The 128,457-nt window shown below is 41.5% G+C and overlaps 3 protein-coding genes and 1 pseudogene across 4 annotated transcripts; 3 read left to right on the plus strand and 1 right to left on the minus strand.

Moving 5' to 3' along the window:
* LOC121616249 overlaps nt 1-16,465 on the plus strand; it is a 19,334-nt pseudogene extending 2,869 nt beyond the window's left edge.
* Nucleotides 16,466-31,567: 15,102 nt separating this feature from the next.
* Nucleotides 31,568-37,462, plus strand: LOC121616221 (acyl-CoA-binding protein-like). Its single transcript, XM_041950924.1, has 4 exons — nt 31,568-31,671; nt 34,184-34,301; nt 34,920-34,982; nt 37,098-37,462. The coding sequence occupies exons 1-4, from the start codon at nt 31,657-31,659 to the stop codon at nt 37,169-37,171; spliced, it is 270 nt and encodes an 89-aa protein (XP_041806858.1). The 5' UTR covers nt 31,568-31,656; the 3' UTR covers nt 37,172-37,462.
* Nucleotides 37,463-44,451: 6,989 nt separating this feature from the next.
* Nucleotides 44,452-81,267, plus strand: itgb2 (integrin, beta 2). The gene is made up of 16 exons (XM_041950240.1): nt 44,452-44,538; nt 51,528-51,579; nt 54,580-54,677; nt 60,775-60,976; nt 61,272-61,442; nt 62,283-62,521; nt 63,781-63,939; nt 64,215-64,310; nt 64,415-64,504; nt 64,621-64,758; nt 65,444-65,634; nt 68,302-68,534; nt 75,416-75,635; nt 75,794-76,008; nt 76,983-77,149; nt 79,116-81,267. Exons 1-16 carry the CDS (start codon nt 44,530-44,532, stop codon nt 79,179-79,181), a joined length of 2,346 nt encoding a protein of 781 aa, XP_041806174.1. The 5' UTR covers nt 44,452-44,529; the 3' UTR covers nt 79,182-81,267.
* A 1,025-nt stretch (nt 81,268-82,292) lies between these two features.
* Nucleotides 82,293-118,767, minus strand: ubxn4 (UBX domain protein 4). 2 transcript variants are annotated; one of them, XM_041950243.1, is made up of 13 exons: nt 118,367-118,767; nt 117,568-117,670; nt 116,667-116,695; nt 115,565-115,683; nt 112,234-112,408; nt 107,900-108,026; nt 95,628-95,682; nt 95,028-95,192; nt 94,453-94,580; nt 91,320-91,422; nt 84,992-85,123; nt 84,386-84,591; nt 82,293-83,189 (listed from the first exon to the last, which is right to left on the minus strand). In XM_041950243.1, exons 1-13 carry the CDS (start codon nt 118,446-118,448, stop codon nt 83,051-83,053), a joined length of 1,563 nt encoding a protein of 520 aa, XP_041806177.1. In that variant the 5' UTR covers nt 118,449-118,767; the 3' UTR covers nt 82,293-83,050. The 2 variants fall into 2 exon arrangements, with proteins under 2 accessions (XP_041806177.1, XP_041806175.1); XM_041950241.1 differs by having other exon boundaries at nt 84,386-84,594; nt 118,367-118,764.
* Between the last annotated feature and the right edge of the window lie 9,690 nt (nt 118,768-128,457).

Raw genomic sequence — 128,457 nt, forward strand, 5'->3', positions numbered from 1 at the left:
ATTCAAGAAAGACAGGAAAGAATTTTTTTATTTTTTTATTTTGACTGTTACAGACATCTCTCTCAAAATTAGAGAATTAATGCTGTGCTCGTTTGAGGGCAGTCGGGGTAATAAAGATCCTACTAAAAAGTATTTTTGTGTCCAGTCTCCTCCCTCATTGACCTGGCCACATATATCATCATAGTAGTGGATATATAGCAATCCATCCATCCATTATCTATACACCGCTGAATCCTTTGCAGGGTCACGGGGGGGCTGGAGCCTATCCCAGCCGTCTCTCGGGCGAAGGCAGGGGACACCCTGGGCAGGTCGCCAGCCTACCACAGGGCTACATATACAGACAAACAACCACGCACACCGCTCATTCACACCTATGGACAATTTAGAGTTATCAATTAACCTCAGCATGTTTTTGGACTGTGGGAGGAAGCCGGAGAACCCGGTGAGAACCCACGCTGATATATAGCAATAGTTGTTAATTTAATCTTTTTTTTCAATTTTATTCACTTTATTGATCCCAAACTGGGAAATTATGAACAGGTTGCTTAATGTCAAAAAAAAATTTCCCGGTCTGCCTATAGAGAGCCAAACAAACCGCAACGTGCATGAAGTGTTTAATCTCTATAGAGAGGAGACACAGCCACAGAACCACACGGCAGTAGGCAGTTCAGAGTTGTGCTCCCTGATCAGATGTTTTCACCCCATTCTTATAGTCTGACATGCCTTTGGTCTTAACAGAACTGGTTTAACAGATGGCAACAGAAAAACAGTTGTCTGCAATAAAACTTGATGATGTCCTGTTCTCAGGACTTTACAGTTAGGTGTGATAACATCAGGTCATTTACTTTGGCACCCTGGGAGTTAATTGCAGTGGGGTTACAACAACAAATCCACCAGGACATCCTCTCGTCAATATAACAGTAAAACAGACTACAGATCAACTATATAAACTAGGAAAACAAAATAGAAAAGTATAGAAACATGTAAAAATTCCATCACACCGTTTAAGGCAGGCATGGGCAAACTACGGCCCGAGGGCCATATGCTGCCCGTTACAAATTTTAATCCGGCCCGCCGAACTTGAAGAAATTATAGTAATAAACCTTGTTAATGTTTTATTTTCCCTGCAATTCTGGCTTTTTCCCAATAGATAGCGCACTCTAGATACATTGAGCTTTGTTGAGGTGCGGCGTATTACTCCACGTTTGCGCTTTACTCTTCGACCCTCAGCCCTTCTGTAAAGATGAGCGGAGCTAAGAAAAGAAAAGTGGACAGAATGTCCAGTTTTTAATAAGGAGTGGACTACTAAATATTTTTTACTGAACACCGATCAGCTGCTGTATGCCTGATATGCCAAGAGACTGTGGCGGTGTTTAAAGACTATGATACAGCAAGAAAACTGACTCCAGACTTTGATGGATAAAAAGGGAGACCGACAACACTGTTCCCACTGAAATTAAAAGTATGTTTCTCCGTTGTGTTATGTAAAAAATGCATTTGAAAATAATTTCTTCAATAAGCCTTACATGTTACATGTCCTGTCTGTTAAGGGATGCACATATGTGGTGTTCAGGTGCATGTACATTCTCAAAACCAAGTGCGCAAATGCAACGCGATCAAATATAACGCGCTCCACATACTGGCGGGTTGTCACTGTTCCGTCCTCGTGCAGCTTGTTGTTGAGTTTTGGCACTAGGGATGATTGAATAGAAGGAGAGGCCAAGTAGACCTGCATCTCCTACCGTTTTTTAAATAAAGACAGTCAGGAGGAGAGTGATGATATCCTGAAGGATAACACAACTTTCAGTGCTTTAAAATAATAAAAAAATACTTTATTCATTTAATTTATAGTGTTTTAAGAGTCATTTCAATAAATAGCTCAGTTCTGTGGGACTTCAAAGACAAATTTAGTTGTAATGCTTTTGTTCATTTTCAGTTGAAATTAAAGCACGTTTTCTACATATCTCATGATATTTTATTTTCTCTTATGAGGTGGATTACCAAAACACTCCATCCATCTGCTCCTGGTCCGGCCCCCCAGTCAAATTTTAGAACCCTTTGTGGCCCACAAGTGAAAAAGTTTGCCCACCCCTGGTTTAAGGCTAACTCAACCTGGATTTTTTGTAGAGTTTTCTTGGTAAAATGATAAATGGTCGTCATATCTATTCCTATTCAAAAGGTAAAGTGTTAAATGCATGCTAACAAAAAGGAGAAAGGCAAGCAGGTCCTGTCATGTCTCGTCAGGTCTGTTAAGTGTTTTTGTTCACGAGCGTCATGTCTTGTCTTACACTTTCTGTATTTTTGTGTCCAGTCTCCTCCCTCATTGACCTGGCCACACTAATTGGTGTCAGAAGTGGGATACCCTGTTTAATTTTGAGGTGGTGATCGGGACGAGAGGAGCATCTGCATCGCTGACGTGGATCACTGGAGGAGCTGATCGTCTGGTGCCCGGTCTCTGAGACTGTTGGACAGAGAGACATTGAACTTGCTACTGACTGTGTTATCTCCCTGCAATAAGGACACAATAAGAGACTTTGCAAAATGTCAGACGAGGACGAGGGGGCAGCTGCTTCTGTGGCGGGACCCAGCCAGGAAGATGATGCAGCTTCTCTGTCTGGTGATGAAGGTAACCCTTTGGCACAGCTGCAGTCTCAGATTTTGGAACTGAGTAGAAAACATGGTTATCATCACCGATAACAACCCCCTGTGCCACCTCTCCACAGCCAGTTTAGGAGCCGTTCAGCAGCGGTGAGTTGCTCAGTTGGCCGTGTTTGATTTTGATGTAAAGTACCGCCCCGGCCGGTGTAATACTGCTGCTGATGCCCTTTCTCAGCAACCGGCCAATGGTGAGCCAGAACCAGATAGTGAGGATGCAGAATATGATGGATGTGTAGCCATATGTAATACTCTCAGGCCAGGTACAGCCCTAGACTTAGATCTAGTGACAGCAGGTGTTAAGTGTTGTAAGCTCAGACAGTTAAGTGCAGTTGAGGTCAGTGAGACAGGAGCTAACAGTGTGGTCCAGGATAACACTCCCACACTCCCTGGATATTCCAAAGCAGAGCTCCAGAGCTTCCAAGAGTCCGACCCTGCGCTCAGAGTCTTGAGAGGGCTCTGGGATAAACAAAGGAAACCAACTTACCAGGAAAAGAAAACTCTGACAAAGCCAGTCTGCTCCTTGCTGAAACAGTGGTCGCGTCTACAAGAGAAGGATGGACTTTTGTACAGAGTAATTGAAAATGGTCATACTGGAACCTGTCATCAGCTACTGCTGCCAGACTGTCTCAAGGGACAGGCTCTCAAAAGTGTTCATGAGCAAATGGGTCATCAAGGAATCGAAAGGACTTTGGGCCTGTTGAGACAAAGATGTTTTTGGGTGGGTATGTACAGGGATGTTGAGCAGTGGGTGAAGAGATGTCAGAGGTGTGTGTTAACAAAAATGCCACAGCCAAAGATCCAAGCACCACAGACTCCATTCTTGGCCACTCGCCCACTTGAGGTGGTTGCTATGGATTACACCATACTGGAACGTGCCACAGATGGTCGTGAAAATGTACTTGTAATGACAGATGTGTTTACTAAGTTCAGTCAGGCCTTTGCCACACGTGATCAGAAGGCAGAAACCACTGCTAAAGTCTGAAAGAGTGGTTTCTGAAGTATGGAGTACCAGAACGCCTGCACTCTGATCAGGGCAGGAATTTTGAAAGTGCAGTGATTGCAGAGTTATGCAGATTGTATGGAGTGAAGAAAACCCGAACAACACCACATCACCCTCAAGGGAACCCCCAGTGTGAAAGGTTCAATCGCACTCTGCATGATCTTTTGCGTACACTTCCCCCTGAGAAGAAGCGGCGTTGGCCTGAACACCTGTCAGAGCTAGTGTATGCGTACAATGTGACACCACACTCGACAATGGGGTATTCACCCTATTATTTGCTGTTTGGAGTTCACCCTCATCTTCCTATTGATGCACTGCTGAGCCATGAACAGGAGAACAGTGATACACCAGACTGGTTGGCTGTACACCAGGAGCGTCTTCAGGATGCGCATGCCAGAGCGAGAGAATGTGCTGAACGAAAGGCTAAAGAGAGACTAGCTCAGCAGCAAGAGTGTCTGCACTGTCCAGATGTTGAGGTGGGACAGCTGGTTTATCTTCGACATCGTCCACCAGGGAGGAACAAGATCCAAGACGCATGGTCAGCCACGGCATACAAGGTTGTGCAGGTCCAAGGGACCACGTACACAGTGGAGCCCCTCGAGGGTGGGCCGGTAAAGAGGGTGCATAGGTCCAACCTGCGGCCATGTGTGGGTCCTGTGCCAACGCCGGGGCGGAGTCGCCAGTCAGCCACTCCTGTGGAGGAACCTGCCCCAAGGCAAGGGTTAGAGGTGGAGTTCATGGAGCCTGAGTTCATTTTGGAAGAGAAAGTGACATATCCAGCAGCTGAGCCAGTTGCAACTCAAGAGATTGAAACTGTGGATCCAGTGATTGTTGAGACAGAATACCAGGAAGAGACTGAGAGAATGGAAGAGAGCGAGGATGGACGTGAGAAGGAGATGAGTGACATACCTGAGGAGAGCTTGGAGACGGAACCATTGCCCTGTTCTCATCCACTGTCAGGATCTCCCTCTACACTTACAGAGAAGCCAGAGGGAAGACCTGTGCCTGCTCCCCAGAGAACAAAGGAGGGAACCATCAGTGGTGACACACCCATATCCCCTCCACGTAGGAGCCAGAGAACAACAGCTGGGAAGAACCAAAATCCTTTTAACTTACCCAGGTCTGCATGCAACGCAGTGTCCTTAAGTCCAGATCTACTGTCTCAGGTGTTAGCTGGCATGGTCTTTTATTCATCACAACTTAAAGGGGCTATGGATACAGAAGTCACCGAGGACATTGACTTGTAGCAGGGGAGAATGTAGCCAAGTGAACAGGGGTTACTGTATTTTTTCTTTGTGTTAGCTGAGCCCTAATAGAGGGTGTACTGTCACTTTAGGGCCAGCCAGGTTGAAAATCCCATGGGAACCAGGAAATCACACGAGACATGATAACCCCTGCAAACCGTTGTCTTCCTAACCCAAATAATGGCAGAAAGGTGTATTTCTTGTCTGTGAGTGAGTTAAAAGTTTGAACATTAAAAACCAGTTTATAACAGAGGAAATACGTGACCAAGTGAAGTTAGAGCGGACCGATAACTGCGCTGTCTGACGGACTTGTGGGACTGAAGACGTAGTGTTTATTTCTCGTCGGTCGAGGGTTTGTGTCTTGTCTCCAGCCGTCCTAGACGACCACGGGTCAGCGTAAGTTTGTTGTGCACTGAAATATTAGTTAGTGTTATATTCTCTGCGTTAAATGTTGTTTACAAAGTTATATGTTGTTACCCGTGCAGAGGGGAGACAGAGAGCGGTGTGTGCATGTGGGCTGCATCCAGGTGCAGGGTGAGGCTCTCAAACTACGAGCTAGAGTAAGTGTGCACACAATTTTGTTTTTTTGAATGTACTGTGAGTTCATTAAAGGTCACGGTAAAAACGTAATGTGCAAAGAGATATATAAAAACGTACATAAAAGTTAATTCATGAAGTTTACTGGGTTAAAAACTTGATGTGTACTGTAAAATGTCTGATGAAATGAGGAGGGTGGCTTAAAAATGTATTCATGTTAATTAATGTATTTTATTTCCTGTTTACATAGGAATAGGCCACTGCTGTTGTTTGTTTGGTTTGATTTTGTTTGTTTTGTTTTGCTTGTTTTATACTGAGACGTTCAGAAGATATTCAAGAAAGACAGGAAAGAATTTTTTTATTTTTTTATTTTGACTGTTACAGACATCTCTCTCAAAATTAGAGAATTAATGCTGTGCTCGTTTGAGGGCAGTCGGGGTAATAAAGATCCTACTAAAAAGTATTTTTGTGTCCAGTCTCCTCCCTCATTGACCTGGCCACATATATCATCATAGTAGTGGATATATAGCAATCCATCCATCCATTATCTATACACCGCTGAATCCTTTGCAGGGTCACGGGGGGGCTGGAGCCTATCCCAGCCGTCTCTCGGGCGAAGGCAGGGGACACCCTGGGCAGGTCGCCAGCCTACCACAGGGCTACATATACAGACAAACAACCACGCACACCGCTCATTCACACCTATGGACAATTTAGAGTTATCAATTAACCTCAGCATGTTTTTGGACTGTGGGAGGAAGCCGGAGAACCCGGTGAGAACCTACGCTGATATATAGCAATAGTTGTTAATTTAATCTTTTTTTTCAATTTTATTCACTTTATTGATCCCAAACTGGGAAATTATGAACAGGTTGCTTAATGTCAAAAAAAAATTTCCCGGTCTGCCTATAGAGAGCCAAACAAACCGCAACGTGCATGAAGTGTTTAATCTCTATAGAGAGGAGACACAGCCACAGAACCACACGGCAGTAGGCAGTTCAGAGTTGTGCTCCCTGATCAGATGTTTTCACCCCATTCTTATAGTCTGACATGCCTTTGGTCTTAACAGAACTGGTTTAACAGATGGCAACAGAAAAACAGTTGTCTGCAATAAAACTTGATGATGTCCTGTTCTCAGGACTTTACAGTTAGGTGTGATAACATCAGGTCATTTACTTTGGCACCCTGGGAGTTAATTGCAGTGGGGTTACAACAACAAATCCACCAGGACATCCTCTCGTCAATATAACAGTAAAACAGACTACAGATCAACTATATAAACTAGGAAAACAAAATAGAAAAGTATAGAAACATGTAAAAATTCCATCACACCGTTTAAGGCAGGCATGGGCAAACTACGGCCCGAGGGCCATATGCTGCCCGTTACAAATTTTAATCCGGCCCGCCGAACTTGAAGAAATTATAGTAATAAACCTTGTTAATGTTTTATTTTCCCTGCAATTCTGGCTTTTTCCCAATAGATAGCGCACTCTAGATACATTGAGCTTTGTTGAGGTGCGGCGTATTACTCCACGTTTGCGCTTTACTCTTCGACCCTCAGCCCTTCTGTAAAGATGAGCGGAGCTAAGAAAAGAAAAGTGGACAGAATGTCCAGTTTTTAATAAGGAGTGGACTACTAAATATTTTTTACTGAACACCGATCAGCTGCTGTATGCCTGATATGCCAAGAGACTGTGGCGGTGTTTAAAGACTATGATACAGCAAGAAAACTGACTCCAGACTTTGATGGATAAAAAGGGAGACCGACAACACTGTTCCCACTGAAATTAAAAGTATGTTTCTCCGTTGTGTTATGTAAAAAATGCATTTGAAAATAATTTCTTCAGTAAGCCTTACATGTTACATGTCCTGTCTGTTAAGGGATGCACATATGTGGTGTTCAGGTGCATGTACATTCTCAAAACCAAGTGCGCAAATGCAACGCGATCAAATATAACGCGCTCCACATACTGGCGGGTTGTCACTGTTCCGTCCTCGTGCAGCTTGTTGTTGAGTTTTGGCATTAGGGATGATTGAATAGAAGGAGAGGCCAAGTAGACCTGCATCTCCTACCGTTTTTTAAATAAAGACAGTCAGGAGGAGAGTGATGATATCCTGAAGGATAACACAACTTTCAGTGCTTTAAAATAATAAAAAAATACTTTATTCATTTAATTTATAGTGTTTTAAGAGTCATTTCAATAAATAGCTCAGTTCTGTGGGACTTCAAAGACAAATTTAGTTGTAATGCTTTTGTTCATTTTCAGTTGAAATTAAAGCACGTTTTCTACATATCTCATGATATTTTATTTTCTCTTATGAGGTGGATTACCAAAACACTCCATCCATCTGCTCCTGGTCCGGCCCCCCAGTCAAATTTTAGAACCCTTTGTGGCCCACAAGTGAAAAAGTTTGCCCACCCCTGGTTTAAGGCTAACTCAACCTGGATTTTTTGTAGAGTTTTCTTGGTAAAATGATAAATGGTCGTCATATCTATTCCTATTCAAAAGGTAAAGTGTTAAATGCATGCTAACAAAAAGGAGAAAGGCAAGCAGGTCCTGTCATGTCTCGTCAGGTCTGTTAAGTGTTTTTGTTCACGAGCGTCATGTCTTGTCTTACACTTTCTGTTTTATTGTGAAACCTAACTCTCAAACCTAACTTTTGTTGTAGACTTTTTGGAGAAAGTATTTTTGTTATTAAAACCAGCCTTTGCGCTCGCCCTCAGTTTGTGTCCTGTGTTCTGCTTTTGAGTCCTGAAAGCCCTGACAGCCCTACGGGCTTAACAGTACGATCTGGCCACGATGGACTCAGCGGAACCGAACCACTTCTGAAACACACTGAGCGCCCAAGGAAATCTCCTGCATCAGCACGTGGATGGAGCGTACAGCAAGGGGTGAGAGAATTATCTGACAGACAACAAGAACTACAACACACAGTCATGTCACAGGTAACCACACTCACCGAACAACTGCGCCGCCTGACTAACCGTTTGGAGAGTCCTCCACAGCTCACCACTGCCGAATCGGCGGCCTGACCGACGATCGCTAATTCCCCTGACTCCGTTCCTGTCCTGGGACTTCCACGCCTCGCTCCACCCGAGAAATTCTCGGGAGACTCTGGGTGCTGCCGCTCCTTCCTGGTTCAATGCGACCTCCATTTCAAGCATTAGTCCGGTGCGTATGCTTCTGAGCAAGCCAAGGTGGCATTCATGATATCATGACATCTGACAGGGAGGGCAGCTGCTTGGGCAACGGCAGAATGGGCCAGAGAATCAGTAGTTTGTCAAGATGCCAAAATATTCTCAAAGACCTTAACGAACATTTTTGATCATGAGTCTCCAGCTCGAGAAGCCTCACGAGCCCTGCTCCGCCTGACACAAGGATGACGCCGGGTAGTAGACTACGCGATCGACTTCCACAGGTTGGCAGCGGACAGTGGGTGGAACGGACCAGCGCTGAATGACGGCTTCGTCAATGGCCTCTCCGACTCCATCAAGGATCAGCTGGCTCCGCTGGAATTGCCCCCTGACCTTGAATCCATCATCTCTACGGCCATTCGCATAGCCGGGAGTCGATGCGAATGGCCGTAGAGATGATGGATCGAGATCGGCGGAGGGAAACCCGCTTCAGCGCGGAAGGCTGAAAGGAACCCACACGCCCGGAACAACAGTTCGCTCCACCGTCACTGCCTTGTTTACCTGCACCCACACTGCCACCTGTTGGATCTGAAGAACCGATGCAGATCGGTCGCACCAAATTGGATCCAGAGGAGAGGTTGCGACGCGTTAAGGAAAACGCATGCTTCTATTGCGGGGAGCAGGGACATCAAGTGGCTCAGTGTCAGGTAAAAGATCAGGCTCACCATCGGAAAGGAGGGAGATGGTGAGCCCAGTCTTGTTTACTCTGAAACCTCCACGCACATTAACCAAAGCCATATTAAAGAACAATAATCAGTTGGTAGAGCTAGTGGTTCTCATAGACTCTGGGGCAGATGAAAATTTCATGGACTGGGGCTTTGCTCGAAGAAACCAGATTGGAGTGAAAAAACTCGAGACCCCACTCAGAGCCAATGCCCTAAACGGCCGTGCAATTTTTCAAGTGACTCATGTAACTGAACCATGTGAAATAGCAGTCGGGGATGCTCACACCGAACTCTTGCGGTTTCACCTGTTCCATTCAGCTCAACACTGTCTTATTCTGGGGTATCCCTGGCTCCACAAAAACAATCCACACATAGACTGGGTTACAGGGAAAATTCAGGGATGGGGAAGGAATGATCATTCTAATGTCTCTCCTTCTGAGTCTGTTCATAGTCTGCACACCAAGAATCCTGAACCTGTCCTGCCACCAGAGGGAGAGCAAGAACACTATCCTGACTTGGCTAAAGTGCCAAGCTGCTACTGGGACCTGAAGGAGGTGTTCAACAAAGCAACCTCATTACCTCCTCATCGGTCCTCTGACTGCCCCATCGATCTCCTCCCGGGGGCTCCCATCCCCAAGGGCAGGTTATACTCGCTCTCATGCCCAGAACGTAAGGCAATGGATGACTACATCCAAACTTCCCTGAAAGCGGGCATTAGAAAGAAACGCACAAGAAAGATGGTTCCTTAAGACCCTGTATTGACTACAGCCCCTTGAATGATATAACTGTTAAGAACCGTTACCCCTTGCCACTAATGAACTCTGTTTTCGAACTCTTACAGCATATGCATATCACCTGATCCGCATCCGGGAGGGAGATGAATGGAAGACAGGTTTCAACACCCCCAGCTGTGTTCCAGGGGTATGTAAATGACGTTCTGAGAGAGTTTCTCAATAACTTTGTATTTGTCTATCTCGATGATATTCTGATCTTCTCCCTGGATTTGGACACTCACCAAAGTCACGTTCGCCAAGTCCTGTCTCGTCCATTATCTCACCATCTTTATGTCAAAGCTGAGAAATGTGAATTTCACGCCAAACAAGTGGTTTTCCTAGGCTATGTAATTTCCGAAAATCATGTGCAGATGGATCCAGAGAAGGTGAGGGCTGTAGCTGATTGGCCTAATCCCAGTAATCGCAAAAAGTTCCAACAATGTTTGCGATTTGCTAACTTCTACCGGAAATTCACACGCAATTTAAGCACAGTCGCGGCCCCCCTTCATAACCTCACATCTTCCAAGTTCAGCTTCCAGTGGTCTGCAGAAGCTGATGCCGCTTTCTGGAAGCTGAAAGAGGCATTCACCACAGCACCAGTTCTCACGGTTCCTGATCCCCAACGCCAGTTTGTGGTAGAGGTGGACGCATCTAATGACGGAGTCGGAGCCGTCCTGTCCCAGCGGAGCGACAAGGACAACAGGATCCATCCATGCGCCTACCTGTCGCATAAGGAAATATGACGTAGGTAACCGGGAACTGTTAGCCGTTAAAACGGCTTTAGAAGAGTGTTTAGAGGGAACGGAGCACCCTTTCCTAGTTCTGACAGATCATAAGAATCTAGAATATATCAAGAACGCAAAAAGACTGAACTCTAGACAAGCCCGGTGTGCTCACCTTAATTTTGGCGCCGTCCCAGGTGGCAGCCTGTAGCAGCAGCTCCTGTCGTGTTTTTTTAAGTTTTCGTTTATTTGTCCGTTCGTTCTTTTTTTTCTGTAAATCAATCAATCAATCACAACCTGTTCGTTAGAGTTGTGACAATGTCTGGACTTAAGTTTGCTACCCTTCTCCGTGTTTTTCTTCTACTTTCCCTACTTTTTGTAACTGGGAACTATGCCGACGGCAGCGGTGGCAGCATTGTTTACATGCGCGAACAGCTCATTGCGCTGTGTAGACCCGTGCTGCTGCCCGGAGACAGACCTGTGGTCCCGCAGGAGTTACGGAGGAGAAGCCGGGGCTGCAGGTCTGGAGTAAAAAGGAGGGAAAAAAGGAGAAGACACAAACCAGCGGTCCCAGCGATTATAAAGGGGGAACGTGAGGTCTTTGGGGAATAAAACGGACGAGCTGGCAGCGCTGGTGAAGACCCAGAGGGAATACCGTGAGTGTAGCTTATTTTGCTTCAGTGAAACATGGCTGCACTCGCACATCCCAGACAGCAGCGTTGAGGTCCCAGGATACAGTTTGGTACGGGGAGACAGAGACTTTTCCAAAAGTTTGAAGAAGAAGGGTGGTGGACTTGCACTTTATGTCAGTGAGAGGTGGTGCAACCCCGGACAGGTTAGCGTGAAGGAACGTCTCTGCACCCCCGACATTGAACTGCTGGCTGTGGGAATGCGCCCGTATTATTTACCAAGGGAGTTCACGTCCACCATTGCTATCGCTGTTTACATCCCCCCGTCAGCTGATGCAGCGGTAGCCTGTGACGTCATCAGCTCCACCGCCGCTAAACTACTGACTGAACACCCGGACTCATTCATGGTTATTACAGGTGATTTTAATCATGCTTCACTGAACAACACCTTAAATAACTTTCATCAGTACGACTGCCCCACCAGAGACAATAAAACCCTGGATCTTCTTTATGCCAACACCATTGACGCATATGACGCCACTGCCCCCCCCCCCCCCCCCCCCCTTGGCAGGTCAGACCACAACCTGGTCAGGATGACTCCAAGGTATGTCCCCCTGGTGAAAAGACAACCCAAGCACACCAGGACAGTAAGGAGGTGGACACATGATGCCACTGAAGCACTGCAGGACTGCTTTGAGTCGACGGACTGGGATGTACTCTGTGAGCCACATGGGGAGGACATTGACAACATGACCGACTGCATCACAGAGTACATCAGATTCTGTGAGGACACCACCATGCCAGCCATGTATGCTGCTTCTCCAATAACAAGCCCTGGATCACCAGCGACCTGAAGGCACTGCTGAACGAAAAGAAGAGGGCTTTCAGGTCTGGAGACAGAGAGGAGCAGAGGAGAGTGCAGCACAGACTCCGAGACATGCTGAGGAAGTGCAAGGACGACTACAGGAGGAAGCTGGAAGCCAAACTCCAACAGAACAGTGTGAGAGATGTGTGGACAGGAATGAAGCACATCACAGGGATGAAGGGGAAGGACAGGCAGACATCAGGGAGCCTGGACAGAGCAAATCAGTTCAACCAGTTTTTTAACAGGTTTAGCTCACCTCCTGCCACCTCTCAGACACCCCCTGCCTCCCACACACCCACACTGTCCCAAATGGCTCGCACCACCCCCCAGCATTCTCCTGCACATCACCTCTCCATCTGCCCCCCCTCCTCCTCCCCCTTCTCCTCCCCTTCCCCCACTGAGGACACCAGCATTAACCACCCAATGGTGACTTCAGGCCAGGTAAAGAGGCAGCTGGAAAGACTCAACCAGCGAAAGGCAGCAGGCCCCAATGGCATCACACCTAGGATCCTGAAGACCTGTGCTAGCCAGCTGTCTCCTGTACTTGAACATCTGTTCAACCTGAGCCTGAGTCAGGAGAAAGTCCCGAGGCTGTGGAAGACGTCCTGCTTGGTTCCAGTCCCCAAGAAGCCGAGGCCATCTGACCCAGCGGACTACAGACCAGTCGCCCTCACATCCCATCTGATGAAAGTCCTGGAGAGATTGGTCCTAGCCCAGCTGAGTCCACAGGTGAAGACATTCCTTGACCCCCTGCAGTTTGCCTATCAGCCCCATTTAGGAGTCGATGACGCTGTCATTTACCTGCTGCAACGAGCCCATATGCATATTGATGGTGGAGGAGGCACTGTAAGAATCACATTCTTTAATTTCTCCAGTGCCTTCAACACCATTCAACCTCTGCTATTGGGTGAGAAGCTGCGGGGGATGGGTGTTAACGACGCAGTGATCTCCTGGATTACTGACTACTTGACAGGCCGGCCACAGTTTGTCCGTCTGGGCAGCGGGCTGTCTGATGTGGTGGTCAGTGATACAGGAGCTCCACAGGGGACTGTGCTTTCTCCCTTCCTCTTCACCTTATACACCACTGACTTTAAGTACAACTCTGAGTCATGTCACCTGCAGAAGTTCTCTGATGACTCAGCTGTCGGGTGTATAAGAGAGGGAGAGGAGGGGGAGTACAGGACACTGATAGACAACTTTGTCGAGTGGTCCGAACAGAACCACCTGAGGCTGAACATCAGCAAAACCAGAGAGATGGTGATCGACTTCAGGAGGAAGAAGACGCCTTCACAGCCACTACGGATCAAAGGGGAGGTGGTGGAGGAGGTGGAGGACTACAAATACCTTGGTGTGGTGATCGACAACAGACTTGACTGGAAATCCAACACAGAGACTGTGTACAAGAAGGGGATGAGCAGACTCTACTTCCTGAGGAAACTGAGATCCTTCAACGTGTGCAGCAAAATGTTGGAGATCTTCTACCAGTCTGTTGTTGCCAGCGCCATCTTCTTTGCTGTTGTTTGTTGGGGCAGCAGCATCAGAGCCAGCGACACCAACAGACTTGATAAGATCATCAAGAAGGCTGGCTCTTTACTCGGACTCAGACTTGAGTCTTTTGAGACTGTGGTGGAGAGGAGGACGCTGAATAAACTGCTATCCATCATGGACAATGATCAGCACCCTCTCCATCACACAGTGGACAGACAGCGGAGCACCTTCTCCCACAGGCTGCTACAGCTCCGCTGTCGAAGGGACAGATACAGGAAATCTTTCCTGCCACATGCCATTGCACTGTACAATAACAGCTGAAAATAATAATAATAATACAATACTTCTTACCACTACTGTTTGCTTCCGATATTTTATTATGTATATAATTTTTTGCTGCTTGCTATTTTGATATTTTATTATTATGTATATAATATTTTACTGCTTGCTATTTCGATATTTTAATATATATAGTTTGTTCTTACAGTCACGGTACACTTAATTTTCACTGCCATTTGCATTTGATATTCCTTTTGTGCAATACTTTTTACTGCTGTTTACTATTTGGCTATTTTATTATTTTGTTATGTATATAATCTTTTTACTACTCGCTATTTTTATATTTTTATTATGTATAGTTTGTTCTTTATAGTCTTATTTTCACTTATTTCACTGTGTGTAATGCTGCTGCTGCACTGCAATTTCCCAGCTTGGGATAAATAAAGTATATCTATCTATCTATCTATCTGTTTTTCAGTCGGTTCCGGTTTACCCTCTCTTTCAGACCTGGGTCCCAAGATATTAAGCCTGATGCCTTGTCTTGTTTGTTTGAACCGGAACCGGCTGCCAAGGAACCCGAGACGATCCTACCACTAAATTGTGTGGTAGGAGTAGTAACTTGGCAAATAGAAAAATGATGTGCAAAAAGCCTGCCTCCAAAGGTAACACCACCGTACTCACGGTGGTGGATCGTTTTTCTAAAATGACACACTTCATTCCATTGCCCAAGTTGCCCTCGGCCAAAGTCACAGCCGAAGTACTAATGAAAGAAGTATTCCGCATTCATGGGTTACCTAAAGATACTGTGTCGGATAGAGGACCCCAGTTTATTTCGTTGTTCTGGAGGGAATTTTGCAGGATGCTCGGGGCCACAGTGAGTCTGACGTCCGGTTACCACCCGCAGTCCAACGGACAGACGGAGCGCATGAACCAGGAGCTCGAGACATGCCTCCGCTGCTTGATCTCACAGAATCAAACCTCCTGAAGCAATCATCTGACTTGGGTGGAATACGCGCACAACACCCTTCCCACGGCATTCACAGGTATGTCGCCTTTTCAATGCGTCTATGGCTATCAACCCCCACTCTTCGAGATTAATGAACAGGAGGTCGCTGTCCTGTCGGCGCATGCCCTGGTGAGACGCTGCCGGGAATCTGGGCGGCTGCGCGAAGAGTGTTACTTAAGAGCCAGACACAGATGAAAGAAGCGGCAAACCGCCACCGCAGGGCAGTGCCCCAGTATACCCCGGGCCAGAAGGTTTGGTTATCGACGCGGGACCTGCCTCTCCATGTGCATTCTCGAAAGCTGGCACCCAGGTTTGTGGGACCATATGAAATCTCAAAAAATATTAATCCAGTGTCTGTGCGTCTGAGACTCCCCAGGTCCATGAAAGTACACCCCACGTTCCATGTCTCCAAGCTCAAGCCGGTCCAAGAAAGCCTGCTGGTGCCAGCCACTACACCACCCCCTCCTCCGTGTCTGGTCGACGGTGGCCCTGTCTACGCCATCAAGAAGCTCCTAGCGGAGCACAGACTTGGTTGGGGGTACCAGTACCTTGTGGACTGGGAGGGGTACGGCCCCGAGGAACGGTCATGGGTTCCAGCAAGCTTCATCGTCGATAAGACTTTAATCACTGACTTTCACAACAAGCACTGAAACGAACCTGGGCCGTCCGGTGCCGGCCCTAGAGGCGGGGGGGTACTGTCATGTCTCGTCAGGTCAGTTAAGTGTTTTTGTTCACGAGCGTCATGTCTTGTCTTACACTTCCTGTTTTATTGTGAAACCTATTGCATAAGTGATTTTTGTTGTAGACTTTTTGGAGAAAGTATTTTTGTTATTAAAACCAGCCTTTGCGCTCGCCCTCAGTTCGTGTCCTGTGTTCTGCTTTTGAGTCCTGAAAGCCCTGACTTGAGTTAATGTTTCAGCACTGTTTGTGTCATGAATTTTCAACCCGTGTTTTCATCTCCAGGTGGCAAGTATGTCCCTGGTGGACCTGGAGCCAGCCACGCCACGGGCGCTACCTTACCGCCGCCGTCCAGGAAGTGGACGAGCAGATGCTGAATGTGCAGAACAAGAACAGCAGCTACTTTGTGGAGTGGATCCCCAACAATGTCAAGACAGCTGTCTGTGACATCCCTCCCCGCGGCCTCAAGATGGCCGCAACCTTCATCAGCAACAACACAGCCATTCAGGAGCTGTTCAAGCGCATCTCAGAGCAGTTCGACCATGTTCCGCCACAAGGCCTTCCTTCACTGGTGAGTAAAAGATGTCAGGACAGTGGGGCGAAGTCCTTGTCCTTGTGCTGGCCTGTTCCTTTGTTCCGTTGAGTAATTCTTAACTTGTTTCAGGTACACGGGCGAGGGAATGGATAAGATGGAGTTCACAGAGGCTGAGAGCAACATGAATTAAAAAAAAAAACATGTAATAATTCCATTAAAAGTGATCAATTGATATTGAATTTGATAATTGATGTTATGATTGTCCAGCCTTAGCAGGAGTGCAAAGGCCAGCCTTAGTTTTTAAATGTTGTCTGTCCTTTGTTCACACTCTTTTTCACAGTTCCTTGTTCATGTTTTGAATATGAATATTTTTATCCTTTTCTGTTTCCACTCTGTTTGGAGGGTATCACCTCAATGTCACTCCCCCCTAAGTGGCAACATTCAGCATCATATGTCATCATATGTTCACACGGAAGAAGAAAAGCTGGAGCGTACTGTAACATTTTACTAGCTTTTGGGCAGTCAGCTGCACAAACTCAATGGTTAACATTACTTTCTTGGTATAGATAAAGATAACATATACATACATTATACATACAACAGTATGAACAATTCCAGCTCTCATCATATTTGAAAGTCCAGTGCTGACTACCTGGTGTCACAGGTCAGTTTGACTCAGAGTATTCCAGCTCTTTCCATTCCTAGTGGGCACTTGTTGACATTGTTTCATCCACTCTGTGGTGGTGTTGTGAACTCATGTAAGTGGTCACCCTTTGTTAAGTCTCTGTAAAGTGTTTTTCAAGCTGCAAATTTAAAATATATTTGTGAAAGTGAATGTAACATTGACCAGTTCAAGGCACTCTTTTCTGAATCTGCCACATGGCACTGTTTGAGATAGAATGTAATCTTCCAGGAGAATGAAATCATTTCATTTATCAAAAAGAAAAACCTTGAAAATGCACTGAACACTATAGTGTCAGGAACTGGCCACTGTTACTTCATTGTTTCAGTGGTTGTTCTGGAATTTAACTGACATGAAAAGTGTACGCTGAGTTTAATAAAGATTTTATGAATTGGTGCTATGCTGTCGGTTACTCCTGCTTTGTCCACTTATAAGTATAACTGAAGTGAACTTAGCCTGTAATGCCATCGATACAGCATCAAGCTAAACCATTAAAGAAGGACCAGGACCACAGGGGACGTGTTTTTGAAGATTTACTTTCCTTCTTCGAATGGTGAAAACTGAAAATACATTACAATGCATTGAGCATATGAGCTCTTGAGATCGCAAAAATAAAGTGCACAAACTTCACCTTTCTTTAAACTAACACAAAAATATAATAACTAAACGTCTTATAAACACATTTTGACACTTACGGCATTGCCTTGTTGACTCTTCAAGGAAGATGGGAACAGATTCGTTTAATTACCGTCACACCAGCCATGGCATACCTGCTGTTTACCGTGCAACGATGCGAAACCGGAAGTGGGTCGGAAAAACCGGAAGTGGTATTATTTCGCTAAAATTCTTCTTAATTCTTCTAAACGTACAAATAACCATGAAATATTTATATATAACAATTCTTAATGAAATTACAATTGTTTTTAGCCTTGTATTCATATGTTAAACCCATGAACTTATTTATTTACGAAAAGAATCACCTTAAGAGCAACACAGCATTGGAAGGAGTGCATAGTAGACAACAGTCTGCATTATGGTGGACTGGCTCCACCTAGTGGCAACTACACATACTACACTACAAACACTTTGCATCATAAGATGAACTGAACCAAATGAACAATTGCATTACAGGCAACACACTCCCTGCCTGGCCTCATAGGCCACTGTAGTTAACTAAACCTCACAAGAAGTGTCCATTGGCAGAAGAAGAATAACTTCGGTGACTGGTCGCATAAAAGTCTTTACACTACCTTGTTCACTTACTTTCACCTCAATCTTCCTCACGTGATTGTCCTTTCCAGGAAAGGTGGCAGTGACCCTAGCCATGGGCCAGCTGTTGCGTGGGGCCTGCTTGTCTTTTAGCAGAACTAGGTCACCAACTCGAAGATTTCTTCGAGAAACAGTCCATTTTTGTCTTTGTTGTAGTGACGGCAGGTACTCTCGCCTCCAGCGTGACCAAAACTGGTCAGCAAGAGCCTGAACTTGTCTCCATTGCTTTGTGTAAAGGTCTTGGTCCACGAACTGTCCGGGAGGTGGAAGAAGACAGGACTTCTGGGTGAGCAACTGTGATGGAGATAGAATGAAGGGATTGTCTGGGTCGGAAGAAACTGGAAGGAGCGGCCTTGCATTCATGATTGCGGTGACTTCCGCCATGAGTGTGCACAACACGTCGTGAGTGAGTTGTACCTTGCTTTGAAGCAGCATGGAGTCCAGTATTCTCCGAGCAACACCAATCATTCGCTCCCAGGAGCCTCCCATGTGGGAAGCGTGTGGTGGGTTGAATTCCCAGCTGCAGCCTTGGTCCTTTAGATAGTTTTCGAGTGTCTTGTCCATGCCTAACTCCTTAGAAGCTCCGATGAAGTTAGTACCACGATCTGATAACAGTTTTGTGGCGGGTCCTCTTAGTGAGAAAAGGCGTCTCAGGGCATTGACACAGCTGGACGTATCGAGAGAATCGATTACCTCGATGTGAACAGCTCTTGAGCTCATACAAGTAAACATGATGGCCCAGCGCTTGCTCTGGGCATGTCCACCTCTAGTACGTCTGCTAGTAACAGTCCATGGCCCGAAAACGTCAAGGCCGATGTAACTAAAGGGAGGACAAGTTTTCAGTCTTTCTGGTGGAAGATCTGCCATGCGCTGTTCTTCCTGTTTTCCACGAAGTTTGCGACAGGTGACGCATTTGTGGATTACTGAGTTCACAAGTCCTTTGCCACCTATTATCCACAGACCAGCTGCCCTGATTGCCCCATCCGTCAGATGACGGCCTTGGTGGTGGACCTGCTCATGGTAGTGACGAGTGAGCAGGAGGGAGACGTGGCTGTCTTTAGGGAGAACAATTGGGCGCTTTTCAAAGTTCTCAAGCTCTGAGTGTTTGAGACGGCCTCCAATTGAAATGAGGTCGTTCTGAAGCACTGGACTGAGTTTCAGCAGGGGGCTCTGTTTTGGAATTGGCTTGCCAGCTTTTAGGGCAGACAGTTCTTTGTCAAAGGCGGCCTGTTGAGTCTTTTGAAGAATGATGTATTTTGCTTTGGTCATTTCGTCTTGTGTACGAGGTAAGTTGCATTTGTGCCAGCCTTTGCATTCACCGTTTGGATTTGTGCCATTGAAAGACTTTGCGATGTGAATGAGGAGTGCCACTGCTCTGACTAAGGACTTGAAGGTGGAGAAGCGTTCAAAGCGTTTGCAGGTGAGTACTTGGAGGTGAGTAGCACAGGTTTTAACTTGTGGCCTGATTTCGCAGTCTTTCTCCGGTTCAACTAACTCAAATGTTTTGCTTTCTTGTTTTGTTTCTGCAGGTGGACGATGAATGAAGGTAGGTCCAGTGAACCAAGTTGTCTTTGTAAGTTGAGATGGTGTGAGTGAGCGAGATGCATGATCCGCTGGGTTTTCCTCGGTGCGCACATAGTGCCACTGTTCCGGTTTTGAAGACTGGCGAATGCGCTGCACTCTGTTGTGAACGTATGTGTAGAATCTCTTTGACTCGTTGCAGATGTAGCCTAAGACTACCTTACTGTCCGTGTAAAAGTGAACTGCATCAAACTGAATGTCTAGCTCATCCTTAATGAGCTCGGCCATCTCGACCGCCAAGACAGCAGCGCACAGTTCAAGTCTTGGAATAGTGGGCTCTGATTGGGGGGCTAGCCTTGCTTTGCCCATGACAAATCCGGTCTCGACTTTGTTGTCTGCAAAGACTGCTCTGCAGTAGGCTACAGCGCCTATGCCTTTGGTGGAAGCGTCCGAAAACAGGTTGCAATTCTTTGCATTTTGCTTGGCTTAGAGAGGTTGTTGTGTATGTTCTCGGGACATGAAGCTCTTTCAAGTCTTTGAGGGAGTCTCTCCAAGCTTCCCATTTGCTTTGCTTGTCCTCAGGAAGTGGAGTGTCCCAATCTGAATTTTCAGAAGTGAGTTCTCTGAGCAAAGCCCTTCCTTGGATTGTGACCGGTGCTAATAGGCCCATTGGATCGAAGACACTATTAACAGATGACAGGACGCCGCGCCGTGTGAATGGCTTGTCTGTCATGGCCACTGAAAAGGTGAAAGTGTCTGTCATAGTTTCCCAGATGAGGCCCAGACTTCTCTGAGACTGGGTTTCTTCGCCACCAAGATCTAAGTCTTTTACTACTGCTGCACAGTCTTCAGGGCAGAAGGCCTGCATGACTGCCTGGGAGTTGGAAGCAAACTTGTGCAGGCGGAGGTTAGACCCAGCGAGTGAAGCTTGAGTTCTTTGGAGCAAGTCGATTGCTTCGGTCGGAGAGGGCAACGAGATCAGCCCGTCATCTACGTAAAAGTGCCTCTCCACGAACTTGACTGTGTCATTCCCATGCTCTTTTGCTCCGGCTTGAATGGCCTTACGCAGCCCATAAACAGCAATGGCAGGAGACGGTGAGTTGCCAAACACATGGACTTTCATGCGATAGTCTATGACTTCCTTGTTGACATCGTTGTCCTTGTGCCAGAGAAAACGGAGGTAGTTACGATGGTCTTCACGCACCATGAAACAATGAAACATTTGCTGTATGTCGGCCATGATGGCGACAGGTTCTTTGCGAAAGCGGAGGAGCACCCCAATGAGGCTGTTATTAAGATCTGGGCCTGTGAGGAGTACGTTGTTAAGTGAGACACCAGAGTGTTGGGCGCTAGAATCAAAAACTACCCTGATCTTGTTGGGCTTTTGAGGGTGGTAAACACCAAACGTGGGGAGAAACCAGCACTCTTCTCCTTGCTCTAAATCAGGTGCCACTTCCGCGTGACCGTTTGAGAAGACAGCCTCCATGAACTCCACATACTGTAGCTGCATGTGGGGTTTCTTCTGCATGCTCCTTTTGAGAGAGGCGAATCGACTGAGTGCTAGCTCTCTGTTGTTTGGCATTGGTTGCCGGGGCTCTTTAAAGGGTAGAGGGGCGACCCAGCTATTGTCACCGTCTCTGTACATGGCTTTGTCCATTATCTCTAAAAAGAGAGTGTCCTCTATGGAGGGAGCTAGCTTGTTGTCATTTTCAGTGCGATTGAAAACTGTTTGTCCCAGCATTAGCTCAGGAGACTTGCTGGGCCTAGCTGTGTGTTCCTTTAGCTGAAGGAAGCTATCGCATTTCCCAAAGACTGTTGGGCGGCCATTTTCAAGTATGACTGTTTTGTATGAGCTAACTGTTGCCTTGTGGGCATTACCTACACACACCTCCCCAATCACTACCCACCCTAAATCCATGCGTTGGGCAAAGGGTGCATGATGAGGGCCATTGACTTGTTCCCTGACTTTGTGTGCACGTAAAACGTCTCGTCCCAGCAGCAGGAGTATCTCTGCGTTAGGCTCCAGCTCTGGAATGTACTTGGCAATGGATTTGAGGTGTGGCTGGTGTAGTACAGCGCTTGGGGTTGGGATTTCACTTCTGTTATTGGGAATTTCCTCACATTCAATGAGAGGTGGCAGTGGGATTACAACTGACCCATCTAAGGACTCAATCTGAAAGCCTTCAGCCGTTTTGCCCCATGTCTCCACTAGCCCAGAGCAGGTTCTGAGGTGATAAGAGACGGGTTTGGTTTTAATGTTAAACAGTTCGAAGAACTCAGGCCTAGCTAAGGAGCGATTGCTCTGATCGTCAAGAATAACATAGGCCTTCACTGCACTGCTTTTGTCACCTTTAGGATACACCTGTGTGAGACATATTTTAGAACATGAACGACCCCACTGACCTGGACCGCACACTGTTGTGCAAGTTGTAGTGACTGATGCGCTGTCTGGACTTTCTCCCTCCCCGCCATCCTCTTTAGCAGGAGAAGGAGCCGGAGCTGTTTGTGGCGGAGGGCCAGGATGCATGACACTGTCATGGTAAGTACTGCCGCATTCAGAGCACTTCACTGTAGACTTGCAGTCCTTGGCGAGATGAGTGTCTGAGGAGCAGCACTTAAAACAAATTCCCTTCTCCTTCAGAAAGGCCTTTCTTTCATCCAGTAGCTTGTTCCTGAATGTCCTGCATTTCTTTAGTGAGTGGGGTTTGTTGTGCAGCGGGCAGTTTTTCTCAAAGTCATTGTTGGGGGGCGTTATGTTAGTTTTGTGCACTGTGATTGGTTTAGCTGAGTGAAAGCTCTTTTGGTTGGGCCTTTCAGGTTTTGAGTGTGGTTGACTGTTGTACTGGTTGAAACTTGGATCGTTACGTTTCTTGGCCTCTTTACATATGAATTTGCAAAAGTAGCTGAAAGGAGGGAAACAACCACTGTGTCCTTCTTTGTATTGTGAGCCATGAGACATCCATTTTTCCTGGAGCCCGTAAGGAAGTTTGTCTACGACTGGCGCGATTCCACGGGAAGTGTCTAAATAAAGCAGGCCGGGGAGATAACCGTCCTCTTTTGCACTGTTGATCTCTTGCAGCAGATCCCCTAATTCCTGTAGCTTCACATTGTCTTTTGTTGTTAGTTTGGGGAAACTGTCTAGTCTCTGAAAGAACGATTTTTCGATTATTTCAGGAGCTGCATAACACTCCCATAGCCTCTCCCATGCTTTCTTCAGAGCAGTTGTGGGGTTGTTGATATGTACAGAGCGAATGCGTTTAACCTGATTGCTTGACTCTTTTCCTAACCATTTTGTCATGAGGTCGAGTTCTTGAGTTGGTGAGAGGGCGACCTCTGCTGTTGCACCACTAAATGAAGAAACCCATGCCCTAAAATTCTCTGGCCTGTCATCATACTGGTAGAGACCCGAAGTGATGAGGTCTCGGCGTGCCATGTATTGTGCAAATGGCTCAGCTGAATGTGACGTGCTCACCGGTGTATTGTTGTGAGGAGTGAATGGGTTGGACAATGGACTGAGAACTTTCTGTGTCTTAGATACTCTTGGAGTAGGCACAGGTGCGTAATTGTCATCAGGCTCTGGCTTACTGCTCTTGGGATGTGGCTCTGGATCTGCGCCTTGTGAGCCATACCATGTCACTAATGTATCATCTAAGTGACTGTTGTTGTCATCAGTGGGGAGAAGCAGTGGGGGGCCTTGAGGTTCAGAAAACCTAATCTGAGACTGCACATATTCCTGCGTTCGTTCTCTTTTTATTTTGTCTGATACCGATTTTCTGCTTTCAAACTCTGCCTCTTCTTCTAATGCTGCTGCTTCAGCTACGGCAATGTCTGCTTCTTTGTGTAGCATTAATACTTCAAGCTCTGTATCAATTTTCGTTTGTTCCACTTTAAGCTGTGCATCGATTTTCGTTTTTTCCACTTTAAGCTGTGCCTCCTTACTTGCATATGAAGCCCTCACCTTCGCTGTCTCTGCTTTGGCTCGAGCACGGGCGACGCTGCTCAATGATGAAGATGTGACGAAGCTTGAAGCTCTATCAGACTTGTTGTTGGCCGACATCGTGTCCATGAAGCGTCGAATGCTGCCTTTTCACTGTAATGCCATCGATACAGCATCAAGCTAAACCATTAAAGAAGGACCAGGACCACAGGGGACGTGTTTTTGAAGATTTACTTTCCTTCTTCGAATGGTGAAAACTGAAAATACATTACAATGCATTGAGCATATGAGCTCTTGAGATCGCAAAAATAAAGTGCACAAACTTCACCTTTCTTTAAACTAACACAAAAATATAATAACTAAACGTCTTATAAACACATTTTGACACTTACGGCATTGCCTTGTTGACTCTTCAAGGAAGATGGGAACAGATTCGTTTAATTACCGTCACACCAGCCATGGCATACCTGCTGTTTACCGTGCAACGATGCGAAACCGGAAGTGGGTCGGAAAAACCGGAAGTGGTATTATTTCGCTAAAATTCTTCTTAATTCTTCTAAACGTACAAATAACCATGAAATATTTATATATAACAATTCTTAATGAAATTACAATTGTTTTTAGCCTTGTATTCATATGTTAAACCCATGAACTTATTTATTTACGAAAAGAATCACCTTAAGAGCAACACAGCATTGGAAGGAGTGCATAGCAGACAACAGTCTGCATTATGGTGGACTGGCTCCACCTAGTGGCAACTACACATACTACACTACAAACACTTTGCATCATAAGATGAACTGAACCAAATGAACAATTGCATTACAGGCAACACATAGCCCATTACAGATGGCTGATTGTTGTCACCTACAGTATATGTCAGTTATAATCTCTACATGATACATTACAGTGCTCAAGTGTGTACATCTTCAGCTTCAGCATACCTACTAGAGAGGCAACATAAAGACAATCACAATTCCAAAAGTATTTCCTCACTAATTCTTTACGTTTGAGAATGAAATTCCTATGTGGTCTGTGCAAATGTTCCTGATGCAACATACAATGTCCATCAGACATCCCTGCCCAAGTACTGCTGCTAGTTGATTGGTAGTAGCAGAAAATGAGTGGTTCAGTGCATTGGTGAACACTTAAGTGGCTGACAGCTGTAAGACTGCTTGGAATATTCACAGGGAACAGGTTATTTTAGTTTAATTGCCAAGCAGGCTCAAATGCACAAAAAAACCCATGTTCAGCCTATGATCAAAACCATATCCTTTATATCAGTGGAAGATAAGCATATGATAATAATATCCTTATAAGTATGCCAAGTCAGCAGTAGACACGTGAAGCTTGTGCCTCAGATTGAAGTAAGTTATCTGGCTGAACAGGCCACAGATGACTAAACTTTGCTTTAACTCCCATCAAACCACACAAGCACACTCAGATTATTTGACCTAAATAAAACACAGAGAGAAAATAATCCATTGCTCATGCTGAAATTGTAACATTTTTGTATGTTTCTTGATGTTTGTGGCCTGTGATGCTCTCATGGGGCAGACATCACCACTCATTGTGTAAAAGCATCAGAAGCAGCAGAAGGAAAAGAATCCAAAATATTTGAAAAACAGATAACACATGGACCTCATGATATTAACTTCCTGTTTCTATTTCCTTTGTTCACACCCAAATCCAAATGTCCGAAATGATCAAGGGCAGATAGGTATCTTTTTGTCTTTACTTTTACTGCTTTGGGGAATTTGAATCATATCACTTGAACATGTTTTTTTTTAAAGGCTGAAATTTGTTTTCTGTTTCCTGCAAGAATATCAGCTGACAACAGTAACATTTATTTTGTACTTCTTGTGGGTGCTAACTTACACAAAGAAAGGTCTAAGACAGGGGTGTCCAAACTTTTTTCACCGAGGGCCACATACAGAAAAATATAGGAGGGGCTGGGCCACTTTCTAGAGGTGAGGCATATAACCTCACCTTTAGTGTATTAAAGTTAGAAAAATCAATTCAAAGTTGGTCAAATATGCTATATTGTTGAATATAATTACAGAAAAACTGCCTTCATCACACCTTTACATAAATGGATGTTTATTGATTTATTCAGAAAAAGGGTTGGCAGCTCATTCTCAGAACAGCAGCCTCAGATTTCTTCTTAGTCAGGATGGTGATCCCCCACCATACAGAGAAAGAACAATAATGGGGAAAATGGGATGGGTACATTTCAAGCTCGTTATTTAAGTTATTAGGCCTATTAACACACCTATTAACGTTCGTTAGAAACCATTATCAAAATTAACAGACTGACCTGGACTTAACAACAAGAGTGCATATAATTTTAGTCAGTTATTCTGGTGAGGATCAGATGCGCTGGGTATTTAAATCGGTGGAGGCGCTGACCATCCAGCTGGTAAGATGCCAAAAATCCGGACAAATGTCACTTAATCTGCATCAGTTGGGATGAGCTGATTTTGTGCAGTTTGTGCGGTGCGTACCGCGATGTACGCTCCGCAAAAGCAGAGTAGTGACAGAACTGATGCAGCATTATTGATATTTGTCGCACAATTGCCTGCACACTAGTTATGTGCATGCATGCTTATTAACACACAGATACTGTAGATATATTTTTAACTCAGCTAAAGTGGCATTGCACTCAGTGGGAGCAGTGATGCTGCCTTCAGCCTTCTACCTTGCGTTTCTTTGGTGCTGCCATGTTTGGTAACCTGGGGTAAACTTGTTCTGTGATTGTCCGTTTTTGGTGGGGCCGCTGCCTTGTTCAACAGTAGCTCCCCCTGGTGTTAAATCTAAGAAGTGCAATGCACTCAAGCAAAAGTTCAAATAACGGGCCATTTTCTATTCTATGCATAACATTTCTTGCGGGCCAATTAAAAATTGACTGCCCCTAGAAGACCCTGTTCTAAGATGAGTGGGATTACCCCTTGCCTTCATGAATAATTGGACATTTTTATACTTAATTACTAATTTCTTTCGCTATCCTTCATTAACAATAGCTGTCATTATGTTCTTTCCCTTCATCTTTATTTTTATTAGTGCATGAATGCGTACTTAAGGAAGTCTCCAGCTCCACATTTTTATTCAGATTATAACCAAGTCTCAGATCCCTTTTTGGACAGAAGCAAACTTAGTGGTCCAACAGTATCTAAGGATAGTGGATCTAAGGATCTGCGAATATGGGATTGGTGGACATATGGAGATTAATAAATTTCAATGACAGGGAATATACCTTTTTTTCACATTACCACCAATCTTTTTCCAGGATCGACATGTTTTTGATATCGAACACCATAATTAAACAAGTCGTAAACTGCAAGATTAATGCAATGGCTCTTTCAGACCATGCTGCTGTCGAGCTTATTATTGATATAAATACTGACACTGAGAAAAAAGGCAGATGGAGAATAATACATCGTTACTACAAAATGAATCCTTTAGTTCTTCACTGAAGGATGATCTTATATCTTTTTTTGAAATTAATGCTGGCAGTGCAACTTCGAAAGCAATGGAATGGGAAGTATCCAAAGCATACATTAGAGGGGAAATCATAGCACATTCATCTAAAAAGAAAAAAGAGGGCAGTATATAGATATCCTGGCACCAATACTGCAAGAGGTTTACAATGAAGCTTTTAAAGCATGTACTCTTCCCTCAACATTCAACGAGGCCTTAATCTCAGTAATTTCTAAAAAAGACAGAGATACCACAAACCCCGCTAATTACCGACCTTTATGTTTGATAATCTGGATTGTAAGATCCTCACTAAAATCCTGGCCCACGCTGGAGAAAAGCGTTGCCAAAAATTATACACTCTGACCAAGCTAACATGAGAAGATTACTACATTTAATTTGGCTGAATCGGACAGAAAAAGACCCGGTTGTTGCTCTCTCGCTTGACGCCGAGAAGGCATTCGACCGAGTTCAGTGGGAATTTTTATTTGCAGCCTTGTCACATTTTGGATTTGGACCAACTTTTATTAAATGGATAAGAACAATATATAAAAACCCTAAGGCAGCGGTGATAATAAATGGTGTGATCTCACCCCCTTTCAACCTCACTGCGCTCTGTCGCCGCTATTGTTTAATATCATACTAGAGCCGCTGGCTATTGCCATCAGAACTAATACAGATATCAGAGGGGTGGAAGGAGGAGGGAAGGAGCATAAATTATTATTATATGTGGACGATATTTTGATGCTGACAAAAGATCCATCTAGCTCAGTACCACACCTGATGAATACAATACAATCATACTCTAAATTGTCAAGATATAAAATTAATTGGACTAAGTCAGAAGCCATGCCTATATCTGGATTATGTAACTCCAACCTAGGGACAAATTTTGGCTTTAAATGGATCCCCAAAGGGATGAATTACCTGGGAATCAAACTAAGTAATGAAACTGAAGACATGTCCTCTTTGAAGAACCACTAGATTCAAAATTCAAGATTCTTTATTGTCATTGAGCATGGCATGTCAATGAAATTTTCATTGCAACCCCCATGTTAGAAACAGATAATAAGAAAGATAAGAAAGATTAGAAAGGATAAAATTAAGATAACTACAATAAAATAAACCAACGTGCAATAAAAATATTCGTAAATGCAATTAAATATACCAGAATGAAAATACACTAAGGCAATAAAGTATACTAAACAATAAACAATAAAATATGCCAGTGAAATGTGCCAACAGAATAAAATATACAAGCAGACTAAAATATACACAGTGAAATGTAGCGACAAAATAAAATATACCAGTGGAATGTACTGACAGCAGCTGAAATATACTAAAATGTATATAAACAGTGAACAAAAAAATATACCAGTGAAATGAAATACCAATGAAATGAAATGTACCAATATACTAAAATGTATATAATTTAGTTAAGTGTGTGTACTTAAATGTTAAGTACACAGAAGGTGGAGGTGGCGGTGAAGGTGTAAAAGTGCAGTGTGCAGTGGTTCACAGTTCTCACAGTCTCTCACTCCAGTGAGGGGCTGCTGGGGGTGGTAGCTCTGACCGCTCTGGGGAAGAATGTTCCTGTACTGCTTTCCTAATGGTAGCGGTACAAACAGTCTGTGGCCCGGATGGCTGGGGTCCGTGGCAATGGATCTTGCCCTCTTCCTGACCCGGCCTTCATATATAGAGTCTAGGTCAGGAAGCAGGAAACAGGGTAAACAGGGTTTCCTCTCCTGTGCCGTGCAGCTGCCATACCACACTGTCACACTAAGGCAGAGGATGCTTTCAATTGTGGCCCTGTAGAAATTGACGAGCAACCGAGAGGAGAGTCCAGCCCGTTTCAGTTTCCTGAGGAAGAAGAGCCTTTGTTGTGCCTTCTTCACCAGGCGGGAGGTGTTCATGGACCAGGAGAGATCAGATGTGATGTGCAGGCCCAGGAACATGATGTTGTCCACACGCCCCACCACTTCTCCCTCCATGAGGAGGGGGGCCTGATCCGTCTTTCTGGACCTCCTGAAGTCAACAATGACCTCCTTGGTCTTCCCAGGTTGTTGGCTGAACACCACTGGGTGAGCTGGCGTATCTCCTCTCTGTAGTGGGTCTCCACTACAGTAGTGTCGTCCGCGAACTTCATGACTGTGTTGGTGGGGTGGATGGCAGCACAGTAATGAGTAAACAGGGTAAACAGGGTGAAGAGGGCCGGGCTGAGCACACAACCCTGTGGCGTGCCCGTGCTGAGGACCAGAGAGGATGATGTTGCGTTCCCTATTCTCACCACCTGAGGCCTGTTGGTGAGAAAGTCTCTGATCCAGTGGCACAGTGCTGCAGGCAGACCCACCGCGTGTAGCTTCAGTGCCAGCTTGTCTGGGATGACGGTGTTGAAAGCTGAGCTAAAGTCTACAAATAACATCCTGCTGTAGGTGGGTCAGGGCTGTGCGCAAGGCGATGGAGACAGCATCTTCTGTGGACCAGTTCCCTCTGTAGGCAAACTGAAGGCTGTCTTGGTCCGTGGGGATGAAGCCTCTGATGTACCTGAGAAGAATCCGCTCAAAGCACTTCATGATTACCGGGGTCAGAGCAACAGGCTGGTAATCATTCAGGCAGGTGGTGGATATCTTCTTAGGTACCGGAATGATGGTGGAGGACTTGAGGCACTCAGGAACCATGAACAATTGCAGGGATAGATTGAAGATGTCCAGGAACACTCCTGCTAGCTGGTCAGGGCATGTTCTCAGAGTCTGGCCTGACACCTTATCTGAAGCTCTGCAGGTGTTGATCCTCATCAGGGTGGATGTCACTTGGTGCTACTGCAGGACGAGGGGCTGCTCCTCCAGCCGGGGTAGATGTGTAGCTTTTCTGCTGCCTGATGTGTCGAAGCGGGCAAAGAAGCTGTTTAAGGCGTCAGGTAGGTTAGGCTTGTAGTCCGCCATGGCTCTGATGCCTCTCCACATGTTCTGGGGGTTGTTGTTATTGAAGTGATCTTCAATTTTCTCTTGATACCAGAGCTTGGCCGCACTGTGCTGTCCAGTAATGGTTTCTGGTTGGGAAACACAGTGATGGTCTTAACAGGGAGGACAGCATCTGTGCAGAACTGAACATAGGACAATAGAGATGATGTATAATCCTCAAGGTCTGCCTCTTCACCAAACACAGTCGACACAATTTATGGTTGATTTGGTGTATATAATTACAGTGGATTGTATAGGTGTACCTAATAAAGAGGCAAACTCAAGAGGTATACTCAAATCAAGGATTCCCCTGTATGCTCTCCTGGCATGTGAAGTTACCACCAAATTACAGCAAATCTCAACAGTGATGGTTCCACAAAACACATTGTGGATTGTTTCTATGTTGTTACTTTTTTTACTGAGATTGCTTGCAAATTTATGTGACCATTAGGATGTGAGTAATTATGGCAATATATATGCATATATACTGTAAATCAGTGGTGGAACAAGCAGTCAGATCTTTTACTTAAGCAAAAACAACAACACTAAAGTATAGAAATACTCAATACTTGTAAAAGTATTAGCATGAAAATGTACTTAAAAGTACAAAAAGTAAATAAATGCATTATTTTGAATGGTCCATTTCAGAATAATGTAAATTACATTATTGAATTGCAATATTAATGTATTACATGCATTGCTTAAATGGCAGCTGGTAAATGCAGGGCTATTTTTTTTTTTACTATATATACTGCTGATCATCTTATCTTAGCCATAATATTAAATCATAATTCATTTGTTGATTGCATTTTCTATTATTAATCTGAATTTGAAAAATACCTTCTGTTAGGCAAACGTAAAAGTAGTAGAGTAAAAAGTAGTTGCCTCTTAAATGTAGTGGTCCAAATAGCAGAAAGTGGAAATACCCAGGAAACTTGTTGAATACAGCATTTGATTATTTATTTTTCACCACTGTGACTTCCCTTCGAAATTAAACTTAACTTCCAAATTAAACAGAAAATCTGATAAAACCTCTCCATCACTCCCCAGAAAAATGCAGTAGCCAGTGACACTAAATCAGTAATTAACAGTAATTAGAACACACTCTTAATTATTCGATTCTGATTGGTCAATCGCCAAAATTCAGCGATGTTTATTTCTCGACAGACGACCGCCTGCTCAGGAATTCTAATCTGTCATTGGCTAAATGGGCAATCCCTTAATGATTGAGAGGCAAAATATGGAGCATTTTATTATGAATCTCGTGACCACATGACAGCGACATCAAAGAATGGCGCAACTCTCTTTTTTCAATAGCGCTGGTTCGGACTATGGTCCCGCTTCCGACCAGCGGTTAACCAATCATAGTTTTGATTAGTTGAGTGGCATATGCAGTGGGCAATCAGATTTCAGAATTGGTCTATGCCACGCCCCCAGAACCCCGGGAACGTCCCTGAATAGGAAGGACGGTGGTCTTTGAGCCTTCTGTCGAGTCATTTGTCTGTGAGCGGATTACCCTGTTGGAATTGTAATTGAAGATGGCTGATCTCCAGGTGTGTATGGAATTAGCTAGTTGGCAACGTTAAGGCACGTAAGAGTTAGTTTAAATTCCGATGTCGACAGAGCGAGCCAGCGACACAGAAACCCGTTAACTGATGTGTATAGGTTTAGCTAACCATGCTTATAGTGAGCCCCGGGTGTTGTTTCCTTCAGTCAGCACATGGCAGCTAAGCAGTATAGTACTGATTTTAACCGCCACCGTTACTCTGAATACAATGAGGGCTATTATTTGCTGCTAAATCGGTCGTTGAAAGAGATGTGTTATTGAGGTGTCGTGGTGACGGGGTATGGATTCATTATTATTTTTCCCACATTAGCTGTGCCTTAACTACGGTGGCCGATAATGACAAACGCGCTGCAAAAGCCCAAAACATGTCCATTAGGAGAAACGTGCAGCGGAGGCAGAAACAATGCCAACTCTAAAACACGTACGGAAATCCAAAACAAATATAACAGAAGCTTGTTGACAGGTGATCAGTATAAGAATTTTGCAGAATGTTTAAATGGTGTTGGCTTTGAAACATTTCTCACTGACTCACTTTGGCCTACATTATCCTGAGGGTCAGGAAATACTCCTAGCCATGCTGTTAACAATGTTTCTACAACCTGATCTCTGCTCCTCCTACATGGTCCCATTGTATATTGTAATTCTGTTTTAGATCAAGTGTTGCACACACCAGCAGCATCATTTTATACGATGTGACTAGGTACAGATTGGTCTAGTTCAGCAGTGTTTTTCATGCATTTATTCATATCATCATAGGTAGTGCGTCACCGGCAATAAGCAGATCATCAGGATTATCAGTAGCATGAATACAAACTTCTAATAGATAACTTTAAGTATCTGCAGAGTATCTGACCTGTTTGCAACATGTTTAGTTTTTTCTATGAAAAAATACTGTCATGCCTTAGATTGGTTTTGATGTCACTCTCTTCTTTTGCCTTTATGAGCACAGATCTTAATAGTGGCAGCCTCTATGTCCACTCACCCGTCTGAGTCTCACCTTTTCAGTAGCTTAACTGTACTGAGCAACATTTGCCATGACTTTCTCTGTAAATACCCCCAAACCATGTCCTGTCAGCATTTGATACAAATCATCGTGTAACTTGGCAGGTTAACATTGGCATCTGCACTCTGCAGATTTGTATGGACACAGTCAATGAATAAGACACAAGAAAATAAATTTACCAGTTGACCAACATGACTCATACTCACTTGTCCCCAGGATAAAAAGATAGAACAGTGTCAGGCTTCAAAATAAACTTTGTGGCAAATTAGTGCTCTGGGCAAGATCCATCGCTATGGACCCCAGCCATCCGGGCCACAGACTGTTTGTACTGCTTCCATCAGGAAAGCGGTACAGGAACATCCGCACCACCACCAACCAACTGAGGGACAGCTTCTTCTCCAGAGCAGTCAGAGCTATCACCCCCAGCAGCCCCTCACTGGAGTGAGAGACTGTGAGAACTGTGAACCACTGCACACCGCACTTTTACACCATCACCTTCACTTCCACCTGCACCTTCTGTGTACTTAACTTTTAGGTACACACACACTTAACTAAATTGTATACATTTTAGTATATTGGTACATTTCATTGGTATATTTTTTTTTTACTGTTTATATACATTTTAGTATATTTCAGCTGCTGTTGGTACATTTCACTGGTATATTTTATTCTGTTGGTTCATTTCACTGGTATTTTATTCTTTATTTTTTAGTATATTTTATTTTCTTAGTATATTTTCATTTCTGGTATATTTTTAATTGCATTTAGAAATATTCTTATTGCATGTTGGTTTATTTTATTCTTGTATCTTAATTTTATTTCATAATCTTTCTCATCTTTCTTATTATCCTGTTTCTAACATGGGGGTTGCAATGCAAATTTCATTGACATGTTATGCTCAATGACAATAAAGAAATCTCTAATCTTGAAAAAGACTCTCTAGTTCTGCAATTGCAACTGTGCAAACAAAAACAGAACATGTCTGCCATCATTTTGAAAATAATGAAACTGCACTACTGCCCCAACCCACAAGTTGACAAGATTGGTTTCTTAGGTATGTTACGTATGAAACCCTGGGTGTCTGAATCTGTGTTTGTGAGACTGTCATTAGCCTGCTGCAGTTCCCAGGTAGAAATGTTCGGGCATGGCACTGACTGCTTTTTTTGCTCATGATATGTCTTGTAGCATATAAAAAACACCATATGGACGTGTCAACAAGGTTAAAAACTTGATTTTAATTGGAATTGAAAAAAGACTATTCATTACTATTGTCTCCTCCACACACAAAATGTTCCAAACTCAAAATGTGATTTGATACAATCACACTGATCCTGATAGAGCTGGCCTTTTCGTTTAGTTACTAATGATGACCTTACAGTAGCCTTACTCACTGAATATGAGTCTTTCTCTTGTGTTATATAGAACTTTAATGGGACTTGGAATGGGAACAAAATATCACAATTGTATTGTTCTGAAGTTGTCCTCTCCTCTGCAGACTAAATTTGATACTGCAGCAGCTGAGGTGAAGCAGTTGAAGGCGAAGCCGACAGATAAAGAAATGTTGCAGGTCTACTCCCTGTTCAAGCAGGCCTCTGTGGGTGACGTCGACACAGGTGAGACAGCACTCATTGCCTCCTGCTGCAAATACACTCCAGCACTCTCAACAGTGTCAACGCTCACAGGTGCTGTTGTTATAAATTGACATGAGTCTAAAGCAGTGGTTTAATTAAGAAATATACAGCTTACACACTTTAGGCTTCCAATATTCATTACATATTGTATCCACAGCTGCTCTTCATCATGAAGAGCAGTGGTACTTGAAACATCACCTAGGTGCAAGAAATGGTGGACATTGAAGCCCTGCAATGTGTGAGCTGTTTCATGATTTGCTCACTTTTGGCTCAGCACCTGCCCTCTTTAGTTTGGATTTGCATTCATATATCCTATTTGTGTCAAGCAATTATTGACATAGTTTTTTGAATCCACAGCGCCCTTTAATGATAATTATTTTTTTGACATTCTGATTTCAGTTCTTTTCGTCCATTGACAATAATCTCAGACTTCTTAGAGAACTGACAGAATGGGCATTTCTTTGACAACTTTTAACAGAGATACATCCATTCACCTAGGCCTGACAGTCGCTAATTCGGACAACAGTCCAAATTAGTGACTTATTTAATGTACTTCAATCTCTTCACTTACATCTGATTTTGTCTTTCTTCTGTGTGAAGGTCGTCCAGGGATGTTTGATTTCACTGGGAAAGCTAAATGGGATGCCTGGGAGGAACAGAAAGGTACAAGGACTGCAGGACTGCAGAAAACAGCACAGTCCTGTAGACGGTGCTGCTCTTAAAAATATGTATTTTTCTGTACAAGGGAGACTTATAGCATTTGTATCACTACTCAGGTCCCAGGCAAACCTTTTCTGAAGAAATGTCCAGTACTTTTCTGTATAGAATGAGGTTATTGTACATCTTGATCGGCCGTCAAGTTACTAATTTACATTAATTTGTGGGAGCTGATATGACCTGCTGCTGTTTGTCATTTAAATCAGTAAAAATGAGAAACTGCTGGCTGAATGTTTTATACAGTGAGCTTTGCTAATGAGAAAGGAGTGACAACAGCTTAGCGAACAGATAAATGTATCTGTGTATTTTGACAACCCGTGTGTCTGTTCATAGTCAATTGAAAGTGTGAGCAAATACTGGCTGTGGTAGAGGAGAAGCAAAATTTGTTTTAGAGAAGTTAAAACTTAACTCATTGTTATGGCTAGAAAAAGGCAGCTTGGAAATTGTGATTCGCAATTTGGTGAGGTGAACTGAAAATGAGAAGACTATGGAGTCTTTCCACAACTTTCTCATGCTCTCTTCTCTCTCAACAATACCTACCATCAGAAAGTTGTAGGAAAAACACAAGCAGGCCATCCTGACAGATCAGTTCTTGTAGTCCTCATGCGGTATCTCTGTAGCCACTGTAGCCCCGACATGTATTTCCAGTTTTTAGGAGGAACATGTCAGGTGTGGAGTAACGTAGTAGTACGGGTCAAGAAATACAAGCAGTCGTGTGATCAGATGAGGTTGCTAGATCAGTTTTAAACAAAACCTCTGGTTTATCTTGTAGAGATGGTTTAAAATTATTACCCCAACTATCTGCTGTGCTTCCATCACATTTTAAACTCACTTTTGCTTCAACTTTAACCCACTGTAAACTCACTGTAGGTGTGTTACACACTCAACTTTCCTGTGCAATGCTTATTGGTTACATCAGGTGCACTCACCTCTAAATATAGTGGTTTAGATCACCTACTATCATCTAATATATTATAAGCTTTTTAACAACTTAAACTGCTTGTTAACAACCTGATCATCTGACTGCTCTGTCAGACTTTTGCAATGTTACCATGTTTCCAGGTCTCTGCACTTATTCTTACACAAATGCAGCCATTTACCATTGAGTAAAAAAACACTTTGTTGAGTACAGTGTTATGATGGCCCATATAAATTACAATAAAATACAATTCAAGTAGTGATAATATAATGCTCTGTAATATCTATATTCTCTTTCCACAAGAATCCTTAAAGCTATTTGGTCACAGTAAACCTAATATTAGCAATCACTCCTGACTCACTGAGAAGTCACTAACCCTGTAATTAAGCATTAATGGGACACACCAGCAGGGTACAGACACACATAATCTGGCAAGGATGTATTTGAATGCAACGGACCACTGAAAGTTCTGGCAGGCGGGTGACGTAGTGCTAATTGGGCGGTGCTTGATTTTTGGCTCCGTTTTTCAACATGGTAGCCATATCACAAACTTTCTCATATTACAGCTGAACAGTACAGTAAATGGTAAATGGACTGTATTTATATAGCGTTTTTCTAGTCTCCCGACCACTCAAAGCGCTTTACAACACGAGCCTGCAGTCACACATTCAAACATGGTAACTAGGCCACCTGCTCATTATGAGCATTAACACATTCACACACCTTGGGTGTTCAGTATCTTGCTTAAGGATACTTCGGCATGTAGACTGCACATATATGTATTGCCATATTTTATCAGCACTGCATAGTTTAGATTTACCCGATTTTTGGGAGCCTGCACGAGACTCATTTGCATGAAATTGAGGACGAGTTGTGATTATGCACATTCAGACATTCGGTCTGGTCAAATGGCTGTGCTGTATCCATCATGCACCGTGTGTCCGGGTCTCTTGCTCTTCATAGAAAATGAACAGGATCTGTGTACTTGAGTCGATGGAGCCAGTGTGTCTGTACCTTGAGTCCTCAGGACTACACACAACATGCAACAAGGAGGAAGTCAATATTTAAAGTAGGAACAGCATTCATTTATTCATTAATTTGTCTTTATGTATTTACTTAAATGCATTTTCATTAACTCTCAGGCAAGAGCAAAGAGGATGCCATGAACGAGTACATCAACCTGGTGGAGCAGTTGAAGCAGAAGTATGGATTCTGATGTCACATGATAGTCACAAACTGGCTAGGACAATGCTGAATGGCCTTAGAGCACTGGCTGAGATGACCACCAGTCGTCCCTCATCCCGTCGCTGAGATATGCCTTAAAAGCAGAGGAGCATGTCCTTGCACAACACATGTGAATGCCTGGTGGACTGCTAGTGGTCCCGATGAGATTAAGCTGCCTTGAATGACCACTGATGTACCATCAGAATTTTTTTCTCCACCAAAGTACCATCATGTTTTAGTTTTGTGAGTCCTGTCATTTCAACATAAAATAATTATTCTCTAAGTACTGTGTTTGGTGTACTCTTGATTTTCTGATTTATTCCGATTTCACACAATGTATTATTTACATTATATCATTTACATTATGTCAGAGTGAAAATGATTACAGTGGATTGGATGGTAGTTTGTCTTCTGATTACATTTTCAAGTATGTTTATTTTATTCAACAACTGTTGTACTTAGAAACAGAACAGTTAAGTGTTTAATGGTCCCACCTTTCTGTCCACAGATGTTTCTGTATTGTGTCTGCATGTTAAGACCAATTTTTTACAGTTGAGTGAACAAATCCTGATGATTTGAATGATTTTGAAATGTACCTGCTTTTACTAAGCAATCCATTTAATTGGTCATCATCCTCCGAAGAGTGCACAACTTGAACTACAGATCAAGCTTCAAGTTTGACCACTCTTGCATTTTGTAACATTGACCAATAGGAATACAGAGAGCTCCTTTAAGCGGGGAGGAGTAGAAATTTTGTAATTTCAGTGAACCCCTGACAACTAAAAGGGGCCACTCTCCATCATAATGAGTACTTTTCAATTCAATTTTATTTATATAGTGCCAAATCACAACCAAAGTTATCTCAGGACACTTTCCATATAGAACTGGTACAGACCAAAATCTTCTCCAAAATGGGAGTTGTTATTGACAACCAACCACATTTACAATGTAAAGATTTATTCACGTTTAATCACATTCGCCGACTTCCGTCCTCACTCAGCAGTAGCATCTGGTGTTTCCCACCATTGAAGGTGACCAAATGAAATATTGAATATTGCATTTTTCTAGGTTTGAACATTGATGCAATGACCCACATTGTAACTGCATGAATAGACAAGCGTTAAATCCTGACAGCAGTTGGCTTGATTTAGCTTAACTGATGGCTAACATTAGCTAAGATTGGTGCTTGTTCCAGCAGACCGCTGCCAAACCAGCATAATGTCAGTTAAAAGTTGACTTTAACCTAGTCTGGTTCCATGTGGAAAGACAACAGCACAGTGAAACTGACTTAACAAGCTTATGGTTTGGGAGCTTCAGGTGAACTCATGGAAGTGCTGTATGATAAGGTATGTGGTCATGTAAGAGGCAATGAAGCAGATCCAGCTCAGGTCCAGAGGAGTCACATTTTATTAGTATGCAGATATGTAAATCACACTGTCCCTCCACTCAAGTCCCTCCACTCAAACCCCTCCACACCACGCCAAAACAGTGACAGAAATCTGAATCTGAAAAACAATGACACTGAAAAATACCTGGCCGCATAAAGAAACACAAAAACTACTCATGAAAGAAGACATGGAAAAATTAGGTGATTTTTATTGAAAAACATATAAAAATAAAATGTTTAGTATTTGTGTTTTATTTTTCAGTGAAACACTTTTCAGTGTCAATACTTGTTTCAGTGCTAGTACAACTTTTTCCAGTGTGTGTGTTTGAATGTGTTTTTCTTTTTCAATTGTACATTTTTTCTATGGCAAAATTTACAGTCACCATTCTAGCCCCATTCCCCCACTGTACATTTTATGATACAGGCTTTCTAATTATTTGTCCATTCTTGGGCCTCATCTGTTCAACAATTACATGCTTCTGCTTGCTTAGATTATGAAAAATGCAACAGACACAGATTTATATGATGAGATCAGCAGGCAACCAAGCACTGAGTAATGTGTTTATCTTCAGCAAGATTGACTGCTGTCATGCTGCTGTAATGCTATCCAGGTCTCTAAAAAGTGTTCAGACATCTGTAGACAAAGGGGCCCTGGGTACAGACATGTAGAAGCCCCCACACACCCCTTCTGCTTAGGACCAGACTGAAAAGGACATTAAATGACTACAAATGATGTGACTGCCTTATTTTGTGTCCTGTACTTGTTTTATGTCTTTTAGTAAATATTTTATGTCTCTCTGTAGTCCCTGTTATGTCTTTTTATTGTCATACCTTGTTGTAGTTGTGGTCCATTTGCATCTCTTTGTAATTGTAATCATTTGACTTTCCAGCATGACAAGTTAACAGCCACTTCCAACAGAGGCTCTGGCCACATGCCCAGTGGCCTAAGAAGTGAGGAACATATTTCCTCATTTATTCTCTCTTTGCGTAGTTTCCTTGTGTCTTTCCATGCATCCCTGGTGGGAGGGGCTAAGACACAAGGAAAAGACACACGTGAGGGAAACATGGATGCAATTTAAGAGAATTGGGGGTACCATATGTTTTGGGAGAATTGAGACGTTCTGTCCTCTGAAGCGCCATGTGAAGTGTCTGTTTCTGATGACGGCAGCACAGCTGGATTTGCTGCATGAAAGGGCCAGCACTCTGTTCTTCTTGGGAACTCTGTTGGTTTGCTTGCCAACATTAAAACATTTCTTACGTATTGTTGTCTCCTCTGTCAGAGTCTGTTAAAACCCCTAAAGTACAACATTGGGTATAAAAGGGGGCATTCTTAAAAGGTTCAGTCGATCACAAGCAAAGATGGTTCACCACTTTTCGAAACACATGAGTGTATAAAGTATATTTCTATGTGGGCTTGGGAACTATTTTTGGTAAACAGTTTATTTGCACATGATTGCATTGCATATTTTTATTTACATTTTACAGTGCCCCAACTTTTTTTAAATCAGGGTTGTAAACAAGCTCTGTTGTGTTTTTTAAAATGCTCTCTAGGACCTTATTTACATTCAATGTGCATACCACTTAGCTTCATCTCTATTAATTATTCCAGAAAAACTTACCGTTTGTAACAATTTTCCTTTGTCCATTGCTGGCAGCTCTGTAGTAGCAACAAGGAACTCCCTCACAAATTCTCCCCCTGAATTAGGTTTTAGCTTCTTAGCTAGTAGCTAGCTCACCACAAAACACGGCTGCATTACACTGTCTCTGTCAGAATTCAGTCTTGTGAAAGCTTCTTGTTAGGCATCCAAACTTTAACTTCGTTGAGCATTAACTTTATCCAAGCACATTTGTCCTTGCAACTCAACCAGTTTAGCATGTTTGAGAGCTGTAATAACTCAAGATTAGCCTTTTTACATTGCTGCGAGTCTGTCTCTACAAACTAATTTAGGCACACTGGCTTGCCTTCTAATTCAACCAAAAAAAAAAAAAAAAATTCTCTTGGGAGGTACGACACTCCGCATCTACTTACATTTTGTTGACAGGTACCACTGCCAGCCAACTGCAGGGCGTGGCTGGCAGGTCTGGCCTCCTCCTCTCCTGAGCACACCTGTAGCCTAATTATTTGTAAAATCACTAAGTTCAGATTGACCAACCAGTGCAAAGAAGTGGGCAAAGGACAACAGGCTGAATATTTGTAAGAATCTTTATTATAAATGCTACACAATAAGAAATAAAATGTTAAAACAAGGCCAAACTACATGTCTGTGGAAAAGGGGCCGTGAGTGAATGGAGTGGGGGAAGTTCAAAAAGTCAGTTTAGAGAGATGGGACAGATCTGTGGCTGGGTGTGCTACACTTCCCTGCGTGTGGCAAATCCAAAGAAACATGCCAGGGCTAGCTGCGCAGTTGCTGGTTGCTGCTTCCTGGCTGGTCGGTTGTAATGTCCACATTGTAACACACACACACACAAAATAGTAATAAATCACTGCAAGCCAATAAATAATAATCACTGCAATCACTCAGGCAGACACAGGTCTACCCAGTCACATGTTCAATCATGATCCATCTGCTGACACAGTATAAAACGTTCGCCTTTCACGATTCATTCATTGAATTGTCCGTTCACCTTCGTGGAAACATTGAGACTCCTGAGATTTACCTGGTATTGTGACTATTTTGCCTCGTCACCTTCTTGCCTGCCTGACTCCTGTCTTCTTGTGTCCAGGTGCTCACCCTTGTGTGCCTGCCTATGCCCTCTCACTGTGTTGTCATGACTAACTTGGAACTGGACCTCACCTGGCCTGTTCTCTCTCAGCTGATTCTCTTGACTCATTTTGGGGATCTCCTAGAATGCTGCACATTGCTAACAAACTATTAAACTTTTTTAAGTATCCTCTGTCTCTGTCTGTCTCTGAGTCTGACTGTTACAGCATTTGGGTCCATTTACTTCTGCACAAGACTGTTCACACTATGATACAAACTGCATGTTGTTATGATTGCTGCCGACTGCAGGATGATTCATACTGAATCAATGGTATGTCAAATGAACGTATGTCACCACCTTCACTTTGCAACACTGAGATAAAGTAAAAGTGGCACGAGTATGCTCATCACAGGAGAGGAAGACACAAGTCTCTTCAATGACACTGCACATCAGCTGATAAACAGGATAGAAAAAATTAAGATGTAGCAAAGTGAGAACTGTACTTGGATGAGGACAGACTTCTGGTGCACTGGGAAACTATCTGCACCCTCAGGATATTGGCTTCCTCTGCTGTGAGACTTACCACAGGGGATGGACGTTTTTGTGTTATTAAACTCTGTTCATATTTGTGAAAAATCTGACCTGCTGGTGGCTCTGGAAGAAATGTCAGGAAATCACCAAAGTAAAAAAAACAAAACAAAAAAAAAAAAAAAAAAACAACAACGTAGAAACACCTGAATGCCCCCTGCCTTAGAGAGCCACAGCAGCAGCAGCCAGCGGTCTAAATGAGGAGGAGGAGAGTCAGTCCGTTGTCGTCGACAAAATGAGCCAATTAAGGAAACAAAGCAGCATTTGGATGCACTTTTCTCTTTTGGCAGACAGAGAGGCTAATGCAGTATTAGTCAAAAATATTTCTTTTAAGTCAGGCTCCACAAATAATTTGCACAGACACCTGAAAACTCAACATCCAACAATAAAAGTGGCAGAGGTGAGAAGAGAGCCAGATGACTCAGATAATAGTGACAATAAAGTCTGTGAAAATGCCACCAGTCTGTTGAACAGTTTGTTTGTATGTTTTGTTGTTTTGTGTTATTGACAATGTTCTTGTGTGGAAGTCTTTGCACTAAAAGCTGTTTTGCACAGAAATTCATTGTAGCCTGCTTTGTTTTTTTATGTTTATATGTGTTCAAGTCATGGTTTACACACATACACAAAATTTGTACAAAGGGTAATTCATGTCACTGTCAAACAGAGTGATATGGCACCACCCTGTGGAATATTTACAATTAATCCAGATAAGACTTCTAATCCACACATGTCCAATAAGGTTTCAATCAATATTACAGAATAATTCAAACTCATATTGGTGGGATATCTTGTTGTAATGACACATGAATTGTAATGACACATTGCATTCTAAACTAAACAGAATTACAAACAGCAACAATAACAGCATTTGTTCAAACATATCCTCTGCACACAAGAATTCATGTTATTTGTGGAGTTTCTTGACTTGCGTTCAATCACTTTAACGGCTCGGAGGAGGAACGTACTGACCGCAAGCCGTAACGACAGCCTAAACAGGCCATGTTGCAAAACTTGGATTAAGTGTGTGTGTGTGTGTGTGTGCGTGCGTGCGTGCGTGTGTGTGTGTGTGTGACAAATGCAGAGAGAGCATGGGTGTATCCTTCCCGGAAGTCTTTCAACTGAACGGTATGAAGACTCCGCCCCCACATCTTGCACATTTGAACAAGGTGGCGGAGAAACTGTTTAAGTGTAAGTGTCCTGCAGTGAAGGCTGTAGTTCAGACGTGCATAACTTAACATTACGTTCTCCAAAGAGCAACATTACAAAAACACGAGGATCAATGTTTCAATTAAATTTATTTAATCCACAACCTGTTTTATTATGTTATAAATCTCACTAACAGTGTAGAACATATTTGATCAAATGGACGACAGCATTCTGTTATTTAGCTATCAAACTTCACGTGTCGGAAACTTTGACGTTATGATTACAAGCCTTCACGTGGCCACGTTATGTTTCCAGACATATAAACCAAACACATCGGCCTCTCGTCACTTGTTCTGCGTGTTATCTGAGTGAAATAATGTGTTTCATGGCTTGTAGTTTTGCCTTCACTGACAGCTCTGAAATGTGTCTCATTGAACAGGGACAGAAGACACAGCGAGGCTGATGACGTTCAGGTCAGAAAATGACCAACTGTTCACCGGAGAGAGGCGTCCAGCCAAGAATCACGTAAATAATTCTCATGTGCATTCATAAAAGCGCTACGTACTTTTTTTTCTAGTGCTGGTGACTCATTTCTAATAATGGAAATATGTAAGTGAATGTGTCTAAACGGAGTATTAAGGGCGGGGGGAGGTAGGGGTGTGAATATAACGGTAAATGCAGCAGATCCAGCTGTGTCGCGTCATCAGAAACAGACGTCGCTTGACGTGACGCTTCAGAGGAAAGGATGTCTCAGTTCTCTTCAAACATATTTCCGCGTTTCTTCTCTCCTCGCGAAAAGACGCTAGTGAGGGAAACGTGGTTGCAGTTTAAGAGAATTGGGATGTACCCGATGTTATGTCTGCTAAAGGGAGAGATTTAATGAAATTATGCAGCAGATTGGAGGGCTACTGTCCAGCGCAGTCTGTTCTTGAGATGATAGCAGGCAGAACATTTCTCTTTCTTGCACAATTTCAAAATGTCAGCTGGTCTTGTGAGCCTTTTCCTCTTTAGCTAGATATTGCCTGGAAATGCAAAGGAACAATATTTTATGATATATTACATATCATAAAGCAAGATAACATAGTTACATATGGCTAAATATAAAGTTCTATCTATCTAATATCTTATTAATATAAGATAGTACGTACATAATAACAATACCATCTATCTCATAATAAGAAGAATATATTACTCTTTTAGACTTTGAGCTGGTAAAACTTTAATGGTTTCAAATATTAAGTCAAGTCTTTAGTGATTGGTAAAAGTCAAGTCAAGTCAGGCACAGGTCAAGTCTAAAATCCTTATTTTAGTAACTGAAGTTACTCTGATACAAGTATAGTGCCTCTGCTGGCAGTGTAATGTGCAATTTATTTTTAACATCATGATGAGTGGCCTACCATGTGATACAACCCCTGTTCTCTCAAACACACTTCTAAGTTGTTTGAAGGTTCCTATCATGTGGGTGGAGTCTCTCCACCCACATAACATTCGACACAAACTGTAAACCAGACGAGAGCTGCATCTTCATGTTACTGGTAAGTTTGCTTTTATTATTGCATTAAAAGTTTGCTTTAGTAAAAAGATCTTTTAACTTACAACCTTCTTCACTTTTTATATTTTATATTTTTAATCATCTAATAATATGTTTCAAATGAACTCTCATGACGGACACAATAACATTTTTTTACATGAAGCATATTTTATTTCACAGTGTCATATAAAATCAGAAAAGTCAGACTACAAAAATATGAAAAAATGTCTACATAGCCACACCACCGGTTTGTGACAGTCTGGAAATTCATATTAAGCCAAATGCGGAAGACAAGCTTCTTGTTTTCAGAGAGGAAGTTAACAGAAGAATTGTATTTCAATTTAATTTTTAAATGTTTGATTACATTATTTGAATTTCATTTTCAAATACATTTCTAAACATTTTCAGTTGAAATGTTTTATTCGCAAGAACAAGTAATTTCTTCTATTTCATATCATATTAACAAATGAGCTGCTTATGCAAGCAGAAATATTTATGGTGGTCTTTGAGTAGTTTCTCATATATGCTCAAGATAATAAATGTTGAAATTGTCATAACATGACATGTTGACTATATACAACTATAAACATGTGAGCTGACATATTTATAATCACCTATTTTTATTTGAGGGTGACCAAATATGTTGCAGTTTATTAATTGTCCGAATGTAAGTTCCTCCTGGTTTGAACAGACCTAACAAACACCACATGCAAATTCAAATAAAGAATTAGCACTTCTTTGCTCTGTGCTCCTCTGAGGTTAACAGCAATAAAGAATCACTTCACTTTTTACTTCAGTGATTAAGTTGAAAGGATGTATATTTGCATCTTTGCTAACCTTGCAATTTCTTCTATATTAAGATTAATATAGTCTTCACTGAGTAGAATATACAATACATGATGGTGTATTAAGCTGATTTTAATTAGCACAGGTAAGAGAAGTAATTCGTAAAATCAGCTAGTTTAGTGCTTTTCTTACTGTATTCAATGCCTTTTTTCTGTGTTATTATGTTGTTATGGTATGATTTATCTGCACAGTTTCACTGAGTAAGGAATGCTGACATGTAGAATACTTATTTTCTCCACCGTAAGTTTCTGAAAACCACACCCAGAAAAACAGAACTAAAATGATGATGTAACTTTTAACTCTGTGTATACTGTATATAAGCTTATTGGATGGTTTTAATGTCTAATAACAACATAGTTATTAAATTAAGTTTATATACAACTAATTTGCACAGTCATAATTGCTGCCTGGCTTATGATCAGAGTCAATGCTTCGTTGAGTGAATGAAATACTGCATGTTATGTAGTGCAGTGGAGTCACTGGGGGTGGTCAGGGTGGATGGTGGAAGTGCAAAGTACAGGACTTGGTTAAGTTTAGGGAAAGATTGCAACTTTGCTAAATCTTATGTGCATCGAATACATAAATACATACTGCACACATGACAAGTGAAATACTTGTGAAATAAGGTCTGCAATTTCCCAGCTTGGGATAAATAAAGTATATCTATCTATCTATCTATCTATCTATCTATCTATCTATCTATCTATCTATCTATCTATCTATCTAATACACAAAACAAAAACATATTAAAAATCTCAATATATGCAATTAAAAAAATATATCGTAGACCTCATCAACATTTGCGGAAGATGATGAAAGAGAAGCCCAGCCATTGAAATCTAACTCTAAGGATTTCTGGATGCAACAAACCAAACCATTGCCATATTGATAAAGAAGTCAGGCAACAATTGGCCTTTCTCCGTCAAACTCTGAGCAATGCTGTTGTAATGCTATAGCTACAGTGTGCACCTATCAAATGTTAGATGCATAAGCACTCTTGTACATGATTTTTGTAATGTTTATCTCCATGTTAAAGATTTCGGTGGAACAGAAATGATTTGCATATCCATGAATGTGCTGCACAATTTAACTTGTGTTTGACCCAATGGGCTGTGTATGTCAGTGATCAGAGCCTCCTATGCACGTAGAGGGAATTTATGTTTTGTACATCTAAAATTTTGAGTTCCATTTCAATGTCTTTTAAGTGAGTTTAGCATTATAGTTATATAATATATAGAGTGTGTCTTGCAAACAAAATATATATGTCCTATTTATGTCCCCTAATCTATTTTGGTCATTGCTAACCATGTTGGCATAACATGTTGTCTGTCATTGCTGAATGTACTCATTCCATTCTTGTCATTGCTGGCCTTATCCTTTGATTGCTGCCATAATTTTGTTTTTGTTTTATTTTGTTTTGTTTTATTGTTCTATTGTTTTTCTGGTAAATGGTCATACCCTGACACTTAAGATCAATAGGCCATCATGGAAGTTAGGATGGTTGTGGTACATTATTTAGAAATCTAACTTTTGCTTTTTATGAGAAAGAATGTACATTTTGAACTTTGTTTAAAGTTACATTCTTTCATTGTAAGGTGTATTTTAATTCAGCTCAGCACTACAGCTACATTTTATGTACAAATGGTGTCTTACAAACAAACTATATTCGTATTGTTCCCTTAAGATTCAGCATTGTTATGGGTATGATTCCCCCATGTGTGTTGTACGAAAAGTGCATAGTATACATGACTAGGCGCAGTAACTGGAATAAATCTAAACTTTACATAGACTGTTTCATATGTATGCTGATTCAAATGCGATCATTCTTAGGTGATAGTTAGCTCTGTTGTACTGGGGTACATTTTGTACAATAAGGGTTTAAGTACAATATCCACAATAATCAACGATCTGCTACCCCTGTCCACCTAAAATCAAATTTGAAAATGTGTAACTGGGGCTAGTGTTGTATACTCAGTGAAGTCAAATTGTAATTTTAACCAAAAGAAGCAGCAGCAGTATAATTAACAATGACACAGTTATTTATACATATGAGATAGATGCATTCTGCTTTCTTATGAGTGCTGTTTGAGCCTGACTCACAAAGAGGAAATGTACTGATGACAAAACACTTCACTATTCCCTTTAGCCTTTTATGGTCAACAGCGTTGACACAGAGTGCAATGCAAGCCTCTGTGTACAGGAAACCTTGTATTCATATTCAGTGTTACATTTGAGAGTGGGTGGATGTTTCACACATATCATTCTCACATTTATTTACCATGATTGCACGACGCTTAAAGGACTTTTGATATTTTAACATGAAAGGTTTTTGGGAACAAAAACCAAATTACTAAGTTTTTGCTTTTTGATTAAACCCTTGTATCTAGACGAGTGTTGTCAAATGGTCAATGTGCACCCATTTTTACAATGAGTTTACAACTCATAACCATCATCTAAATTTTATTTTTGATGGTTAGCATTTTAGTATATCTGAATATGGACAGACCTAAAAGTGGCCACAGTGACTGACCTTGGAGACGTGGAGAGGTTGGAAGGTGGGAAACCAGTGAGCAATAATGTCTTGGTTTTTGCACTACAAAAAACACTAAACACTAAAATGCTCCATTAAAGATATGAAAGGGCATCTAACACAACTGCTGTTTTATGAATCTAGTCCTTATGTTTGCTGGTATGCCAGCACTTATTTTTTTATTTCATTGTCTTCTGTATATACTGTACATTTTCTGATGCAGGACATGCACTCTTCCCATAAAAGATTATTCCTTCTCATGATTAAGCATATTAGCTTATTAGCACTTCACTTTCTGCCTATCCTGATTGAGGTAGTTTCACTACAACCACCATCTGTCCCAGACCTAAACCAAGTGGTAGTTGCCTAAACTTAACAATAAAAGTGATAGAAGTAACCAGATGAGAAAACACACCTCAAAACCAATGACAATTGGCCTAGTTTGTTGTTTAGGTATGAGGACTTGTCATTGTGTTAGTTAGAATGCCAGTCCTCCAAAATAAACAACAAAACACCTCATTGATCAGGACCTTTCAGCAGGACAGCATCATTTTTCAGTGACTTCAAAAACCTTATGATCATTTATCATATGGCCTTTGTCTGATCTGAGGTTGCTGTGGTTAAGGTCTAGTAAGTATTAGTTAGAAATATGGCAATTTGGGTTGAAATAGCTGTTTGGTTAAGGTTAGGAAACCTTAATTATTATGGTTAAAAGTAAGATAACAATTATTGTTTACAGTAATGTAAAACAAACTGCTGTCTCCCCTCTCCCACGCTAAAGTCCAGTGTTTTGTTAACCCATACATGCACTGCAACTTCTTCCCTGTGTCAATTTTGAGGCTCTAAAACAACGTCATGCTACTTCTGCTTTTCTCCTGAGAGAAACAATTGACGTTGTCACTTTTTCTTGGGCGGAAATGCCCAAGAATACCAGACTGGTCAATCTGGAAACTAAGTTTCTGCATAACTGAACCCTGGTTTCTGCAGTGGTAGGCCACATGGACATTACCACTCAGAGGTGGCTGTCTTAGAGGCAGGGGCAAAAGAAAATAACAGATACAGTTGTATGTGGTTGGGCATGAGCACACAGAAAGTCTTGATGAATTTATGGTGAAACAGTTGCAAACCCTGGTGGATTAAAATACTTTCATTGTATGACTCAGACTTAAAGTATAACTATTACACCTCTGTAATAAAACACAGAGGAAACCAATAACTAACCATTTAGAGCATAGGTCATCAACAGGCTGCTTTTTACCCATCACTGGGGAAACACACATACATGCAAACATGCATCATGCAGTGAAACACAGGAGCAGTGGGCTGCAATCAAGCGCCCGGGGAGCATATTGGGGGGGGGAGGGGGGTTAAGTGCCTTGCTCAAGGCAATCTTCCGACCACAAGCCGCTTCTCCAACCTCTAGTCCACAGCTGCCCCCCAGAATGTTATGATTTAAAACCTCACGGGGCGCCTCTATTTTAACCAGGGCAGCTTTTGTAGTCTTTACGGTAGCAGATGAGGAAACGCACAGACCAGTTGCATGTCAGGTAAGCCATCCCACGTGATACAACTCAGCCAATCAAGTCTGTGCATTCTCGGCGGTAAACATTGTGACGATATAATGTAGACAGATGAGAGAGCTACAGGGAAGTTACACATAAAAAGACGGTAGAAAGAAAAAGGAAGATAGCGATACAGGTAGAGAAAACAGAGAAGCAAAGGGGTGAGGTGGAGAAAAGAAGAGAGTAATAAGGAACAAATGGCATTCTCCAAAAAAAGAAAAGTGGACAGCGAAAATATAACATTGAAGCCGGAATGGACAGACTCATTTCTTCCTGCTGGGAGCACTAAACCAATGTGTCTCATATGTTCAGAAAGTAAAAGTATCAATGTGAAACACCATTATGAGACAAAACATAAAAGTTTGAACAAACATATCCATTCAAATCTGAAGAGAGATCACAGAAAATAAGTGGTCTCAGAGCCCAATATGACCAGTACACCAGGATCCTGAGCCACACATTCACTGCCGAGCAACATGCTCATGAGTGTTCCCACAGAGTTGCTTGGATTTTGGGTCAACACAAAAAGCCATTTACTGATGGAGGGGTTGTCAAAGAATGCATGAGTGCAGTGGCTGAAACACTACTCAAGGGAAAGCAAAAACAAGAGCTTTGTGATAGTACACAGACCAGACCAGTACAAGAGGAGAAGACATCTACCTGGCCTTTAAGGACATCTTAACAAAGAGAGGAATAGAGCCAAAGCAAAAAGGAGAAGGCAACACAATTTTCTCTCTTTTTAGAAAATGAGAAACATGGATGGATGGATAATGTGGGCTTTTTGGTTGATATCACTTCAGATCTGAATGAAATGAATTTGAGGCTACAGGGCAAGGACAATTCAATTTGTGAACTGATGGCAGCTGTCTGCTCTTTTCAGAGATTGTGCACACTTCCCAGCAGTGCAGGAAAAGATTCAGGGACAGAGAGATGTGTCTACTTTTGTTGACTTTATTGATCAGCTTATTGTAAACTTCAGCAACCATTTTGACAACTTCAGCTATGGACAGCAGCTCACCATGATCATTCAGATGTCATTTCTCATCACAGATGTCAGGTGGTTCTCAACTTTAAATGGGTAAATACTGGGTTGGTCTCCAAGCAGAAGTGGCCCTGAAAGGGCCGTTTGTAAGAGCTAACCCTTCCACTTTCTGGCTCCAAATTGTCTCTAAAACAGCTTTCCCAGGTCTGAGGAAAGGAGTCCTGTACATCTTGACCATGTTTGGCTCCACTTTCAACTGTGAGGCAGCTTTCTCCACAACAATCAAAATCAAAACTAAATGTCACAGATGAACACCTCCACATGTGTATAAAAATGGCCCTGACTTCATTCAAGCCCAGCTTTAAAATCCTGTCAGGGCAAGCTAGAGCTCAATTCTCTCACTGAGCAAAAAAGTGGAAGAGTGGGATAAAAGAGGGGAAAAAAGTGATACTCTAAAACTGTTCAGTTGTTAAAATGTGTTGAGATTTATTATCTGTAAAATTGGTTGAGACTGTTGAGTCAAGATGTGAAACAGAAAAAGGGAAATTCAAGCTTTTGCTCCCTTTCTTTTATTTTTCTGAAGTTAAGCACTTTATTTGAACATGCACAATTTTCACATTTTATTTATTTTCCCTTATTCTGAAATGCAGCCCTACTTTTATTCAGTTAATGAGAGAACATTTTACATATCTGCAGTCATATGTTTATGTTACGTGACAATAAATAAAGTCAAAAAGTTTTTGAATCGTACCAAATTCATTTGATTTGACAGTCAGGTATTGATTACATGCAGATGTTGATACAACTACTAGGCTACTTAAATATATATCATACTAAATAGTTAGACATTATGATCTTCCGGATCTTTACTTCTACTACTAATTTTTAAAGTACGAGCATCAGTCCCTTAAAGATAATATATATATATAAAATGACATAAGATACTTTACTGATCCCGCTGAGGGGAAGTGTGAGTACACATGCTCATGATTTTAATTATTTTCTTTTAAAACTTTTTTTTTAAAAGTATCTGTCCAAACTATCTAAAAATTATGTCTGTTTTTTGTCATCAGGACATGGATCAGTGTTTGCTGTTTGTTCTGCTCTTGATGATGGGAAGAAATGGTGAGTTTTAGTAAAAGTTAAAATAAAATTATTTATTTTCAAATCTTAAAGCCATAGTAACAAACATATGGAAGACAAATAGAGATATCGATATATATCTTTATAATAAGAGGCACACTATTTCTACCAAGGATATGTCATACCATTTTGTTATTCAAGGAGCTGAAATAGAATTACAAGCCAAAATAAAACAGTCAGACCAGGACCACTTCCTTGGGAGGGCTTCCCTGGAGGTGGCTCCAGGACCACGATCAAGCAGGTACTGGCTGGTTTCATGCTAGCTGTCAAGTTCTAGTTCGGACATGTGCAATTTCCCCACTTGAAATTTGTAAAACTGGATTTCACTCAATGATCAGGCAGTTTTCCTTTTTCTTTTTCCTTTTATTTTGGAATTTCAGGTTGTTCCATGTGAAATTTACATTAATGTAGGTATTTGGTCAGTTAGTTAGGTGAAAAACCTTTAAGATAGAAAAGAAACACACATAATATTGCAAATGAATGAAAAAACTACTAAATAAACACCCATTGGAAAATACTGCAAACCACACAAACATCACCTCATTAATTTACCCACTTCAAAATCTCACACTTTGCACCAACAAAGCCAAAACTCAATGCTACACAGTTCAATTCATAAACATTGCATTTCTAATCATAATCAATAAACATATCCGCATAAGAAATACTAAATCCACACTGCCCCTTTAAACCAGCTCTCTCAGCAACACAGACATCATTAGCTTAGCAAATATGTATAAACCAACAATAGACAACAGACAATAAACAAACCACATTGCACTCAGACGCTAAGAAGTCAGCTATAAGAAAGCCAGCATATTACCAGCTGCCACTCTGTACTTTGTAGTCACATCAACACACTGCAAATCATTGTTAAGAACTCTGCAAATTGTTCTTAGCAGGGTGGCTCTCACTTCCAGATTATCCAGACCGTCTAACCTGTGATGCCCGGGGCATTTAAAAGACGCCCCGGGCAGGAAATTAAGTCAGCTTGTGTCTTTTTACTTACTTGATATGCTCATTTATCATTTATTTACACACATCGACATATTTTCTCACTGCTAAAACTCTTAAATTTTCTCTCAAATAGAAAAATCTATAAACTCTCCAGTTGACTTGACACTAGCTGACTTGTCAGTTCGCTGGAGGATAGCCGTCTTGAGCTGTCTGGCTAAAAAGCAAGGTCCAGCAGAAAAGGCAACAGGGAGCTGAATAACAGAGGCCTCACTTTTTGAGGGCGATGTCTTGATAGCTTGCAGAGCCCCCTAGAAAGGAGATTCCTGGGAATCCTCAGAAGTGGAATCAGACAGTGACGTGGATCTCCTGCTGCCCTGTCAAGGACCTGATTCTGACTGGATCAGGTTTAAATTATGATTCTCTGCCTAATTCTTATATCTTAACTGTATCACTTTATTCTTAAAGTGATACTTTTTCAGGAGAAGTCAGCTTTTCTTCAGAAAATGCAGAGTCTGGAAGAAGCGTCCAGAAGAGTTGAGTCCAAGGAGCTTTATTCTCTTTACAGATCACAAATCCTGAGAAAACTCTGCTGAACAATACCAAAAATCATCACTTTTTATACTACGATCGGGCATGGCTATGGCTATGGTTATGGTTAGGCACTATCAGTATACATTTTTACTCTTGATTTTATTGGTGTTTTGTCATCTGGGATTTTCCACTGGGATTCCCCTGGCACCAGTATCTATTGGAATCTTAGGGACTTTCCAGACTTCTGGTTTGTACTGGTACTAGCAAGTTATCTCGCTTCTGGCGTCTTTATTGGTGTCCAGCCAACTCTTAAGTCATTTCTTAAGAGTGGGAGATAAGAATAATAAGAAATAAGAACAATAATGATGCAAATAAGAACAATAGGAAGAACAAGAACAATAAAGGTGCAAATAAGAACAAACAGAGCAAAAAATTACAACTGTAAAAGTTTAAAGTGTCTTTTGCCCAGCAGTAGTGGATTTGGATTAATTTGTTGTGTTTGAGTATGTTTTGAGAGTGTACCTAGTGTACCTAGTATGTATGTTACAAGGGGAGGCCATACGAGAGAGCTCCTCTCAGATGCTTCTGCTGTCAGGAATATAGACATGTTGCAGCATTATGTAGAGGAATCACAAGATGGGAGAAATATGGGAAGGATTTCTGCAATCTGGAGGAGTGCAATGCAGAGCAAGCAAAATGCACTGTGAGGGAAATCACCATACAGCATCAGCGAACTGTTGAAAATGTCAGGCCGGGACTCAAAGGAGGACTCAGATGCAGAGGTTTCAAACACAGGTTTATTTAAACGCAACCCAGAGACCTCTTCGCTGAGTGTAAAGCAAAGGCTATGAAATTAACCTAGGGTTAATTTATCAAGAGATGACTTGCGTACTATACAAATCAATGAAAAGAACAATATAACAAAAACCTCACCACGGTGTGTCAGAAAATGAGAATGATCAGAGCAATATTTTGTTATACACTGAAACTACTAAGAGAATGAAGATAAATCCTTAAATAGTGGCAGCACAAAAGGAACCAATAAAGGAAGGAGCTGATGAGAATATCTGCATGGACAAGAAATGGAAGTTGGAAAAGATTAAGATGGTACTGGATGCTGTCCGGAGACTCTTCAAATGAATTATACTAAGGGGAGGTTTTGCCCCAACTCAATGCCGTGAATGTGATTACGATGCGATACTTTTGGTGGACACTATAAATGGTTGTTACTGTGAAGCTGTCACAATCCAGTAGGTGGCAGCAGTGTCAACTGCCATGAAAGCATCCTGTTTGCAAGGATAGCACCTAGATACAAGCTATTGAAACGCCCACCCCTACGAAAGACATTAATTAATTCATGTACGAGATAGACATAAACATGATGAATATGAATTATGTGTGTTCACAGCACGTTGTTTAAATTGAAGAACATGCTGTGATTTAAAGTTTCTTTTAATGACTGTGTCCAATATAGTTTGTGTTTTTCCTCTGCAGGATTGTGTCAACAGGGGCAAGTTTGCTCGAAGTCTGTGATCAACTCGTGCGGGGACTGTATCAGATCTGGGCCATACTGTGTGTGGTGCAAACAGCTGGTGAGAAAGTTTATGTAACACATTTAAACTGGCCCTGCTAAACATGTCAGAGAGGAGCATCTCTCTCAGTGAAGTAAAACATCAGTGTTCTTAGCTGTGCTGCCCAGTAGTACCAGAGTGGATTAGGACATTTGAGTCCCCCTCTGTCACAAGGTAAGAACAATAGTGAGAGTCGTGTCCGAAGACGTCTATTATTTCATAAAAATCTGACAAATAAGAACAACTTTCAGGTCTTTGCATTTTGTACATGAAAGTTGTTCTTATTTTGCATGCCCTTGTGTTTCCACCCTTTTTTAGGCAGTATATTCATTTTAAGGACTCTTTTTTTCCCTCAATTAGTTATATTGGTATGGGTATTCAGCTGTCTAGTGATTTTGAGATTTCTTGAATTAATGGTTTAATAATTACTGGCTACAATATATTTAAGACGTGGGACAATTTGAATGGCCAGTTATGTACTACGATTTTAAATTGAGCAGCAATATTAGGAGGGCTTTTACTTTCTAATAGATTTAGAAACATTGATGATTTTGATCCGTTTAATTTATATCCTGAGAATTTTCCAAATAAGTTAATAAGTTCTAATAATTCAGGAATGGTTTTTCCATCTTTTTAAGAAAGATTACTACATCATCTGCACCGTCTGCCAGACGGTGTTCCTGTTGTCCAATTAATATACAGGTTATGTTTTGGTGTGTTCTTTGCCAGGCTGGGACTCGATAGAGGACTCAGATGCAGAGATTTCACAGCACACAAGTTTATTATCACGAAACCCAGACCTCTTAGATGAGTGACAACCAAACAGGCTATGAAATTAATCTGTGATTCCTTTATCTAGGGAAGTGAGTAGCAGAATATACTCACTAAATAAAGCAACGAAATAAAGATAACAAAAAAACGCTGCTAATGGAGGATAAGGAAAAATTACTAAAGGCTATCAAACACAAAACACTCCAAAAGGGAGGAAATCAGACTGGAGAACTAGCTAACTTAAATTCACTCAGAACAAACAAAAGAGGATCTACAACAGATTAAAGAATAATGGCTTTGAAACAAAAAACACTCTAATCGAGGACTATGACACAACAACGAGCAAAATACAGAACAAGAAGGCAAAAACTAAACTATGAAACTTACAAACAAAAAATCACTCTCAAAGAGGAAAAAGGCTTACGTGGTTGAATGCTGTGGCTACGGACAATGACAGGTTCAGGTGACTCGACCAACAGACAAAGACACTCTGGCACAAGACAAGGAAGACGCAGACTATTTAAACACAAGGAGGGTAATGCAGAACAGGTGGAGACAATAGGTAATCAGGGCAGACACAATGGTGACACATGAGAAAGGGCAAGTGCTCTGAAACAAGAGGAGATTAGACTTTCAAAATAAAAACAGGAAATGACAAGGCAACCCAAGACGATACAAACCTCACCACGGTGTGACATTCTTGCTGCTATTGCCAGTGGTTCTATAGCCAGTATAAATAGCAGAGGGGATAAGGGATCTCCTTGTCTACATCCTCTTTGTATTTTAATGGTTTTGGATATATTACGATTAGTCATGATCTCAGCATATAGTTCTGTATAAAGTAGTTTTATCCATTTATTAAGGTTTTCTCTGAAACCAAAACGTATAAGGATTTCAAATAAATATAGCCACTCGACCCTGTCGAAAGCCTGTTCAGCATCAAATGGCAATAATGCTGTATCTCCTGCCCCTTTTTCCTCAATTAATATATTTAGGATTCTCCTAAAATTATGGAAGCCTTGCCTAGCTTGTACAAAGCAATTTTGATCTTTATGAATAACATCTGGCATTCTCAAGTCTCCTGGCTATTATTTTACTCAAAATTTTTAAGTCCATATTTAATAGACTGATTGGCCTAAAGTTTTCACACTTGTTATTTGGTTTGCCTGGTTTTGGCAGCAAGGTGACTGGAGCTCCTCTTAAGGATGCTGGGAGGGATCCATTATGAAAAAAATTGTTAATCATTTCTGATAATGGTGTCAACAGTCTATGTATATTTTATAAACCTCTATGGGTGTCCCATCAGGCCCAGGGGTTTTTCCTCCTTTGAAAAAGATAGTAAATATAATGCCACTAAAGTTATATATCTCTCTAGTTCTTCTTTAATTACATTTGATATCCTGGGGATTTGAATATTTAAATTATTCAGTTCAGATGTATTTGGATCTATTTCTGAGCTATAGAGCTTTTCATAAAATTTCTTGAAGATTTCATTCATTTCAATCTAGGCCACAATTAGATTGGATAAAACTGTATTAATCTCACAATGGAGAAATTTACTGTTACAGAAGCTCTTTAGAACCCACAAGGGAGGGGGGTTGGAAACAGTGTTGGAAGGTAAAGGTGAAATGAGGTGAGTGCAAACATGCAAATAGGGCAGCAATAAAAGGATTTAAGTAATAATAATAGAAAAAACATCTAAAATATTTTCATTGTTATCATTTTGTAGTGAGGTTATCAGTCTTTCATTCTGTAGTTGTTTGATGTGCCATGCGAGCACTGTGCCCGGCTTTCCACCTTGATCATAGAATGTCTGCTTAAGTCGTAATAAACTCAATAAAGCTTTCGTTGCAGATAATTCATTATATTGTGTTTTAATCACTAAATCACTAAAACTCTAATGTTAACAAAAATCACTCTTAACGAGGACTTCCAAAACAGCTGAGCTTTAAAGAAGAACAAGAAAACAAAACTAGACTATTTAATTTACAAACAAACACTCATGAAGAGGAACATGAAGAGGCATACGAGGACAAAACGCTGTGGCTATGGACAAGGCTCAGTGACAGGCTCGGGTGAAACGACCAAAGGACAAAGACACACTGGCACAAGAAAAGGGAGACACAGACTATTTAAGCACGTGAAGGGTAATGAGGAAAAGGTGGAGACAACAGGTGATCAGGGCGGACACACCAGTGACACATGAGGAATGGCAAGTGCTCTGAAACGGAGTAGACTTTCAAATTAAAACAGGAAATAACAAGACAAAAAACCCAAAATGAGACAAACCTCACCACGGTGTGACATTTGTCCTCTAATAAAGGCCTTAAATGCTTCCCATCTAATACTTAAGGCGCATACAAAAGGCGCATCGGATTATAAGGCGCACTGTGGGTTTTTGAGAAAATTAAAGGCTTTTAGGTGCGCCTTATAGTGCGGAAAATACGGGAAATATTCAGATTCAGAACGGAGCCCGGCTGTCTATTGTTGTTGCTACCTGTCTGTATAAATGGACGAGTGCATTAAATCGAGCGCCCGTTTTAGTATCTCGTGCGCACGATTTAGCTAAAACGTGCGCACGTTTTAGTATCTCGTGTGCACGATTTACTTCTGTCTTTACGTGGATCTAAAGTGCAATTAAAGTCGCCTGCCATAATACAAGCACCAGGTAAAGAAGCAATAGTATGAAATAGGTTTTGGAAAAGTTTGGGTTCATCTGTATTTGGAGCATAAATATTTATCAGAATTTATTGTTCCCTAAGAATTCTTCCCTGAATAATCAGGTATTGTCCTGCCTTGTCCTTGATAACATTTTGAATCTATAGTGGAATAGAATCATGAATCGAAATCATGACACCCCTTGCCTGAGAGATAAAGAGGGCTGACAGAATTTTACCTTTCCACCTCCTCTTCACCCTAAACTCATTGTCTTGTGTAGATGGGTTTCTTGAAGGAGTACTATATTAGACTGTAATGTTTTGATCCTGTTCATAACTTGCAACAAACGAAAAGCGCATCCATATTTTCCTAATTGAACAGTGCATATTAAATCAGTGAATTGTTCCTTATCAATCAACAGGGGAGTGACAAAAATTAGAACTGTATAACAGATTAACTTTCATGCACAGGCAGAGGCCTGGCCGGTTAGCCAGTTTATAACAAAAGCTATTCTGGATTGGTGGGTGGAGTAAGTGCTAGGCTGCTGGCTGAAAACTAATGAACACTGGTGCAAAAACTGAGCGCATGTGCCTAAATCCCCTGAATATCTACCTGGGATCGGTATAAACAGCTCCCTGGATTGTGGTGTAGGGTCGGCTGCGGGAAGCTGCGAGGAGGAGTCCGGGGAAGGGGTGAGCCATCTTGGATGGTCACCAGTTGAGCCAAGCTGGTGGTCAGCTGCTGCAGGTGCTAACACTTGTATCAGCGTGGTCGCATGCTGGCTAACTAGAGCCCCTTGACTGGTCAAGGCTCTTTTGAGATTTTCTGTCTCTGCTGGGTCCATCTGGCCGGACTATTCTGTTACGGTTCACAAAGAGCGAGGCCAGGAGCCAGATGCAGAGACGTGAAATAAAGTTTATTTACAAAGTTTATTTTTGAGAAACTCAAAAAATCTTCTTTCCAACATCAAAGAGAAGCCACAAGGGGCAAAGTACCAGCAGAAAGCTCACGCAATAACAAAGTGACAAATTAAAGGAGGAAGTAAAAATCACAGTTACAGGAAACAACTTGAATAGCAAATAATGAAGAAATACACAAACCAAAAACTTACAACATGGAACAAACTTCAGTGACTAGTAGGAGCGAGGGATCACAAGAGAGAGTCACAAGAGGCACTGACACAGGGAATAGTCCAGCAACGAGACCAGAGCGGAGGCTGCTTATAAAGGGCCGGTGATTAGCCAAATCAGCACCGCCCCTCTTCTGCTCCAGCCTGAAACAAAAGAAACATAGCACAAGTGCGTGGCAAGGAGACCAAAGATTTCACAACCATAGCAAGTACATCATCAAACAGTTACATAATTAGCTTCCAGTACAGTCATCAAGGAAGATCCCTGAAAGACTAGTGTGATATAAATCCAAAAGATTTCATATTTTAAAAATTCTGTCAAAAATAACTTAAAAAGTATCTTGACTCAACCATGACACCTGTTGTAGTCTTTAACAGACTTTGTCTTTCCCGGTTTACTTTTAATTGGCTTGAAATACATTTTTGGCCTCAGTATTTTTAGGAACCATATTTTGGCAGTTGCCCTAACATCTCTCTAAATTACTTATTTAGTTGAACACTAATGCTTCATCAATTAGATATTTGCTTCCCACTGCTGTGCAGTATAGCATAAATTGTCCAATTGTGGCCAGGGCTTTTAGTTATCTCAATGCAGAAAGAAACAGACCTTGATTTTCTTTTTTAAAAAGACTTGTTTAAAACATTCAATACTTCTCCAACTATTGAAGTCTTAATTTCCTCCATGTCTTGATAAGAATACATTTCCACAGTCCTAATTCCATCAGTACAGCTGAGAAGACTTCTCCAACAGATATTCCATTTCCATTCATTAATTATTATATTGTTTGTTTAGCTTTTTTTTTTTTTTTTTTTTGGCTGTGATCACTGTTAAGCTACTGTCAGTGGAATTCAACACTTACACTGAAACGTGTAATGGAACACTTAACTTTCTAAAAATCTGCAGAGGGTGTTGTTTCATTGGTGGAACTATGATTCAAGATTCAAGATTCCTTTATTGATATTGAGAATGGCACGTCAATGTAATTTGCATTGCAACCCCCATGTAAAAAACAAGATAATAAGAAAGATAAAAAGATTATAAAATAAAATTAAGATACTAAAATAAAATAAACCAAAATACAGTAAAAATATTGTAAATGCAATAAAAATATACCAGAAATGAAAATATACTGAGACAATAAAAAATATACTAAACAATAAACAATAAAATATACTCATGAAATGTACCAACAGCAGCTGAACTACACTAAAATGTATATGGAACGGATAGTAGCCAAAAGGTAAAATTATTTGTTGTTTGGCGAAGTCTTTTGGTTGTGTCTGCTGCTGACGGGTCACAACATACAGTGTTGACTGCCAACCTCCATGAAGGCAAACAAGGGCCAGTTCAACCTGCTACTTGTTCCACACTTCAGTGTTGGTCACTTGACCTGGTAATGGGGTGGTATCGTAACAGTACACTGTTGGTTTTGGTTCCTTTAGGTTAACACACAGACAGAAACTGAAACAAAATACTTCATTCATTGTTCATCACAGTCTCAATTAAAAGTTGCTCTTTGAATTTGTATAATATCTGACAACAGTACAACCTTTGTACAGAATTTCACCAAAGCAGGTGAGCAGGAAGCAGCACGCTGTGACACCCAAGCTCAGTTAATAGAGAGAGGCTGCAAGAGGGATGAAATCATCTCCCCCAAGAACAATCTCAGCATTGTCCAAGAACATCCACTGTCTGTGTCATTCAACCAGCAGGAGCCCGTTCAGCTGACTCCTCAGAAGATTAGTCTGAAACTGCGACCTGGTTAGTGGATTCAGTTTTGCTAACCTTTGATTATTGAAGAAATCAGTGCTCAAAGTACTTCGAAGTAGAAGTAAAACATTATCTGAATTTGTGAAGAACTATGCTGGGCAAAACATACATTTTCATGTTTTTCAGTTTCATCTATCCTCACATTTGATTTGATAATTAGATGGACTTACTGTCACTGAACTTCAGATATTTTAATATTATACAATGTATTGTTTTATACATACATTAGCAGTATTTCTTGTTTTCTTTTGTTTTCCATTAGTTTGTTTCTCCTCTGTGTTTACAGGGCTTTCTACCACATTCAGTGTTTCTTTTAAAAGAGTCCAGGGTTATCCAGTTGATCTCTACTACCTGATGGACCTGTCTTACTCCATGAAAGATGACTTGGAAAATATCAAAGAATTGGGAAAAGATCTTTTTGCAGCTTTGAATAGCATCACTGGACATGCTCAAATAGGTAATAAGATTGCAATCCGCATTTGCTAATCTTTCAAAAAAACAATATTTATTATTTGGAAACACTTGAGAATACAGCTATATAGGGTTAGGGTTAGCTATATATAGTCTAATTTTCTAGTACATATCTTGTACATATCATGTATCAGTAAATAGCTACCAGTTACCAGTACTGGGACATTCTAAGTAGGTACGAGGAAAAAGAGGTTTGTTTATCAGAGGGATTTGATTACGCTGTAATCTCTGTAATACCTTTTAAACTAAATTATCAATTTAATAATTAATTATACAATTAATGTATAATTACATTGGTAGTAGTTTTACTTGCACCCACAAGAGGAAACGTGGGTAAAATAGGTTGATAGTGCTGTTGTTGTATTGACATTAGTTATGGTATAAATAACAATAATAATACTAATACTAATAATAATAATACTAATAATAATAATAATAATAATAACTGCTAGTAACCATCGTATTTAAGAGCCACAAAAAAAGAAGAAGAAAAAAAGAAAAAAGTAATTGAGAACAACTATACGTTGATTTTTGCCCCATCAAAACAGGACAGGCGATCACAGGGAGTCTGATCCTGAGTACATTGACCATTATTCCCTGGACCCCTTCCCTTGTACCTACCAGGAGTTATTGTATTGGAATCCCATTTGTGCAAACTATTTTACATGACATTTCCATGCTGTGTTCCAAAGCTAGGCCATTTGTTCAATATGTTATTGCTGTACACATCTCAGTGGTATGAAATGTTTGATAAACCTTTCAATAACTGCTACCTTATAAAGACAAAGTAATAATTAAGAACTAATAAATATTTCTTTAACTACAGGGTTTGGTGCCTTTGTTGATAAGACGGCCCTTCCTTATACTAACACCAATGAGAAGAAACTGCAGAAGCCATGTGATGAGAACCAGCAGTGTCAGGCTGCCTTTGGCTATAGACATGTTCTTAGTATGACACCAAGGGAGGATGAGTTCAAAAAAAAAGTGACAGAGCAGTTCATTTCTGGGAACTTGGACTCTCCTGAAGGAAGTCTTGATGCTATGATGCAGGCTGCTGTATGTGGGGTAAGGACCCAACCAAAGACACAACAATGTACTCTGAGTAATATAAGGAAATCAAGCATGGGTTTATTATGAGAAAAGAATGAAACTAGAAAACCTTCTGTATGGGTCTTGTCAACAGTGTGCATAGCACTGTGCCTTTAAACAGGCTGTGGGCATAGGGCATGGCATGATTGCTGTGTCAGCGATGAACCCCAAATGACTGGACAAACCCAGTTTGTCATCAAACTGGGTTTATTTTGGTTCAAGGAATGAGGCCATTTTAACAAATGTCAGAACTGAAACTGGATTCTGAGGCTATTCTAAAATGCACACCAGACCATAGAATAATAATTGCAATAATTATAATATACCATAGAATGCTTTTACATCTAATCTTTTCAGTTCTGTTCAAATTAAATCTGGTGCATGGCATTATAGTACAACATGCCTCTTTTACCTGTTAAGATACTATTTATGTTACAAGAGTTAGAACCTGGATTAATAATTCTCATAATACTTTTTGAGATCCTTGTCATGGCGGAAAAAATAATCACATCATGCATAATAAAGTGCTCCACCACCTGTCAATAAACATAGCCATTAAATATACAGGAAACAGAATTTGACACTCTTCCTTCCTTTAAGCAATTGTCATGGACACTCTGAAAAATATGCCTGCACAAAACATGCAAAAGCAGATGCTGTGTGTTAAAAATACAGTTTCATTGTTGTTAATTTGTAGGTTACAAAGTAAGTGATGTCATTGAGCAAAATTAATGCTGGAGAACGGCAGTAATTGTTACTGAATATTGTGACATAACACTTGCATATTTAGTGGCAGCACCTCCAGCTCAAATCATTTTTCTAATATGCATATACAACATATCTGCATTAGTAAAAACATATTGTGCTGAGTTGCTCTCAGCTAAAGCATTTTTATGGTATCCTTTGCGCAACTCAAAGTTTGGTACATTTTAGGGCCAGTTGGGGGTCTTGGTTAAATACTGAAAAAATCAGTCCTGACTTGAAATGCAAAATGTCTTTTCAGATTCAATAACAAGACAGTCTGGCCTTAACCAAGTGCCTAAAGAACAATGTTCTCTGGGTTTTGTACTGTTTATTTGTAAGCATTTTTCATAAAGTAGTTATTAGGGTGTGAAGGTATTTTGTAAGAGGCAGAGTGTGAGCATAGTTTTTTAACCAATAAGTTAGAAGTTACTTTTAACTTGATCTTTGAAGTTTTCTTGCTTAAATGGTCCCTTGCACTTATTGTTGTTCAGAACAAAATAGGTTGGAGGAACAGCAGCACTCGGCTGATTGTACTGACCACTGATGCTGGATTCCACATGGCCGGGGATGGAAAATTGGCCGGCATACTGGAACCTAATGATGAATATTGCCACATGGAAAACAACCTTTACACTAAGAGCATTGAGATGGTATGCGAGGAATCACATAAGGAATTTAACTGTCAAAATGTTTTCAGTTTTTAGTTATTCTAAACAATGGGCACAAGTGTGAAAATAATACCCAGGTCATCATAAATTGCAGCTATCCTTTATGACTTGTTACTGATTCCAGAAAAAAAAGTTTTCATGAAAAACCACTGATAATGAGTTGTGTTCAATGGTAGGACCTCGAATGGTTGTTTAAGAGGTGTAATATGGGCATGAGGTTTATGAAGTTCACTGATATCACAGATTGTTGTGTGCAGGACTATCCATCTGTTGGACAACTAGCTATGCAGTTGGAAAAAAACAATATTCAGCCAATATTTGCAGTGACAAAAAATGTGGAGACTGTGTACAAGGTAAGTAAAATTTACCTTTTATTTCTGTTTTTCTTTTATTCATAGAGCACACATTAAATTCTTACGTTGATTGATTTTTCTTAATATCTTATGTTTTGTGCCAGGAACTCTCTAAAATGATCCCAAAATCAGAAGTGGGGGTTCTGTCTTCAGATTCTAAAAATGTTGTTCACTTGATTGAAAGTGCCTACAACGTAAGTTGCCAATTCACCAATGGACTTGACCTCTTGAACAATACATTTTTACTGATTATTTTGTGCTATTTTTCTCTGTCTCATAACACAACACTCAAATGTGTAATCCATGACAGAGGTTATCCTCAAAAGTAACTGTGACCCATGACAATCTCCCTGACAATGTAAGAGTTGTCTACACCCCTCAATGTAAGCATGCAGGACTACCAGCGGAGAACGAAGGGGTTTGTGACAATGTAAAAGCGGGACAGGAGGTACGTTTTGTTTTTTTTTTGTATAGATGTCTTAACTTTTCATCGGAATGTTCATATATCTACTGCATACAGTTCTTGTTGCATCATTTTCAGGTTTTAACACTGTTTTGGGTGCCCCCTATGTCTGAATTGTGGCTTTCATTAAAAAGTCATCTATCCATTGTCCATCCACTTAACCTGGTCATGGTCCTTGTCCCTGTCCTCCCAGTTGGACATGGTTATAACTCTTTTGTTTGTTCTTTTTTGTTTTGTTATTTAGTTAGTTTGTTAATTGGTTGTTTGATAGTCATCATTGTGTTATATATATATATATATATTGTGCCATGTACTGTTCTGTTTTACATTTATTTTCTGAGTGATTATTTTTGGATGTCATGGGGTTTATTTAGAGATAATAAATTTCAAATATGCCCACAGTACCCCTTAAGGGACCTGGAAACATCTTAATCAAAAGCCCAAACCCCTTTTAACTGGTTCCTTTCAATGTGAAGAAACAGCAGTTCTCCACCAAGCTCTCTTCAGCGATCTTCCCCCTCTAAGGTTGAGCCCAGCCAAACTGAAAGTAACCAATTTCTGCTACTAAAAGGACTAGTGGGTGTGTTACAACTAAGAGGATTAATGAGGGTCAATGTTGGAAATGTATTACACCTCTGTCTGACTCCCTGAACTTAACTGCCTCCTCCAGATTTCTTTTAATGTTACCGTGACGGCGTACTCATGTATGACGGACAAGTCTTTTACGATAAGACCACTGGGCATTAAAGATACATTGACAGTGACCTTATCTACAAACTGTGAGTGTGAATGTGAAGACCCCCAAGACAAAAGCCACCCACACTGCAAGGGCAAGGGAAAAGTCAGTTGTGGTATTTGCAGGTAAGCTTTATATCTCCTACAGAATTATTTTGTCAGTGAGTTGGCATGTATTGAAAGTTACATTGATTTCTTAAAAACTATGTATTGGGTTTATTCAATGTATTCATCAATATGTGTTTGGTGGCCTTGGGTGTAAATCTGAAATAAATAATGTTATTCTGGTTGTCTGTAGGAGGCTATCTTCAGCATGTAAAATGCCAGCATCAGTCATTTGTAGGAAAATTAGCTTGGTTTTGTGGAAATAGAACATTATTCAGTATTATCACACAAAAACCACTTTGTTTGTCCAGGAATAATTAATTTGTCAGTATAACTAATGATCAGTCACCACCAGTCTTTGGGACAAATTGATGTGCAACATCTAGGGTAAGATGGTTTAAAAAGGAGCTGTCTCTATGTCTAGATGAATGGCTACATTCATTGGGCAGTATGTGCTAACATTTTTAATTGTGTTTGGCAGGGAAGCCAATTATGATTTCTAAATTTAGCCCAGTCAGCAGAAAAGAAATCTGAATCTGAATATCTGAATTTGGTAGCTGCCGTCTGTGTGCTGGCATCAGGGACAGGGAAGATGATGTTGTAGCGAAAGGGGGTGGAGATGAAGATCTGGTGGTTGATGTTGATAACAGAAAGGGATCTTTGCATTAGTAACAAAAGAATCCACTGTTGTGGTCCAGTGATGGACTCTTTAGATGGAAAGTTTCAAAATTTCACATCTTAATCAAAAATGCAAGCAGGCACAACATGTGACCATTAGACTAATGGCAACAGGGAGCTGAACACAGCTGAGATGAACACACCTGAATGACTAGAAAATCACACTGGTTGAATTGATTCATGTCAGGAAGGTGGAGTTTTAGAGGAACTAAGGTTGAACCCAGATGCAGACACTAGGAGGAGCTGGTTCAAATAATCTAATTTATTAAACTAAAAGGAAAGCAAAATCCAAAACACAGGGAACTATAATAAACACTCACAAGGACAGATGGGCTTAAGACAAGGAACGAAGACATCACAGGAAAACACTGAACTACAAAGAACATGGCACGGCTGATGGACAAAGACAACTCTAGAAAACACAAACGTGGCTAAAGGGTTCGGGGAAAAACTAAGAATATTCAATAGCACATGAAACACACTAGGTACTAAGGAGAGCTCTGACAAGAGACATAGCATGGGAAGGAAACATAGACAAAGACAAGACTAGAAACAAACCTACATGGACTGTGGCAAGGCTAGTGAACATAGACAATACTAAAGACGCTGACAAACATCTGCATGAACGCAGCAAAAGACAAAGACAAACCGAGGAAACACTCACATGAAACATTGCACGAACATGAACGAAGATAACACAAGAACTCACTGACATAAAACATGGCATAGGGTCAATGGCAAGGTTTCAAAGGACAATGGAGGGTAATGCAGACAACACTAAAGACTGTGGAACACTAACATGAAACAAGGCATGGACATGAACAAAGACAACACAAAGGAAACCACTTACTACTGGGCATATGGCAAAGACAAGGGTTCTCAGAGAGGTTCTCAAGACTAAGGGACCCCCCTCCCCCCCAAGATGAGAAAAGATGATAATATGAGACTGAGTGGTAAGAGTGGTGTAATTGTTGGTGTGGTCACTTTGTTGATCGAAGGTTGCGACAGACCCAAGTTATCACTGCTGCACTGCTGCATTTTTCCAGTTGCCAAATACAGACCTGATCAAAATCTTAAGACCAGTTGAAATATAGCTAGAATTGACCTTTTGCACATTTGGATCTTAATGAGGCTTTAAGTCAGGCATGTCAAACTGATTCCAGAAAGGGCCATGTGGCTGCAGGTTTTCTTTCCAACCAAGGAGTAGCACACCAGGCTGGAATCAAATAATCAGCTGATCTCAGTCTGCAGCTGATAACTAAGTGATCCCTTGATGTTGATTGGTTGGCCTGCTGTGCTCCTCGTTGGTTGGAACAAAAACCTGCAGCCACACGGCCCTTTCTGGAATCAGTTTGACACGCCTGCTTTAAGTAGAGCTACAATATGCAAAAGCAAGAAGAGGAAGTGTGACAAGAAGCACTTTAAAAAAGTAATTTATTGAAAACAACAAGTAAACTGAAATAGGCTGTTTATCAGCTGATCAAAAGTTTAAGACCACAGGCTATAAACGCCAAAATCTGCTCAAAATTCTCATTTTCTGTCAGGCATTCATTTTGATTCCAATTACTTTTGAGGTACAACTAGCACTGTTTATGCCAACCAGCTAGTCCTATTTCAAGAGGATAGTGATGATCACAGCAGTGGTTTTTATACTTTTCCTTGTTAAATAATCAGTACCTCATCAAGTAGAATCAGGTGTGCTTATGTTGGAATTCAACAGAGACCGGAATGGAATAGCTGTCATACATGTACAGATGCTGATTTCAGAAAAAGTTGCAGCAGTCTCTTAATTTTTCCAGAGCTGTATATATAAGTCTCATGATTTAAATTAGGGATCCAGGCTGTGGTGATCTATTTTAGCATAGAGACTGAAAGTAGGCAAAACAGCTAGTATGGCTTTTGACAAAGTTAAAAGTCACAAAACTGATACAAAATGTGTCATAGAATGAGGGATACTGATATAATTTTTAGGTTTGATTGCTCTGCTCTCTCCCACTTGTCCTTACTCAGCTGCAGTGAAGGCTTTGTCGGTCAGTTCTGCGAGTGCTCCATCGGTGATAGAGATGAGCGATCCCTGCAAGCATCCTGTCAGAGGCACAATGACACCGAGTGTGAGGGTCGAGGAGACTGTGTGTGTGGCAGGTGCCAGTGCCACACCACAGAGAGTGGAAACAGTTACCATGGTGACTTCTGCGAGTGTGATGATGAACACTGTGAGAAGTTCCAGAATAAACTATGTGGAGGTAAGGCTTCCGTCATTTTCAAATTATCAAATTATCTTCATTTTAAAGTGTTACAGCAAAGGAAATTACTTTTTACACTGTGGTTTCTCAGCAAAACACATTATCTGTATCTTTAAACCTAACAACTGCATTTTTTAAACTCACACATCATTTGCAAAGCATTTTCTTTATACTTAGGAACCTGCTTTGTTTACATGTATGTTTTCTGGCTACCAGTTTTTTCTTCAAATGTGCTATCTAACAAGGCGGTAGCGAGGGAGGAGTTCTTACCTTTACTTCGGCTTGTGGATTGTAAATAACATAATGAGGGAGGCAAGCGGGGTGGGATGCCCCCAATATTTCACAGTCAGGAGGGACTTAATTGAAAAGAAACTTAACAAGTAGTTAAAATTATTTATTTTACAGAATGTACAATAGTAGAGCTGAATCAATATGAGATGAGTCCTTGGTGATTAGACCCCAGTGTCATGTCATGGCATGCCATGAGCTGTACAGGAATTTCCCCCTGATGGAGTCTAGACATTGGTGGTGGTGTTGAAGGGGTGAAGAGCAATGGCTGAAGATCTGGATGGTTGTGGTGTGGAGTGGGACTTTTGAAGACCTCAGTGGAGAGACCCATGGGTTCTGGATATGATGAAAAATGGAGGTGAATGGGGTGGTTGAGGGTTGCATCAGCCTGACACTTAAAAGACAGGGAAAAGAACGGTTTTAAAGTTTGACAGCAACAATATGATGGCTCACAGAGGTTGTGGTATAATCTGATTGGTGTAAAGCCCTCAGCCAGCTGAGGTTGAGTTGGAAGCAGAAAAAATAAGAGAGAGTGTGAGATAGCAGGACTGTAAATAAGTACAGTAAGTATGAAGATAGTCTTCCTGATTGACCTTTTGCTTTTGCTCATTTCAATGAGAAGCACGTAAAGATGAAAGCTGCACATTTGCATATTACTGAAAATATGCACCTGTCTGTGAATTTGGCAGAGGTGAGACCCAAAGATGGAGACTGAAACAGCACTGTGGGAAAAGGGGGACCAGTGTGACCTATATTCCCATAGGTAGTGCAGGAAATTACTTGGGAAATGCAGTGAGCATGACCAGTAATTCAGTGTTCAGAACAAAACAGTTCAGACAATAATATCAAGGTAGATCCTGAAAGCTACAAGAAACTTGAGGGCTGGAGGGCTCACTAGATTTATGTGTTTATCTTGAGGGGTTTTTCACCTGAGACAAGCTTAGGATGAGCTGGGCTGACAGTAGGCTACCTTCCACCTAGTGGAGTAGCTGGGATGGCAGAGTAGAGTGGTGGCAAAGGTTGCTGACAACAAGGCAGATGCTGAATTGATGCACTGACAGCTTTGATGTAATTAGCTAGAGAATGCATGATGGTGATCGGGGTGTTGTTTGCAGTGGAGTTACCTGGAGTAACAGACGAGGCTTGAGAGTAGGAAGGAGAATGGCATTGTGGGTTTACAGCTGACTAATCTGCCCCAGGCTGCTAAGTACCCTTACTTAGCAGCCTGGTGTTTATTATGTCAGTGGGTTTCGACTCTAGATAGCCACGCGAGGAACAAACACACAAACAACTAATGCCAGTGCAAGTCATTCGTTTACTGATTCTCTCATTCACCGTGTACAAGTTTATGTGCTTGGCACTGCCAAAGGGCACACGCCCACCTGTGGGTTGGCATGTGTAAATGCATCACATCCCATACATCACATCTCCTCCCCACTAAATGTTGTTGTACCCACCCCCCAAGATACACCGATACATGATACACAAGCAAACTTTTTTTTTTTTTTCACTTTTGTTTTCTTTTTGTTTTGTTTTTTTTTTTTTGTTTTTTTTACACACTAGCCTTGAGGCTGGGAGTAGACAGTCCCAAACCCCTGAGTCTGTCAAGGGTTTATTCTGCCCTTTTGGTGAGACATGACTCTCTAACCTAACACATAAAAGTCTCTTATTTGAAAGTGTCCAAGTGTCCAAAATATTGTCTCTTAAGGCATCTTAAACAAAGTTCATGGGACGTAACGATCAGGTGCTTTAACAGTACGAGAAGGATATCTCTTACCAGTCTCTGGAAGTGGTGTGGTGTTTCCCTCTGGGGTTACCTGCGGTGGTGGTGAGGGGTCACTCACAGGAACCGGAGTAGCTGGTTCTGGAACGGTGTTGTCCAGCACAGGCAGGTCTGCTGAGATGCCTGATGATGCAGCTCCGCCGTTGTCTGTTGGAGTATCCAATTCAGCATACCTGGCCAGCATCTGGTCCGCGTGTCTTCTCCAGTGTTGCGATGCGCCGATGTCGACGGTGTAAGATACAGGACCAGTCTCGGCTTTGACGACTCCTGGTGTCCACTTGTTCTCTCCTCTCAAGTAATCCCGGACGAGGACTGGGTCTCCTACCTTGAACGTTCTGGCTTTTGCATGCATGTCTCGATAAGCACACTGGGCCTCTTGTGCTTTTTCTACCACTGATGTCACACTGGGCTTCAGTAGGTTGAGTCAAGATCGCAGTTTGCAATGCATGAAGAGCATGGCGGGGGTCTCCTTCGTTGTGGAGTGTGGAGTGTTGCGGTACATGAGTAAGAAGGCATCCAATCTGTGTTGTATCGACGTGGTTCTAGTGGAGCGGTTCAGTGACTGCTTAAATGTCTGTACAAAACGTTCTGCAAGACCATTTGTTGATGGATGAAATGGGGCAGAGCGGATGTGCTTTACTCCGTTACCTTTCATGAAGCTGTCAAACTCGTGTGAGGTAAACTGGGGGCCATTGTCACTCACCATCACCTCAGGGAGCCCATAGCGACTGAATAGCCTTGGGAGCACCTGGATGGTATTGGTCGTCGTCGTGGAATTCATGAGATGCACTTCAGGCCATTTAGAATGGGCGTCTACAACTACCATGAACATTTGGCCCTGAAACAGCCCAGCAAAGTCAACATGGATTCTCTGCCATGGGGATCCCGGCCAGGTCCATGGATGAAGTGGTGCTGGTCCCGGTGCTTTCTGTGTCAGTTGACAGGATTGGCAGGTTTTTGAGACTTGTTCTATTTGAGCGTCAATTCCGGGCCACCACATGTAACTGCGGGCGACAGCTTTCATTTTGACAACACCAGGATGTCCAGTGTGCAGTTCAGACAGCACTTTTGATCTCAGTTTTGAGGGAATGATAACACGCACACCCCACATAAGGCAACCTTGCTGGAGTGTCAACTCATCCTTCCGGCTGATGAATGGTGCCAATGTGCTAGCTGCATCCTGGACCCTTGGAAAGCGACCTGTGGAGACCATTTCCAGGACTTGAGCAAGGACAGGGTCACCCCTGCTCTCTCTGCAGATTTCTTGGCTGTTCACAGGTAAGGCTTCCAGGTGTTTAATGTGAAAACTGTCCACAGCACTCTTTCTCTCTCTTGGTGATGTTGGTAAAGGAAGACATGAAAGCCCATCAGCATTGCCATGACGAGCTGCCTCTCTGTACTGTATGGTGTAGTTATGGGCTGATAACAAGAGAGCCCACCGCTGCATTCTAGCAGCAGCCATGGATGGTGTTGCTTTGCACGGGCTCAGAATTGTGGTCAATGGTCGATGGTCTGTAAGGAGTGTAAACTGTCTGCCATACAGATAGTGGTGGAATTTACGAACTCCAAATATGATGCCAAGAGCCTCACGTTCAAATTGGGCATAGTTTCTTTCGGCCTTATTCAGAGTCCTAGATGCAAAAGCTATAGGCCTCTCCTGTCCATTCGGGAGGATGTGTGAGATGACGCTACCAACGCCATAAGGTGATGCGTCACACGCCAGCCGAATGGGAAGTTGTGGGTCATAATGGGTTAACACACTTTGAGAGAGTAGCTGCTCTTTTGCCTCTTTAAAAGATGCTGCACATTCAGATGTCCATTGCCATTGCTTTCCCTTGCACAGCAGAGCATTCAATGGGCTTAGGATAGATGACAGGTTGGGAATAAATCTGCTGTAATAATTGATTAGCCCCAAGAAAGAACGTAACTGACTCACGTCTGTTAGTGCCGGAGCCTCCACGATTGCTCTGACCTTCTCAGGTGCCTTGTGTAGACCCTGGGCATCAATGACGTGACCCAGATATTCCAGTGAATCCTTGAAAAATTCGCATTTTTCCTTCTGCACTCGTAAGCCGAATTCTTCCAAGCGTCCAAGGACAGCATCCAGGTTCTTCAGATGCTGCGCACGATCCTGTCCACTGACCAATATGTCGTCCAGATAGCAGTGGACGTTCGGCAGACCCTGGAGGACTTGGTCCATGGCACGTTGGAATATGGCTGGTGCTGAGGTAACTCCAAATGGCAACCTGTTGTAGATGAACAGACCCTTGGATGTGGTTATTGTGAGGCATTTCCTGGAATTTTCCTTGATCACCATCTGCAAGTAGGCGTGAGACAAGTCCAGTTTACTGAACTGCTGCCCTCCTGAAAGTGAAGCGAATAAATCTTCAATGCGTGGAATGGGGTATTTCTCCACGCACAGGGCAGGATTAATTGTGACTTTAAAATCCCCACATATCCTTACATCTCCATTCTTTTTCACAACAGGCACAATGGGTGTTGCCCATTCACTGAATTTGACAGGGGATATGATTCCCTGCTCACACAGTCGTTCAATTTCAGCCTCCACTTTTGGTCTGAGCGCATAGGGAACAACTCTCGCTTGGCAGAAACGTGGGACATGATCCGGCTTCAGCGCTATGGCTACTTCCACGTCTTTCAGGGTGCCTAACTCCTTCTTAAAGACCTCTGCATGTCTTTGTAGCACGCCCTCTAGCGTCTCTTCACAGACTGTCTTTATCTCTCGCCAGTCAATTCAAATTTTTCGTAGCCACTCACGACCAAAGAGTGGGAGGGGACTTCCCTGCACTACATACAGTGGTAACTTAGCCCTCTGCTTGTTCATTTTCACAATGACAGTGATAACTCCCTCTGCTGGAATCACTTCGCCAGTGTATGTTTTCAGCATTATCTGGGTTGGGTGCAAGGGTAACTCACTAAAGTGGGCCTCATACATTTCTTTTGAGATAAGGGACACAGCAGCGCCAGTGTCTAATTCCATTTCAATCATTTTGCCTTCAATTTTCGGGTTTACACATATGTGTGACAAATTGCCTTGCTGAGACACCATATGCAAGCTAACTCAGTGTCTGTGGTGCTACCATCACTACTAGTGTCTTTTACATCCAATTGGTGCACTCTGTTTTTCTTTTTAAACTTGTATTTCACTGGTTTGTCATTACTTACAGTCTCTTTGTTCCTGCACATTTTCGAGATGTGTCCTCTCTTCCCACATCTGTGACATTTTTGCTCCTTGTAAAAACAATCACTTTCGTGGTGGTTTGTCTTCCCACAGCGCGAACATTTCACGCGCTGCTTCTCGTTCAGTGATAGGGCATTCCCTTTTAGCGCATGACTCAGCTGATGTGTCTCGCGGGCGACTGTCTCCATTGACACAGCAAGTTCCACTGCTTTGGCGAAAGTCAGCTTGTCCTCCGTCAGCAATCTTTTCTGGATGGCTTCTATGTTCAGTCCACAAACGAACCTGTCCCTCAATGCGTCCTGCAAGTGGGTGCCGCAGCTTTCCGAACTCGCAGTGTTCGGAAAGCTTTTTAATCACTGCTATGTATTGCGTCACAGATTCTCCCTCTTGTTGGTTTCGTTTATGAAAGCGAAATCGTTCCGCAATCACAATTGCTTTCGGAGAAAAGTGGTTTTTCAAAACTTCAGTAAGCTGGGCATATGTCTTAGCCCCTGGTTTATCTGGAGCCACAAGGCTACGTAAAAGTCCATATGTTGACGCACCAATTACGCTCAAGAAAACGGCAAGCTTCTTTTCATCAGCAATTCCATTTGCCGTAACAAAATGTTCAAACCTTTCAACGTAGGTTGTCCACTGCTCCAACGACTCGTCGAACGGGTTAATGTGTCCAATAAATCCAGCCATGGCGTGTGGCTAGCCAGCGTTAGCAATCCTTTCGCTTGGCGAGCTGAACTTGGCCAAACTTTTCCGACCAAACAAACGTTCCTCTTCCTCCTCCACTCGCAGTCAATACTGCGGCGAAACTTTGGCAATCTAAAGTTATCCTCGTCGCCAATATTATGTCAGTGGGTTTCGACTCTAGATAGCCACGCAAGGAACAAACACACAAACAACTAATGCCAGTGCAAGTCATTCGTTTACTGATTCTCTCATTCACCGTGTACAAGTTTATGTGCTTGGCACTGCCAAAGGGCACAGTGCCAACCTGTGGGTTGGCATGTGTAAATGCATCACATCCCATACATCACAGTGTTGACAACTCCTGGGAACCCCACTGTGTAAGATTGATGTAGAACTAATGCAATGAGTTTGTAAAAGCTGCTGTAGATAACTGCAAAGTAGGTTTGGGTTTATAGTGCAATGTTCAATTTCAACCATTGTTGTCACCACCACAACACCTACAGCCATATCATCTGTGACCAGTCTGTATTGTGCTTTAATTATGTTGTGATGTTTATTTGATGTTGCCTGATGAGGATGCCTATAAAATGCGAACTAGCTATGTTCAATTCAATTTGGTGGATGCTCTGTTTGAATCTTTTTTCTGACATTTGCCTTCAGCTTGTGTTATGACATCACACCTGTAGAAGGCTCTTGGACGTTTGTGCTCCACATGCTTTAATTATTCACTTTGTGACTCACCTTTTGTCATAACTAAATAGGAGACTGTTACTGTACAATTACTGTGTTTACATTATTTTGATACACTGTGATGGAGAGCAGTGATGAAGGTGAGCAGTCTATGTGAGGTAGCCTGCATACACATGTGTAGTTAAAAGCAAGTATTGCAGCACTCTAACTCTTCTCTCCATTCCTCACAATTTATAGGGAACGGTAAGTGCAACTGTGGCACATGTAAATGCAATCCAGGTTATGAGGGCTCAGCCTGTCAGTGCAAGGTGTCTGAGGAGGGCTGTCGCACCCTTAACAACACTGTGTGCTACGGCAGAGGGACCTGCAAGTGTAACCGCTGTGAGTGTAAGGAGGGATACCAGCGTCCACAATGCAAGATATGCCTCGGCTGCTCTGACCCTTGCCAGACTAAATTGTAAGGAGTCCAAACTTCTATTCAACTTTTACTTTCAAATTATTATTACAGATTTGCATCACCACATTGCAAAAGGTAAACCTTATTTGGTCATAAATGAACAAAGTTGCTCTTCTGATGACCTAACTTTTAATTGTTGCTGTTGATCTTGTTCTCAGAAACTGCATTGAATGCCTTGGCTTTGACTCGGGTCCTTTTAAAAAAAACTGTAGTGTGGCTTGCAGCCAGAGCATTTATCATGAGATGGTAGACCAGTTCACCATACCAACCAGGCAGTGCCAGCAGAAGGACACAAAGGGCTGCTGGATCAAATTTAAGCTGGACCAATTGGTCGGAGAGGATAATTACAGGGCTGAAATTCTGAAACAGAGAGGTAAGCTGCTCATGTAATACAGAAAACTCTCCATGGATGACTAACTCTTTAAATCTAAGATCTGTTTAATTGTTTCAATGCAGTTTTCAGTGGTTCTGCTATTTGGAAACATTAAACAAGAGTCTGCTAGCAACCCTGTACTTAGGAACAGCAGTGCTTTGAACTAAATACTAACACCAGTGTGATAACATGGTCGCAATGACAATGCTACTATGCCAATCTTCAGCAGGTATAATGTTTACTATGTTCACATATGTTAACATTTGCTAATTAGCACATAGCACAAAGTACATCTGAGTCTAATGGTAATGTCTTTAGTTTTGTAGCTATTTTGGTCATAAACCAAAGTATTGTGCAAATAAAAATGTTGTGCTGATATTGTCGCTAAATGTAAAGTCAGATGATCAGTAGATTTATTACAATTCATCCCCAAGAAAACTTAAATGGTAAGAGAACTGCATTTATATAGGGCTTTTCTAGTCTGCATTCACCCATTTACACAATGCTGGCTTGGCCACCTGCTCATTACAAGCTTTAACCATTCACACACCGATGGCACAGCATCTGGAGCCATTTGGGGTTCAGTATCTTGCCCCAGGATACTTTGAAATGTACACTGCCGAGACCAGAAATCAAACTACTGACCTTCTGATAATTAGATGACCGCTCTACCTCCTGAGCCACAGCTGCCATGAATGTTTGGTTCAAACATTCATGGCAGTTGCATGGCAACTCATTGTTGAAACATTTCAATAAAAAAAAAAATGTCAGTCTTGTGGTGGCACAACAGTAAAAAATATCTTCCCGAGATGATGAATGTCTGTACAATTTGTCCAATATTTGTTGAGATATTTCAGTCTGAACCAAAGTGGTGGAGGAATCAAAAAAACATTGGTCTTCACTTTTCCCTATTTCGTTCTCTTTTTTAATATGTTTTAATAGTTTTGCATTTTAATGTGTCCCTCTTTCTCCAGACTGTCCTGAACCACCCAGTGTGACAGCTATCATCGGAGGCTCCATTGCATCTGTGGCTTTCATTGGCATCCTGCTGCTGATGCTCATCAAGTTGCTCATCTACATGAAGGACCTGAAAGAGTTCCGGAAATTTGAAAATGAAAAAAAGAAATCCAAGTGGGCAGAGGTGAGATGATTAATTTGAATGTACAAAAACAAATACTTAAAACAATCACAATCAACATTTTAAGAACAAGAGCTTTTATGGTTTTATATTTGTCATATTCTCTATTGTTTTTTGTAAAGTATTGTGCAGCATTGTGAAGCATGCCTCCCTTCAGGTTTGAATTCCTAACATACATTACATTAATTTAGCATTTACATTTATCCAAAGTGACTTACAGCAAATGCATTCAACGATGTGAATATAACCCCAAAATTGCAATAATGATGGAAGTATGGCAACTTCATCAAATACATTGAACTGCTTTAAGTGCTACATTTAGAAACAATGACTGAGATTTTTTCAATGCCCAAGGTGCAATCTGAACAGATGGTGTCTGCCACAGAAGATGCGTAGAGTTTCTGCTGTCCTGATGTCAATGGGGTGCTCATTTCACTATTGTGGAGTTAAGACCACAAACAGCAAGTAGCAGGTGCAGTGAGCAATAGCTATACCCTCTTCGTAGTGAGTAACAAGCTTTTTAGCAGTAGTAGATGGATTGGGTATGGATTGGTGTATCGTTTGACCAGTTTCCTGGCTTTGTCCCTGAACCAGTTGTAGCACATTAGACAAGTACCAGTGTCTTGAATTGGATTTGAGCAGGCACCGGTAGCCAGTGCAGAGTGCAGAGGAGCAGTGTAGTGTGGAAGAACTGTGGGAGAACTAGGTGCCATGCTACTGGAATTTGAATGAGCTGCAGAGGTTGGATAGCACTTGCAGCACCTCCACCACCGCAAGCTTTCCCTTCCTTAACCAAGGTTATGTCCGACAATCACAATCAGTGTGTCAGTTTGAATGGGTAAAAGAGAGGCAGTCTGTAAAGCACTTTGTCGTTATGGTACAAATCCCAATTCCAAAAAAGGTTGGGGCACTGTGTAAAATGTAAATGACTTTAGGCAGTCTGTCAGTTTGTCTTTGTACTGTTTTTAATTGAGCATAAGGGATTAGCAAATTGTGAAATTCTGGTTCATAGTATTAGATAGATATAGTATTTTCGTATTTTATTGTTTAATGATGAACAAAGTATTATGAAGTAAGTAATGTCAAAATGTTTGTGCTGCCAGAGAAGAAAATCAGTTAATGTATGATGAGGTGTATCTGACTAAAATGTTGCATTTAAAGATTAACTGCACATTTAAACAAGAGCCAGTAAGTTTTAGAGTTGATTTTAAGATTTCATTGGTTACCTTTAAAGCATGTCATGATTTAGCTGATTATCTGATAAGGCAGGGTTCTGCTTGTTGTTCCTAAGTCCTGGTTCAGGACTAAAGGAGACCTGGTTTAACAGTCATAGCTCTTCAGCTCTGAACTCCCTGCCTAAAGAACTGAGACTGCAGAATCACTGACATCTTTTAAATGACTTCTCAAAACCTGTTGGTTCAAAAGGTTGATTTTCATGCTAGCTTATTCCGTTTTATTTTTAATTGTCTGGCTTTATTTGCCTCATTGTGATCCTGGCATGTTTAAATAAATAAAGTTTATTACTGTGAATATTTATTAGAAAAGCCTTGTAGCACCTTAATGTAGCTCTTTTCTCGTCAGTTTTTAATATGCAGGAAGGGCTGACAGTAGCCTAAAAGTGATGGCAAAGTAGAGGTGATTGGAATCAGTTAGTGAGGGAGAACAGTATATCTGTTAAAAAGAAAAACTTTGGAGCTGTGCTGATGGAATACGTTGTGGATACATTATTCTCAAGTTACCTTGTGGCCATTGTAGTACAGGTAATTCACTTCCCAGCCTTAGTTTGTGCCAGCCAATGGCAACTATTATTTGGGACTTGCCATTACTTTAATATCAGCTTTTATGAGAGAGTTTAAAGTCCTCCTTCTACATTGTAGAGATGAACACGAAGAGCACCTGGGGCTTTGTCTAAGATTAAAAAACATCATTGATGAAAACAAACTAATTGTCAAGCTTTCTCTGTTTTCAGGCTGACAACCCACTGTTCCAAAATGCCACCACCACTGTGACCAATCCAACCTTCACTGGAGAGTAAGGGTCACCACTGCAGCACCGTTTGTTCAGTGCATCTTTAATGTGTCTGAGTTATGTCTGAATGTTCAGAGAGGATCATTTGTAATGCTCAGATATTTATGTCCACATTCACAGATGTATTCACTGGCTTTAATGTTGACTTGCTTCTGTCCTTAAGGGACAGTTCTCTTCCAAATATTTTTTTCCCTCTTACCAGAGGGGTAAATGGACTAAAATGGACTGGATTTATATAGCGCTTTTCTAGACCACTTAAGGTGAGCCACAGTTGCCCCACTATTACAAACCAAGTTGGACATAGCCAGGTTTTTTTGCATAAGCTGAATTGACAAAACCTCAAACCTGAGTCAGAGATAATGATTCCCAATGGAGGTTTTCTTCATCAGGATCATCTTCTGGATAAAATGGGCTGACTGTGTGCCACTTACTTCAGTAAAGAGGAACACGTCTTTATATTGGAGAGCTGTGAACAATATAAAACAATATTACAGCAAAAAGCAACTCACAGTTGCTGAAAATAGGGCAAGAGAGGAATGCTGACAGATCATGTAAACTCTTAGTTTAACTCTAAGTTAATATACAATATGTATTTGAGCACTCAATATCTAATGAGACAACTACACATTCTCTCTTAAAGCTCTTAGAGTTTAAACTTGATACAGCACATAAACAACATACTCAGGAATTGCATTTAGAAACTCTTCTGGAGTAGGTTAGGTGTGATCTAGCCTGGTTAAAAGAGAGGTATCTTTGTGACATTGAAAACTCTGTCTTTAAGATCCTCACTAACCCATTAATCTTGCTTCAAAGTACACCCCTCTACATTGCTATTTATCAATCTAGTTTTGGTGTCAGTTGTCAAGTTCTGGAGATACCAGCTGCAGAGATGCCTGCAATCGTTTGAATATAATGGAACTAGATGGCACTTGGCTTGTGTTGCTCTGAGCTTTAAAACAATGTGTTTGAAAAATTCTCCATCAGTGGCTCTTTTGAGAAATCATGACCTGGTCATGGAAGATAATCCAGACCTTGCTGTTCGCAGTTTCAGGTAGGAACTATTTTCTCTCCACTGAACTGTACCTGTCAATTTTATCACTGTGCAGAAGGAAGCATGCATCTACTCTCCTAACCCTCATCTGACATTGCTAGCTTGTGGAGATTAGTTTATAGCTATAGCCATTATTGTTTACATCCTATGCTGGACATGGACAGGCCTCTCGTCCATGATTAGATGCATGCTTCTTTTTGTGTAGTGATACACAATTGGCGGATTTACTTTGGTATGAAGAAAAATGTTCGTCCATGAGACTGGTGGTGGCAGACAATAAGGTCTGTGGATTATCTTGAATAATCAGGTCCCTATTTCTAGAGACAATGCTGTTGAGTTTTTCAAATGTAATTTTTTGGTGTGCTGAGCAACAAAAGCTGAGCACCATCTAGTTCCATTATATTCAAGTGAAGGCAGACATTTCTACACCCGGTATTGCCAGAACTTTGCAACCCAAAACAATCTAGATGGTATGTATTTTCAATTTTTGGGTGAACTATCCCTTTAAAGATGAATAACTGTAATTTACTACACGATTGCAGTTGCATCAGTGCTTATAATTCACGAGATGCAATGTTGTGCAGTTTAGAATGTGTACAGTATGGGAGTTTGCAGTATGCAACAGGATGGGCAGAATATAGCAATGTATAATGTACATATACACCCAACAGAGAGCAGAGCCACAAACCCCCCTACTCCCTCCCCCAACACCCAAATTAATCATTACATTTAAACATAAGAGGAGTTTTGAAATACCTCATACATTAATACAAGTGTAACCACCCCCTGCTGTCATTCATCCCTGCCCCCATTAACCGTCCTCACCGCAACAACATTGGCTGCTTTACCCTGAGGGAGGGACTACAAGAATAAGAGCCACCAAATACTTGATTGGCAAGTCATTCCATTCGTAATTAAAGTTAATTATGATATTGAATGAAGAGCCTCCTTATGCCTCTTTTACGTGACATATTGCATCCAATCCGTTTTTTGCTTTATGCCATTTACAATTCAAAGTAAATAAATGCTGTTTTTGCTATGATGTCTTGATGTCTTCATTGTTTGTAATATTGTGTTCTGAAGTCCCAAAGTAACTTACTTATCTAGACTGATCTTATCTGATTTTATCTGTTTTTTATTGTTTTGCTGTGTTGCTTGTTTTTACTGTTATTGTTGCTTTTATTGTTATTGTTGCCTGTACTGTGCACTTTGAGATTTGTGTTCAAATGTAAAGTGCGTTATAAATAAAATCTATTATTATTATTATTTACTATATATAGTCATTATTGATTTTTGCTAGATTTAATAGGCTAATTTAATAGTCTAGATGGACGCTGACATCAACCCTCACACACCCACACATAAACATCAATGGCATGTGTAAGTACACTGAACAGACTTTGAAAGCTTTGAAACACTGAAATCAAGATGTGCCCAAGATGTGATTTTTCATACTCAAATGTTTTCATTTTATATTTGTTGAACTCATTGAACTCAGACATGACTGATGAAAAGTGGTCAGGACAAATGAATGAAAGTCACTGAATTTAACTCTAAGTAACCTATGGAAAATTGAACTAGAAGACTGACACATGATTGGATTACTTTGGCTGCTACCACCTTTCAGCTCTGGACAACCAATCATTCCTAGTTGATCCCTCTCACAAATGTCCAATCACTACAAGTGCACCACGGCAGGAATATTGCAACAGACACTAGATTTAAAACCACTGGTATACATTTTGACTAACAAAAAGTAAAAGAAATTTATCTAAATTAGAAGTACAAATTGCATATGTTTGGATGGAAATAAATTAGTTATATTTGATGGAGTTTCAGAAATGATGTTTATTATTTATGTAAGAGGGATCTGCTTTATGAGCAATTTTGACAGGGGTGGCAGTAAATACAGATGAGGTGGCATGGCATGATTGTCTTTCAATCATCATCAAACAATCATTTAAGACAACTAATCAGGGCTCCAACTGTGTTCCAACTATTCTGGATCATGGTGACATCACGTCAGCCTGGATGAGACAGGTCACGAAAGATTCAGACAAGACACAATTCAAGGGTTTTTTGAAAAACAGGCTGCTTTAATTTTGAGGAGCACTACAGTAGCCACCCACTGTCAACTAGCACAAACACATACCGCCAAGGTTTGTGTGTGTGGGCCACCACATTAGTAGAGTCCAACAGCTATAGGCATAAAGTCCCCTGCCAGCAGCTGAAAGCTGAAGAAATATTTCATATATCCAAAACAAACAAAAAAAAAAAACATAATTCCACTGATAGATACCAATTAGTAAGAGTCACTGGCAATTAGCCAATCACTTTTCAAAGTTAAACATATCCAAAAAGTAGTGACCCTACAATATAACGTAAAGCCGGGCTCAGATTACAACATCTTCAGGTCAGGTCAGCTGTTAACTGTCTATTTTCTCTTTTCAAGGAATTTGGTGCCAGACACATCAGGCCACCCAAGTCATTTCAGAATGATGAGCCATGAGCTACATACCAAAGACAGGATGCTGGTGTAGCCTTTCAAAGTCTGTTAGGATCTTAAACCTGCTGTTCTGAGCCCAGGTTAGGAGACATAATAATCTTATAATCAACACAAAACACTCATCTAAAACCCAAAGGAGAGTCTGCTGATTATTACTGATCTACCCATGCAGGTAAGGTGCAGGGGTGTAGGCCTGGAACACAGTAAGATAAAGAGAAAGCAAAAGGATCAGCCCCAAGTGCAACAGAAACCTTGAACTGGTCAGACTGATCTAATCACACCAGAAGAGCAAGAGTAAGGGAGAGCTGCTGTCACTGTGCTACATCTGCTGGGTGGAGTTCCCGTTCCAGGTGTTGTTGTCATCCTCGCTGTCCTCCTGAGTCCGGAGCCTGCAGATTTTACCATCTTTCTTGAAGTCCTTGGGCTGTTTCTCCAGAGTGTGCTTGGAGAGTGTTTCTCTGATTGGAGACAGAGGTAAATGGCAGGAAGAGAATTACCACATTGTATACATGCTGTATATACCAATAAAATCTCTTTTTTACTATCAAAGAACATTGATCGTTATAAAGTTCTGATGTAACTGAGTTGTAACTCCATAAACTAGCAGCATGGTAAACAGTAGCACAAGCACAAAAGAGTTAAACTAACCTGACTCAATAACATCAAAACAAACTGTCACAAAACAATATCGACTGTATCTTCAGTTTGCTTCATCACCATACTGGTCAAACCAGAACGAGTAAGACCACAGCAGCAGGACCCTTGCGTGGATTCAGTTGAATAATGGTGTGTTTTATTGATTTCTATTTATAAGACAATGAGTTAGCCAATATTTCTTTCAAAAATTACTTTAGTAAATTAGTGGTACTTTAAAAATGTTTCAAGCTGTCATCACACAGAGCGAGAGAAAGAGAGAGAGAGCGAGACAGAGAGAGAGAGAGAGATGTTAGACCCTGAAAAAGTCCAAAACGGCTGTCAAGTCCAGGACCAGCCCTCAGTTATGCTACCATAGGATTAGGCTGCCGGGGGACTTCCAATGACACAATGAGCTTCCTCTGTTCTTCTCTCCCTTTCCATCTGTATGTATTCCTGTTCTACCAAGGCATGTTACTAACTTCGCTTCTTCCCTGGAGTCTCGCAGGTCTGCATGGAGAGTGTCTGAACCTGGACTATTGATCTGATCTGCATCTCCTGCCATGGCCCTGCTGGACATCCACTGCAACTTCTATTACTATTAGCTATGCTACCATTATTATTAGATCATTATTGACGTACTATGTTCATATACTATCTGCTATTAATATGCAAATACATCACATACATAAATATATCACATTTGTATATACTATGCCATATGTACTTCATATGGCTACAAATCTATTAAAGCTGTCAATACTTTGATTGCATCTCTCTCTCTCTCTCTCTCTCTCTCTCTCACCCACCCTCTGTAGGTAAAGAGTTTGGTCGGTACTTGCTCTATATGGAAAGTTTCCGAGATAGATATCTCCTAGGAGAAATTTACAGTTCGGAGATTAATAAAACAACTTTGGTTGTGATTTGGCGCAATATAAATAAAATTGAATTGAATTGGCTTATAGATTTGCATACTGCTAACAAGTAGTTCTAACTAAAATTGAGCAGTGATTGCCCTCACCTCTTTGGTTTGTCAGAGGCTGAGTTGGTGTAAGAGTTGGACTGGTGGGCGGGGCGTCTGGCTGATGCTCCAGGAGGGGGCGGTTTTGCAAACATGAAGGAGCTGAGGAATCTCCATACAGCCAGCAGAGGATACAGCAGTGTGCCAAGGACTGCCCAGATGCCGCCCCCAGAGGTCTGGACCACTGCATTACCCGCCCTGCCTGACTGCTGAGAGGGAGAGGAGCCAAATAATGTTGATATAAGAGGCATGTGTAAGGTATAGTTTAACATTCTGGGACAAATGTATTTGTAAAGAGCCAGCCATGCTGTTTCCCCCTCTATCCCTCTGCTAGTTAAGATACTTTCGTCCTGATTCCAGTTCTGTACTTAACACATGAGAGTGACATCCATCTGAAGATCAAATAATTCCCCCACAAAAAAAATTCCCTTAAAATAAGTGTCAAAGAAAAGTGCCAGTTTTTAAAAATGTCACAGTGACATCAAAGAAGATCACGTAGCTCTTCTGGGCAGCACACACTGGTCTATTCATGTTAATCAGGGAAGACTCAGTTTAGGTGGGAAGTTGTCTGAATGATACATGGAATGTGGACTCTGGTCTATTCACCGGCAGAAGCACGATGGAAGCACTTGGAGCCAGTTCTAGTTCAAGCAGAGTCTTGTTCAGGTCTTCACTGGTGAACTCCCGCCGAGGGAACATGGTGGCCAGGGAGAAGTTCCCGTAGCGGTTTCCCACTTCCTAAGACAGAAATAGCACAAAATATTTCAGAGTGATTCTGCATGAAGAGATTCATGCGTAGGTATGTGGTAAAATTTAGTATGCTATCATGTTATTCAAAGATGTGAGTGTCCAATGCGGAATCGTTGGTAAGTCACTGTGCTGGATGAATGACAGCACTGAGACTGTACAACACCAGGTGGCTTATCCAGCTACCTTTAGGATTACAAAGAAGAGAATTAAAGCTGACTCACTCTTGACCAGGGTACATCATGATGGTAACCAATGTTGACCAATCAGATCACTAGAAAGACAGAGTGATCTTTCCTACAAAACCTGACAGCAAGTGATGTAGCAATAGATACTTTTATAAATGAGTTGAATCATCCAGGTGTCGCTCTTGAGTTTAAAATAGAAATCCTATGAAACAGAGGCTGCATGATGACAATTAAAACTGTATTTTAACTGTGCAAAGATTATTTGATTCTGGATACGATTCCTGACACTGTTGATGGCTTTAAACACTTATTCCATCATTTTCAGCTCAGCATAACATGAGGGAGACTGTGTGATGACAACTGGAAATAAAAACTAAACACTGTTCTCATTTATTAGAAAAATATTTCTACACACTGTTAATTAGATCCCATGATCGTAACTGCAGAATTTCTGTCCTTTCCTCTCTGCTTTGGTGGCAAAAAGAGCCTGACAATAACATTTTTATGTGCATCACATATTCGTAATAGGTTGTTCATTATCAGACAAAAAAAAGATCAAGTATTCATAATAAGCTTAGTCGTTCTCAAATTGATCATCTGATTGATAGTGCTACAGGTCCCTTGATTCTATTGACCCCTTAAAAAAGAAGATAACAAAACAGAAGAGGTTAACTCCTTGGTATACCCCCCAAACCCGCAAATTGAAGCAAACGTCACAACAACTTGAAAGGAAATGGCGTTCCATCAATCTGAAAACATTTTGCTCACCTGGCAAGACAGTCTTAAAACATACATCTAAGCCTCTGAACTGCCAGAGCAGCCTATTACTCATCACCAAGAGAGGAAAATAAGAACAATTCCAGGTTTCTCTTCAGCACTGTAGCCAGGCTGACAGACAGTCATAATTCCATTGAACCATGTATTCCCTTAAGCCTCAGTAGCAACGACTTCATGAGTTTCTTTAATGATAAAATTCTAACTAATAGAGACAGAATTCAGCAGCTACTAACTTCAGTGGGTACTGATTATCTTCACATACAGAAACCATTGAAGCAGCTCTTAACCTGTCATATTTTTAGACAGCTTTTCTCCTGTTGACCTTTACCAACTAATCTCAACAATTTCCTCATCACAATCATGAACCTGTACCTCCCATCCCAATGTATTTAAAGATGTTTTGCCCTTAATTGGCTCTTCTTTATTAGACAACCTGTCTCTATCAATGGGCTATGTACCACAGTCCTTTAAAGTAGCTGTAATAAAACCTCTCCTCAAAAAGCCTACTCTAGCCAACTATAGACCTATATCTAACCTACTCTTTCTCTACCCTACCCTGTCAGCTGTGCGACTTTTTAGTAGTAGTTTAGTTGAGGATTTCCAGTCAGGATTTAGAGTGCACCATAGCACAGAGACAGCATTGGTTAAAATTACAAACAACCTTCTGCAACCTTCTCCAATTGCATCAGACAAAGGACTTGTCTCTGTACCAGTATTACCAGATCTTAGTGCTACTTTTGACACCATTGACCATGGTATCCTATTACAGGGACTGGAACACCTCATTGGCATCAAGGGAACTGCATTAAGTGTTTAAATCCTACTTTTCAGAACAATTTCAGTTTGGCAGGGTTCTGTGCTTGGACCAATCCTATTCACTCTATATGTGCTTCCTCAAGGCAACATAATTAGGAAACATTCCATAAATGTTCGCTGTTATGCAGATGATACTCAGCTATACTCATCAATGAAGCCAGCGGAAACCAATCAGTTGACTAAACTCCAAGTGTGTCTTAAGGAAATAAAGACCTGGATGAATTCATACAAAACTGAAGTTATCATATTAGGACCTAAACACCTCAGAAATTCACTATCCAAGGAGACAGTAACTATGGATGGCATAGCACTGGCCCTCAGTACAACAGGAAGGAATCTGGAAGTCATCTTTGATCAGGATACGTCATTTAAATCCCTTGTGAAACAAATTTCAAGGACTGCCTTTTTCCACCTACGTAACATTGTAAAAATCAGGCACTTCCTGTCTCAAATTGATGCAGAAAAACTAGTCCATGCATTTGTTACTTCCAGGCTGGATTTTTGCAATTCCTTACTATCAAGCTGTCCCAATTCCTTGATAAATACTCTTCAACTAATCCAGAATGCTGCGGCACGTGTTCTGACAAAAACCAGGAAAAGAGACCGCATGTCTCTGATATTAGGCACGCTGCACTGGCTCCCTGTAAAATCCAGAATACAATTTAAAATCCTTCTCCTTACCTACAAAGCATTAAATGGTCAGGCACCATTGTATCTTAAAGAGCTCATAGTACCCTATTACCCCAGTAGAATGTTGCAATCCCAGAATGCAGGCTTACTGGTGGTTCCTACAGTCTCTAAAACCAGAATGGTAGCCAGAGCCTTTAGTTATCAAGCTCCTCTCCTCTTCCTTTTTGATAAAGCTATGCTACCATTACTATTAGATAGATTAGTGACGTACTATGTTCATATACTATCTGCTATTAATATGTTAATACATCACATACATAAATATATCTAATATATTTGTAGAGTCCAGGGTGTATACGTGTGTGTGTGTGTGTGTGTGTGTGTGTGTGTGTGGTGGGGGCATTTCAGAGTCCAGGGTGTGTGTGTGTGTGTGTGTGTGTGTGTGTGTGTGTGTGTGTGTGTGTGTGTGTGTGTGTGTGTGTGTGTGTGTGTGTGTGTGTGTGTGATCCAGACGGCTGGAGTTCTGGATGGTCGGTGTATGGCCACACTTTCCAATAAGACTTCGATATCAGCAAAGAGATGGCAGAGTAATCTGGCATGAATATTGGGGAGTGCAATGGTAGGTCCCCTTTAGGGTCCCTGAGGGTGTCAAAAGAATTCGACCTGCTATGGTACAAAAGGAAGAATCACGCCTTCCAGAACCGAATAATTTTCATGTAGGACAATACACCATCCCATGCTACAAAAACCACAATTGACTCATTGGTTGCTACGATCATAAAGGCAGAAAACAATCATGGTGTGAGCACCACCATCCTCTGACCTCAACCCCACTGAGCACCTGTGGAGCATCCTTAAAATAAAGAACTGTGAGTGTGGGTGGCAAACAGAAACAGCATGTGTATCATAATTTGGAAGACAGTTCAAACTCAGTGAGTTGATAACCAGCTTTGGGACATTAGTTATCAGGATTGTAAATGTCACAGTGAAGTAGGTAACATGATACAGGTCCCTGCAATTAAAACCACAAAGTCTGTCAACCTCTGCATTAATGATGCATTTATGATTTGATTATGTAAATGTGAAAAGTGATTATCTAGGTGACAAAAGACCAGATAGACTAAACTGTTTACTTTCATTTGTAATCGTGGAATTGTGTTTAATGCAGCATCTCTGAATGTAGGAGTCACAATCACAAAAAAAAAAAAACACTGTAGAGTGAACCTCCCTGACTGTCATCATATCAGCTCTTTTGAGAAGGTTGAGAAAAGAACTGAACCACTGAAGCACTCCACTCACTTTGCCCATGCTCTATTGTCCCAATACTCAACATGTAAGACAACTCCTCCCTCAATCCCACCACTTTGAGGGTGGGAGGAGGGCTAGTCTATATGGGTGTTGTCTGACTGGAGCCGCACTGCCTACATCCATATCATGGATAGCTATAGATTGGCAACAAATATAATGTTAGCCTAATCACCGCGCGCCACTGCATGCTTAGCATACTCAAGCTAACAGCCAGCAAATCTGTCGACATGTGACTAGAACTGAAGCACACATTCACCAATCAATAACTTACACAAACAACACCTTCTGAACAACACACTACATTTCATAACCTCGACATCTGAAAAATGAAAGGTCTTCAGTTGATTAAATATACGATGTAGCAACCTTTTTATATTGCAATAATAATTTTTTGTGTTATCAAAATATAAGTAAATGCATATATAGTACTGGCTATTTAGCATACTTTTTTGTTTATTCAAGTTAATATAACTATGCAGATTGAGTGAGAGACTGTGTTGAGTCAGCTGAGAAATAAAATGAATATTACTACGTGTTCAGTCTCGTGAGAGCGTCGAAGCATTGATTGTAATTTTGAGCAACAGTCTCCGTCTTACCTTGTAAGTGATACTTGTCGGTTCCTATTTCATCCAATGTAGCCATGCCATAAACTGTGTAAACTGAACCCATTCAAGACTGCCTGCTCTCTGGTTCGATCTCTGGTCCTTGCAGTCTACAAGTTGACGTATCCCTGGCCAAGATACTGAACTGAACTGATTGCTTCCCAAACTGTGCCATCAGTGTGTGAGTACGTGTGAATGGTTATCGATACTAGGTGGCACTCTGCATGGTATTCTCTGCCACCAGTGTGTGAATGGGTGAATGCTGACTTGTATTGTAAAGTGCTTTGAGCAGTCCGTAAGACTAGAAAAGCACTATATAAATGCCTTTAAGCAAAAAAGCTAATGGTTTCATAGTTAATGCATATATAAATTAGTGGCTAAGTTCACAGTTAGCATGCCCAACTTAGATGGTACTTCCATCAAGCTGCTGAAATAGCACCACAAGCTTGTGGTTCACGGTTTCTTTGAGTTAGCCCCCAAGGGAGGGATAGGAATTGATAACCAGAACCCTTGAAAACCGGTTCCATATTTTCAGATCCATCAGAATCAAGTGCCTCCGAGTTTATCAATTCCTTTCATCGATACAGGCATGTTTCTCTGACAGTTGTGCATTATAAAGCAATGGCGTTATTAGACAGTAATATACTGAAACACATTTCTCTCCACAATGTGGGCTGAAATTCCATTAAATGCCATGTATTTGACACTACGCACATTTGCCACTGCTTCCCAACTGAGTAGCACGTCTTACAGACGGTAAATCAGCCTTTAATAACATTAGCTATCAGTCAGGCTTTGCAAAATTTGACTAAGAAAAACTAAATGAAACCACATGCTGTATAAATGTTATCTCATTTCATAAATTTTAGATGATGATTAGGAATCAACAAGCAGACTTATAAGCAGAATCGATTGTAAATGGTAAATGGACTGTAGCGCTTTTCTAGTCTGCTGACCACTCAGTCTCAGCCACATCAGGAGTATCAATAAAATCTTACTAATTACTATCCCTATGTGGGAGCCATGATGCTGAATAGCACTGCTGGTGACCTGGGAGACAGCCAGCAATTCTATTCCAGGGAGTAACATGGCCATTCTATGGACAATGTATAGAGTGTACGAGAGTTTGGGACAGTCAAGCTTGTTTTTAAACTTTTTTCATTGCCAGCGTTTGTATTTTATTTCCTACTCCAGTGTTTAATATTTGATATTTCTAATACTGCATTTGGCTGTTAATGTGTTTTATTGCAATATATCTACAGCTACATCCTGTTGTATAGCCAGGGTTCAGCTCTTGTTCAAGAGGCTCATTCTAAACCCACTATTACATTCTAAATAGGTTTACAGTGTTTTCACCCATTTATCAGTCGGACATTGTAAATATAATTCAGTTAGGTCTCCCTGGGGTTACAGGGTTACCTATAACAATTTACAAATCCTGTATAGAGTTCACAGTAGGCTAATTTTTTAGATAATTACTACTTATCTAAAGTAGTGCTAGTCTCACATTCCTGCTACTATGATAAACTTTCTAATTCTATTAAAATAACATATCTGTCTCCATTTACTGCTAGTAAACAAGCATTAAATAAATATATGATATACTTTATGCTCCTATCTTCAGTGGTGTGGTTATGTAATATTAGGTGCGGATTCTGTTCAGGAAATAAAGTACTACAGCACTAAGGTTAAGGTCCTTGTCATGACACAGACAGGATTGACAAGGGCCTCACTGATAAGAGAATATGATGAAATCCTGGGGATTAGCTCAAAGATAATGTACTTTTAAGAGGAATAATTTTTGTTGCTAAAAATATTGACAATAAATACAACAACACTGTATGGAATTACATTGGTCAGACAGACCTGAAGAGCATAGTGCCGAGCCTCCTGCAGTCTGCTCTGTGAGGGGAACTGGTTGGTGAAGGATGACCCGTCTGGGAGGCGAAACTGTATCCTTGCTATGGTACTGAACACACACACACACACACACACACAAAAAAACGGTTACATTCAACACATTTCATAGAAGCAGAAGTGGGTTTTATGCACAGAAACCTCTGAAATCTGACTCGTCTTTAGTGACATGCTCTCTTATAATTTTGAATGTATTGTTGTTATTATTCTTCTGGACTCTTTTTTTTTGTTCTTCAACTTACTTAACATACTTTCAAATGGAAACTGCATTCAAAATTGAAAATGTTCAGGAACTACTTGGTCGGCAATTATCGGCATTATTAGTATGCAAATGTAATGTTACCAATGATGACAGGTTCAGAAAGAGGCGTCCTGTACAGCAAGATTTGAGAGGTCATTTCTAGGGATGTTACAATATATCGAATCGTGATATTGCTCCAGAAATATGGCTTGTTGTCATCATGGTTCTGTTACATTATCTACCTTGACAGTGCATGGCTATTTATTATCTCTTTGTTGAAAACTGTATCGTTTTTGTTTGAACAGCAGAGGGCGCACTCGTAGTAGTCAAGAAGACAGACTTCAGTCATCCTTTGTGTGCAAGTCAAGCACTGCTAAAAATAAACCCAACGGGAAGACAGATGAGTGTGCCTATAATGAAAAAGAGATTAAGGATGCTCCATTACCTTCTAGAGCTGATGTGTGGCAGCATTTTGGTTTTCCCGTTTCAAGATCTAACAATGGTGAACAGGACACTGACAAATGCAAAACAATTTGCAAATACTGCCAGGTGACAGTCAACTACACTACGGAAAACATAGCAAATATGAGAAGCCGTTTGGTAAATCGTCACCCAGAAAAGGTCAAATCACAAACATTCAGTGAGAAAAAGCTTCAGTCAGGCCAAAGGAGCCTAAAAGAACCATTTGTATCTCTACTTCCCCATGACAGTCTGAGAGCTGAAGAAATAACACAATGCATCAGTGAATATAGAAGACTTAAGGACGTTTTCTGTGTCTGGATTTCGAAGGTTAGCATTTAAGAGTGACAAATATGAAAAAAGTAAGAAATCAGGAAGGGGGCAAATACTTTTTCACAGCACTGTATATTACAGTCACAGCTAATGTTATAAGCAGCGAAAGGGAAATTACAAGTTTGCCCTACGGACACAGCCTCTTTTCGAATCACACACTGGACTCAACATAGAGTGGGAGCTCGACATTAAGAATAACAACAACCATCATGGGATTGCTGTCATTACAGACAATGCACGAAATATGGATGTAGCTGTGAGAGAAGCTGTCTGCACATATTAAGTGTTTTGCACACACTACAAACCTTGCTTCACAAGCGGGTTTGAATGTAGTTACTTGGTTGGCGTCTGCTTGGTTGAGTGAGGCCTGTGAGCACTGTTTTTTCACTGCAGTTCAACTAACTGTGCTGAAAAGAGACTGTTAAACCTGTCAGTATAGAAACTGATCACAGATGTGGTCACCTGATGGAACAGCTCTTTCAATTATTTTAGAAAAAGACTGCTGCATTGCAATCATTTATTGCCAAAGACAATTCCTAGCAATTTTTTGCACATGCTTGGGTAAGGGTTCTTTTACTTTGCTTTACAAAAGAAGGAAAGCAGAAGAACTTTAAGGTAAAAACAAATTTTCATTTCTATGGAAAAAAAATGCTGTACACACTAATTTTTTAATAAAGGCCATTTTTTTTCTTTCTTCCTTCCTTTTCTAATTATCGCAATAAATATTGAATGGTGGACTTTATATCAAGGTATTATGGTAGAGTGAGTTTTAAGTACCGTTACATCCCAAGTTATTACTGTGAGATCACGGTGTCACACACTTTTTAATGGATCCAATGAACTGATAAATTACACAGAATACACAAACACAACAGACTGCAGTTTTAACTGCTTTTGATTGATTGACCAGGGAAAATTCAGTGATACCATGGTTACTAAATGATTTGCATAAATAAATACATGGCTTATAAAGATCGATTATAAGATCACTTCTTTAACAGTTCATGATCAGCTGGATCAGATGGATTCATTAGTAATTCAGCTTTTCATGTTAAAATCACAGTTCCACTGTCAAAAGATGGTGGTTGGCCTGTCTGCTTTCACAGCAGAAACAAACCACTAGAGCAGGCATGTCCAAACTATTCCATAAAGGGCCGTGTGGCTGCAGGTTTTCGTTCCAACCAAGGAGGAGCACACCAGGCCAACCAATCAACATCAAGGGATCCCTTAGTTATCAGCTGAAAAGGGAGATCAGCTGATTAAATGAGTCCAGCCTGGTGTGCTCCTCCTTGGTTGGAACGAAAACCTGCAGCCACACGGCCCTTTATGGAATAGTTTGGACATGGCTGCACTAGAGTCTATTTGGACATGGACTGAACCCTCTTTTTCAAGTGGTCGCAGCTGGGTTGGTCCACATCAGAGCCAGCGCAAATGAACTGCACTAAATAGACAGACACAGTTTATGGGGTGAAAGCACCCTTAAACCTCTTCATACTTATTCATGTTAGATTTTTACATTGTTGTCTATAGTGCAGTTATGTTCAAACCTAGACTGGGTAACACAATCACAATCACTGTGGGATTCAGCTCCTCAAAGGAGATTCAGCTGTCTCATTAACTTACACTTTAAATGGTATTTCAACTGCTTTCACCTCTTACAGAGCAAAAGATATTTGAACTGCTTTCATCTCTTCAAATCAGTTTAAATGCTTTCATGACTTCTCTGCACTTACACTTAAATTGATACTTAAACTTCCATTACTGCTTATACTACACCTCTTACATTTCAATTGCAATTTCAGCAACTTTCAGTATTTTTAAATTTGACTGTAACTTCATCTGTTTTAGTATTTAATCTACTTCCATTGTTTCATCTGCAAAATGTCAGCAGCAAGGACATATGAATTTTCATTGTGATACAGGATGATATAGTTGATTTGCAGAGGTTTTGGTTGTGTAACAAATGACAATGACAAATCCTGCAGTGCTGGCAGCTGAAACAGCAACAGTTTGTGTATACATCACTCCTTGGTCCCATGGACATTTTACCTCCTCTCCCTGACTAATGTCTCCTTCCTGACCTCCTGTGCTGCCTGCCTAGCATGCAGTAGTGCCTGCTTGGCTGCCTTCTCCTCCTCCTGGGTTTTGGCATAGCGCGCTGCTCTGTCAGCTCGGTCCTGCAGAACAGAGGGGACAAAGGTTTAACATAGTTAATGCATATGACATACCATATGTCTGCACAACAGTTCAAGTTAAAGCAGGATGTGAATATATTCAGGTAGTTCTGTAATGGAAAAGCTTGAAATCACAGGTATATTATGTGTTGAGCATCATTCCAATCTTTTTTTGATACCTCATTTTGCTGATAATGTGTGAATTGTTAATTAAAGCCGGTTTTCACACATCTAGGGACAAATAAAGACTGAGCCATAAAAGGCAGGATAAAAAACACTGGAAGGGTGGATTTCCTGCACTGTAATATCTAACAAGGTAAATTCAACATAATGTCTCCACAGCACTAATTCCAGACTCATGTCATACACCACTGAAGTGACAGGAACACTTTTTACTTTATACCTTTAGATGAAACTTTAAGATGAGAGGTGAGAGAAAGATGAGCTTACCAAGGCAATCTGCTGTTTGACCCGCTCCCTGGCAGCCTTCTCCTCTGCCTTTTCTCTGTTCCTTTCCTCCAGGAGTCTCTTGGTCTTCTCCTCTTCCTGTTTCCTCTTAAAGTCCTGCATGTCCTTCCCTACCTTCCGCCGCTCAATTTCCTTCTTGATCTCAATCTGAATCACAGGCAACACACAGGTAGGTTAGGGGTGGTTGGGACCACATTAATTATGCATTCCAATCAATGTATACAAGGTGCTTTTGTAAAAACAAACACTATATAGTTCTTTGTATTTTCTGTATTACAGTGTGACTACAGGTGTTATCAACTGTCACTGAGCAGTTACAACAGGGGCCTCTGCCGTCACCACTGGTAATCACAGCATCCAGTATATTTCGGAGTCATTTAACACTGATCATTGAGGCAGACAAAAAGGCTTTCATTCATCTTTTGGAGGAATTAAATCATGTGTCTGGTCAACAACAAATTTCCATATTTCACATGTTGGGGTGACGTGACCACCCTGTGGCTGCTGTGATTACACACGTGGGTGCAGCACCATGGAAAATATGGAGTAGTATTTGATGCCCAAAAAGGCGTGTCTCCTTACCTCTTCTTCTCCTGACTTCCTTTGCTCTCGTCTCTCCTCCAGTTTCTTTGTCAACCTGACAGGGTGTTATAATGAGATTAAGAAAATCTGTTAAGATTAAAGAAAATGGAGGAAAACTGGGCTCACAGTTCACCGTAATATAATAGAAAAGAGACATGTCTATAACAAAGCAGATGAGAAAGTATTACTTTTCCAAGATTGTTGCAGAGAAGGCTAAGAACTCTAGAATATTATTCTCCAATATTGACCAGGTACTCAACACTGCCCCCCTGTGTCAGCACTTCTCCGCATCAAACTGTGAAAACATGCATCATTCCTAAAAAACAAAGTAACTTATCTTATATTAAATAGAACCAGTATTGCTGTTGATGTAAACACAGAAGACCAAACCAAACCCTGCAAAAAAGGATGGAATGGAAAAATTCACCTGTATTGAACTAACTGAGCTCTGCAAGTGTAAGTGTAACTCCTTCCACCTCATGTGTTAACCCAGTACCTAAAGTGGGTGTTTGACAGTGTTTAAAGTCAGGTCCTTAAGATTTATAAATATATCTCTGCAAACAGGCATCTGGGAAGAACAGCTGTTGTTCACTAAAGAAACCCAACATAGATAGTAATGCACACACCAAATATAGGCCAATATCCAACCTTCCATTCATCAGTAGGACAGAGGAAAAGATGGTTTAAGTGCAAATTACTTTATTACACTTTCTTCCTTGGCTCTCGAAGAAGGCGGATGCTTTTTCTCTCTCTCCCTTCGCATACATAATTGGATTTATGATTTCAGGCTTTCTGCTGATTGGTTTTGGCAGCTTCCTGATGTACTGCAAAAAAGGAATCCGCTGGCGAAAACTGACAAGCTGCTCGCCATGAACGAGGGAATGTACAGGGCTGCCAGCACTCAGACTCAAGCGATTTGTGAGCTCAGTCGCAAACTGGATGCAAATTCTGAGCTCCTTCGCCAGATGAGTACCAACTTGAAGAAGCTGTCAGCTCGGCTCGGCTGAATCTGGCCACTAATTCGGACATATTGGAGCAAGCCACCGGGAGACCCAGAGAGACTCAAGGGCAGACGGAAAAATTCCAGTGTCGGCCCGCCCCAAAACAATCTGTTATCTCCATTGGCTCCCAGACATAAACAGCCTTCTCAAGCACACTTATCTCTCCACTCTCCTGGATGTTTCTGCAGACAAGATGCTCCGACCCCCACCTCCTTCTGGGACATTCACCCTTACCCTTAACTCAAGTAAGCGAAGCACTGCCCTGCTGGCTGCATCGTGCTCCTCCTGTCCCTGTCTTCCCATGTCAATTATTTGTACTGTCTTTTGTGCCTTTGTGTCCTCTGGGACGGGTTGTAACCAAATATAATTTTGTTGTACTTGTGTAATGACAGTAAACGCTTCCTGATTCCTGATTCATGAAATTAACTCCTTTGTTAAATAAAATAATATCCTGGAGGTTGTTTTACAACACACCACAGCACTGAAAGGGTTCTTAATAAAATAATCAGCGAACACAGACTAAACTCTGAAAATGAGATCTCAATTCTTGTACTCTTACACCTAAGTGCAGCATTTGACACAATTGACCTTGATATTTTAATCAGTTGTCTTGGTCTTTCCGACTGTGTGCTAAACCAACTGTGACTTCAGCTCATTTAAAACTCAAGCAATTTGGCTATTAAACAGAAAGAAGAGGAGAGAGCACATTAGTACAGTTTTTGCTCTGCACTGGTTTCATATAACATTTTGAACTGATGTTACAGTCCACCTCCTTGTACAGGAAACCCATAACAGGCTAATAACAAGCTAATTGCTAACTCTCTTATTCACTATTTACCTTCAATAACACTGTGAGCCAAAAGAAAATCAGTGATGCAGCCTTTGTAAATTATACCCCAAAGTATTCATTTATATCTTTTTTTTTATGTGAAGCACTTCATGCATGTGATTTCTTTGTTGTGGTGCACTTTGGGCTGCAATTCTAATTATTATTTTTATTAGAATGTAATATAATGTCCTCATGTTGGCTTATCCCTGACTAGTCCTGATTCATTACAGTTAAAAAATTCTGGACTTATGGGCTGGACTTGTGATTTGGTCAGCTGAACTTCAGGTTAAATGTCATTCAGTTTAATTAGATGGGATTCATCTAATTAATTAATTGAAAACTTCAGTATGGGAAAAATTAGGTCAGTATGTAAGGGAGTTACAATGGCAGCACTTCAGTACATCTTACATCTAATAAACAAGCTTTGTGATTCTCCATGAGTATCCCTTTCTGTAGTCTATAACTGGTGAACTATGAATTTAGTACTTTTTTCAATACAAAACCCACAGTTCAGCTACCAATTAATGAGCTCAACAAAAAACAACTAGACAATTCCAGCGCCGCCGAAATGTTGACAGTGGCATGAGGGGGCTGCTGGTGTTATCTATACCACTGTTTCTCAAGCCTGGTCCTGGAGTACCACTGCCCTGCATGTTTTAGATGTATCCCTGCTCCAGCACACCTGATTCAAATGAATGGCTTGTTATCGGGCCTCAGCAGAGCCCAGTAACGAGCTGAGCATTTGAATCAGGTGTGGAATCTATACTAAACATTCAGTAGTCACAATTTCAGTTCAAGATATCTCTCCCTTGTTTTAACTAGTTAAAACATAATTGAAAGTCACTTCAAGGGACAATATAAATACTTTTAATTAATGGGAGAGACTCCCCTGCCGAGTCTCAAGCCACAAATGCATTTTTTTCAACAGGGAAATGTCTGTAGCCAATCAGATGCATTGGCATATTTCAATAAAATTATTGATTACCAAACCGTGGTATACGTATCAATATCTACTAGTGTTGTCATGATACAACATGTATTTCAATACTTTTTGATACTTTTCAAACAAAAAAAGACAAAAAATGTCATTATTGGTTGAGACAGGTAACCTAAAAAATATTTTCATTAGATACAGCCTGTATTAAGTAGGACCAAAGTCTTTAAATGGTATGTTACAATCTTTATAACATATTAAATGGCTAAATATGTGTATGTAAAGGTTTGTTACTTCATAAAGATCATGTGTGTGTGCATTTACAGCTCTGGAAAAAAATGAAGGGGCCACTTCAACTTTATTGCAAATCTGCATGTCTACATGTATGGCAAAAAGTTCAAAACTTACTGTAAGAATACTAATATAATAGGCCTAATATAAAATAATATAAATGGGCTATTTAAACCAGAGAATGTGGTAGCTAATTGCAGTGAAGCTTCATTTATTTTCTCATTTTTTTCTGTACTTTTGTGGAGAGTGAAGGGGGCTGGAGTTGCTGCTTTTAGCTCTGAATGTGGCTTTTTTTCATGGCTCTACATATAAGTTATTACCTGACTCCTGTTCATGTTCTTGCATAGAAGCTGTAAGATTGGCTGAAAGCATACAGCGTTGCTTGTGCTATGACATGATGGAGAACAACATGGAGAATGAGTTTTACTATGAGCTCCCTGAATATATTAAACATTTAAAATCTATATTTCAAATATGTATGTGGTTTAGAATGAATACAACATCTGTAGGCTATCTACAGAAAGATGTATTCATTGTAATTCATAAATACTTGATATCTATATTAGTTTATTTCCTCAATAAATACTCCCACACAGAAGCAAACCTTCATGTAGAGCTTCTATCTATAGTTATTGCTAGCACTAGTTATCAATAGTTAGCTAGCGCTAGCTAACTAGCTAGCGCTAGTTATCGCTAGTGCTAACTATATCTTTATCTTATCTGATAAATGTATCTATGGTGGCAATGCTGTTTGTCCATGGGGACTTGCGTAGATAGCGGTTTTTATGTGACGTCACCGAGGGGGGGTTTCACTGGTTGTCATGGAGATGTGTCTGGTGTGAGTGTGTGAATGTGTGTCTGTGTGTGTGCTTAAACTATCCATATATACAGTATATATACGCTGTCCCAGGTTTTTTGAGCCCAGCCCAACCTGCAATACTGAAGCTGAGTTCAGTTGCTTATTGGACAGAGGTTGTTTTCATACAATGCTCTTGTTTTGACGTGCTTGTTTAGGGGGCACATTTGATCTTAATGGGCTTTAATCATGCTCAGGCTGGTTGTCATGGAGATGTGTGTGTGTGTCTTATGACACTGAATGTTACACCTGTTGACAGTTAATTCTCCACTTGAGGAACAGCTACTTTTTCGCTGTCGGTTTCTCCCGAACAACTTGTGATTGTGAGAAAACGGTAGCTGCTATCAAAAAACTGATTAGACTGTGAGATGCGTAGAAGTCTGGGCCAGATGTGTGTGTGTTTGGTGTTGAGATATGTTTTAGAAAGACAGACTGCGGCAGGCTGAGAGACACAAAACTGGAGATTGTATTGTCTTACATGGAGCAGCAGAGCAGGGCAGCTGGTGCAAAATCCCTCTTTATTTAAATTTGGTGGGGGCTAATCTCACTGCCTCTCGCACTCTAGCTGATGACATCCCCCACTCTAGCATCTTTTGAGAAACTTTATGGTCTTCAGATGGTCAGGGATCGAAAACCGTAACAGATATCAAAAAGTGAGCCAAGGTTCATTTTGAGATGAAAAAATTATCCACGTTTTTAAGTTTGAATGAAGTCTCTAGGAGAAAGTATGGCAAGGCAGCGGAAACTTGAAAAAGGCTGAAATTTGTGGAAATTTCCCATTCATTTCTTATGAGAATTTTTTTGCAGTTTTTTGCGAACTTTGCGAATTATTAACGAATCCTGTCATAAGTACATAGCACACCATTCCCAAACGAGCCGCACGTTTTGATATATAGTTTGCGAGGGTTTTCTCAAAGCTGCTGGACTAGTTACGCGCCAAAATTTTAGCGGAATATGAAAAATAAGAAAAAAAAAACGCGAGAGATTACAATAGTGGCTCGTGCATTCGTGCCACTAATTATTTTATCACAATAACAGTTGGCCAAGAAAAACAAAACGCTGCAAGAGTGGCAGCTAGTTACAGCAGCTCTAACTGCCTTTCTTTGTTTAAGTGTGTTGTTGTGCTTTTTGTGTGTTTCTTCCGTCAGTACCCCCGGTCGAATGATTGCTGTTAGATGTTATTATATATTTACCTCTCGAGGGAGTTCTTGCATGTCATGGTCATAACGGTGTACATCCCTCTGTTGGCCGATGGTACAGCAGCCTGCGAGCTCCTACACACTGTGGTTTCACGGCTGCAGAGATCGCACCCCGAATCCCTCCTCCTGATCTGCTGACTTCAATCATGCTTCCCTGTCTTCCACTCTCCCTACCTTCACCCACTATAAACTGTCACACCAGGGACAGTAGAACCACGGACTTACACAAAGGATGCTTACAGTTCTTCACCCATGCCCCTGCTGTGCCGCTCTGATCACAACCTGGTTCATCTGCTCCCTGTCTACATAGCTTTAGTGAGTAAACAACTGGCAATCAAAATACAGTATGTGAAGAGATGGTGTTAAGAGTCCAGTATGTCACTGAGGGACTGCTTTGACACCACTGACTGGGATGTGCTGTGCAGTCCACACAAGGAGGACATCGACAACTTACTCACAATAAACTGCACCACAGACCACATTAACTTCTGCATGGTAAACACTGTGCCTACCAGGAAGCAACAGTGTTTCCCAAATAACAAACCCTGTGTGCCCCCGGAACTAAAAGCCCTACTGAATGAGAGAACGAGGTTTTAGATCTGGGGACAAAACTGAGCTGAGAAGGCTGCAGAGAGAGCTGAAAAGGGAGATAAGAAGAGGCAAGGACAGCTACAGGAGGAAGCTGGAGGAGCCCCTTCAGGGGAACAATGCCAGAAAGGTCTGGAGAGCCTGACAACCATCTGAGGCCACACCAGTGACAGTGGGAGGAACATTTGTCAATATACATTACATCTATGCAAACATCTTGTGCAATATCAAATATTTATTTACTGTGTATATGTTCTTTTTGTACTATGTCTGTTCTTTTTCTACATTTCCCTTTTATTCTTGCTGTTATTGCTGTCTCTGACATCTTAATTTCCCCGGCGTGGGAGCAATAAAGTGGGTGGATGTGACCTACGGGCCACCAGCTGACAATATGGGCTAGGTACAAAATGGCTTGGTATTCAGTCCGGATGTGGACCGGGGTCTGGACTTTGACAGGGCCTGCTTTGAAGGAGGGGGGGGGGGGGGGGCAGTAGTGTGATGTGATCCTGTCCTTAACTTTTACTTGCTCAACTTTCTTTCTAAAGTCTTTATCAAGTTTGTTACATGTCTAATGCTAATGTCTAATGTCCCTCTCAGTGTCTCTCTCATTGTCTCTCTGAATTAATTTCGCTTTTAATGGACTTTTAACTTGTTCTTAGTGGCACTGTTTTTACTGAAACCACTTCACATTTTTTAGTGGAACCATGGACTTTTACTGAGTCTAATGACTTATATCATATATATCATATAGCTACCTCCTCTGAGTCCTTCTGGAGCTGAGCTAACTAGCTTGCAGCTTGAGCTTGACACAGCTGGATCTAGCTGGCTTGGGCCTGCTACATGTATGTGAAACTTGGGCTGGGAGGCCTCCCACGGCTAGTTAATTTCCCTTGATCCACCAACATCACCCAGGAGCTGCAGAGCCGAGCCTAACAGCTTGGGCCTGCATCCACCTGGAGCCTGGACCAACCGACTTAGGCCTCCTGCATCCACCTGAGTCTCCTGCATCCACCCTGGGCCGAGCCAACTAGCTTGGGCCTGCTGTATCCCCCCGAAGCTGGTTGGCTTGGGCAAGCTGCATCTGCCTGGATCCTGGGCCTGGGGCCACTGCTACAACACCTACAGCTAAGCCAACTAGCTTGGGCCTATAACATCCCCCTGGAGCTGAGGGGGCAACCCTGGCTATCCTGGGCCTGCCCTGTTGCACCTGCTAGCCAGAACTAGCTGGCTTGTGCCTGCTAGGAGCCAGAGCAAACAAGTTAACTAGCTGGGCCTGTAACATCTCTCTGGGGCCAAGAAAAAACTAGTCGGGGCCTGCTGCATCCACCTGGACGCTGGGCTGGTAAGACATCCTTGAACCTAGCTAACTAGCTCAGGCTCACTACACCCTCCTGGAATACCTGTAAGTTTTGTAAACTTTGTTGTTGTTTTTTTCTCTGTTGCTGGGCAGAAAGTAGATGAAAATGGCATTTCTCTTTACTTTAATATGTTTGTTGGCTGCTTGCAACATGGGCCCAAACAAAATTCATTGGATAAGAACAAATAACAGTGGCACTGATTCCAGTACTGTTTTTGATCATTCACAGTTTTACCTAGAATGGGCCTTGAATCCCTGGGTAGATGTATTCTGGGTATTACCTAAACTTCAAAGTGTTTTTTCTTTACACAATCTCACTCTTTCTTTGTTGAGAAGAGGAAACTTAGTTGGAGGGACCTGTGGAATATGGAGGAAGGCCGTATTAAATTTCTGATAGGGGCGACATACGATGTGCTGCCAACCCCGCAGAACCTAAGTCTCTGGGTACAGGGCGATCAATCGTGCCCATTCTGCTCAGGTACAGCAAGTTTAAAGCACATTTTGTCAGGTTGTAGAATTAGCTTATCACAAGGCCGGTATACATGGCAGCATAATCAGGTGCTGAGAAGCTTAGCCGCAGGCATTGAAGAGAGAAGGAAGCAGGTGAATTCTGGAAGTTCTAGAAAGGAGAGGTTGGATGTGCAGTTTGTTCGAGAGGGGGAGAAAAATAGAGCTGCTAAGTCAGGGAGACGGTAGGTAGGTGGCTGCCTGGTAGGGGCTGATGATTGGCAAATGCAGGTCGACTTGGGAGGAAAGCTACTTGTGCCCCAGGAAATAGTTTATAGTAATCTGAGGCCGGACATTGTCTTATGGTCCATGAGTAAAAAGACTGTGTATTTCATTGAGTTAACAGTCCCTTGGGAAAATTCAGTGGAGGCAGCTTATGAAAGGAAGAAGACTAAGTATGCAGATTTAAAGACAGAATCTGAGCAGAGGGGATGGAAGACCAGGGTCTGTCCGGTTGAAGTGGGGTGTAGAGGTTTTGTTGCAGGGTCAGCTGTTTCACTGTTGAGGGAGCTGGGAGTGCATGGGCAAAATTTAAGGAAGACAGTGAGGGAGATGTCAGATGAGGCTGCTAGGTCTAGTCAGTGGATATGGATCAGGAGAAATAATAGTAGTTGGGGGGTGAAATAGGGACAGTGAGGGAGGAGGGGGGGCAGAGGACATGCATGCCTAACCCGGCGGGAGAAGAGGTTAAAGTCTGAACAAGACACCTCTCCTCTGCTCTGCTTTCCCCGCCCCATCTTCTCGCTCTGCCAATAGGAAGAGAACCAGGAAGAGGAAGTTTAGATAAGGTGGGGGTGTGTATGTATCCTATCCCTACTTTCATCTTTTGACTCTACCTCTTTATTTTCTACCCCCTACCCAAACCAGGGTTTGTATTCCCACCCCGCTTTTTTGGTGCAGTTGGTGAGAGGCAGGTGTAGATGATGGTAGTGTGGCAATCGGCAGTTACATGTGGCATCTAGGCCTGTGGTAGCATTGTAGCAGCTAACAATAGCTAAAGCGGTGAGAGTATGATAGTATCTTAGCAGTTAGTATTGGTAGCTAGCAATTAACATTAACAGTATAGGTGAATCTAGCTTTATTGTCTTTTTCTGTTCCTCTTAGCAGGTAGCGCTTAGCACGTAACATTAGCTAAATGGTAGCATCGGAACTGTATTGTCTTCTTCTGTTCTTCTTAGCGGTTAGCATTAGCATTAGCAATAGTTAAATGGTAGCATCGGTACTGGCCACTACCTGGAGCATCTCTGGGTCAGTTGAACGTGGCGGTGCTGTTTGGATTGTGTAGGAGCAGTGTGAACTGGCACTAGGGGGGGTGACTCTGGGACGCCGGAGTTCACTGCCTAACCTCCTGGAGGTGTAGTGGGACTAAGTAGGCGAAACACTGTTGAAGGGAGGTTTTCACCTGATGACCCCCAGAGACGTGTTAGGAATCACTGCTCTTTGGCATGTATAGAGGCAGATTAGAGCTCCAAGGTTCTTCACTGAGAATGAATCCTCTTTTTGAGCACAAGTATCTTGTGTTTAAATTAACTCTTTCGCTTGGTCAAAAGAACTGCCCGGCCTTGACATATAAATATATTGATTCAAAACGTATTGTGAAACAAAGACTGCTGATTGTCCTACTACTACTTATATTTGGAAATGTACAACCAAACCCTGGACCTGAACTGCAATACACCCAGACCCCAGCAGATTCTAAATCTATGTCTGGTCTCAAAGTTATTCATCTTAATGTTTAGTTTACCACCTAAAATGGACATGGTTAAAATTTGGGTTAAATCAACAGATGCAGACATTATGATAATCTCTGAAACATGGCTGACAAAGTCTATTTCAAATGATGATGTTGACATAGATGGATATAAGATTTATCGTACTGACAGATCAAAAAAAGGTGATGGGGTAGCCATCTATGTTAGATCAAGATTTGATGCCTCAATTGTCTTGTCTGAGTCAATTAGAAAAACAAATGGAGTTTCTGGCCTTATATGTGGAAATAGCCGAATCACTCTCTTTAACTGTTGTTGGCTGTTATAGACCTCCATCTGCAACAAAGGAAGCATTAGCATCCCTACAACAACTTCTGTCCAAGTTAAACTACAAGGAGCTTTTCATAGCAGAAGATCTTAACTGGGATTGGTTGAATACAGCCTCTGAAGAATTTAAATCCTTTTGTGACTCTGTAAACCTTAGCCAGTTGATCAATCAACCAACTAGGCCAAATATTAAATGTCCTGAAAAATCAACCTTGATTGATTTAATTCTAACAAATGCTCCACATAAATTTTCATCCCTGGGCGTGTTCTGTAATGATTTGAGTGATCACTGCATAGTTGTAGCTTGCAGAGAGACGAAAATCCCCAAATGTAAACCACATACTATTTTTAAGAGAAACATAAAGAAATTTAATGTACAGGCATATCATCATGATTTGTCTTTGGTCAATTGGGAACATATAGACTTGTTGCCAGATGTTGAGCTAGCTTGGACATTTTTTAAAGATAATTTGGAGAGAATTGTAAATAAACATGCTCCCAAAAGAAAACTCAGGGTGAAGGGGCGAGAAAACCCCTGGTTTTCCCCAGATTTGTCTGATATCATTCATCAACGAAATGAGGCATGGGTCAAAGCTAGGAAAAGTGATTCTGCCCTTGATTGGACTACTTTTAGACACCTACAAAATAAATGGACTTCTCTCATTAAAAAAGCAAAATCAGAATACTATTTATCTGTTACAACTGATAATCTTAATAACCCACAGACATTTTGGAAGGTGATAAAGTCTTTATCTGTAAACAAAAGCCCCCAGGCTCTCCCTTCATTTATTTTAAATGACTCATCCCCAGTGTACGATAAAACTGAGTTTTAAATTGTTTTAATCAGCATTTTGTGTCATCTGGGTCTATCTTTGAATCCACAAAAACTGTTCCGGTGCCTCTCTATATAAGCTCAGAAACACTTCCTGGGAAACCTTTTACATTTGCACCTTTTACCGTGCAGCAAGTTCACAAGGCCCTTAAAACTTTGAACCATAGTAAACCTCCTGGGCCAGATTTTATGGAGCCTTACTTTTAAAAATGACTGCAGATTTTATTGCACAGCCCATCACAACACTTTTTAACTTATCCATTGAAAACAAAGAGCTACCTTCAGTTTGGAAGTCAGCCTTTGTTATTCCTCTTTTAAAAGGAGGCGACCCAGCAGTTTTAACCAATTACAGGCCAATTTCTAATTTGTGTGTCCTGTCAAAAATTCTCGAATCACTGGTGTGTGAGCAACTCAGAGATTTTTTATACACAAACAACCTTCTCTCAAGGCTGCAACCAGGTTTTAGGAAGAAGCACAGTACTATCACTGCTGCCACAAAAGTAATCAATGACATACTTGTTGCCCTTGATAAAAAAACAGTACTGTGCAGCTCTCTTCATTGACCTGTCAAAGGCGTTCGACACCATGGATCATGCGGTTCTTAGGGAAAGGCTTTCCAGTTTTGGTCCCAGTGGCAGGACCCAGTGTATCAAATATGATGTATGATGTATATGCCTGTGCTCTGAATTTGTTAGTGTCCACAAGGGGGTGCCACAAGGTTCTGTTTTAGGCCCCCTCTTATTTATTATGTACATTAATGATGTGGGGCGAAATGTGTCTGATGCTAATATGCATTTTTATGCTGATGACACCATGATTGACTGCTATGGTTCATCCCCTACCAATGCTGTTGAATCACTGCAGAAGGCTTTTAATGAGATCCAGTACAAATTTCTACAGCAAAAACTAGTACTCAATGCTGGTAAGACTAAGCAAATGTTGTTCTCAAAGCCAAGAAAAGGGCTGATAAACATCCCAACAGTATTTACCCTTGAGGGAAATGAAATTGAGGTGGTACATCTGTATAAATATCTTGGTATTCTGCTTGATGACACCCTTACATTCAAAGCTTACATTGAAAATCTTGTTAAGAAATTTACACTGAAACTGGGTTTCTTATTTAGAAAAAAATTCTGTTTTTCTTTTAATATCAAGAAACGCCTCATCTCTGCAACTCTTGTACCCATTTTAGATTAAGGAGATCTGTTGTATATGAATGCTTCAGCTCAATGTCTGAATAAGATTGATTCTGTTTATCATGCTGCCCTGAGGTTCATTACTAACTGTCGGGCCCTAACCCATCACTGTGAAATATACTCCAGAGTACAATGGCCCTCACTCACTACCAGGAGGTTGATTCACTGGTACACCTTCATATACAAAGCAATACTTGGACTACTGCCACCCTACATCTGCAGCCTCATCACGCTAAGGAGCGTTAACTCTTATGATCTGCGCTCCAATGACCAACTGCTGCTCTCTGTTCCGCCTTATTGCACAGAGCAGGGAAAAAGGGCCTTTGTTTTCTCTGCTCCTACTTCATGGAATAAGCTGCAAAAGGACATGAAACTAACAGAACTGATTCCATTGAGCGATTTTAATTCCAAAATGAGAACACTTGAGACTGAATCCTTGATTTGTACTTGTTTTAATTGAATTGTTTTTATAATCAAATTGAAATTTTTAACTTTGTAACTTGTGCTGCCACTTGGCCAGGACGCCCTTGGAAAAGAGATTTTTAATCTCAATGGGCCAATTTTCCTGGTAAAATAAAGGTTTAATAAAAAAATTTTAAAAAAATGTCTAGAATGTGCAGAGGTTGAAAGGTATGTGTGCGCCCACCTTTCCACCGTTGCATCCAGGTTTTCGTTGCTCTGAGAAAACTGGGTCGCGTGATCTGAAGATGCATTCTCTGCAAGAGTCACTGTGGCTGAAAGGCTGCCATCATCTCCTGGGTTTGAAAGGGATGCTACATAAAACAGAAACACACACAGGAAGCACTGAATTAACTTGTTTACTGACATGTGGTCTGCACAATGCAAACAAAGTCTATCCATCCTCAACCAATTCATACATTTTTACACAATTTCTGTATGTAATCTTGTTTTATCTACTGTAGTCACTACTATAGCAGGCAGTCAATCCATCCAAGACTGCCTGCTCTCACTTTCCAAACTGAAAAATGGTTAAGTCAAAATTGCAGTTGAATGTTTGAGTTTCACTGTGTAGAATAATGTATGGATGAGTTTGACACTAGAAGGCTGTTTTCACATTCATTCCTGAAAGTGTTTGAAAATCTGATATTAAGAGGCAGCCCAACAAGCGTAATTTGTGATATCACAAATTGTTTGGAAGCCAGCCTTATATCCAATATTCAGCATCAGCACATTAGACAATTTTAATGTATGCCTTAATACACGTGTGAAGGGGATCAGAAGGATGGTTCCATCCCTGGCCCCTGCAGTCTACATGTCGAAGAAACCTTAACAAGATATGTACCCAAAATTGCTCCCGATGCTGTGTCATCAGTGTTTATGAATGGTTATTGCTCCTGATCAGCAGGTGGCACATTGCATGGCAGCCTATGCAGTTTGTTTCTGTACTTGCATTGTAAATTAGGTCTCTTCCTCAATGTATCTCCGAGCTAAAATAATGCTTGAATTATGAATGTATGAAATTCACATAGACACCACATTATCATCTCTGTGAGTAACCCCAGATGTGTGTAACACAGTGGAGAACTAATCGACTTTTGTTTTATTGTCCTGCATTTCTTTTGTGGTCTTGCTGACAGGTGCTTGGTCCATTGGGATGTTCTGTTCTGTTCTGTGCTGTTCTCATCAGACTCTTATCTATGTGTCTGAAACTCTTGCAAGACCATAATAAAACTCTACAGAGCAAGCTTGCTTCGACGATCTTTATTTCAGATTTCCACCACAATCTGAAAGCAGATATTGGCAGCATAGAGCATTTTGAATTCATTACTTTTTTCCTTTCTAAATGCCAAAACATTACTCTTAGATTTCAGAATTTGAGAGAAAAACAAAAAGAAGAAAACAGACACTCTGTTCAGCTGCCCATTGACTTCAGATTTCTTTAAATTATATCATTATATGTTCTCTGTGACGGCTGGATTTTCACTCTGCCTGCCACTGTGGCGGTTAACAGCTATTAACTTTTGCTTTCTGACTAGTCATACGTCACACCAACTAATTTGTTCCAAGCAAAGCACATCCCAAAGGTTGAATTACTACTGCACACTTAGAAGGCAAAGATCATCTATACATAAATAGATATGTAGACAGATACGTAGAATAGTGGAAGTACAAACGTGATCTTGATGATATATCACTATTTTACTATTTGTTCCACGATGGCACTGGATGACCAGCAGCTGGTTGGGGTTGTTCTGACTTACTTTACTTAATTTTCCTTTTGTCTATTGTAAATAGGCATTTTTATTTAGCTTTCTTTAAAGTGGATGAAACATTGTGCAATTGTGCTGATTAGGAAACCCACTTTTATTACACTTTTATTTTGTTTGGCACTGTTTTTTGCAATTTTTTGGATCCACATCAGGGACCCCTTTTGGATTCAGCCACAGCTCAGAGCATCCCATGTACACGCGTAAAGAACTCCTTAGTCTGTGCGGCCCTTCTCTGCTGTACGCGGACAAGCCTGTTGTCCCTGCGGATATACAGAGGAAAAGGAGAGGCTGCAGAGGTGGACGAAAGAAGCAGAGGACTTATATTCCCTCTGTCATCATGGGAAACGTCCGCTAACCTGGCAGCAGAGAGAGTACCAGGAGTGCATCGTCCTGTGTTTCTCAGAGACATGGCTGAATGGACTGAAACCGGACTCTGGTTTCCATTGACGGATTTACACGCGCGGACCAGAGTGTGGCGTGGAGCAGTAAGAAGAAAGGAGGGGGCCTGGCAGAATGAATGATCGCTGGAACAACCCAGGGAACATGCACGTGAAGGTTCAGCTGTGCACACAGGACCTGGAGCGTGTACATTCAATGGAGGATCAGGCAGGCCAAGAAGGATTATGGGAAGAAGTTGGAGAAGTAGCTGGCCCAGAACAACGCACGGGATGTGTGGAAAGGACTGAACAACATCTCTGGATTTGGACAGAGGGACAGCTGACGGAGACCAGCGTTAGGCAGATGAATTAAACTGTTACTTGAGCATATTACATGATTGGTTAAGCAAAACACAGCATGCGTAAGTGTGAGCAAACACATGAGTTGAAGGTAAACGCAGAAAACTCTGCCGAAATTGTAATACACATCCCACTGGTCTACATCTCACAACTACTACTAACGTTACAGCGTACAGCAGAATAACATAAGAGCTGAGTGAACATTAGCGGCAGCTCTACTAGCTCGTAGTACCTCCCGACATGTCTGTGAATTACTTGAAAGATGCTGCTGATAATATTGACAGTCAAAGTCTGTGATAGTAAAAGCATGTGAGTGTGTGTGATTGAGAGAGAGCACGAAAAAAACTGACTTGTTTTATTGTAGGGAAGCACACTAAGGTGGAGGCTGATTAGTTTTAACCATAACATTAGTTAGTTAGTCTGGCTCTAAACCCTCAGCAGACTATGTATTAGCAATGGGGACAATGTATGTAATGTGGAGAATAGTGAGTGTTTGCGTGAAAGTCAAATGAAAAACTCTACAGCTCATGTCTACTACAGTAACGTAACCCTAAGAGTGGAGTAAAGTAAAAGTAAAGTTTAGAAATTCAATTCAGTCTTGTTGCAGGGAAGTACGCTGAGATAAAGGAGGACTAGCTTTTAGCATAACATTAGCTCGCCAGTCCTGCTCTAAATGCTCAGCAGACTCAATGGGGGAATGTCTGTTATGTAGAGAATAGTGTAAGTTTATGTGAAAGACACACGAAAAGCTTTACAACTCACAGCTTCTAACACTGCAGTGAGCTTTCTGCTCCTATGATCTACAAATTAAAGCGAAGATGAGATGCTAAGTGCTATTTAGTGTTGGTCTAATCCCTTGCAACAAGGCTGCTGATAATATTGATATGGAAATAGTGATAGTAGTAAGAAGTGTGTATGAGACTAAAATTCAGGAGTGATTTATCTGAAAGTCATTTCAGTTATTGTGAAATTTTACTTTATTTACTGTGTATAAAATTGAGGGAGCTATTATATACGTTTTTTTATTTAATTTTACAAGAGTTGCTGCTGTGCTTGTTAACTCCATTCACTTTTTGATGTGTTTGAAAGACAAGTCATTTCAGTTATATTTAAATGTTACTTTATTTACTGTGGAAACATTTCAGGGAGCTATTTAACTTTTTATTCACATTTATAAGAGATGCTTCTGAGTCTAGGAACTCCATGCACTTCTGGAGCTATTTATTTTGTATTTGTTTGATTAAATAAACATGCTTTAGGCATTTAAACAAAGTGAAGTGTTTGTATTTTTAGCCGATTTTTACACTTTTAAAGCAAATGAATATCGGCTCCAAATATCGGTTATCGGCCTCCTTAACTACTAATAATCGGTATTGTCCACCCATAGCGGTCGATCTCTATTGCAGACCCCTGCTCAGGACATTTTATGACTCTGTAGTAGCCTCTGCTATCCTCTACGCTGTCGTTTGCTGTGTCCCGGGCCGCACAGAGCGGGACAGAAAGAGACTAAACAAGCTGGTCAGGAGGGCCAGCTCTGTCCTGGGCTGCCCACTGGACTCTGTGGAGGAGGTGGGTGAGAGGAGGCTGTTGGCCAAGTTCATAGCCATCATGGACAACAGCTCTCACCCACTGCACCGGACTGTAGAGGAGCTGAGCAGCTCTTACAGTGGCTCTTACAGAACGCTATCGCAGGTCCTTCATTACCACTGCTGTCAGAATGAACTCTACTGTATAGTTATTATGTGCAATAACCTCTGTTCCTCTGTGATTACAAACATCCAAATCCACTGCTACTCCAAATCCACTACTGCTGAGCAAAAACACTTTCTGTATTTTTCTTACTTACTGTACAGAGGATACCTTTTTTTTTTTTTTTTTTTTTTTGAAATTCTTTATGTGGTTGCCTATTTGCACAGTTGTAATTTATTGTTCTTATTTGCACCTCCAATGCTGTTTGCAGTTACTGAGTTGCATCTGCCTGATGGATGACTGTGTGATCCAGGCTCACTCACCTTCCCCTGTTCCTGGTACTGCTGCAGGCTCTGTGGCTGCTGCTGGTGACCCAGCATGCAATGCTGGCGATGAGGCTGGAGCAGGTTCTGTGGTAATGTTGTCAGGTGGACTGGTCTCCACAGAAGTACTTGCCTCTGGTAAGACTGTTCCACCTCCAATCTGCTGAGCATGCATCTGTCAGAAAACCAGCAGAAAGATCATTACATACAGTAGCTTCAGTGGTGGTAGCTCAGGAGTTGTATATCACTACAGTCGTGACATACTAGCTTTCAACTACACATTGTCAGGTAGTTTATGGCTACCCCACGTATCCTAGACTCCGTTGTTTGTTGAGCATGTTCTCAGAAATTAATTTTGTTCGTACAACATGCAATTAAGCACATGGGGCTGTATATTATAATACAAAGTTTGGTCAGCAACAGAATCTGAAAAATAAACTACAATAACAATGTAGGAAAGCCCAGCAGTCTAAGCAGGGATGCCCAGACTTCCCCAGACATTTTCTCCAGCTCTTCCAGGGGGACCCCAAGGCGTTCCCAGGCCAGCCGAGCGACATAGTCCTTCCAGTGTGTCCTGGGTCTTCCCAGGGGCCTCTTCACGGTTGGGCATGCACGGAACACCCTCCCAGGAAGGCGTCCAGGAGGCATCCGATAAAGATGCCCGAGCCACCTCAGCTGGCTCCTCTCGACGTGGAGGAGCAGCGGCTCTACTCTGAGCTCCTCCTGAGTAACAGAGCACCTCACCCTATCTCTAAGGGAGCGCCCCGCCACCCTGTGGAGGAAACTCATTTCAGCCGCTTATATCCGAGATCTCGTTCTTTCAGTCATGACCCAGACTTCATGACCATAGGTGAGGGTAGGAATGTAGATTGACTGGTAAACTAAGAGCTCTGCCTTTTGGCTCAGCTCCTTCTTCACCACGACGGACCAGTACAACAACCGCATTACTGCTGCCGCTGCACCGATCCACCTGTCAATCTCACACTCCATGCTCCAGGAATCATACTGATGCCAAATTGACAGGAAGACTGTCCACATATGAGGTTTTTTGTCTTGTCTTTCTGGAGTAATGTGTTTCTGTAGACATGTAAGGAATTGTTTATGTCATATTTCTTAAAGGGAGTTTGGTGTAATATTTCCCAGGGAGAGTGCAGGGAGCTTCCATTTAATTCGAGCTCTGCAGGTGAATACTCTATTCTCATCCTACTAGATTTGACCGCTGCCTTTGAGACCATCAATCATGCCATTTTACTTGATTAGTTGCATATCTTTCTTGACATTTCTGGTACAGTATTGCAATGGTTTCATTCTTATTCGACAAACAGATAATTGAATGTCTGTATGAAAACCTCTGAAATGAAACTGGAACCTTCCAGAGAGGATAAAAGAAATATAAGATAAAAGAAGAAATATAATGCATCCTGCCACGGCTGAAGTAGAAATTGTTTTTTAGCAGCACTTACAAAAAGGTTTTATATAAACTAGACACCTACTCCAATAGTAGTAGGCTGCTACTAGTTTACTATAGCCTAGGTTTTGCTCTAGGTCATCCATGTTTAGGTCAATCACCGCTCAAAGCCTCAAACCCTGCCTCTGAAAGTCCACACGGACATTCGCCACATATCACCATGTGTGCTTTGCTAAATGATAGCCCATACAAAATACTGCCATTGGAGTATGCCTTCAGGAAAAAATGTGAACCCAGAGATTACAAACTAGAGATGCACCAGTGTACTTTTTTTCAGTTCCAATCCGATTCCACTAACTAAATTTGGGTATCCGTGTAAGGCAACATCAGGCTCACTTGGTACAACCCACGTAATAAGGCTGTGTCCTTACTGCAGCACTCTTGGTTCAACTCGGAGACCATTGCTGCATGTCATCCCCACTCTCTTCCCTCTTTCCTGTCTGACTCCAGCTGCACTACCAAATAAAGAGAAGAACCCCAAAAAAATGTAAACATGTAAACATGCCAAGGATGGCATCCTCGGACCACTGTGGAGCAATGTAGGATTGTGGCTTTTCATGTTTAAATTGAAAATTGTGTTGTTAATACAGATTAAAAAAGGGGAAAAAGTCAGTTTCATTATCTAATTTGTAACATGTAGCTATGACCTTTTAACAGACTGTTTATGCTTAAATAATATCTTAGTAGTGTGTCTCTTGTTATATTGGCTGTCCCTCTTATGGACAGAATAAAAAATTGATATTTGAATGACTCGAACTTATGCTTTTTTTGGAAGGAATAATTATAAGCCTTTTGGCCAATTTTGACTTTTTTTTTCCTGCTCTTTACTTTGGTCCCACAGTGAGGTGGAGGCTAAGAATGTGTTCTTCCTTTCAAGGACACTTTTGTTAAGTCTCGTCTCTCATACAACAATATGACATGTCACTTTGACTGGGTGTACTGGCAAGACTTGAAATCCCAAAGCGCTAGAGCAGTACATTGTGCGCTGCATGGAGAGAGGCAAGAATAAAGGTTGAGTTGACAAGAAATGGTGCAATCCTAATCATACCACATTAAATAATCTGTGTGACACTCTAGCTGCAAGCGTGCCCACAGTCAATCAGTTTGCAGACTTTCAATCAAGGGAAAAAAGAAACTGGACCTGCTGTAGGCCAGTGCTAAGGAGATTCCATAGCCCTCCTTCCATTGGGAAGAAGCAGCCGGGCATAGTGGACTTCTTCACTGAGAGGTGTGGGATGAACCATCTGCAGCTTAACACTGGTAAGATAAACGAATTGGTGGTGGACTTCAGTAGAAGGAAAGCACCCGCTACACCTGTTTCTATCCAGGGAATAGATATGGGCACTGGTCAAGACTACTTGTGCCCGGAAGTACACTGAACAACAAGCTGAACTGGGTTCAGATCACCAAGGCTGTGTGTTCAAGAAGGGCCAGAACTCAGGTCATTTAGTGACTCTGTAGGGCTGCTTGATTACATCATAATCAGGCTATTTCTGTCATTACTGAGATCACAATTATTTAAAATGATTACTCACGGACTTTGGAAACGCACATTTACTTTTTTTTAAATTGTCTTTTTAATAGTGCATTTTCCTTCCTTTGAGTATAATTGAATAGACTAACAAATAAAAAAAATACATGTAATATGTTCAGTGGCATTAGGGGCTTCATGGTCTCCTTTTATTCAATTTTATCTGCATGATACGCCTGAGGGTTCTGTAACTCATTCACTGATTAACATGTTTGGTGACGAGCGACACACTGTGCTTTGGATAGCTAGATAAAACATGAGGAAGGTTTGAAAAACCAGTAGCAAGCACACTGCAAATTCAGCGGTATACAATCCAATCTTTTTGCCCATACCTGCTTGACTCTGTTGATTCTTTTCATCAGTTCTTCAGCCGACACACTGCCAGCAATGACTTCCAGAGGAATCCCATTCTCTCCAATAAAGAAGCTAGAGGGTATGCACACAACTGGATCTTCACACAGGGTGGGTTAAAGAACAAGTAACTGATATTTTGTAGAACTAAACCTTTACATAAGGAGAATAAATCTTCATTGCTATCTTCATTAATCACACACTTATGGAAGACCATTTCCACCAGTCACAGAAAACAATAAAAGGTAAGGAATGATAAAAATTACAGTACTTATGGTAAGTCATTATTACTAGATGCCCCATCAAAAGTTTGAAACTATACTGTAGTTATGAGATAATAAATGAATCAAAATATAGAGATGTCTAATTTTGATCTAGACATATTTTTAATGGCTCACCATCCGCTAAAATAAATACTTGTATTATATTACTCTACCCCATTCTCCTTTACTGTACTCGACAGCATTTATTTACTGTACTCTAATTGGCCCACCTGAGCTCCTAGTGTTGCAGCACTGCTGTTCTTTACGACAGCCTACAGTGCAGCACTTCACTACATTTCCAAGTAAAAACTAGAAGGTGTGAATGTGAAAAAATTATTTGGAGTTCTGACAGTGAGGTAAAACACACAGATTAGCTAAACTACATCATTAGTAATCATCAGCAAAGATCTGTGCGGAAAACATTCAAGTAGCAGCTTCTCATTTTTGACTGACATTGACTACTGACTTTCATTGGTTAAAAGGACAAATGCAGCTGATTTGACATGCTGCTGATGATATTTTTTAATCAGTGAAAGTGACAGCTAGCACTAGCTAAAAAGGAGAAGCTGCTAGCAGAATGTTTTTTACAATGTGCTTTAAGATTCTATTATTTCCAGAGATTAGGAAATGTTGTCAGTAATGTGGGCATAGGTCAACAGCATTTATTTGCCCAAAGAATGTGGCAATGTAACACATGGTGCAACTAATAGCTTTCCTCAGAAATTACTCTGTAATCAAAAGTTCCTAACTTTCTGTTGTAACTCCACACTAATTCAACTGAAGAGGAAATAGCCAGCATTTAGAACAACAAAAAAGATACAGATCTGGGAGAACTGCACACATGTCTCACTGTGGGAAAAAGAGCACCAGATGGTAAACCTTCATAAACTTCATAAAATAAACACAAGAAACACATTTTTTGTTAAAAATATTACATGAAACGCCTGTCACATTGATTGTACTTAATAAGTTGCTGGTTTGACCGAGATGTTCAAGTATGCTGATTTTTTCATGGGAATGAGAGAAGACTTTTCTGAGCTCAAAATGTAGGCCTACTGTATGCTTCAGTGAGTCCTTTATATTTGAAAAAATAAATACAAAGAAATTCAAGAAAGTTTTTTGAAAAAAACATCTTCATAAAAGTTACTTGAGTTATGCCTGTTTCCTACAAGGCAAATGGAAATACATGTAAAGGGGAGTGTAATAAAAGTTAAAATACACTTCACTGTAAATGATATATTGATGTAATGATATACTGATAGTTGGTTTTCTCTGAGCAGGTCAATATGACAGGTCAATTTAAGTACAGTTGAATTTACAAATTATACGCATTTTCCACAAAAGGAAGACAAAAAGTCAGCATAGCAAATTCATTAAATTGACTTTGGAATAAATGTATGATTCTGCCGCTAAAGAAATGAAGCGCAATCTTTGTATAACAAGAACTTCATTTGAAGACAAATTAAACTGGGTAAAATGTTACTTAAGATTTCAAATTTAAGTCCATTGATGGCCAATATCCACTGCAAAAATATTTGGATACCAGGGTCTCCCCAGGAAACTGGTTTGCTTGGTAGTAAGCACTTAAAGCTTTGAGACATCATATTTTGCAATCGGACACAGTGGTGTGTGCTCACTTATGGAAATATCTTGAAGACGATTATCTTCATTGCACCAAAAATTCAGTGCCACGCACTGTGCATTTAACTTAACAGGAGTACCTCTTGGCATCGACTTTTACGGCCACACAACTGTTCTGTGCTGCCATAGAAACACTGTAATCCTCCCAACTGGACATCAGCTGTGCTGACTGTTCCTCATCCCCTGAAAACAGACAAAGTCACAGTGATGAGTCATTAGTTGCAACTCACTGTCAATACATTAAACCACCGTGTCAGAGGCTGGATACTTTTCTAGCTGCAATGATTTAACAAGTATAGCTAGCTAAAACTGCAGCTGCCATTACTGGCTCACTCAAATTGGTGATGCTTTCATTTGCCTGGCTAGAATGATGTTGACTGGCTACCATTTGACGTGTGAACCAACTGCGCTCATCCTGTCAGCAGGGGAATACACGGAACAGATCACCCCAATCGTAATCTGACTATCAGAAACCGAGTCGTAAAATCATGCATGTAATGGTGCAATCGAGGGCTGTTGATATGGTTAGGCTGTTAGGGACAACAGGTGCTATTGTAAAGTCACTGACATTTCTCCTTTATAATAACGCTACACAGGCCGTAGCCAACACTACTAGCTAGCACATAATTTTAGCTAGTTCGCGTTTCTGTCTTCTTGCTTTCGGTGCGTAATTTGCCTCAAACATCAGTAACGACCGTTTTTTTCTATTTCTTCGACAATTCATTGGCTGTGCTCGCTGGCTAATGGTTTATTACAACTGTTACCACCGTAAGATGGCTAGCACGCTAGCGCCACTGAAGGGGGTGTGCTAATGCTTCGTAATCACTTGCCACCGACACAGGCTCCCGTTAGCTAGCTGGCTAATCGACACACACGTACCTGTAATGACAACGACAAAGACACAACTCCGCTGTTTAGCCGCCTGAATGGCATCAGGAATTGAACCCTCAAACCAAAACATCTTTACGAGCTGTGTTTTCCGTCTCTTTTTTGTGACGCGGTCAGCCAGCTAAGATATATCAATTCATGAAGCGTAGTCAGCCTGTCAGTTTGTACTTCAGAGCCTGACCATAGAGCTCTGTGCTACGCTAATCATCTGGCAGGACTGAGACACCTCAGAGACAAAACACGACGAGGGTCACGTGACCGCTGCCGTCATCTCATTGTTTGAGATGAGTTGTGGATTGCCTTCAAAACAGACAAGGGCAAGAAGGAGCCGATTGCAGGTGGGGGAGTCCAGAAACGTTGAAAAGAGAGAGTTGCGACACTCTCTGATCTCGCCCAGCGCCGTTGAATAAGAGTACCCACTGTTACCCTTCTGTTGGACTTGGGGAATGCGGAAGTAATACGCTGTAGGGGCAGGGCAATTAATAGTTCCAAAGAGCGCCGTGGAAAGAGAGTTGGATGAGAGGATCACCGAAAATTGTATTATCCAATTTTAGATAGATAGATAGATAGATATACTTTATTTATCCAAAGCTTTGAAATTGCAGTGCAGCAGCAGCATTACACACAGTGAAATAAGTGAAAAATTGTGAAATAAGAACAAACTATACATAATAAAATATCAAAATAGCGAGCAGTAGTAATGAAAAGTATTGCACAAAAAAGAATATCTACAGCAAATGGCAGTGTGTAGAAAATAAAGTGTACCGTGGCTGTAAAAATTACACACAGTGAAAAAAGTGAAAATTTGTGAAATAGGACTATAAGGAACAAACTATATATAATAAAATATTAATTAATAATTTTTTGTTTTTACCTGTTATTGTACAGTGTAATGGCATGTGGCAGGAAAGATTTCCTGTATCTGTCCCTTCGACAGCGGAGCTGTAGCAGCCTGTGTGATGGAGAGGGTGCTGATCATTGTCCATGATGGATAACAGTTTATTCAGCGTCCTCCTCTCCACCACAGTCTCAAAAGACTCAAGTCTGAGTCCAAGTACAGAGCCAGCCTTCTTGATGATCTTATCAAGTCTGTTGGTGTCGCTGGCTCTGATGCTGCTGCCCCAACATACAACTGCAAAGAAGATGGCGCTGGCAACCACAGACTGGTAGAAGATCTCCAACATTTTGCTGCACACGTTGAAGGATTTCATTTTCCTCAGGAAGTAGAGTCTGTTCATCCCCTTCTTGTACACAGTCTCTGTGTTGGATTTCCAGTCCAGTCTGTTGTCGATCACCACTCCAAGGTATTTGTAGTCCACCACCACCTCCCCTTTGATCCGTCGTGGCTGTGAAGGCATCTTCTTCCTCCTGAAGTCAATCACCATCTCTCTGGTCTTGCTGATGTTCAGCCTTAGGTGGTTTTGTTCGGACCACTCAACAAAGTTGTCTATCAGTGTCCTGTACTCCCCCTCCTCTCCCTCTCTTATACACCCGACAACAGCTAGGTCATCAGAGAACTTCTGCAGGTGACATGACTCAGAGTTGTACTTAAAGGATAACTTTCGTTTTTTACAACCTGGACTTCATTTGTAGCATTAAATACGACCATTTAGACACCCAGACAACTTTGGTGGCATTTGGAGTCGAGAAATTAGCCCCAGAGGAGCGGCGCGTATATCCGTATAATGCGAGTAATCGGGGCACCGATTAGTCAGTGGTGTATAAGGTGAAGAGGAAGGGAGAAAGCACAGTCACCTGTGGAGCTCCTGTATCACTGACCACCACATCAGACAGCCTGCTGCCCAAACAGACAAACTGTGGCCGGCCTGTCAAGTAGTCAGTAATCCAGGCGTCGTTAACACCCATCCCCCGCAGCTTCTCACCCAATAGCAGAGGTTGAATGGTGTTGAAAACACTGGAGAAATCAAAGAATGTGATTCTTACAGTGCCTCCCCCACCATCAATATGCATATGGGCTCGTTGCAGCAGGTAAAACAGCGTCATCGACTCCTAAATGGGGCTGATAGGCAAACTGCAGGGGGTCCAGGAATGTCTTCACCTGTGGACTCAGCTGGGCTAGGACCAGTCTCTCCAGGACTTTCATCACATGGGATGTGAGGGCGACTGGTCTGTAATCAGCTGGGTCAGATGGCCTCGGCTTCTTGGGGACTGGAACCAGGCAGGACGTCTTCAACAGCTTCGGGACTTTCTCCTGACTCAAGCTCAGGTTGAACAGATGTTCCAGTACAGGAGACAGCTGGCTAGCACAGGTCTTCAGGATCCTAGGTGTGATGCCATCGGGGCCTGCTGCCTTTCGCTGATTGAGTCTTTCCAGCTGCCTTTTTACCTGGCCTGAAATTAATTTTTCATGAGTTTGAAACGGATTGTGGAAAATAAAGTGTCAGACAAAAGATGTAGTGGCGATCGAGCAACAACAATGTCACTTGAGGGATTTCGGAGGAGCCATGAGCGAGGGTATATGAGTGCATCCTTCCCGGAAGTCTTTCAACTGAACAGTATGAAGACTCCGCCCCCACAGCTGTCACGTTTGAACGAGGTGGGGGAGAAAGTGGGCTAGTGTAAGTATTCTGCAGTGAATGGCTGTAATTCAGACGAGCCTAACTTAACGTTACATTCTCCAAAGAACGATAATACAAGAATATGAGGATCCGTCATGTCAATTAAGGGATAATGTATAATGAGCAGGGACCATAGGAACCTGCTCACTATGCATTATCCCGCTTAGAACATGGCTTACTACTAAAGCATTCAATAAAGTGACACAAAATAGTGATTAAACCATATTTTATTGATTTAAAATGAGCCTACTCTCGTCTGTCACCAGTCTTACTGCGCAGTGGCTCTGAAAGTATACATGTATGTTGCCTAGCAACCGCCTCCCACTGTGCGCAGGCCGGCAGGCAGGATAACTTGTCAAATGTGGAGAAGTGACTGGATATCCCAGACCAGAGAGAGACGTAGCTGGAGAGAGAGTTTGGTTTACCGCTGTTATTTTGTACTGATGGATAAAAGTCCTGCGGCAGCTGATTTCTGCGTTCAGCGTCATACATTAAAAATCTGTCTCCACTTTTGTCTCCACTAAGCAGTCTTTTATCTACAACCGGTTTTGTTATGTTATAAATCTCACTAACTAACACTAACACATCGGCTTCTTGTCACTTGTTCTGTGTGTTATCTGGCTTGTAGGTTACCCTTCACTGACAGCTCTGAAGTCTGTCTCATTGAACAGGGAAAGAAGACACAGCGAGGCTGATACAGGTCAGGTCAGAAAATGACCACCTGTTCACCGGAGAGAGGCATCCAGCCAAGAATGAACTCATTAATTCTCATGTGCGTTAATAAAAGTGTTTCATACTTATTAGCTAGTGCTGGAGACTTTTTTTAAATAATGTAAATATAAGTATAAAATATAAATATATTGAGGTGGTGTCATGTCCCGTCCTGTCTGATGCGTCTGTTTACAGTGTCAAGTCTTGTCGTGCACTTCCTGTTTTATTGTGAAACCCTAACTCTCCTCTCGTTTCAGACCCTGACTTCCTGATGTGTTTCCCGCCTGTCTGATTGTCTGCCCCGCCCTGATTGTCTCCACCTCGTCATTGTTACCTCATGTATATGTAGGGTAGTGACTTGAGTATGTCGAGAGGTGACACTGTTGCACTGAATGAGCCCCAAGGCTCTTTAGCAATTTTTTGTTGTTTGTGCAAGTGCCGTTTTGGCTCAGTGTTCGCTTATCCTCCACAAGGTAAGCACTATGAATGGCACTCATGGCCTAAATGTAAGTTACCACAGTATATAAGTTGCTGTTGATACACCATACAAAAATAATAATAATAAGGATAATTCTGTGCTGTCTGACGAGGTTTTGTATTTGTTAGAAGATTTTATATTTTTGTATTTTATAAAGAATTTTTTTTTAAACTTTTGTAAGACCTATGTTCAGTGTTCGCTTATCCTCCATAAGGGTGAAGCCGCCAGCTTCGTGAGTAATAAACGGCACGGTCCCGCCACGAATGCAGCAACCACCTGTGTCCGACTCGTCCCTCCACTACGCACCAACACGACACACCACCACAACGCAGGTGCGGAGAGGCGCGATCCCACACGGGCTGGGTTACATATATATAGTCCACGTCTCCCTTTGTCCTGTGCCAGATTGTCTTGTACGTCTTGTGCTCCTAGTATCTCATCTCGTTACCAGCCCTGATCATTGTGCCACAGTTTTGTATTTTGATTCCTTAGTGTCCTTAGTTTACATTTTTGATATCCTTGACGCTTTTTGTTATTCTTTTGACACAACCTCTGCGCCCTTTGTTTGCCTGTAAAAACCCTTTTCTTTTGTAAATAAACCAGTCATTGAGCTCGCCCTTTGTTGGAATTGTTTGTGTCCTGCTTTTGAGTCCTGACTCCTCCGAGCCCCACGGCCTTTCAGGTGGTGGGCGAGTGATGCAGCAGATCCAGCTGTGTCGCGTCATCAGAAACAGCCGTTGCTTCACGTGACACTTCAGAGGAAAGGACATCTCAATTCTCCTAAAACATATTTCCTTGTTTCTTCTCTCCTTGCATGGTTTCCTTGCGTCCTTCCATGCATCCCCAGTGGGAGGGACTAAGACGCAAGGAAGAGACGCAAGTAAGGGAAATGTGGATGCAATTTTGAGAGATGGGATGTACTCACTGAATCAAATTTCAAACTTCTGGCTAAGGATAAGCGCAAATACAGTAACAGTAAATATTGACCACAGACGTTATTCACGTCTGTGGTCAATATTTTTTTTCACAATAAAAAACTCTGTGAATTAGAGGCATTGATTGACTCTGGGGCAGACGAAAACTTTTTGGACTGGCAATTAGCGAGGGACTTTCAGGTCGCAGTAAAGAAACTTTCACAGCCCATAAATGCCAGTGCCTTGAACGGCAGTTTCCTCTTCCAGGTGTCTCACTGTACCGATCCATGTGAACTGACCATAGACAATATCCATCGGGAAACTGTCAGCTTTCACCTGTTCGATTCGGCATAGCATTCCATCATTTTAGGCTTTCCATGGCTTCGCAAGCATAACCCACACATAGACTGGGAAACTGGGAAAGTCCTGGGGTGGGGAAGGGGTTGTATGATGAACTATCCATGCTTATCTGTTCACACTGTCAACACCCAGAGCGCAGCTGCAGCCTCGTTACCTAAGGATGATCTGGCCCGGGTCCCGCAGTGCTATTGGGATCTGAAAGAGGTGTTTAATAAAGACAAGGCAACATCGCTACCTCCTCACAGATCCTCTGACTGCGCCATTGAACTGCTTGGGGGCACCTATTCCTAAGGGCCGGCTCTACTCTCTTTCCATTCCTGAGCGAAAGGCTATGGATGAGTACATCCAAGCCTCACTCAAATCTGGCGTCATCCGACCCTCATCCTCTCCTGCTGGGGCAGGGTTCTTTTTTGTGGGCAAAAAAGATGGGTCTCTCCGACCATGCATAGACTATAGCCCATTGAACGAAATTACTGTCAAGAATCGTCCCCAACCCACAACGCCAATTTGTGGTAGAGGTAGACGCTTCCAATGAGGGGGTGGGAGCTGTTTTGTCCCAAAGATCAGCCAAGGACGAAAAGATCCACCCATGCGCCTACCTTTCACGTAAGTTGAACCCGGCAGAAAAGAATTATGATGTGGGCAATAGGGAGCTACTGGCAGTAAAAACCGCCCTGGAAGAGTGGCAGCACTGGCTGGAAGGAGCAGACCAGCCGTTTCTAGGATGGACAGATCATAAAAATTTGGAATATTTGAAAACTGCTAAAAGGCTTAACGCCAACCAGGCCCGATGGGCACTGTTTTTCAACCGGTTCCGGTTAACCCTGTCGTACAGACCCGGCTCTCAGAACACCAAACCGGATGCTCTGTCACGTCTGTACGAACCGGAACTGGCCGCCAAGGAACCTGAAACCATCCTGCCACTGAACTGTGTGGTAGGAGGGGTCTCTAGGCAAATAGAAAGGGATGTGCAATAAGCTAATGAGGGTAATGAAATCCCTGCAGGCTGCCCCAGCAACCAGTTGTTCGTACCGGCTCGGCTGAAGTTGCAGGTTATCCATTGGGCACACACATCCTTGATTACATGCCATCCGGGGGTTAAAAGGACGGAATTTGTTATCAGGCAAAGATTTTGGTGGCCTACGCTTAAACATGATGTATTAGAATATGTCCAAGCTTGTGAGATTTGTTCTAGAAACAAGACCTCTCGTCAGAACCCCACCGGACTGCTACAACCTCTTGCCATCCCGCAGAGACCATGGACCCACCTCTCACTAGATTTCGTCACGGGACTTCCAACATCCAAAGGTAACACCACTGTAATCACAGTGGTGGACAGATTTTCCTAAATGGCACATTTCATTGTGTTGCCTAAATTGCTATCAGCCAAAGACACTGCCATAATCATAATGAAGGAAATCTTTCGTATTCATGGCCTACCTAAAGACATTGTCTCCGACCGGGGACCCCAGTTTATTTCCAATTTTTGGAAAGAATTCTGCCACATGCTAGGTGCTAACGCGAGTCTGACCTCCGGTTATCACCCACAGTCAAATGGCCAAAGTGAGAGACTTAATCAGGAACTAGAGACCTGCCTTCGCTGTTTGGTCTCCCAGAATCAGACGTCTTGGAGCGACCACCTAACCACTAGACGGAGGCCCCGTCTACACGGTAAAGAAGCTCCTCGCCATGCGCTGACGTGGACGGGGATTCCAATATCTGGTGGACTAAGAGGGGTATGGCCCAGAGGAGAGATCCTGGGTTCCAACGAGCTTCATCATGGACAAAACCTTGAAAACAGATTTCAAGCGGCAACATCCTGATGTTCCTGGGCCATCAGGAGCCGGCCCTAGGGGGGGGGGGTACTGTCATGTCTCATCAGATCTGTTAAGTGTTTTTGTTCATGAGCGTGATGTCTTGTCTTACACTTCCTGTTTTATTGTGAAAACTAACTCTCCTCTCGTTTCAGGCCCCTTGACTTCCCGGTGTGTTTCCCGCCTGTCTGATTGTCTAACCCCGCCCTAATTGTCTCCACTCATTGTTACCTCGTGTATATATAGTCCGCGTCTCCCTTTGTCCTGTGCCAGATTGTCTCGTGCCATGTCCTTGTACCCAGTCGTGATTTCTCTAGCTTCCTTGATCCTTGTCTCCCCGTTGTTCATAGTGTTTTGTCGTAAGTAAGTTCTAGTTGATTATTAGTATTTTTCTAGCTTTGATCTGGTTTTTGTTGTTACTTTGCTCCAGCTGATTGAACCCTTTTTGAGTTTAGTTTATTCTGCCAAATTATCCTTAGCGACTTTTGTTTGAATGTTTCTGCCATACTGTTTATGAGCTGTTGTTATATCCTGAGCGCCTTTTGTTAAATAAATCATTCTTTTATTTTGAAACCTTGCTTTGGTGTCTGAGTCTGTATTTTGAGTCCAGAAAACCTCGTGCCTCCGGGCTTGTCAATAGTGTACCGCCCTCCAGGTCCTTATTCTGAATTTATATCTGAATTCTCAGAGTTTCTATCAGGGTTTGTCCTTAAAAAAGACAAAATAATTATTCTAGGTGACTTTAATGTTCATGTGGATGTTGGTAATGATAGCCTTAGTACTGCATTTATTTCATTATTAGACCCAAGTGGCTTCCTTCAGAGTGTTCATGGACCCACTCATTGTTTTAACCACACTCTCGACCTTGTTCTGACATACGGCATTGAAGTTGAACACTTAATAATTTCAACACAGAATCCTCTTTTGTCAGATAATCATTTGATTACTTTTGAATTCCTATTACCAGACTTCCCGCCATTAGGCAAAAATTCCTACACCAGATGCGGATCGTGCTATAGCTAATTTTAAGGATGTGATCTCATCAGCATTTAAATCAGTGCCATGTCTCACTACAACAGTGGACTGCTGTGATAAGATTAGTCCTTCTCAAATTGATCATCTGATTGATAGTGCTACCAACACAGTCTCACTGTCTTAAAACATACAGGAAAACTCTCCGAACTGCTAGAGCAGCCTATTACTCTCTAATAGATGAAAATAAAAATCCCAGGTTTCTCTTCAGCACTGTTGCCAGGCTGACAGACAGTCATTCCCTTAAGCCTCAGTAGCAACGACTTCATGAGTTTCTTTAATTATAAAATGCTAACTGTTAGAGACATAATTCAGCAACTACTGCCCTCAGTGGGTACTGTTTTATCTTCAAATACAGAAACCATAGCAGTAGCTGTTAAACCTGCCGTAGTTCTCTCCTTCTCCCCTGTCAAGCTTCACGAACTCATCTCAACAATTTCCTCATCAAAATCATCAACCTGTATCTTAGATCCCATCCCAACCAAGCTGTTTAAAGATGTTTTACCCTTAATTGAATCTTCTTTATTAGGCATGATCAACCTGTCAACAGGCTATGTACCACAGTCCTTTAAAGTAGCTGTAATAAAACCTCTCCTCAAAAAGCCTTCCAGGGGTTTTAGCCAACTATAGACCTATATTTACACTTTCTCTCTTCTTTTGAAGAAAGCAGTTGCTAGTCGGCTGTGCAACTTTTTTACATAACAATAGTCTATTTGAGGATTTCCAGTCAGGATTCAGAGTGCAGCATAGCACAGACACAGCATTAGTTAAAGTCGCAACCTTCTAATTGCATCAGACAAAGGACTTGTCTCTGTACTAGTGTTACTAGATCTTAGTGCTGCTTTTGACACCATTGACCATATTACAGAGACTGGAACACCTCATTGGCATTAAGGGAACTGCATTGAGCTGGTTTAAATCCTACTTTTCAGAACAATTTCAGTTCTTACAGGTTAATGATGACTCCTCTGTGTACACTAATGCAAGTCACGGAGTCAGGGTTCTGTGCTTGGACCAATCCTTTTTACTCTATATATGCTTCCTCTAGTCCGCATAATCAGGAAACATTCCATAAATTTTCACTGTTATGCAGATGATACTCAGCTATATTTATCAATGAAGCCAGAGGAAACTAATCAATTGACTGTCAATTGACTTTGTTACCTCCAGGCTGGATTATTGCAATTCCTTACTATCAGGCTGTCCCAATTCCTTGATAAATACTCTCCAACTAATCCAGAATGCTGCGGCACATGTTCTGACAAAAACCAGGAAAAGAGACCATATTTCTTCAACATTAGCCGCACTGCACTGGCTCCCTGTAAAATCTCAAATAGAATTTAAAAAGGCTTCTCCTTACCTAAAAAGCATTAAATGGTCAGGCACCACCTTATCTTAAAGAACTTTTAGTACCCTATTACCCCAGTAGAACACTGCGACCCCAGAATGCAGGGTTACTGGTGGTTCCTAAAGTCTCTAAAACCAGAATTTGAGCCAGAGTCAAGCTCCTCTCCTGTGGAACCATCTTCCCGCTATTGTCCGGGAGGCAGACACCCTCTCTACATTTAAGAGCAGGCTCAAAACTTTCATTTTTGATAAAGCTTACATTTAGGGCTGGCTCAGGCCCTTGGACCAGCCCCTAGCTATGCTGCCATAGGATTAGGCTGCCGAGGGACTTCCAATGACATGCAAACCTCTCTTCTTATGTCCCTCTCAATCTCCATCATATATTACATAGGCATATACCATGCCACATGTACTTTGTATACCTATAAATCTATTACAGCTGTCAAAACTGTGATTTCTTTTCAACCCTGAACCTCTCTCTATATATATATCTGTCTCTCTGTTGTCTCTCTCTCTATCTCTCTCTCATGTCCTGGAGGTTTTACAGAGGTCACCAGACATCAGTTTAAACAAGGCCAGGTGCATTTGGGTGAAAAAACACAAAAAGCTTACAAGGCACCAGTATAAACAGGGCCAAAAAAGGTTAAAAAAAATCAAGTATGGGGCCATGGCATAACTTTGTATCTATGCCACCATTTTTAGCATAAAAGGTGATGTTTCAACAAAGAAAGTCAGTCTTTTCTGCAGAGCATACTTGGGCTTTGTAATCTGTAAAGGGAATAAAGCTCTCTCGACCCAACTCTACTGGACTCCACATTCATTTGAGACTCTGTGCTTTTTCCTGAAG

Source organism: Chelmon rostratus, chromosome 13 (assembly GCF_017976325.1).
Source record: "Chelmon rostratus isolate fCheRos1 chromosome 13, fCheRos1.pri, whole genome shotgun sequence".
Lineage (NCBI taxonomy): Eukaryota > Metazoa > Chordata > Actinopteri > Chaetodontiformes > Chaetodontidae > Chelmon > Chelmon rostratus.

What these genes read in the sequence shown, in the direction of transcription:
- LOC121616221 (XM_041950924.1), top strand. An exon ending in TGTGGGTGACGTCGACACAG is followed by an intron (nt 34,302 to 34,919) that starts GTGAGACAGCAC and finishes TTCTGTGTGAAG; the next exon opens with GTCGTCCAGGGATGTTTGAT. An exon ending in TGCCTGGGAGGAACAGAAAG is followed by an intron (nt 34,983 to 37,097) that starts GTACAAGGACTG and finishes ATTAACTCTCAG; the next exon opens with GCAAGAGCAAAGAGGATGCC.
- itgb2 (XM_041950240.1), top strand. An exon ending in GTGTGTGGTGCAAACAGCTG is followed by an intron (nt 54,678 to 60,774) that starts GTGAGAAAGTTT and finishes ACCTTTGTACAG; the next exon opens with AATTTCACCAAAGCAGGTGA. An exon ending in GTCAGTTGTGGTATTTGCAG is followed by an intron (nt 65,635 to 68,301) that starts GTAAGCTTTATA and finishes GTCCTTACTCAG; the next exon opens with CTGCAGTGAAGGCTTTGTCG.
- ubxn4 (XM_041950241.1), bottom strand. Translation starts at nt 118,448, where the DNA reads ATGTTTTGGTTTGAGGGTTCAATTCCTGATGCCATTCAGGCGGCTAAA. An exon ending in CTTTGTCGTTGTCATTACAG is followed by an intron (nt 117,671 to 118,366) that starts GTACGTGTGTGT and finishes GTCTGTTTTCAG; the next exon opens with GGGATGAGGAACAGTCAGCA. An exon ending in CTTCCATCGTGCTTCTGCCG is followed by an intron (nt 84,595 to 84,991) that starts GTGAATAGACCA and finishes TCTCCCTCTCAG; the next exon opens with CAGTCAGGCAGGGCGGGTAA.